General features: G+C 44.1%; 7 protein-coding genes and 1 non-coding gene across 17 annotated transcripts in view; 4 read left to right on the forward strand and 4 right to left on the reverse strand.

Moving 5' to 3' along the window:
• Positions 1-1,423: 1,423 nt before the first annotated feature.
• LOC119450136 (nicotinate phosphoribosyltransferase) lies at positions 1,424-45,063 on the forward strand. Of its 5 annotated transcripts, none has more exons than XM_049665652.1 (15): positions 1,424-1,720; positions 2,147-2,317; positions 2,670-2,880; positions 4,343-4,473; positions 12,747-12,862; positions 14,154-14,344; positions 20,226-20,451; positions 24,654-24,686; positions 25,099-25,179; positions 26,600-26,702; positions 28,269-28,354; positions 33,520-33,573; positions 36,431-36,502; positions 40,553-40,660; positions 41,310-45,063. In XM_049665652.1, the coding sequence occupies exons 1-15, from the start codon at positions 1,633-1,635 to the stop codon at positions 41,385-41,387; spliced, it is 1,749 nt and encodes a 582-aa protein (XP_049521609.1). In that variant the 5' UTR covers positions 1,424-1,632; the 3' UTR covers positions 41,388-45,063. The 5 variants fall into 5 exon arrangements, with proteins under 5 accessions (XP_049521609.1, XP_049521610.1, XP_037569429.1 ...); XM_049665654.1 differs by lacking the exon at positions 1,424-1,720 and adding an exon at positions 1,775-2,047; XM_049665653.1 differs by lacking the exon at positions 24,654-24,686 and having other exon boundaries at positions 1,425-1,720.
• Positions 27,685-27,757, reverse strand: Trnat-agu (transfer RNA threonine (anticodon AGU)). Its single transcript has one exon. It is a non-coding gene; the product is annotated as a tRNA-Thr (tRNA).
• Positions 45,064-45,634: 571 nt separating the features above from the next.
• LOC119450137 (dnaJ homolog subfamily C member 27) lies at positions 45,635-55,068 on the reverse strand. The gene is made up of 7 exons (XM_037713504.2): positions 54,767-55,068; positions 54,381-54,463; positions 54,217-54,286; positions 53,977-54,138; positions 53,752-53,868; positions 50,971-51,131; positions 45,635-47,750 (listed from the first exon to the last, which is right to left on the reverse strand). The coding sequence occupies exons 1-7, from the start codon at positions 54,839-54,841 to the stop codon at positions 47,615-47,617; spliced, it is 804 nt and encodes a 267-aa protein (XP_037569432.1). The 5' UTR covers positions 54,842-55,068; the 3' UTR covers positions 45,635-47,614.
• Positions 55,069-55,297: 229 nt separating this feature from the next.
• Positions 55,298-56,309, forward strand: LOC119450139 (growth arrest and DNA damage-inducible proteins-interacting protein 1). Its single transcript, XM_037713506.2, has one exon. The coding sequence runs from the start codon at positions 55,462-55,464 to the stop codon at positions 56,257-56,259; it is 798 nt and encodes a 265-aa protein (XP_037569434.1). The 5' UTR covers positions 55,298-55,461; the 3' UTR covers positions 56,260-56,309.
• A 3,531-nt stretch (positions 56,310-59,840) lies between these two features.
• On the reverse strand, positions 59,841-68,816 carry LOC119450140 (splicing factor 3B subunit 6). Its single transcript, XM_037713507.2, has 4 exons — positions 68,721-68,816; positions 68,383-68,501; positions 65,586-65,724; positions 59,841-59,996 (listed from the first exon to the last, which is right to left on the reverse strand). Exons 1-4 carry the CDS (start codon positions 68,742-68,744, stop codon positions 59,916-59,918), a joined length of 363 nt encoding a protein of 120 aa, XP_037569435.1. The 5' UTR covers positions 68,745-68,816; the 3' UTR covers positions 59,841-59,915.
• A 178-nt stretch (positions 68,817-68,994) lies between these two features.
• LOC119450141 (tumor protein D52) lies at positions 68,995-107,245 on the forward strand. Of its 5 annotated transcripts, none has more exons than XM_037713513.2 (7): positions 68,995-69,175; positions 86,959-87,092; positions 89,933-90,081; positions 93,696-93,755; positions 96,655-96,756; positions 100,934-100,994; positions 104,438-107,245. In XM_037713513.2, the coding sequence occupies exons 1-7, from the start codon at positions 69,124-69,126 to the stop codon at positions 104,567-104,569; spliced, it is 690 nt and encodes a 229-aa protein (XP_037569441.1). In that variant the 5' UTR covers positions 68,995-69,123; the 3' UTR covers positions 104,570-107,245. The 5 variants fall into 5 exon arrangements, with proteins under 5 accessions (XP_037569441.1, XP_037569437.1, XP_037569436.1 ...); XM_037713509.2 differs by lacking the exons at positions 68,995-69,175; positions 93,696-93,755 and adding exons at positions 83,713-84,227; positions 94,596-94,628; XM_037713508.2 differs by lacking the exon at positions 68,995-69,175 and adding an exon at positions 83,714-84,227.
• A 4,415-nt stretch (positions 107,246-111,660) lies between these two features.
• On the reverse strand, positions 111,661-113,633 carry LOC119450143 (methyltransferase N6AMT1-like). 2 transcript variants are annotated; one of them, XM_037713515.2, is made up of 6 exons: positions 113,429-113,627; positions 113,286-113,372; positions 113,117-113,207; positions 112,932-113,015; positions 111,894-112,038; positions 111,661-111,795 (listed from the first exon to the last, which is right to left on the reverse strand). In XM_037713515.2, exons 1-6 carry the CDS (start codon positions 113,551-113,553, stop codon positions 111,677-111,679), a joined length of 651 nt encoding a protein of 216 aa, XP_037569443.1. In that variant the 5' UTR covers positions 113,554-113,627; the 3' UTR covers positions 111,661-111,676. The 2 variants fall into 2 exon arrangements, with proteins under 2 accessions (XP_037569443.1, XP_049521612.1); XM_049665655.1 differs by lacking the exon at positions 113,286-113,372 and having other exon boundaries at positions 113,429-113,633.
• Positions 113,634-129,782: 16,149 nt separating this feature from the next.
• LOC119450144 (pancreatic lipase-related protein 2-like) overlaps positions 129,783-142,878 on the forward strand; it is an 18,355-nt gene continuing 5,259 nt past the window's right edge. The window contains 6 exon segments of the mRNA XM_049665656.1: positions 129,783-129,912; positions 136,386-136,444; positions 139,564-139,817; positions 140,454-140,681; positions 141,679-141,762; positions 141,764-141,926. Of these exon segments, the coding sequence (XP_049521613.1) occupies positions 136,411-136,444; positions 139,564-139,817; positions 140,454-140,681; positions 141,679-141,762; positions 141,764-141,926 (763 nt within the window). The 5' untranslated portion in view covers positions 129,783-129,912; positions 136,386-136,410.

Here is a 142,878-nt window from a genome sequence, read left to right on the forward strand (position 1 = left end):
GCACAAAGAATCATTGTTTAAATGCAAAGAAAATCCCTCAAATATTTGCTCCAGTAAACGACCTATTTCATGTCTTCTTTTTTTTTTTTTTTTTTCAGGTGTCACCATACACGCCTCTAACACAAAGGCGCATGTCATGTTGACAACGTTGTTTTCGTATCGTCTCCTATATAGCACTAAGTCCCGAATATGATAGTGTCAGATAACGCACTTGCGTGCTTGGCACGCTTGGCGTTCTCTCTCTTGCCAGTCACACTGCCCTCCCGGAAACACCAGGCAATCGACCTTGGTCTTATGAAAGGAATAACACAAAGAAGCAGCGACCTAGCTGACATTATCCTAGCATCAGCAAGGAACTCCGAATACGGCAATTGACTAGGTGATCGTTGAACTAGTCACTGGGAAAACCACGTCATTTGAGACGTTGCTAATGGCCCTATCTTTGAAATTGGAGTGTACTCTGTAAGAGCGACACGGCCACATTTTGTTTTCGGTTACATAGTGAATTGATCCGAGATGGTTGAGCACTTGAAACCAATTAATACCACCACCGAAACGAATGTGGCAGTCTTTAAATTAATATGCGGGAGACAGAGCATAATAATGTGTAACATTTTCTTTTTGATGCCGTATGGCAAACTAACGGGGGAAAAAAATTAACCAACCTCTTAAACCAACTTTAATGCTTTTTAATGCACTAGGTTCCGCTCGATAGGATCTAGCGATTTCAGGGGTTTAATTGGATCTGGGTTAAAACTGCTCCGGCATCCAAGATACTCAAAAAGCACAAAACAAGGAAATCGACAAGGGGGCGGTGCTTTGTTATTTTTTGTTTCATTTTACATTTACGGCTGCCAACGAAGTTTGTGGCTACAGTCCACAATTTGCAGGCGAATCAGCTGGGGTGACGTTTATTGAAGCGGTACTGCTTGTTTCCAAAGGAATTACATTAGCAAAGAGTTCAGAAAGCTATCGCATACGTCCTTTGAATATGTCTGCTGCGTCGACAAACTTCGTCGCGGCATGCGTCATTTGCAAGAAAGTGTGCACTGCAGATTTACTGACTGCACCACATCGCTGGCAGCTGTATGCAGAACCCTTTGGCAGTGAGAAGCTGTAACTCTGGTCGAACAAAAGCATGCATGTAGTGTTACAAAGGGGCTTTGCAAGTATCAGCAGGCACGATTTTTGTTGTGAGTGCGCGCCAGCAGGCTCGATCGTTCGTTCTAGCAACATGTAAATATGTGAGCGGCCTGTCTGCAATTCCTCGAAGAAATATTTGTGAATCAACCGATATCGAACTGAACAAACGTCGATACTGTCGATACTTCCGGACCAGCGAATTGCGCGCCACACGGAAACTCTTTCACTTGGTTCAGCCCCATCGCAATGGCAATCTCACTTGCACATTGCATATGAAAGCCTACGCACGCTACAACTAGCGCAGCTGTGCGTTGGTTGCGTGCGCCTTGTCCGAAGTCTATGTAACCTTGGCAAGGACCTGTTTGCTCGCAGTATTCTCCGTTTGCGACAGCAACACCGGCATGTGCATGTATCTCGACTCGTGATAAGACGAGAACAATTCGCAGCGACAAAATTGCGGGACACTTTCGGAGAGACGGCAAACTTGGCATGGCACTTGTGGGAGGATCCCATCATGGGCCCGAAGCCCGGACTTCAACTTCGTTGCGGGTTGGCGTCGTCCAGCCCTTGCTCACAGGTGGGCAGGGGGCTGCTGAAGTGTCAGTTAATAGAGTAGCGTTAGTTCTGCTTGCGTTGTATGCGGCGGTGTCAGCGTGAGGCCAAACCGCTGGTTGGCTTGGCGTGCACTGCGTGCCGCGAAGCTAGTACTTTCTTTTTTCGCGCTGGAGCGGAGCGCGTAAGACGAGCGCGACACTTATTCATTCACGCCCGCTGCATTGTGTTTTGGCTGGAAGGGGGAGCAGCGGCTCCTGTGCGAGCTGCCAGGAAGCGAGCGTTGCATACCCTGTGCTTCAGTGGCGAGCGGGCTTTGGTTTCTGATCGCTGAGTATGGCGCTTCGTACAGGTATACAGCTATAGCGACTCGCTTGTGTATCATATTTGAAGTGGACGTCAACGTCGACGCCTCGGTGACGTTGCCTTACACAGCTTAACTTTATTTCAGACCTGTACCAGATCACGATGGCCTACGCTTACTGGAAAAGCGGCAAGCACGACGACGGCGCCGTGTTCGACCTTTTTTTCAGGAAGAATCCGTTTCAAGGAGAGTTCACCGTGTTCGCTGGTTTGGAGGATTGCATTCGCTTTCTGCAAGCTTTCCGTTACTCCAAAAGCGGTGAGTTAATCTCTCCTACCTCACTCGCACGAAATATTATTTTCTAGCGGATTAACTACTGCGCAATCAGCGGCACTACCTATATTCGATAAACGAGGCACTTTCTACATCAGCTCTGCTGAACTACACCGTTCTTGCCTAATACAGGGAAACGTTAAGGTTTCTAACTTCCTTGCTTGATTTCGGCCTATGTTGGACAATACTGCCTGCTTTGACTGCATGTTCTTTAGGCATTTTCCTGACAGCAGCATGTTCTAAAGTGTTATTAGTATTTATTTTGTCTTCTTACTAAAAATGCAACTAAAAAACTTATTTCAGATATGAAAAATACAACTGAAAAACATATTTTCAGATATTGAATACTTGAAGACTATTCTCCCAGCCAGTGTTGATCCTGCTTACTACGACTACCTCTCGTCTTTAACTGCTGAAAAAGTGAAGCTTTATGCAGTACCAGAAGGAACTGTTGTGTTCCCAAGGGTGCCACTAATACGAGTGGAAGGGCCACTCGCTGTGTTGCAGCTCCTCGAAACCACACTGTTAAACCTCGTAAATTACGCCAGGTAAGTTGTTTATAACTGCACTTTGCATATATGTATTGACTTGCTATTCAAGACTCTCTGCTACTGACGCTCTGAGAGCTCATGGAGAACTTTTTGTCAATGCAGGAATGTTTTAGGTGTTGCATTAACATTTAGATGTAAAAATTAACGCAGAGCTGGCCCTCAAATGAACAGTATACGTGCTGCAGTGATGTGACTAGGTGAGCTACTTAGCTAGTTAGTGCATAATTTTAGAGCAAACAGCGCTAACATGGGACACAGAACAAAGAAACACAGGATGCACCTGGGCTGCGATTTTCTAGCGATGCCTTTTCTCGATGCTAATGCTTTTCAGTGCTTTTTTGAGTTCATGAATGGTCAAAATGTGGAGCGTCATTTTCTGGTTCATCAGATTGTGACCTTGTCTAAAAAGCTAAACTTTATGCTCCATACTACGATGTGTCATGATTGTAGGCTAGTTAAAGGGGTACTGAATCGAAATGTTCAGTTAAACAAACTGACAGATTATGGTTCTGCAGTTGCAGGTATGTCAGTCTTATGGTGAGTGAAGACTTGTTTAGGAAAAATCGTGGAAAAAGAAAAAATTACAGGAAACACTGCCCTGAAATTTTCACACCACCACCCTATAACTTAGTTGACCCCGGCAGCTTCTTGGTGCTGGTTAACTTTTTACCTATAAAAAGAAATTGCTCTGCAATCAACAGTAAGCACAAGCCCGACTTTGCAAGATATGTATGCTTTTCCTGCCCAGAAAGGGCCAACATACACAAAAATACCGTAAAATCTCTGATGCTGAACTGATGTCATTGGTGCATGACTTAAGCACAGAATTCAAAAAGGGAAGTGTATCGCAGTCACCTTTTCTGCTTCGACGTCTTTTCACCAATAGAGTGCAAAGAAATTTGAATGAATGCTCTACCTGTGTGACCAGGTTTATGTTTCAGTTTTGTGTTTTCGAAGTTGGAGGGAGCAATACCCTTATGAAATATTCTAAAATTAGTGTTATGCCATGGGGGGTTTACTTGGCAATCTGTTAATTATTGCTTGCATGTGGCAAGCCATCAGCTTTGTTTGTTTTGTTTTTTTTCCTTTTTTTTTCTGTGGAAGTCGTTTAGACATTGGGGCATTTGTTGTCTACAGGGCTGTGAACATGTAGCAATGCCTTTTTTGATGCAATTCTTTTTCATGCTTCATCAGTGGTGAAAGCGACACTTCGGCTGCGTTATTAATAGGATCAGCCGGCCATGAATGGTGGATAAGACTGGCATAGAATCAAGTGGAAGGCTTCACTACAAATTTATCGCACCGCTTATACGAATGTACATATATCCTGCTGTTAGGTCATAAATGACGCGTGTGTGTCTTTTGAGTTTTAGGATAGGTACAGGTAATGATTGTTAACCTCCCGTAGCTTTATCATTCAGTTTTTAATGAAGTTCAATGTTGCATTTCTTTAACGTAGTTTAGTGACCACAAATGCTGCAAGGTTCCGGTTAGCGGCTGGGTCAAGCATAAGCCTTCTTGAGTTTGGTCTGAGGCGAGCTCAAGGTCCTGATGGAGGCCTCTCAGCATCCAAGTACACCTACCTTGGTGGTGAGTTTATGCTTTTCTATAATTAAATTGGCAATCACTTTTAAAAGCACATTGAAACAAGCAAAGCACAAACAGCAGTAATAGTAAAAGCATTACTATTTTATTAATTCATATATTTCAACTTAAGGGCCCGTAGGCATTAGATAAGGGGGGGGGGGGGGGGGAGTACATTTGTAGTTTACATTTGTAAAGCCCTGTTTCTGAATTGGCCTTAGCAGGCATTTGTTCCAATTCACATATGGGAAAGAAAGTGTAAGTTGCTGAGTAAGAGCAAGGTTGCTGGTGAGCCTTGCCAACATTGTAGAGTCTCACTATTGAGACTCCATGACACTAGCGAAGTTCTTGACACTGGATAGGTTTTATAACAATAGCTGGGCCCCACAACACCTCCCTGGCTCTGACACCAATAAGGCACAAAGAAGCTGTCAATGCCCTACCAGCAAGGCTCAGTGATACCAATTAGGCTCCATGACACCAAAGTGCTACAGCACTGTGGAGGCACTACCAGCCAGCTCTGTGACACCAGCAAAGCTCCAAGACACCACTTTGGTGTCTTGGAGCTGAGCTGGTACTGCATTTTAACCTTATATCAGCACAGAAAACTGTGTAGGGCAGGCTTGTCTTTGTCCCTTCCTATTTGCTGCACTGATATCCAACTATGGCATTGATGCTGAATGACACGCCTACCAGCAGGGCTCGACACCAACAAAGATTTTCAGCACCAATGAAACTCAACATCACCACCAAGGCTCAACAACACCACTGAAGCTTCGCAGACCACTTGGGCTCTACAATGTCAATGAGACTCAACAACACTGTCAAGGACTCGTGAACATGGCTCATTGACACCAGTGAGTCTTTATGACAAGGATGAGGCTCTGCAACACCAACGAAGCTCCACAACACCGAGGCTCGACAACACTTTCAAGGCCTTTTGAGCATGGCTCAACAACACTGCGACTCAGTGATGTTGTCGAGGCCTTATGGTCATGGCTCAACACCAGTGAGGCTTTGATACGGTGAAGCTCCATGTCAGTGAAGCTGTACAATACTACATCATGAAAAATGCTGGTTCGGTTCAGGTTCGAGTTCAATGCGCTCCGGTGCGATCTTGTTCTGGTTCAGATCCAGTTTAGAGGAATCAAAATTTACAATGGTTCGATGTAGTTCATTATAGTACCTTGCCCCATGTGACATGCTGCAAAGTTCTATCTACTTCTCCGCATGGCGCATGTGCTAGTTTTGTCCGGAGGAAGCACAGAAATTGTTTTTTCATAAATATCTATTAATGAAGCAAATTTCACTCGATGACTACGGAAACTGGCTGTCTAAACGCTGGAGTGAGGAAGCGCGGCCTCAGCAGCGAGCAAATCGACCTTTGTGCTGCCTCTCGCTTCAACTCAAGCTAAGCGGTGAAAACACAGCGTGCACAAAGCTAGGAGCCCTCCCACTCTGTCCCCATCGCAATCGCTTCCAAGATAGGGCCCGCGCTGCCACGCCATACTCAGCAGCCGCCGGAGAACGCTCCCCCCATGGTGCCTTGCATGCGACCGAAGACGACGCGCTCCCTCCCTCGCACGCGCGAGACTGAGCCGCCATCGTCGGCTCACCCTCGTACGCTTTCACTTGCACATACAGCATACGACGCACGGCGACAATGTTATCATCCCTGGTCTTTATCGAAAAATCACGGTAACGACGGCAGAAATGCGCCTGGAGTGTCCATATAATTGATATCGCAATAAAGACAGATTGGAATAGTTTTACATTATACCAACCAAGGGTTGACTGTGGCTCTCTGGGTCTGTGCTGACATATGGTGACCAGAAAATTATGTTAGTGCGTTGATTGCACCGCATAATTTGAGAACATTTTTCGCTATCAACATGAACGTTGGCGCAGGAATATATAGTTCGATTGTAGTTCTACCGATGTTTTCGGCTTTACAGGAAAACAAACGCTGTGCTGTCGCTCGACCCACTCTTCCATATTCTAGTATGCTATAGCTACAAAGCGTGCTTCTACTACGCGCTTTGTGATGGTTTATTCTCTGTTTCATCGTGGTTTCGAAGTGTGCTGCCATATTCCATTATTCTACCAAAATTAAAATTGGCCTGCTCCAAAATGAAATTTACTCTGCTCCAAGTTGTTCCAAAATGCAATTTTGTCTGCTCCAAACTGTTCCAAAACGCAATTTTACTTGCTCCAAAAATTGCTCCGAAATGACTGGGCAGTCCCACCCCTGGAGAAGCCTTCTTAGAGTGTAGTGCGGAAGCCTTGTCAAAACTGGATGTCGAAGACTCAACTTTGTGCAAGGCACGGCCCGAACTGGCTTCTGACACTGAAAGAGCAATGGAGTCGTGGGATGCAGGCCAAAAAAAAAAAAGCATTTCACCTTGAAGCTTGGGCATTTTACCTTGCATACTCCAGGTCTCTGCTTATGAAGCTATCATTGACCAACAAGGTCATTATGCATGCAATACTTCTATCATTGAAATGTCAAGACACAGAAGATGAAGTGAAATCACTGCGCTACCTTGCAGGGCAGCTGCTGCAAGTCCTGGGTGACAACCAAGTTTCATCACTTGTTGATGAGTGGCTTATGCTGAAGTGCGATGACATCGGAGCCGCACCGTCATTAGAGAAGAGAATCGATGACTACTGGGCCAAGATATTTTGTCTGAAGTCATCAATGGGAGAACCTAAATATCCTTTACCAGCCATGCTCTTCAAGGCTCTTCTTTCCCTTCTTCATGGGAATGCGGATTGTGAAAAAGGATTTAGCGATAACAAGCACCTCTTGGAAGGGCGCAGTTCATTGAGCCTTGCAAGCATCAAAGGAATGCGCCACATCAAGTCGTACCTTCAGCGCTATGGAGTTCATGTTACTAAAGTGCCTCTAAGCCTGGAACTTGTTAGAAGTCTTAAGCAGGCAAGGAACAAGTACATACTCAAGATGGATGCAGAAGAAAGTTCCTCTAAGCGGAAGCAGCCAACAAATGAAGGTGAAGCCAGTTGTCAAGACAAGCGTGCAGAAGAAAAGAAAATGTTAAAAAAACAAGTGGTTGCAAGCAGGGAATTCCTCACAAGTGCAGAAGAGTTGATTAGCACAGGAATGAAACATAAAGATATGGCAAAAGTTCAAAGTGGCCATGTTCTTTTAACAAAAGGCAACTCGAGCCTGGAGCTTGCACTTGCGAAGCTTCTAGAGGTGGAAAAACAGATAATGTGCAAGAAAGTCAAGCATTAGGTGCTTTGGAATCGCCCTGGCCTATTATGTTGAAATGGCTTTCAACGAACCACAGTTCATAACTCTGGCTTTTCCGTACTCTCAGTGAACCGCATTTCCAGGCACTTCACCCACACTGTCGAGACGTTGAAGAATTAATGTACTTATAAGAAAATGTCTTGGGAGATTTCTGAAATTTCGGACTCGCTATTACAGAATGCATGTATTTGTGATTGCTACCACTGATTGAAAATCTACAGGCACTACTACCAAAATTTGCATAGACTAGGCGGTTTCAGTATTGGGGTAATCTGCTTCAAAATTCAGTTAGGACGTTGCTTAAGACAGCTGCAGTACAGCGCTTGTGCTGATTTACTGTGTTTCGTCTTTATGTCGAAGTGAGCTGCCATATTCCATTATTCCACCAAATTTCAGGTTGGCCTGCTGCAAACTATTTCTAAATGAAATTTTATCCGCTCCAAATTGCTCCAAAACGAAATTTATTCTGCTGCTCCAAACTGCTCCAAAACGCAATTTTACTTGCTCCGAAAATTGCTCCAAAATGACTTTGGGCAGTCCCACCCCTATACGATGGATCATATCCATGTCGTCAATCAGGTAATTGAGAAATCTGCAGAGTACAATCAACCTCTCTATATGGCTTTCATAGATTATGAAAAGGCATTTGATTCAGTAGAGATACCAGTGGTGATAGAGGCATTGCATAATCAAGGAGTACAGGAGGAATACGTGAATATCTTGGCAAATATATACAAGGATTCCACAGCTACCTTGGTCCTCCACAAAAAAAGTAGGAAGTTACCTATCAAGGGGTCAGGCAAGAAGACACAATCTCTCCAATGCTATTCACTGCATGCTTAGAAGTATTCAAGCTCTTAGACAGGGAAGGCTTAGGAGTGAGGATCAATGGCGAATATTTCGGCAACCTTCGGTTTGCAGATGACATTGTCCTGTTCAGCAACAATGGGGACGAATTGCAACAAATGATTGAGGATCTTAACTGAGAAAGTGTAAGAGTGGGGTTGAAGATTAATCTGCAGAAGACAAAGATAATGTTCAATAGTGTGGCAAGACAACAAGAATTTAGGATCGCCAGTCAGCCTGTATAATCTTTGAAGGAGTATGTTTCTCTAGATCAATTACTCACAGGGGACGCTGATCATGAGCAGGAAACTTACAGAAGAATAAAATTGGGTTAGAGTGCATATGGCAGGCATTACCAAATCCTGACTGGGAGCTTACCACTGTTGTTGAAAAGGAAAGTGTACAATCATTGCATTCTACTGGCGCGAACAAGTTGAGGACTGTTCAAAGAGCAATGGAACGAAAAATGTTAGGCCTAATGTTAAGAGACAGGAAGATAGCAGTGTGGATCAGAGAGCAAACGGGGATAGCCGATATTCTAGTTGACATTAAGAGGAAAAAATGGAGCTGGACAGGCCATGTAATGTGTAGGACAGATAACCGGTGGACCATTAGAGTTACAGAATGGATACCAAGAGAAGGGAAGCGCAGTCGAGGACGGCAGAAAAGATACCCGGTGGACCATTAGAGTTACAGAATGGATACCAAGAGAAGGGAAGCGCAGTCGAGGACGGCAGAAAACTAGGTGGGTTGATAAAGTTAGGAAATTTGCAGGCGCAAGTTGGAATCGGCTAGCGCAAGACAGGGGTAATTGGAGATCATAGTGAGAGGCCTTCGTGTTGCAACGGACATAAATATAGGTTGATGATGATTGTGAGCGAACTGTGGCATATGGTCTGCGGTGTCGAAGACGGTGCGAATTCACCTTGTACTACATAGATTACAACTCTAAACTTCCAGACTTTAGCTAGGAAAGAAGCCAGAAATTCACAATTCACTTAGTATTTACTGCTTTTTTATAAGTATGTGAGGATATTGATCTTTATGAACAAGGATGGTTTGTTCTGAATCTCGCATGAATCTTTCTTGTGCTTCCACACGTGTTGTGGAGTCTTGCCCTGGATTATAAGGGCGGAAAGAAGAATCTAAACCACGCACATTGTGCTCCAAGAAAGATTTTGCAACTCGACGAGGTTTGTGCTCTGCTTAGAGGCACCTAACTTGATTGAATTATTGCATGTAATAAAAGCAAATTTCGTGTGTTGTTTACAGCCGCGGTTACCGCTCACTGAGAAAGTGACGGTAACCATTAGCGACAGCCAGTGTTATAGATACAATAATTAAGCCATGCAGTTGAAGTCGCTGACATTCTTATTTTCTCTCCTCAAAGACCTAGTCTTTTCTGATCTCCGTGTATCCTAATGTGGTTGCTTCACAGTTTATCTAGTTATAGTAACGAGCTGACCAGCAGCATCATTGGAAGCTCCAACAGAAATGCTGATTCCGCAGAGCCCCTCAGGCAACATTTTGGCCACGGTACACAACTGGTATAGATGGGTTCAGAAGTGCAAGCGTCTCTGCTGAGGTGGCCATAGTAACCAGCACGTGCCCCCAGTCTATTGCCATACCCGCACATAATGCAACTCGTGAATTGAAACAATCTGCTAGTGAGTTGCACAGAGTGCAGAAGTAGTTATTCCAAAGAATCTTGAGTCTAGTGAGCACTTGTTCTCACCCTATATGCATGAACCATTTCGTGCCATACCGGTAACCGCTAATTAACTTTTTTTTTTTCGGTTCAGGTTAGGCGCTGGTTCAGGCACATTCCAAGAATATCAGTTCGGGTAAGACTTTGGGTTCGAGTTCAGTTCGACACCTTGGTTTGTGCGCTGGTTTTCATGATGCAGTCATACCAACTCTCCCAGGTTACTGTACTTCTACAACACTGAGACTCAATGACACTGTTGATTCCTTGTGAACATGGTCCAATGACATTGAGGCTTTGCAATACGGGGGAGGCTCCACTACACCAATGAGCGTTTACAACACCGAGGCTCTTCAACACTGACAAGACTCGGACACTGTTGAGGCCTTATGAACATGACCCAATGACGCCCCCAAGGCTTTGCGACACGAGACTCGACACTGTCGAGACCTTATGAGCATGGCTCAATGACACTGGCAAAGCTCCGCAATACCATTGACACACTATGCACAGAGAGAGTCGAGCAAAAACTGGCTTTAAGATGCCGATAAGCATTTTATGCTTAATATGCTTGCATCTGCTATGACTCGCAAAGCACTGTCTTACAAGGGCTCAATCCCGCTAAGCACCCCATCACACAAACGGGCTTAGGATGAAGCATTAAATATAGTCATTCGCTGAAATGTTTTCATACTATTAAGAGGTGCTTCATGAATGTTACATGGGACTGTAATTCAAGTGCATTCTATTAAATCTCGTTCAGTATTACTATATAGAAAAACTCCCATCTGATGTTCCTGTTTGTTAAGTTCTGACAGTCAAGACATTGTCTGGAACTGGGACTTGTGAACGTTTGTATTAGAGTGATGTGTCAATGAAACATATATTAACTTTAGTATTGCCATTGCAGTGCTCAGTCTAGTAATTTGGTAGCTGCTAGGAAGGAATTCTTGGGTATATTGTGTGGACAGGATCAAGCTTCTTTATATTTACAGTGTAGACTGCTTATAACGTAAGTAGCCAGAGTCGCGAATATCTGCACTATAAGGGTTACTGCACTATAACCAAAACAACGATTTTCAAGCCCTGCACGTATGCAAAACATCTAGACCAAGCACGCTTTGGACTATCGCGCGCACATCACATTTACGTTTTCGCCAGTGAGATGTAGCCGGTGCTCTTCAAGCTCGACAGCTTTGCACCGAGTCAAAACGAAACAACTGTTTGCCGCAACCGCTGCGGAAAAAACCGTGACCGCTATCGACGCGATTATGAACGGCAACTTTGCGGTGCTGAAGGCACGCGCCCGACACATGCACAGAGTCTGGACGAATTAACTACCATTCGCTGCAACAACTGACAGTTGAAACCGCGGTCGCTATCTATGTACTCATCGATAGCGACTACGCAGTTTTTTAGGCACGCAGCCAACGTGCGTACCGAGTAAAAACGAAACTACTGTTCGCCGCAACCGCTGCGGAGCAAACCATGGCCGCTATCGACGCGATCGTGGATTACGACTATGCAGTTACGAAAGCCCGCGGCCGACGCGGTGTTATGCGCGGCTGTAAACGTAAGAATACAGGCTTTAAAGACAAAAATAGGCTCGGAGCGTTCCGGTGTTGCTGTCATTCACGTACGATTTCAACTGATGGTTGTGGCGATGCGGACTCCGCCACTTCGTTTCGGTTGGACGCTAGCGCTGTTCTTGCTCTTTTGCGTCGCATATTTGCAGCGCTCCTCGCTCACCCAGCTCTGAAAGTAGTCCGAACTAACCGATGTGCGGCCAAATAAGTCCGAATTAACGAGAGTTTGATTGCACTGAATAATGCATATGCCGGCCGGGACTAGAGGACGAGTCCGAATTACCCTATTTTCTGAATTAACGAGGGTCGAATTAAAGAGGTTTTACTGTAGCTCCAAACTAAATTTGTGGAACACTGCTTAAATTAACAGCGTCGCTGGCGCGATATCTGCACTTCACGACACACATCGCGACTTGTGCACCGAAGCCGCGTTCAGTGCAAAACGCACCGCTGATATGCAGCCGAGCAAAAGGTTTCTCCGTCGTCCTAGACGACTTGAGCGCATTTATTTTTTCCGTTCGTTTGCTCCACGTCTCATGATCCTCCTCCGCATCGCCCTCGTTGATCTCCCCTCCCAACAGTGGGCGCACCTTGTTGAGAAGCGTGTTCGCTGCTGCCCATGTCGGCGAGATTTTCCCGCAGAAGCCGCATTATAACCGGTATTTCGTCTCACGCGGCTGCACTATAAGCGTTATGCGTGTACATGGAGTTCTATGGGAGGGTAAACGGGAGTCGGAAAAGGCCGCGTTGTAGCCAGTTCTGCACTATAAACGGTTACGTTATAAGTCGTCTATACTGTACATGTCTGTTCAAGATGCAAGAGATCTATTATACTGTGCTTTCTACACATGACAGTTCTGTTTTTCAGGGTTTGATGGGACAAGCAACGTGCTAGCAGGGAAGCTGTTCAATATTCCGTTGAAAGGAACCCATGCCCATGCTTTTATCATGAGTTTTTCTTGCTTGGAAGATTGCAAACTCCGAGTAAGTATCATGCCAAAACTGGCGCTAAGCCTCAGTGATTTTACTGCTTCACCCTTCTTGCCTTCTGCATGAGAAGGGGCTCCTTGCCATTCTGTTGTGGCTTTTTTCTCACGGATGTTTTTAAAATGGGCAAACTGGGAAATTCAGTGCTTTGCTGCCTAGACATGCAGTATACGAGTGTGTACTGCATTAGAGTACAGGACCTGCGGTGTATGCTTCTTTATTTACAGCAGGACACTGCTTCTTTGCCTGACTTTGAGCTAGGGTAATGCTACCATAACAAGAGGGTTAATGAAGCAACAAGTGGCAGGAAGGAGTCATAAAAAAAAAAAAACTTCAGCGATTCCTCCTGCTTTGAGTGCGTCATATTTACTGTAACAGCAGCAGGCTCTCACAGCAAATACTGCCACCTTCTTAAGAACATCTTTTCAAAGTATGCTATGTTGCCTTGACCACTACAGTGTTGCTTGCTGTGGCCTCTGAATGACACACACAGATGCTCACTTGGATGCACAAACGCTTGGAGTACACGCTCTCAGAGTCTGCATCTTGTGCAAGCCTCAGCACAAATTGCCAAGTGGCAAAGCTGTTGCACATGTCAGTGGTTATCACATCCGCCTCCCAATTTTGCATTGCCAAAGAGGCAGAAGTTCGATCCCTTGGGGTGGTGAAGCTTTTTTTTTACCTATGGTGATGGTGATGCTAAGAATGACATGATAGTGAAGACGACTTGACAGTGAAGATGATGGTCATCATTGTTAGCAGAACTGAAGGGACGTCCAGACACAGCAAAACCAGTTTCCAGGTCTTTACTGCTGTTGCAGTAAAACAATTGCTAAAACCAAGCTGGTCACTTAAACGCCTAATCACTTCAAAAAATAATACAAGTTAATCACGACAGCTACAAACAATATGCTGCTGGTCTCATTCACCAAAGATGCACTACTTTTAAAGGCTTGATTCATGTTACATGAAACACTTTGTGCAGTATCAGTGTATATTCAACATAATTGCTTGTATTTGTGCACAAGATGCTGTAAACTGTCAAAAAGTGGACAAATGTCTTAAGTGCAACCTTATGGTCTAAATGGGTTACGTTGCATGGTTCATTATTGACAAGCAAAACAATAGGTCCTGTGACATAGTTGTGTAGGGATTACACTTGGTGGTATTTGTGAAAAATGCTACATTGAGTGCACTTTGGGATTGGGAGTAAGTTGCAGCGTTCTTTTTTCTTAAGTTAGTGTTTTGTTGTCTTTCTCCTTTTTTTTTTTTCTTCTTTCCATGGTAGACACTGAAGGCAGCTGGAGGGGATGAAGTAGACTTCATGGTGTTGTGTTGCAAATGGCGAAAAGAACTGACTGGCCTGTTCAAGACCATAGAAGATGAGGCAAGCAGTGGGGAATTTGCTGCGTTCATCTCATATGCAGTTTCCTTTCCCCAAAATTTCCTTGCACTGGTTGACACCTATGATGTCCTTCGGTGAGTCCTGTGCTTAAAGGTCAACCTTATTGGAAAGTGCGCATTCTTTAAAGCTTTGTTTCTCACACTGTGGGTTATGACTCCCAAATGGCTCATAGGCCTTTTTCTGGAGGTCATGGAAGGGCCAACTCTATGTATATTCTGCTTGCCAAGAAAAAAAGAAAAAAAAATTTTTTTCGGTCTTGTATATTTCAGTTTTCATATGCTTCAATTCCCCCAGGGCCGCCAGTCCCCACATTTTTTCGGAACCATGTGCAAGGGTGCTCACCAGCTGCTTGATGACGGGTGCTCAGTTCCAACCTCAACCATGTTCTCGAACTCCTGATGTGTAATGCGAAGCTTTTCAGGAGTGAGACACCGTGGCGTGGCAAGGGTCAGCTGGCGATTGGCAATGATACGATGGATGACGTCATGCTTTACAGGTTTAGTCCAGTATGGTGTACCTGTGATAGAGGGGAACTCCTAGAGCAAATCCCTGTATGGTGCTGGAACTGGCATTTGAAGAGTAAATGCGAATGGGAAGAGGCGAAAAGTACCAATGACTACTGAGAGACCTGTGCTGGAGTCGGGGATTTTCTTTCGGGCCATGGGGTCAACCAGAAGAGAGAAGTGGGAAAGGGAATCTGCTCCGAGTATAACGTGGCTGACGTTTGCGACGAGGAAAATCCAATGGAACGATCGGCGCAGGCCAAAGCTTACAAGCTGCGATCTGCATTGGTACACAGGAATGCTCGTAACATTCACTGCTTCAAGATGACAGATGGGGGAAAGCGTGCAATCGATTGAATTTGCGAGCAGCACACTGACCTCGGTGCTAGTACTGACAAGAAACTTGACTCTGCTGGTGGTGTCAGTGATGTAAAAGGGGTGACTTGGAGTGTTGAGAGAACCACTCGTCGCCATTAGTGGTCCCAGTCGTCGTTTTCCTACCAGGCACATGGACGTCCGCAACGCTCTGCGGCAGCTCCAAAACGCTGATGGTACCAGCAAAAGCGAGTGCCATGTTTCGGGCTGAGTGAAATGTTTCGGGAATGGGGATCGATTGCGGCAGCTGGTGTGACAGGTGTAGGACCAGAGCATGAACTGTGGTCAAAATTTGGATGTGTTTGCGGAAGCATGGAAACAACAAGTTCCCGGAGCCTGTTGATGTCTTGGCGCGGTGCTATGATCTCGTTAGGGGAGTTGGCAGACTGAGATGGGCTGTTGCGACGAAAACGCAGGAACGTCAGGAATGCACGCCGATACAACAGCTGGTGTGGTGGGAGATTGGCCCGTAACCAGAACAATCCTTCAGCTTCTGCAAACCAGACTTCAGGATATTGTGCCCAGAAAGGGGGAAGACGAACAATGGTCGCTGAAACAGCCGGTGGAGATGATGTGGCGGACGCAGTTTCTTCGTTGGAAGCGTTGTGCTCGGCCATTCCATAATGAGGCTCGTAGAACACGAACCCTTGCTAGGGTAAAAAAGGCCAGTCTGCTTTATTGCTGCTGCTGCTCAAGAGACATTGTCTTCCTTTGTCCAAGGGTGCCACCACACGTCTAAATTTTAGTTGCAAGTATAAGCTGTGGAATACAATAAGAGCACTGAATATTATCAACACCATGAACCAAGGTTTAAGAATGCAAACAAGCAGTTAAAGGAAAGGTCAGCTTGAGATTTCGGTGTGGTGGAGGGATACCAGAGACCAGCTTTCATATGTGTCACTGCTTCTGGAAATGAGAGCATGCCTGTGTGGGTTTTCCTCGTGTCATCGTCATGGTGTCAGTTCTCTCATGATAGCGTCAGTCATTGTACAATTCCATACATTTGCTGGTGCAAAAATGTATTGCCTCTTTGTCTTTACAGTGCTATTCTTAAGCCATAACTTTAATGTCTTTGCTGTGGCACCCAGTATGTGAGCATAGTGAATATCTATGGCCAAACCACGTTGCACTATAATGCCATGCATCATTGTTTTACTGTATGCTGGTCTCCGTTTTCGTATTATTATCACTGTTATAAAGTTATTGCTCAGCGTAGGACATGCCTACTGTTTAGAAACTTTATTAACACTGTCAACAGTTCTGCAGCAAAAGATACACGGCTAATCAGATTGAGTGCATGTCGTGAACAAAGTTGTGCATTCTCGAATGTATGCAAGCACTAGTGATTACTCTGTAATGTGCTGTGAGGCTTGTATAACTAGCAGGTGGGTTCGAATAGTGAAATTCTTAATCAGAGGCAAATATTAGAGAAAAACGACCTGTGAATATTGAATTTAATTTGGAATAATTTTCTCATTTCTGAATAAACATGATTTTTAACGTTCGCTCAGGGTCCATTTTGTAAGAAATTAAATCTGGCTTTTATAAGACTGAAAAAACCATGTAATACTGTTCACAATTAGACATCCGGACAACTGAGGAGCTCGTAAATAATAAACAACTGTTTTCAATTATCAGGGGCACCACGGCAATGACAGTAATGAAACGAGAGTACAGAATGTTACCAGATGCATGCATAGTGTCGTGTTCACTGAAGAAGAGAAGTGTGGTACCACAGCACTACACACACCATGTACAGGGGAATCTTGTTTATGCGATCTTCACGGGAACCGGAAAATAAAGCGTATCTGAAAATCGTCTCATCCAATGTATTATCCAACCAAATCGTACTATCGGGGGAAAAAAAAGAAATGTGTTATCCTGAAAAACGTATCGTGCAGATTCGTATCAACAAGGTTCCACTGTACCAACCCATGTGCTGCACCACACATGGGTTGGGCCTCTTTTGAAGTCAAGAGAAGCACAGAGCAAAATTAGTTCTGAAGAAAAACCCGGGAACATGGATGAAAATAAATGGGCGGCTAAAGTGCACAACTATCTGTACCTGAAAAGGAAGAGGTCAAGAAAGTTGGCAACCGAGTACAGAATGATTGAAAGTGTAAATAGGCAATCAGGGGTCATCAGAAAGTGAGAGAAACAGAGACAGTGAATTAGATGCAAAGAATGGAAACAAAGAGGACCATGGAGATTTACAAGAATGAGAAGAAATTATCATTGAATATGTGTATGATAACACTAAGGGCAGTGCCTTGCTATTTGAGGCTCGAGCTGGTTGCATAAGGACCAAAACATACCGGAGCAAATACTCGGAACTAGATGGAGGCATGTGTATGCTGCAGCAAAAATCCGGGGACCACTCAGCACATCCTAATGGAAGTTAAGGGATTCATTCAGTGAGAACTGTAGGTAACATACACCTTCCAGGGGTGCTTGGGTTTAAAGTGGACGGAAACATCAACCGGTCAACAGTTTAGATAAGCAAGAGACTTTAGAGTATTGGTGGTAAGAAAAGCTGGCAGATCCCACAGCCTGTGGGAGTCGATGTTATGCGAAGCAGTGTGCGGGGAGCCTACCAAGTTAACGAAGCGACCATGAGAGCACCAAGGCGTAGGTGGCTCTTTCATAACCTACATGACAAGCATTTCGTGACATTCATGTCATGAGTCCTCAGGAGTCCCTTTAGCTACACCTGAGACACCTTAAGGCAAAAGCCTTAGCATGCTCATCACTATGACTTCGACCATCAACCTTTAGCCGTTTCTTTCACTTAGTACCACATCCAAACCCATTACATTGGTTTTTGAGTGTTAATCTTTTTTCGCTGAGTCATTCTCATTTTTTCTGAGTCATGGTCATGACTATGACTTCTACCACAATCCTTTAGTGTTTCCTTCACTTAGTGCGCACATCTGAACCCATTTCAGTGGTTTTTGAGTATTATTTTTTCACTGAGTCATTGTCATTTTTTATGAGTCATGCCCATGATTATGGCTTCTGTCATCATCCTTTAGTGTTTCCTTCACTTAGTGCCGAAATCCAATGTAGTCTGACTGTCCGACAGACAGACAGTTAGATAGATAGGTAGTACTGTCAAAGTAGCAAGATACTGCCAAAGTAGCAAATGCTTGCCAAGAAATGCTTCGCATTTAAAAGCAGGAAAGAGATTGATACGACCGGATCTCTTACAGTTGTAGGTAGTAGTACAAGGTAGATTTTGAAGGAAAAAAAAAAGATTAAGGATATGTATACAAAAATGCTAGATAAAAAACATGTAGCATACATGATTAAATCAAGCAGGCTAGGTGACTATTTGTCACCGCCCTGTTTCAAAGGGGATGTCATTAAATCATCATTATTACTTTAAAGAGATGCTAACATAGTGAAATGTTATAAAATTATAAATTGGAACAAAGTCATATATTGGCTGTCTAAGAGCGAGCCATTCATATTGAATTAGCAGAAAATATTGAGCAGAAGTTATATGCCCCATGCATTCGCTCAGGAAGTGGTGCCCCTGTGCAACAACCGCAGCTATCCTGCTGCAGAATCATTCGAAACAGTCCTCACATTTATCGTTCTGCCTCCCTCAAGACTCCGATAACTGATAAGTGCATGTATCCCTTATATGTTCGAAAGAAACAAATTTTCTACTACTTCAAATAGGGAATTCTCAAATCGGATATGAATTGAATAGCAGGAACTACAGTATAGACCACTTATAACGTATCCGCTTATAGTGCAGTTGCGGGAAACGAAATACCGCTTACAGTGCGGCTGCCTGGGAGTACGAAAGTCAGCGGAGACGGCGAACGCTCCCCTCAAACGGGCGCCCCAAGGAGTGCTCGAGGAAGAAAGAGAGACGAAGTGGTGGAGAAGGGCACGTACAAGAATCTTGAGTGTGAGTCGTGAAATATCACGGCACGCATAGCGAGCGAGGGCCGTGAAACTGCCGACGCCATCCAACGCTCACTTCACGATAACGGCAGTAAACAAAACTTCAGGTAGTGGGCGGCGCCGGCACATCACGGCGAAGGGCGCACGCGGAGACCGTGGAATGTGAGGGAGGAGGGCGGCAGGGAAGCGGATTTCGCCTCGGCAACTCCGCCGCTTCGGTGGCTCCCCTCGCCCTCCCTCGTAGCTCGCTCACTTTCGACTGTTCACTTTCGTGCGCGCTCGCCGCCCTGCAGGCGCCGCCACTCCAGCAGGCCCGGCGCCAGCTCCCCGAAGTTTCGTTTTCTGCCGTTATTGGGAAGCGGTCGTTTGCCGGCGTGGGCAGTTTCGTTAGCCGGCCTGGGACAGTGCCACTGCTTCCCTCTACGCCGTAGCCGCAGCGTGCAAGGTCAACGTGTCACTAGAAAGTAGAGGAAGCATAAAGGAGAAAGAAGGGTTCACTGCAATTTTCTACGCGTGGCTACGGTAGCATGGCTGAGACGTCGGCACCTACACGCATGTTCCGGCGCAACGCAGAATCGGCGACCTTGCCATTTGAGAGAGGGTGAAATTTCTGCCGCATTTTTTTCCCTTTTTATTTGTTTTGTTCGCGCGCGACATTGAGGGGTCTCTCCTAAGCCGTTTACTCTATGGTGGTGCCGGAGCAATGCCGGTCGGAGGTGCCGCCGCATGATTTGGTTCGAATTAACGAGATTCGACTGTAAATTGAATGCAAACGTTCTAGCCGCACTCCTCGACTGTCGCATACGCATGGTGGCTCGTTGCACATGTTTTGCATATGTGCGGGCCTTGAAAATTGTTGCTTTGATTATAGTGCGGTACCGCTTATAGTGCGGATGTTTGCGACTCCGGCGACTTACGTTATAAGCGGTCTACACTGTATTTGATTCGTATTTGACATTTCAAATATTCACACACCCCTAATAAATAGTGATGGGCTGGATCCACCAAGCCAGATTCAATGATAGATGACTGCCAGCTGCTGTAATTGTGAGATGAGGGTTGCTTGTCTTTCTGAACACAACTCGCACTTTTGGAAGTGATTGGTTTTCTGCTGTCTCTACTATGTGACAATACGAATGTTTCTCTGACAACCGTGGTGCAGGAGTGGACTGCTGAATTTCTCTGCTGTAGCCATGGCACTGAATGACCTTGGCTACCGTGCAGTGGGCATTCGCATAGACAGCGGTGACCTGGCCTATCTCTCCTCGTGCGCTTACAACTTCTTTAGTGAGCTCGCCGACAAGTACAGCCAGGAGTGGTTCAGGAGCCTCACCATTGTGGCCAGCAATGACATCAATGAGGAGACCATCATCTCACTCAATGAGCAGGTCAGGGCCAGAAATTTCAAGAGTGCCCTTTTTGTGATTTATTGCTGTATGTTACTGGGGCTGTATAATAATAATAATAATAATAATAATAATAATAATAATAATAATACTTTATTGATGACTTGAGTATAGTACAATGCAAGAATCAGTCATGACATGAGAGTCATGATACTTTGACTAAGGCATAGATTATATATATATATATATATATATATATTTTTTTTTTTTTTCTTTGCGGTTCTGCGTTTCTGCAAAAGCTGTGGCCGCCACGTGCGAGTGCAGCCAGAAGAAACATGAGCAGCACTCTTGCTTGCTTTCTAAGCAACGTTGTCATATGCAGCCTTATTGCTACATGACGTCAGCAAAGTTTACACTGTGTCACGTGACAGGAATGTTGGTGACACCAGGTCTGGCATTTTAAAGCCAATGTTAGTATCAAATTAAAACATATTTGCCAACTTTCATACTCACTAACTGTAATCCTTTTGTGTGCAAAAAGCATGTGGCATAGTTTCTGTAACTTCAAAAATATGTGTCAATACTCCATGAAGAAATAGGTGTGTGCAAGAAGTTTTCTGCATTGTATGTCATTGCTACATAGAGAAAAACAAATAACCAAGTGAAGAAATAAATGGCTGTCCATTGCGATTCTAAAACTTTAATAAAAACAGGACCTTGATACAGACTAGAGCCTTCACGGCCATTGTTTAGTCTGTTTCATATGCTCCATGTCAACTAAACAACTGAGCATAGATTGCTTAGTCTCATGTACTAGATGCAAATTCATGACTAGTTTTGCTTGTAGTTTAGAGCTCTTTACATTCTGGTTTTTGCCTGTATGTAGAGCTGCATTTTATACAATGAAAGCGTGAAATACTTGTTCTAGGTGTGCTTCTCTTTGGTCTTTGTGACCATGCCATCATAAAACCTCTACTTCATCATCATCATCAACTACAAAACCAAAATGTTATCACAAGAATCTCGCTTGCACCTTGCAGTGCTTACACAGCATTTATACCACTTGCATTCTAATTTATGCTGCATCAATACTAGCACTCAGTCACATGCCCTATAACTTATCTTGCCTATCGCACAGCCACATCATAGAAAGAAGCTTTCTGCAACCTGTTGTATACACTGAAAGTGATGTGACATCCACGTTGCCGCTAGTTATACTCCATCTCAGCAACTCTGCACAGTGCAGCGAAGGCTATGGCTTGTGTTCACCAATCAGTGACGAGAGCTGGCTGTGTGTTCTTAAGCAGGAAGGAGGGCTCACCATTGTACACCATTAATATGTATGAGGGGAAGTCAAAAAGTAAGGGGACTTTTGAGAAAAGGTACGTTTATTCTAATGATAAAAAACTGAAACATACATTATTTTTTTACATAACCTCCCTGCACTTCAATGCACTTTGCCCAACGTTTCACAAGTTTTTTGATTCCGTTGGAGAAAAAGGTTTTTGGTTGCACCTGTAACCAATTTTGCACCGCATCAATGACTTCTGCATCGGTTGCAAGTCTTTCCCCTGAGTGCTTCCTTCAATGGTCCAAACATATGAAAATCGCTTGGAGCAAGGTCTGGGACTGTATGGCGGGTGTTCCAGCAATTTGAAACCCAACTCCTGTATTGTTTCAGCCGTCCATTTGGCGGAATGTGGCCGAGCGTTATCTTGCTGCAGGATGACACCTTTTCGCAGTTTTCCACAATGTTTGGATCTGATTGCAGGTTTGTTTAGTTCACAGCACATCACAATAGTTCTCGCTATTCACAGGTTTGCCTCTTGGAGTGAAATCAACGGCTACCACACCTTCGTCCCAGAATAGTCTTAGTATAATCTTACCAGCTGATGGTTGACATTTAAATTTCTTAACTTCTGGTGATGATTAGTGTTTCCAAACCATGCTCACAGCTTTATTTTCCGGTTCGTGATGATGTACCCAAGTTTCATCGACACTAACAAATTACTGTAAAAATCCGTCTCCCTCATAACGATAATGGGCCAAATGTTTAGGAGAGATGTCCAACCTCATGCTGCGCTGACAATTTTTTCGGAACCCACCTTGCGCACACGCTCTAAAAATTTAGCCTGTCGTGTAAGATGGAATACGCTGAACCATGACTGATATGTAATGTATTGGCGATTTCGTCCACTGTGATTCGTGTGTTTTCCATCACCATACCCTCAACAACTTTCAAATTGTACTCGGTTGTTGACGTCAATGGCCTGCCCGGTCTTTCCTCATCACATAAAGAAGTTCTTCCCTGTTTGAAACGCTCTATCCATTCGTAGATCTTGCTTCGCGATAAACAACTGTCACCGTACTGCACTTGCATTCAACGAATAATCTCCGCAGGTTTAGCACCTTCCACAAACAAAAAGTGAATCACTGCCCTTATTTCCTCCTTGGTGCAGATCGACAATGGAGCTGCCTTGTTTAACGGTCTGCTACACTCTAACGACTATCGCAGGAATAAGATTGACACATTCTATTGAAGTGTCGCAGACGACACTAATTCAGCACTGGATACTAGCAGTGTTACCAAATCCTAGTGCGAGAAATTGCAAAAGTTCCTTTACTTTTTTGACTTCCCCTCGTACTTCCGTGAAGCTTTCATTTATTCCATTTAGTTGGCATTGTGTGGAGGGCGGAGCTCTTCTGATTCTGTTTTGGTTGGCTGACACGACCCAAAGCTTTCGCTGCAGCCTGGAATTGGTTACAAAGTACACCTAATGAAAAATAGTGCGCCTGCTTCTAGGTAGCTGCGATTGCTTAAGTGATCACTTAGTGGAATGCATCTATCATGTACTTTTGCCATTATCTTGCTGACTGTTGGTGTGTCTATATTGTGCTGCGTGAAGAGCACACTTTTATTACTTTGAGTGAAATACGTACCATGGTGTATGCCCATTACACAGGAGCCACACGAAACACTTCTTGGCAGAGGTAAAGGGTAGTGGGAGCATGTTGAATTAGGCTGGTTGGTATGCAGTAAAGCTTGAACTGCGCCGACAAAACTGGTGGCTGCCAGCATTGTGTTTGTCTGCTCTGGTCTCGATCCTGTTTGTAGTGCTGTTACCTTTAAGTTCCGTAAAGTGTGGTGTCAATGATCTACTTGAAGTAGGGCCACCTTAAGTAACTATACTAATGATGCCTTGGAGTATGCATCATACAAGATTTCCTTTACTGCTTGTGCACAAGGAGGTAGACATAGCATTGTGTTCATCAAAAGTTATGGACACCAATTTGTTTCGCTTATCATTCCTTGTGATACTGTGAAACATGGCAGTGGCTGCAAATGCAACTAATAGTTCGGCACAATCCACGTGGCCATACCTCTCTATTTTCACTGAGTGACTGTGCTAGTCCTTTCAGTTTTTTTCTCCCTTATACCTCCAAGCAGTGGGATTCCCTGAACTTGCAAACAGAGAACTATATCATTTGTGCTATGGAGCATGCATCATGCACGATTTGCTCTCCAACATCTCACTTGTCACATTCCCATCTATGTGTCTGCAGCAAGTGTGTCACGCACAGCTTTGTTGGATGTCACTTACAAATGTTGGTTTGGAAGAGAGAATTCCTATTTCAGGGAGGATTTCTTGCCCCCTTGCAAATGTCTGTCATCATCTGATTTCCCTGCATCTCCATTGTCACTCAACCCTTTTTCGAAAATGTTATTGCCGGAAAACGTTTTCTGAGTGACTCTACAATTTTCAGTGTGTAATTCTACTTTCTATGAAGCCGACGAAGCTGACCTTTAAGGCAAGCATTATGGCATCTTGAAAATCTGCTCTTCTTACAAAGTCATCTTAAAATAAGTCTATACCTTTTAAAAAATAGGCAAAGGGCTTCCAAATGTTAAGCTTATCAGGGAATACAGATTGTGACATATTCCAGGAAATAGTTCATGCACTATATTTTTAGGTTTGGTCTTGCACTGCTCGATAGTGTAATGCTGCATGCTACGGTGGGCATCTACACTCTGTAATGAAAAGCTCTTTGCATGTTGCTTAATATTAGATATCGGCAAGCCACTCACCCCTCACTAGACTGTCCTTTGTCGTTGCATCCGTTGGTTTGGAAATGTTCACTGTTGAAGTTAAGCTGCAATGAGCCGTTCTTGTGCAAATTAGCAGTGGGCAAGCCAGCTATGCTGAGTTTTGTTGCCACTATTTCTCTCCTTTTCTTTCTTCCAGGCATGGAAGAGTATAAAACATGGCTTGACATGTGTAAGGACCCTTGCTTGGATATTATCAGTGGCTGCAACATCTTTTCTCCATGCAGGGTTTTTTTTTTTTCTTCCTGCTCTTGTTGGTAGTTTAGTCCTGCACATTTAGAGGAAGCAGGCAGTGCGCCAGCTTGCGTGTACACTACATTCCACTCTTATGGGAACATTAATTTAGTGTTCGGTCTTGCGTAACTGAAGAAGTCTTCGCCTTTTTAAAGAAAACCGTTGCCTAATGTGATGCATGAGTTATAAACATGAAGATCATTGCAGACACCTTGCCTAATCGGAGTAGTAATCTGTGCTAGTTAGCTAACCAAGTGTTCCCTTTAACAGTGGACAATACTGCGCATTTTGTGTCCGAACTTTGTTGCTGTCTGTTTGGACACAATTTCATCTTTCCAATCTCCTCGTAGGGGCACAAGATAAATAGTTTTGGCATTGGAACTCACTTAGTAACGTGCCAAAAGCAACCTGCCCTTGGCTGTGTCTACAAGGTAAGCATTAAGACGGACTGCAAATAACCCCATTGCTCTGAGTGGCTTATTGCTAATTAAGATGATGAGCAAAGATGATGAGACAAGTCCACTTGTCGAAACGTTGGCTCCTGCTCTCGCCTTGTTCCTTGAAGAAGACAAGTCCACTTGTCGAAACGTTTGCTCCTGCTCTCACCTTGTTCTTGTTTTGCTCATCATCTTGAATTTCCATCTCCCGCATTACCCGTGTTTTCCCTTATTGCTAATTAGTGTAGTTACAAATATTAGAGATATGGTTTCAGCTTGTAAGTGTTAGTCAGAATATGTGAATTGAGCATTGCAAATTAGTTAACTGTTGCAAAAAGGACAGTCTTATAACAGGATGCAATGAGAGCTTTTTCTGTCTCTTTTTCTGTTGCTGCTGCTTTAGTTGGTTTCTATCTGTAAGTGAGATGGAAGTCAATATTATGTCATGTGTGTTTACTGCTATTGAAACTCAGATCTTTCCTTGAGTCCCATGATAAGTGGCCTCATATATTGTGGATGCTTCTTAGCAGTCCACTCAAAACATTAATTTTGTGCTAGCTTTCCTTAACCATATGGAGAAGCATTCACTCTGAAATTGCGGAGGGACATAAAAACAGGACACTGTCTAAGAAAATGTTTGTAGTTGTTCGTAAGGCCATGGAGGCCAAGAGCCTTTGCTTGCGCTGTGCGGATATTGTGTTCATTCAGTCAGGTGTTCCTAAATGTGAAAAACATAGCAAAAATGTGTAGTTCACTGTAAGGTATCGGTATGCCTAATGTTTTCCACTGGCTTTACTCACTCAAATGATAGAGTTGTGGGTGAATTCCAACAAGAGTGCATGCTACCATCTGGTTATGTCAATGCTGTTGTTGTGATCTCGCCTCGGACGCAGTTGCACAGCCGTGGCTTGGAGTAGCCATTTTTGGGAGAGGGGGGTGTTGTCAGCATTCTGGGGTTAATTTCCCTCCTGTTCGTAAGCTGTTTCTCATTGTTCTCACAAGAACTAATCATATTTTCAAACCTGTATTCATGTTAATCATATTAGTCGAACCCGCATTCCTATGGGGGCATAATACGAACACGGTCATGTACGTAGATTTAGATGCACATTAAAGAAACACTAAAGAGAAACACTACATCAGTTTAGACTAACTATTTTCCTTAATTTTGCGGTAATTGGTTGCATATTAGAAAAGTAAAGCTTCTTTACTTCTTTCTCGAGAGGTCGCTGCAGCCATGGCTCATGTGTTGCAGCTCATATTGAGCACGATAGTACTATGCTTGTGGTGCAAGCTTGAACACCTTGAAATAGCTTACACTTGGGTTGTATACTGTACTCTTGTTGCTGTGACCACTGTTCATGTTCAACTAAAAAAGTTTTCATTATCATTATCATTATTATTTTTCATAAAGCTAGTGGAGGTGAAGGATCTCTCTTGCATCAAGCTCAGCCTCGACATCCAGAAGGTGACAATACCTGGGAAGAAGGCCTGCTACCGCTTGTATGGACAGCAAGGTCAGAGCCAGACAGTAAATAGTTCATTTTTGGGGGGCATTGGAAGTTGTTGGGTAAGACGGTACTTGTTTAGTTCTGCTTTACAGATTGAAGAGCTGGCCATTCTGGGATGACACTTTGTAAAGGGACACTAAAGAGAGGCACTACATCAGTTTATCCTGGTGAATGGGAAACTTTCTGTTCTTGTTTCACGACCAATGACCAGACTGCACTCTTTGGGTATTATATTTGTGTGAAGTCTTGAATTTCATTTTATGTATTTTTACTTATTTAGGCTGTTTTTATCTAGCAAAAGTTGCCGGGTGTTATAGTCTTTGCTAATGCAAGGTTTCCTAATTGATTAGCAATTAACTTGCCTCGAGCAGGCATGTGTCAAAATCTATGACGTCACAACAAGGAGCTTGTGTGAGAACCTTGAAAGACCGTTGCCACTAATTTTCCATGTTTACATTTTTTCAGGCTTGACGAGCCTCAGGTTAACACTGTTTTCTATTCCAACAAGTGCAGTTTACCCATGTAATTGACTTTGCATTTCTTTCAAGTGTCCTTTTAAGTTGTGCACTCAGATGTGGCATCCTTAAATATCTGAAAACAGGCATTCCTCTACAGCAATGGAAGTTGGTTTTGTTCATTGTACGTATTCTGATTTGAACAGTGCCAAAACAGCATGACAAGACGAAGAGCAAAGTGTGCATCTTTTTTGTTATGTGCTCGATTTGTTTGGTGCCACTCAAATTGGAATAGGCCATTCGAATTCGGAAAAATAAAAACTACAAAAAGCATTAAGTTGTGGTAAACAAGAAAGCAACTAACATATGAACGAGAAGAAAGGAAACCAAGGGACCAATTTTTTATTAGTCATATCATAAGAAGCCAGCATACAAAGACTCCAAGCACAGCATAGGGGAAATTACTTTTACTTATTAAATGAATTAAAGAAATGATAAATTTATGGAAAATGAATGTGGATGAAAAAACAACTGGCCGCAGGTGGGGCACGAACCCACGTCTTCGCTTTACTGGTGCGATGCTCTTACCAATTGAGCTACCGCGGCGCCGTTGTTTTTTCATCCACTTTAATTTTCCAATAATTTACTATTTCTTTAATTCAATTAATAAGTACAATTAATTTCCCCTATGCTGTCCTTTGTGTTTGTTTGTTGGCTTCTTATGAGCAACAAACATATAGGAATATGAAAGTGAAATGCTAGTTTAAATAGCCTAATGAACAGTAAAATCAAAGACAAGTGATATGCATTTCTCCTCATTCCGGGTAATTAATATTAGCAATAAAATTTTCAAATAATGCATTATTTCCTATTTTGTTTCTGTGTTCTTATTTTCCTCACTTTTCTGAGTTTTTTTTTTTTTTTTTCAACTGCAAACAATGTTCTACATGTGCCCTTCTTTCATTTATGGTGAATAAATATGTGTCAAAAGCAAGTGCAGGGTCTGTTTCTCGGTCATTATTCATGTTGTTTCCACTACATTATGCCAGTGCCACATAAGCAACGAGCACAAATCCACACATGGTGTCAATCCCACACATGAATGGCTTTTGCGCAGGCTATGCACTGCTGGATCTAATGCAGAAAATGGACGAGCCACCGCCCGAGAAAGGAAAGAGGGTTCTCTGTCGGCATCCTTTCCAGGTCAGTTCCCCTGTACCCTGTATGGTGTGGTAGTGGTCATAGTTGCATACTAAAAGTACCAGAGAAAAGCCTGGCCTCAGTGTCTGCCGGTGCCACCAGTACAGCTTTTCATCTGGCTTGGGAATAATGGGTACTTGACATGGATTTGTCTAAACTTCATCCTTCTGGCTTTAAAAGATATTCTGTTTCTCATTTTAACCTTAAATTGTCCCATCATATTTTTTTTTTTATAGTCGAACCTCGATATAATGAAGAGGGATATAATGAATTATTGTATATAACAAAGTAAATATATAATATTTCCCACTGTTGTCAACATGTAATAAATACAGTTAAATCTCAATATAACAAAGTTGGTAAACTTGTCAATTCTCTTCAGTATATTGAAACTTCATTGTGTTGAAATTCAACCTTTTTATGCAAATAAGTATAGTCGCCGATTGATTTTTCTTACCGGTAGGGGCCGCAAAGTTTTCCAAAAGAAGCCAATTTGAATGAGAAAAAAAGATTTTGTTGTATATGAGAGTTGGCTACAAAAAATAGCTTCTTTCTGTGCCGACGATATCTTCACATCGGTGGTACCAATTAAGCGAAGCCAGCCACGTTTTTGCGTCCACTCCTCCCCCACGGCTAATAGTGGGACGACACTATCATGAAAAGCACCGGCAGTGGGGAGCGAATGCTTCGTCTACCTCTCGCTTCGATGCATCTCTGAAACTTGAGATTATGCAACCTCTGGTAATAAACATGTAGAGAGACAGTACACATGATGCCATGCCCTCTCGGCACGGCAACTTTTTGCACATGTGGCAGATTACTTCTAACACGGCATATGTGTTCAGCCGCGCTGACAGCCGTGAGCAGCAGTGGCCACACTAGAAAAGGAGACGTGCGCCAACTCTCCCCCCCCCCCCCCCCCCCCCCCCTGCTCTCATGTGCACTTGATTGCATCCTCACTCCCTCTGCTCTTACTCGCGCGGGATGACTGCACTCATCAAGCCATCATCCTTCCTGGCTCAACCTCATGTGATCACTCGCACCCAAAGCATACGCGCAGGGCGCGATAGGACCTTATCACACTTGGGCTTTATAAGGAACATGGCGCTGCTCCACTTCTGCGGTCGCTCTTGGTCGTGCAGCGCATAATTTGAGGTGCTTTCGCAAGCACCTTGTAATTGTGCTTCTGAAGTGCTTGTAATTCAACCACTTCATCATCTGCGGCAGTAGAAGTTTCAATTTATTGTCTCAGTATTTCTTTGCGGAGGCACTGGAATTTCTTTATATTGAAATCGTGTATAGGCACCGGGCGGCCGTCGTAAGGCGCCAGTGGCGCGCCGGCGATATGCTGGCGAACAGCGCCGCGAACGGCAGCTGTCGCAGCGCTGGCATGTGAAGCAGACGACGGGACGACGGCGCTCGGTGCTTCCAGTGATTTGGCACTGCGGGTTTTAGGGCTGACGCACCAGAAAACGCATTTTCGTGTGTCTGCTTTTGAGAAAGGTAGTCACTTGTACGAGGCAGATCACATTCGTGGCATCAGGTAGTATATAAAGCAGAAAACGAGCGCAAATTGCGATGCAAATGCACCACGCGAACGGAGCTCACCACGACAAGCTAAGACGTTGAACTCCAGCAGTTATATTCCACATGCTATTTTGCTTTGCGCTTTAACATTACCGCGTATTTAATCATGGAAATATGCGAATGACACAAAAATTATGGACAGAAAAAAAAAGGAGACATACGTCTTCCTTATTTTGCTTTTTGAGCTGCTTCGCCGATCGCACATGTGTCAGTGAGTTCCCGCTCTCTGCCCATTGTAGTTTTTATCTTTGCAATGCTTCCCCATTCTTAATTGCTTATAAACTAGCCCAATCTTCAGTCACGGCCCATTTTATATAGCTTAGCGCGACGGGAGCCGTCGGTGGCGGCGAGTGTGAACACGCCACTGCGTCGGTGTTCGCCGACGATGCACAGCACAGTCGTGTGCCGGACGCAACCAGAGTTGGGAATTGCTAGGAAGGAAAATGTACATTAAAAGGAAGACTGATACACTGATAAGATGGCAAAATGACGACAAATCTGAGTGTTCGCCTTCGGTTCCCAAGCTCCGGAGCCGTTACACTGTGGAGGCGAAGACAGGCAAGTGGGACACGAAGCTCTTGCGTATGAACGGCTCTTTTATTAACGTTAGAACAACTAGACTATACCAAATCAGCGTCGGAAATGTACAGTGCCCAGCGATTGAAGCACTGGCAGCGCGCGGCTGCCGCCGTTTTTTTTTTTTTTTTTTCGAGCCACAGGTGCGCGCCTTGGGACCAAATGCAGTCATAATGCGTTAGGAAGGTTCTCGCTTTCACTCTACATCACAATGCATCAGTTTGGGGTCCCCAGCGCTTACAGTCAGTGCAAAAAGCGCTGGCGACCATGCGATTCGAGTATCGCGTTTCAACTGCTGAGCCGCACATATACAGACTTTCCGCTTGAAAAACGCGATGCCGCGATGAACAACGATTGGATTGAATGGCCTAACCAGTTTCAGTCATGTTTCAGTAACTGTTGGTGCACCCGAAAACGCAACATGTTTGATCAGACGTGGTTTCACGGCAGCGCCAGCTGCGCGCGGCCCGGCCGCCACATGCCATTACTTTCGTGGCGCCGCCGCATGAAGGCGCCACCGGTCCAAATTCATCCGGCGCCCGGTGCCTATAAACACACTTCGTTATATTGAGGTTCTGAATACAAGTTGCTCTATGGACAAGAAGTCATGGAAAGTTAAATACTTCCTTATATCGAGAATTTAATTATATTGAAGTTCATTATATTGAGGTTTAACTGTATATCATTTTGACGAATATTGGATTTAATGGAGGTATTTTTGAAACGGATGCAACTTCATTATAATGAGGTTTGCTGGCACCTTAGTTTGCCGGCATTGGCAGACTGAGGAAGACTAAGTTGAGCCACCACATGGCGCCCCATGCACGATCCAGGTGGAACGTGATGAGAACATCTGGGCAACAGCGCGCCGGCTCCTGGTCACTTACATTCGAGCGACACTGCGACAAGTAAAATAAAGGTGTGGGAGAGAGATCACCTCATGCCTTCCCACAAACTATTGCAATGGTTAGCTTCGCCTACCATGAAATTTTTGCCATTATAATATTTTTTGAACATTACATTTAAAAACTCCTTAAAATATCTAAAACAGTTGCCCATAGTGAATGTCGCTGCCTAAACGCCATTCAGATATAGTGACCTGCTTACTCAGAAGTGTGGATACTACTTTTGCAGTTAAAATTGCGTAACAGAATGACATAGTTGTCAAAGTAGAACACTTTGCTGCTTTATAAAGAAATGTACGACTAGCACTCAATGAAGCTGAACCGCATAAAAAAATAAAAGGAACTAAAAAGAAAGGCTGCAGATTTGTTATGAAGCCATGCCAAATCTGAAAAATTCTTGTGCTGTCAAGCATTCATATAGCAAACACGGGTATAACGAATTATCAAATATAACAAAGTGTAAAATGTTTCTCGCCTACATCAGCATGTAACAAATTACTATAATAATGAAGGGAAAACACAGCGAATGCGGGAGATGTAAATTCAAGACTATGAGCAACACGGGAACGAGGTGAGAGCAGGAGCCAACGTTTCAACGAGCGGACTTGTCTTTTTCAAAGCGACATAATAATAATGAAGGTATTTTCATGTCGGGCACGACTTTGTTGAAAAGTTTTGACTACTACCCATCACACCCTACCGTGGTTAAGCAACTGCAGCACCAGATTTACCTCTTGTAATTTTAGTAGGAAACTCTACGGTAATATTAGCCTCAGATGACATAATGGTAAAACTGTCTAAGATGTGCTCCGTAACGACCATTTGCAACTACATTGCTTACCCGTCTCAAGCTCCCTGTCTAGTCTTTTTATATTTCTGTCATTGCTCCTCTGCTTGCCAGTTCAGTGGTGCCATCTTGTCATAGATGTATAAACTCATCTACTTGAAGAGTGAGGAAAATCTGGGGTCACATTCACGTTTTCCCACCCAGGCAAAGTCAGTATCCAAGCATCATGACATGATTGGCTGGTTCAGTGGATGTGGATGAGTTGGTTCAGTTGTGATGAGAAGCATCGATGCACTGGCTGTTGGTCGTAAATTGGAGTGATGTGGTCAATTGCCTCTCAGATCAATAGCCTCTTCTATTTAGAATATCACAGTTCTGCAGCTTCTACACAAATTTCCACTACTGAACATGACATTGAAAAGCTGGATCATGGCAGCTGTAGCTCTGCACAGCTTGCAATGCATGTTAATTGAAGTCACTTGCAATGAAATTTTAAGAACAATCTTGCATGTCCTGTCTGCTATGACAGTGTGTACCAATGCTCTGTGCATTGTTGCAGATCAGTTAAAGATGTTGTATGGATCAAGGACAGCACAGCATTGCAGTTACATGGATAGCCTTGCCAAATAATTTGCAAAATTTTCTCAGTGCACAATAGAATTCTGAGTGAATGGCGACAACGCTGGTGAGCACTGGTGCTGTCAGAATATTTATACATACACAAGAGTTTATGTGTTTCTTGGATATGCATTCATGGCTGTGGAGGCATCTCTGTTGACAGCCAAATCTTGTAGCACACATATGGATGCTGATGCAGACAGTCATTACTTTTGCTGCTGTCACATTGGCATAGTTTGCAACGTGGGATTGTGGTCATTGCGAAAGCGAGCACATTTCCATCTACCACTGATGCCCACAGTTTCATTGTCTTCCTCTGTTTTCTGGCACTGCATTTTTGTATCCTCCTTCATTGTTGGTTAGAATATACTTGGCTTGTGAGTTACGATAGTGCAGCCGATTGATTCTTTTGCATATAGGTCATTTGATAGTAACTGACGTTTGTGTCATATCGCACAGAAGGTCTTGCTACTTGTAATAGGAAGCATGTCAGCAGTGTGACCGAGTAGTCAAGATGCAGGTATTCTATGAGCAGCACATTTATTTATTTACATTTTTACACTTCTTTTTCTTTTAATCCCCTTTAGACCAATATTACAACCTTCCTCTGTCATAGTTGGGCCGGCCGATTTCTTTTCTTCTTCTTTTTTTTTTCCTTTTTTGTTCCATGTATGCTGAAATATTTGCATATACAGGACAAAACGGGGGACAGGACAGCGGCAAAGATGGACACTTACCTGAATTCATGGGTAGGCGTAGAATGCATTCTGCATTAAAACTTGTTGAGGTAACTTTCTGACTGGCACTCTGATTAAAGGGCCTCCGAAGCACTTTGTCACAGCTGTTCAACGCACTGACACCCTTCGGGACACTGTATCAATCAATATACTACCTACCTCAAAGATCGCATGCAAGTTCTTCTAAAGGGCACATATTCACACCTGGCAAAACATTACTATTCTTGCAACTGGGAACCGATTTTTCAAGTCAAAAGTACAGTTGACCACTAAAGTTTGTGACGGGGGACAGGGGTGTGGCAAAGATGGACACTTACCTGAATTCATGGGTAGGCGTAGAATTCATTCTGTATTAAAACTTGTTGAGGTAACTTTCTGACTCGCACTCTGATTAAAGGCCCTCCGAAGCACTTTGTCAAAGCTGTTCAACGCACTGACACCCTTCGGGACACTGTATCAATATACTACCTACCTCAAGGAGCACATGCAAGTTCTTCTAAAAGGCACATATTCACACCTGGCAAAACATTACTATTCTTGCAACTGGGAACCGATTTTTCAAGTCAGAAGTACAGTTGACCACTAAAGTTTGTGACAAAGGATTTACAAAAATCTAAATTCTCATGAAGCCTGGGCACATAGCCTCTAATTCAGTTTTAATCTGTAGTAGTTCTTGCAACCTACATAGTGATCCATTAAATTGGAATCTTCATGCTTTAACAGAGCATACATTCACATTTGTCATGGAACCCATGTCCTGTAAACTTTTGTGGCCAACTCTACATTTATTTTCTTTAAGGAAAGCTAAGCATGATTTTTGCTTAGTTTTTATACAAGGTGTACAAGATGACTGTATGAACAAGTCTTCTGTAAGCTTGCCAGGAAATTAATATTGTTTTCTAGATGTGATATGACATTGGTGTTTTGTCCTTCACATTTTCTCTTACCTTTGTCTTGTTTTCATATTTATTGCCCCCCCCCCCCCCCTTTTCTTTTTTCATTTGTGTCTGTTGTCTGCATGTGCATGGACTGATAACAGATGTGTATAGTGCTGTTGTTCTCACAACAAGGTGAGTTGCGAGTCAGTGCTGTGCATGTTTTTAATCCTGCCTGTCAACCTTTGCATTATGTCATAGTGAATCTATACTATCATGCTACACGATTCAAGTTTACTGCAGCTGAACAAGTCAGAATCATTTGGGATCGTGTTTCTGTCTTATGTGGTGTTACTACTCACTTTCATGTGCTGTCGAGCCTACATATAACAATACCGGTTTTAATATTATATCGTATGTAACAATGAGCAGCTGCTTCTGTGTGTGTGCTATAGTAAAATAAACCACTTACTACAATGCTCCCATGCCCTATTATCAGTTAAAACAATTGAATCTGGCTGCTGGGTCTGTGCACAGAAACCCAGTAGCTCGATTTAATTGTTATGGCCACTGATTCTGAAATGGGGATGTTGTAGTAAGCAGTTTATTTTGCCATAGAACACAGGAAAGTTCACCGTGCCATGGCTGCTCATTGTTACATCTGAGCATTATTAAAACTGGTAATTCTATAAGTAGGTTCAACTGTATTTCTTTCTAATTAAAATGTTTAGATGTTTGTCCCCTCTGCTTTTTTCGTGCAACCCAGGTATAGCAATTATTGGTTATAACAATGGAATTTTCTTGGCACTTGAATACTGTTATAAGTGGGTCGGGCTGCACATATACCATAATAGATACAAGTGAATGTCATTCTGGCAATAATCTGTGTAATGTATACATGTTCTCTGTGGAACAGTGAACTGATACTTTTCCCATATGCATATTCACTTTAGGGGGTGTCTATTTGCTAGTTTATATCGAGCTTATCTATCTAGTTTTGCCCCGTACGACAGCAAAACTTGGCTGAGATGTTCACAGCAGCGTATGCTACCCCAAGACTATGTTATTTCACCAAGCCTCAGGGGTGGTTCACTGTGCTCTCTTAAGACCGGAAATTGGCCCAAAAATCACATTATCAGCTTTGTCAGTTTTGCATCTCCAAAGCTCTTAATTTCCATAGGGTTCATTCCATAAGATTCCAAGGCCCTTCATTTCCATAAGAATTTATAAGTTATGCCACAGTAACTTGCGTTGAAATGTGTTTCCTTGAGCAACAATTTTGCCACAGTTGCAATATGGGAGAGAAAATAGCTTCTATCTAGCTTCAAATAGGCTATCAGGAAATTCTTTCTTTACCTAAACGATAAATACATGGAGTGTGCGCTAAGCCCAACTTTAGCATAATCTTTTTTTCTGAATTTTTTTTTTTTAATTAGTCATGTTTCACATGTCCAGATGGAAATTTTTTCAGGCAGCTTTGATGGGCTCTAACTCTACTTTAAATTGACCTAGGACATTGGTATATAATTTAATGCACACCTTAAGCATTCTAGATTATTTATATATCCTAACCAGTGTGTTCGGTTTCTTTGTCTAATGCTAATTTTTCTCCAAACAAAAGAACACACTTTCTATGATATATCAGGTACTGCTTGTCATGGGACAAAAATTCCATTTTTGGAATCAGCCCATCAAAATACACAAGGTGTGCAAATTTATCCATAAATAATCTTTGCTTTCGAGTGTAGCATCAAGCGATCTTGCTTAATGCGTTTAGGTATTACATAAACATGTAAATGTTAAGTTTAATTGTAATGCAATTGTGTTCGAGGAGAGTGGAACAAGGGTATTGGAGTTAGTGATTATGTAAATGTACATTGTTGCACTACATAACCATACTTGCAATTGCTGGTAGTGTAGATTGGCAGAAGTTTTAAAGCTGGTATATATGTTGTTCGTGATGTTGTTTTCATTGTCTTGTCATTGTAAAACAGGAGTCGAAGCGTGCGTATGTGATTCCTGACTATGTTGAAGACCTGTGCCTACTTTGGTGGGACCATGGCAAGGCAAGTGCTTCTCTTAGAATTGGTCATCATCAGACAATTTCATGTGCATTGTAGGACAAAGGCCTCTCTCATTGATCTCTAATTAATCCTGTCTTGTGTCAGCCAATGACCATTCCATTGTTACAAACAAAACTCAGCGCTAACACAAGGGATGAAGAAAAAAGTGCACGACACCAGTGCTTCTTTCTTCGTCCCTTAGTTCTTAGCTAGTACTGAGTATTGTTCGTAACAATTAAATAATTCCTACTAGCCCAATTGGCAGTCCTAGCTAACCTTTTTATGCTTGCAGATTTTCACATATGATTGCATTTAACTTGCCTTCAGGCCCATTTTATTACTGTGATAAACCACATGTTATCTTTCCTATGCATTACATCTGCACAACTCTACTTGCTCTTAATCTCAGCTAAAATATCAGTTATTTGTGCTAGCACCCTGTGATGAGCAGGTTCTTTCGTGTTATATTTTCTGGCGGTTCTCTGAGGCGGAGCCTCCCAGAACCTAATCGAGGACAAAGCCGTTTGTTGTGAAAAATACACACAAACTTTTAATGAAACTAGAAAAGAAAATTAACCCATAAAAACAAACATACAAAGATAACATGAAAACATGTAGCTAGAACGCTCATGATATGAGGCAAGTTCGGGCAGGCTGCGGGTGTGCGTATGCACTACAGTCTTGACGCGGCGAAGCGGAGACAAGACGACGAGATAAGCGTTGTTGATCTCACCAAAAGACGTTGTGTCGGAACGTCGTACAGGCTGCCAGAGCGTGGCAGCTCTGGCTCGGTGGAAGAGGACAGGCGGCTCGGTAGCACGGGTCGACGGTGGTGGCGTTCTGGTCGGGCAGCTGATCGTGGCACTCGGGCTCGTAGTCCGACAGCTCACGTTCTGCCCACGGACGCAGACGCTCACCGGCCTCGGGCAGCAGCAGTTGACTATCGGGCAGGGTGGCGATGCCCGGGAAGGCAGGCGGCTTGGCAGCAGGGGTTGACGGCGGCGGCGTTCTGGCCGGGCAGCTGGTCGTTGAGCTCGGGCCCGTAGCCCGACAACTCTCGTTCTGCCCACGGGCGCAGACGCTTGCCGGCCTCGGGCAGCAGTTCTCGAACGGATGGAGTGGCGGCGCCCAGGAATGGGTTGGCAGGAGGCCCCGGCCGGGTGAAGTCCTGGTGGCTCGGGTCCGGAACCCGACGGCCGTCTTCAGCTCCCGATCCGATGGCCGACCTTGTCCTGGTGTCGCTTCTGGAACTCCTCCCCCTACTGCCAGCGCGGCTCCTTTTTCTGCTGCTCTGGTCGATTCGTCTACTTCTCATTGGCTGCTCGAGGCTCCGTGTTCCTCTGTGATTGGATTGGCTTTTTTTCTTTTGATTTCTTTTCTTGCGCCGCGTGTTCACGCGCCGGACGGTCTTCGGCGTCGTCGTTTTCGGCGCGGCGCGGTAGAGCGGCGCGCGCTCTCCTTGTCGTCTGCTTCTTGTTTGAAATGCAACGCACCTTGTCGCACACCACAAATATCACCGTCGCGCATCACCGCACCGTGTCGCGCACCACAAAAGTCACCGCATTGTGTCGCGCACTACTCATCACACACCCTAATCTGTATTGCCCACTTGCTCTCTCTTGCCTATCAATATCTGTTTCATTACTTGTCATGCAATCCTTAGCTTCCTTTTAAGATCCTGCATTACCATGCCAAGATTTAACCTTGTAGGTTAACACTGGCAACAGTTGTATGCTTTTCTTTTCGAGGATATCGACAAGCTGCCATTTGGCAGTACCTAGCATAAGCACTATAATGCATTCTCCAAATTGCCCGATGCGAATTTTTTTTTTTTTTTTGTCATATCCATATTCATTGCTTGTTTCATATGCACATCATATAAGCACCTTAATTATGAATGTTCACTGCAGTGTTGCCGTAGTACATACTTCTTGTTTTAAATTGTAGTGACAGTTAAATTTCTTGATATGGCTGATTGCTAATGGCAGTGAAAGAGTTCAGTGATATGCTTCATGCATTGTGTTCTTTATTTGTTAAATACATTGTGCATTGCTGGTGTGTGTACTTCATGATGAACTCTTTAGGGTGGCAGCGCTTTCCATGCAAAGTGCATTAAATTTTTTAACATTTGCTGTTTGAGTGGCAATGGGTTTCTGATTATTAAAAATTGGAGGTTAGAAACAAAATACTAACACCTTTTTGGGTGGTCTGGCTTCATAGCAGTGGCACACTCTGCAAACTGGGTAATAATTGTCAGTGAGCTCATTATTAATCAGTTAAATTACTGAACATTTAATTATTTGCTTTAGTGCACACAACAGAATGGAGGAGTTGAGGGTGGTCAGGGCTCAAGAAATGTTCACTTAGTTGTAAACATAAAACTAGCAGCAGTTTCAAGATATATGTCTGCAAACTTGTAGCGAAGATTGATCTGGTGTTTTACTTATTTTTAACGCGACAGCATTAAGGGCCTCGAGTCCCAGAAAATCTGGTGTTGGCGTCGATGGCGTTGTCCATCATTGAAAATTATGTTTATGTACATGTATATGCCACGCCTTTCTATATGACATGCAGTATATGCGGGTTATATTGCCACACCGTTCCATCACTAAAGTTGCTCATACCTTGTCTTACGTTCTTGACAAAGTTATTCCTCGGAATTTTGAGAATGACAGTCCACAAACAAATTTCATGAAACCAAACACCGACAGTGCATGCCTTTTATGTTAAATCTTCTTGGACTGAAGTACTAAAAGTGCAAAATAATAACAGAAACCTGAAAATCATGCAATTTTTTTGTCGTGGCTGTGCACTACCTCCGGGATCAGCCCATGCAAGAGGCCCCGTTTCTTACCAGAAAGCTTGCCTTTGTGCATAGCATTTGCTGGCTGCGTTTCTCAGTAAACATTACGGTTACATAAGCTTCAGTTTCCGGGAAGCGTGAGAAGCAGTCGGGGATATTTGAATGCTATCGCGTTCCACTCTTAAAGGCGATGCTTAAAGGGGCCCTGAACCACATTTTATCAAAGTGGAGAAAGGCATTTGAAGTGAAAATAGGCTATTTCAGAAATACATCGCTGGAAAAGGTTTTTCAATGCGTTCAGCAGAAGCGAAGTTATTGGCAATCAAACATGGCCTTCACTGTGCTCCCGTTCCTTCTTCAATGGCTTGCACTGCAATGGCTACGGTGGAGTGGGGGAGTGCCCACAACGCTCCGCATTATAAACGGCACCGTAGCGCGCAGTTCCAATTTCATTTTGGGTGTTAACGTAGATGCCACTACTTCTGATTTTGGTGCTTGCGATGCGTTAAATGAAACCAAACGCGGTTGTCCTCAGCGAGCCACGGTACGTTTAGCCAGTGGACTCATGGTGGCACCCTGCGGCGGCCGCAGTAGCTATGCTGCATAGCCGACTGCAGCTACCAATAGCAGCCGCATATGGGAATCCGTTTTATTACGAAAGAAAGCGTCCCGAAGAGAGTGAGGAGCAGGCTTCTATTTGAAAACAGAGTGTTAAAAAGAGAGAGAAAGGCGACTTCTCGCTCCACTTGCGAGCTCCAAGCGCAGCGTACGACAGCTAAACGTGGCTGAGATGTTCACAACAGTATATGCTACCCACAGACTATGTTATTTCACCAAGCCTGAGGGGTGGTTCAGGGTCCCTTTAAGGGTCCTCTAAGTTTTTTCACTTAGCCTTGCTTACAAACTAATAGACCTAAATATCCTGAACTCCAGTGTATGGCATGGTTGATAGTGTGAAATGAATATCTTAAAACTGGTGCTTGTTTCAGGATTCCTGCTAAGTGAGTTTGCTTTAACACTAACAAGCTTCAATTGCTACATGTGGGATTGTATGGCTTAGGAAAATTTACCTAAATAACTTATTGGCAATTATCGTACAGTTTATGATGTCCACCGCTGAAATAAATCTTGGCTAGCAAACATTGACAGTTGTTGCTGAATCGCCCTGTGCACTCATTTGCTTTGCAGTACATCCTATAACATTTACCGTCAAATTTATGCACTGCCCTCTGCTGTGTAAATTTACTCAGATTGCCAGAGATCTGCCACCACTCGATGCCATACGAAATCGAGTCAAGGAGTCGCTGAAAACGCTTCGGCCAGACATCAAGCGAACCTTGAACCCAACACCATACAAGGTATGTTTACAAGAGGGAGCTACTCACTTCGAGTTTGCACATGTGGGTGCAGCCTTGTAGCTGATGGCCAAAAAGGACGATAGGGTGGCACTGCAACTGCAGTTTTCTTTGAAGAAATCTCAGCAGCATGTTTGGTCGCTTCACTGCAAATGACCTTGAAATGTGTTGTAATAGTGCGTTCCAGCATCCAGTGAACTTTTGCAACACGGCGTTTGTACACAGACCGTCACATATCAAATCACTCACCAAGTGAGCATAAAGTAACTTTTCATCTAGCTACCTCACGTATGTTTTCTTCATCCAATGATAAAGGGGCCAGGCTTGCACCAAGGCACAAACATTGCTATGGAAGCATAGACAGACATCACACTGCTGTACACCGTACCTTCAGCTTACTCCTAAAGCAGAGCATTCCCTGTTGCTCTTTTTATAGTACATGCTGTATTTCATGCCTTGTTTATATAATTTAGAAATCTATTTGTGAGCTTCTCACAAATAGATATGCTGGAGATGTTAGCCTGGCCCTTTGCCAGGCTAACATCTCCAGCATATCATTAAAGCTTCTTTCTCTCTCTGTAGGCACCTCAACATTAAGATTGTTTTTGGTGGTGATTTGCCACGTTTTTTTGTCGCCATCTTTCTGAAACAGGTTTCTGTCTCGGACAACCTCTACATGTTCATGCACGAACTGTGGCTGCAAAATGCTCCCATCGGAGAGCTTTCCTAGCACGTCGAAAACGGTGCATTGTTTGGAGCATCTCAAGACATCTAGCTGCGCCCAACGACAAACGAAGAGTCGTCGTGCTGCTAATGTCATGGGCTGTGTTTACGCTTGTTGATTAACGAATTGTTAAAACGATCGCAAATCTATGCCACTTTGATGTTTGTTACCAGCTGCCCAGACGTGATAACTGACGAATCAAAATAATCCAGCCGTGAATTTGGTTTTGCACAGTTGCTGAGGCCGTTAAGTCGGTACATGAACACCCTTTCTTTTTTTTTGTGGCAATTTTCAAAATTTTTTATTTCATGTGGAATCGAAACTCATATTGCACTTACTACAGTTTCTATACAGAAATATTTTATCGTAAAACTCCTTTATTTACGCTTTCACTTCGGATGATTAATGTGGTGGAATGCAGATGTAATGTGAATTCCACTACACATTGCCTATGTTGTAGTTTATATATAGTAGTATTTTTATCTTTACGCATGTAGCTGGTTTTATGTTTCAGTGAGCTATATTTACATACTGTGGCGTTTAATTTTCTATCTATGCGAGATGCTTTAACGGACTTTTATTTGGTGCTAATGCACATTGTTTTGTCAGATGCAGAAAGTCGGATGTCTTTCTGCAAGGACTTTTGGTGCACTGCCATTTTGGACACTACAGACATTTTTGTTTTTGAAGAGGCTGCCCTGATAATAGTTTATTGCATTTTCCCCGACATTTACAGAAAGGGAAAAAAAGCTGCATAATTGTGGTTGTTCTTCAAAATAGGCAGACCATTATTTCCTTCTTGAGGAATAGCTTGCCTGCCATGGTGGCTTGTATGATTAAAGGAAGTAGCTACAAAGCAGCATTTTTTTTATTGTGGGTGTATCAGAAGCTTTTTATCAAGTGTTGTTCAACAAATGAAGAGAACTGAAACTTAAGGTGCTAGCATATGACTCGATGGGTTGCTGCAGGGTCTTTGTTTTGTTTTTCCATTCCTTTTCAGAACAGTGTGCATTGCTATCATGACCAAATTGTTGTTTTCAACATGCTTTAAGATATAGAGAAATGATTAGCAGACAGTGGCATTCTCTGGGCTTGCGATACCAAGCATCAAAAGCACTATGTTGGCACCTCAAGTTAATGTTTTTTTATAGTTTGTGTTGCTAGACAAGCTTTGTTAGTACACCTGTCCCAAGTGGTGTAATGACCTACGTCTAGAACTAGCAGAGGTCTTTGTTGGTAATGCATGTAGTATACTTCTTTTCGGGCAAGTCTGTCACAGAGTCGCACTCCTTCCCGGAACACGGGGGCAGGTATCAGCTGCTGGCTTGATTGAGGAATACTGACTGTGTGTTTCTGTGCTTGGATATATTCGTTCAGGGCCAGGAATGTGGATAATGCAGAGAGCCTTGTATGGGCACTCGTATAGGTGTTTTCGATTGGTGGAAGCCACGGAACAACTCAATTTCTTGCAGCCAAGGATTGAAAGGTGCACCATGTAAAGCAGCTACTATGGTGAATGTGTTTCTGGTATACATATTTTTTTAAGGTGTTGTTTTGCTTTGGCACTTCAATTTTATGCTGTGCTATAACTGTGCTTTTATTATGACCCATACGTGCTTAATGGGAGAGCCACTTAAATTGACAACTATGCTTGGCTATGATTGCAGTACTGCCACCATGCAGTCTAAAATGTATGTTGACACATTGACGCCTGGCAATACCTTGTTGAAAAATATGTCCCATGATATTTGCCACTTTAAGTCGCATTCACTGAACATGAGTGCAGTAAAGTCGGTGCCTTGTGGTTTCCACGTTTCGTAAACTGCTATAAGGCTGGTGTATCGAATAAGTATTAAGGTCCAGTACCTGGAAATGTTAGTGCTAATGCACCTAGTAGCCTTGGTATAAACCCTTGGATGAAAGACCCACATCATAGTGCAGTAAAATATTGGTTATGCTTAGATGGTTTTTAGACGTGTATTTTATGGTTGGTGACAATTACATAGGTGATCTCTAAAGCGATACTTGTTTTTAATGTTGACTTATGGTTTGAAAAGCCTTAATGTTTCTCTGTTGTCATTTCTGAAATTTTTTTTACTACACTCTCTGATGCTTCCACCTTGTAGCCCTTGGTGCTTTTCCACATTAGCCAATTTCAGCCCTAGTATTACGAAGTGCTTGTTATACACACCGTAGGTGATGCCAAGTCTTTCCCGCGTGTAACATGTTAAAGGGACATTAAAGATGAATATTATTTTAAGCTTTATTAGTAAATTACACTTTTCAAATAGCAAGAAGGTCAATCTTACCAAGAGCAGAGGCTTGGAAGCCAGAAATGCAAGAAAAGAAACAGGTGGCAAGGCCATCTTAAAAGTTTTCGCATCAGTTTCACTCATGTCATCATGGATTTTGACAGCTTCTGCCCGGGTGAGCTCAACTGTCTAACGAGAAAGATTTCATTGCGTTCTGAAGGAACCAAAGACACGACTCGGAAAGTTATCGAGAACTGTTTAACTGTGCAAAAGCAGCCCTAATACGAGTAAATACATTGAAATTTGCGACGTCGCACTGATTTACTATACTCGAGGAATGAAATGCTAACAGAAAGGACCAATTGATGAGCGTAATACTTTTGTTTCCACCGTCTCCAGTTCATTTGACATAGGCACGATTTTGGCTTGTACACTAGGATCAGAGTTTACATCAGTTTTAGTGACCAGATTCATAGAGACATGACATGGCACTCTTGAGTAATAGCACGTATGAGACGTTCTACTTTAGAGTTTCCTACCATGTTTCATTCCAAGTATAGTGCCTGCACGGTGGTATGGCTGCAAAATTAAAGAAAGGGAAGTTGGGCGTCCATTTTCTCTACAAGTAATCAACCTTTTCCTGCCAGATAAATGGAAATATACATTTCAAAAAAATATATTTACCCGTCTAGACTTTCTTAACATTGCACTTTGGTGTCCCTTTAACTTGCCTTCGTAGCTTGTCATGTGCACTTGAATAGATCTGCTTGTTATGGAAAAGCTAAATGTACATTTCATACATGTTACTGGCGTTGTGTTCAGGCACTCGGAACAAAACTGGTTGTTTTGTGATCGGTCTGCAATTTGCTCATAGGTGAGAACAAAGTATGGTGAAAACAGATGATCAGAAGCACAGAGCTAGATTTTATTTTACTCCAAGAGCAATAGTATTTTTGTAACCAGATATGTTATTAATCTGCATAATTTTCTAGAAAGATGTTATGCACAGATCTGAATTAAGCTGTGAAAAAATTTTTTTTTAAGGTTTTGTTATCTATGCTGATTGACTGGTTCCTTTGCTATCTCAAAAGCTAATGTGCACTCTTTTCGAGATTAGCAAACATCCAGCGCACTCGTGGTGTGTGTGCAGACTTATTTGTGGAGTGAGAAATGTATCTATGCAGCAGCGTATATATACTTACTGTATATCACAGATGCATGACTTCTCTAGTCCTAGTCACTAGTACTGTGTAGATACAATGTTGTTCAGTGTTTTTATTTTTTCTTTTCTGTTACCTATTCACATATCTGCAGATTTGTTGGCTTTCTTTTTACACGATGGTTTCCACTTGTGGAAAGTAACATCTACTGTGTATAAATGGCCCCATTTTCGGTTGTAATCTGTTCATTAAATGCTAGTTTTTATTACAGATGGTTGTCATTCTTGAGGGTTAAGCGTTCAGAATTATAGTCGCAGTACTGCTGGCATTCTTTGTGGCAACACTCTGAATTGTTAATGGCACACCAGTCCCGTACTTTATTCATGATGATATGGTCACGGCTGGGAAAAATTTTTGGAGTGATTTCAACATTGAACAAGTCCCAGTTAGAATGCATTAAAGGATCCCTGAAACACTTTTAGAACATAGTAAGAAAATGGTGCCGGTGTGATAATGAGGCTCCTGTGAACATGTGAGCGAAATATTGCACTGTATGCAGCAGAGAATTAACAATCTCGTGTCAAAAGCAGTGAAAAATTGCTTGCTCTAGCTTTTGCAATGTCATCACGCAGCGTCATTGCAAGCAGCTGGATCCACAGCAGCTATTGGCTGCAGAATAGTAACTTCTTCTTGGGTGAGTTGGTGTTTACTGAATATGATACTTAGTGCAAAACTCGAAATAAAAGACAACAGTGAGAGGCGAGAGGAAAGGAAAGTGTAGCGCTCATCTTTCCTTTTTTTCTCGCCTCTCACTGTTGTCCTTTATTTAGAGTTTTGCGCTACCAAGTATGATGTTCAGCTATTGGTTGATTTCGTGATCGGGAAGACATTCTCAGTAATACAATTATTGCTCATTTGAGTTACATAAATGAAAAATGTATGCATCTGCAATCTCAAAAAGACAGAAAAGCCATTTCATCTTTGGACTGCCGGTCTAAACACGACAGTTGCACATTGCTGCGTCTGCTGCACGTGGCCTCCGAGAAAGGAAGCGTAGCCTAGATACCGCGGCTGGCACAGGGTACTGCCACGAGCCATCTTGCGTTTCACTTTTGGGCGGTGCCAGTGGGGCATTGCTTGTGCCCCCGTGCCGTCTCCCCTGCATAGCTTCCAGTGCGCTAGTAGAAATTAAAGGAGAGAGAAAGCCACTGGTCAATCCAGTAACTTCACTTGTGCTTGAAGAATTCGAAAAATAATTGCAGCCAGAAATTCATGAGGCGACCTGATTTAATAGCAATGTCATTCTATAATTAGTTAGAAAAGTGTTTCAGGGCCCCTTTAAGTACAATGCATTCTGTCTCGTGATGACTTTAAAACTCTCCCAGGCTGCGGTGAATGATACGAATTTCTGAGCCACCACAAGATCTGTCACAGTCCAGAAGAGCACGGGTGCTGTTGTGAATTCGGAGTTTGAAATCTTGGTCATTCATGATCCTGGCAGAGAGACCTGCACACTTAAGCGCTCACTGCAGCTTGTAGCAAGTGCTGGCAATGTAGGTGAAGAAACGAGCGCAAGATTTCACTCATTCCAGAAGAGTCACCTTGACGACATCAAAGTACTAACAGTTCAGGAAGTCATCAGGAGTCACGAAAAATTAACACAAATTTCTTGCCCTCAATATGGTGCTCTGGCGATGGTTGTGGGTCATTTGAATTTCATATGGCGTATTTTAAGAGGTCCTGAGAATTAAGTGTTATCAAGATTCTGCTGTAGTCGTGAACCACTCTCATGCACCAGGCCAGCTAGACTGGCAGTATTGCAGGAAATGGGCAGTGTTGTGTGAAGATGCCATTAATCTTGTACAGGCACTGAGCTAATAATACATTGTGGTGCTGGTAACTCAAGACGTGCTTTGAACTCTTTTTTCATGTGCCCACATATCTAACCTTCATAAAATGGCAGTGTATACAAAGTGGCAGATGTTTTTATTTGCAACCACTTTATTGGCATTTTGACACTGGTTGGTTTTAGTGCACCAAGTCCCATCAGAGCCCTTTGCAATTTGAACTGCAGTCAAGTTATTGAAACCATTTTTGTGGTTCAGCCTGTATTGCACACCTTGTTCAAATGCTTCCAGAAAGTCCTCGTAGGCTTGGTCTGCTGTGCTGTTAATGTGGATGGATATTACAGTAACACATTGGAATCCAAACAAGAGGGAAAGATTCACAGGCAGACAGAGACCTGAAATGATGAGCAGTGCTTTAACAAGAGATATCAGTGAAGCCATTGTTTCTACAAGGGACTTGTCTTCTCACTCAACCACTGCTAAATTACAAGATGGGAAACTCTTATGGAGTAAACATCCATTAATTCAACATTTTGCAAAATGCTTACTTGACCAGCTGACCAACTGACCAGTTTATTTTCACATCTGAGAACTGCACAGTGGGCTATGAGGAGTGCTGTAGCAGGGAGTTTCCAATCAAATTTGACCCCATGGAGTGAAGAATGTGCATCTGAATCAAAGTGCAAAAGTGCTTTGACATACTGCCCTCACTGGCATGCAGCCGCTGTGGCTGGGAATTGAACACGTGACCTTGTTCTCAGTTGCAGAATGCCATATCCACCACGGCAGAGGTAGGGCAGATGACAAAAGACACACAGTGCGATAAGCAGACACCCTTCAGCTCAACCTTGGATAAGCGGAACCAGTCTTGTTTCCTGCCAAGGATGAATAATGGAACTTCCTCGTAAAAGGATGGGCACTGGGTGAGGCATTCTTGCTAAGGTACCCATAAGTGCACTATATGGTTAGCCTTGTCAGTGCAGTAAACGCTTCAGCAGAGCAGTTCTCGCTGCCACTAGCATCTTGAAGGCTTCTTCGCAACCTGGTGCTGTGCTCTTGTCTGGGTGCAGTAGGACTGCTAGGCGCCGGTAAGACTTGTTGATGTCGTCCCTGCAAAGGCCAGTAATAACAGTAGTGCCTTCACCATCACACTGAATTGAAATCATACTCGTGAATTAGGTGAGCACGCGTCATCAGGTGCGCGCTCAAGTGGGGGGGGGGGGGGGGGTAGGCCGTCAAGCGCACGCTAAGGGGCTCTTTCACGCTCCTTTTAAGCTGGCTGGAAAAGGTGGGCATGCACCGCTTGGGCTTGCTCCAGTTCGATGTGGGCTCCCCGTGCGTTTTTTTCTCGTAATTTTTATGGCATGCGACATTACGATATCCAGCGACGCATCGAACCTTCGCCTTTGGCTCGGATTTGTCCGAAAAGCAGTTCATAGAAGCGAGATATATTGTTCGACATAACTGTTGCGCTGTCTTTGTAGTTTGAATTTGAGAGAGATTTACTCTATTCAAATACAGTATAGACGACTTATAACGTAACCGCTTTTAGTGCAGGACTGGATATAATACGGTCTTTTCAGACTCCCATTAATTTTCCCATAGCACTCTATGTATACGCGTATCGCTTATAGTGCAGTTGCAGGACTTGAAATACCGGTTACAGTGCGGCTGCCTGGAAGTTCGGCAGTCAACCTAGGCGGCAAACGCTCCCCTCAAACCACAAATACCCTATTTACTCGAACCTAACGTGCACTTTTTTTCCGATAAAACAGGTCCAAAAATTGCGTGCACGTTAGAATCGAGTACGTCCCTAAATCTGCGTTACCATATAGCCGTTGGCATTTCAAAATGCCCGCCTCGCACGTGCGTCGAGCCTAGCTACCGTAGCTTCCTCCATGTGCTGCAGTACGCGTGCTTAGGCAATAGTCTACGTCTGTCTTCACGTTCTCTGCATCTGCTCTATCAGCATTAAGTACCGAGTTCATCATATGATGCCGCATTTAAAAGGAAAGTGATCATGTGTGCGGAGACAGACGGAAATCGGGCCGCATCAGGGGCGTTTGGAGAATCCGAAACTTGCGTTCGGGATTGGCGCAAACAGGAGAGGATTTTCGCCAGCAAAGCATTGCGGAACGGTTTCAGTGGACCGAAGCAGGACGTAATCTGCGACGATCCACTTCGGCGATACGATCACCTTGGCCCTATCTTGAAAGCAATCTGCGACGGGGAAAGTCCGCCGCGCGCCGTGTTTTCCCCATTTATAGGTCGCGTTGAAGCAAGAGGCATGATAGCACGAAGGTCAATTCGCTAGCCGCACTTCGTCACTCAAGTGTTTTGACAGTTCGTTTCCGCGGTCAACGAGCGAGATGAGTTCATGTTTGCTTGTGCGCACGTGACACCGTGCTTGTTAATTTATTTAGTAAGCGAATACGGAACCTTGAGCACGGTGACAGCGACGGTAGAAATGCTGTCTGGAGTGTCCATTATCGCAATAAAATAGTTGTTTTGGTTATAGTGCGGTACCGCTTATAGTGCGGATATTCGCGACTCCGGCGACTTACGTTATAAGTGGTCTATGCTGTACATAGGATTTTGCTGGGGCCAATAGAGCAGTTCAAATTGTCAGGATTCCACTGTACTTATGGAGTAGGCATGCCTTGAGCACTGTCTTACATCGGTTGAGACATTTCAACATGCTCCCTAAAGTAATCAAAAGACTGATTGATTTAAATTTAAGATTATGATTTCACAATCTGACATTGTCAGCGCAAATTGTATATTCCCATAAAGCTGACCACCTCTACTGCACTTTTTTGCTGTCATTGCTGAAATGCATGGTATTAAATTGGGCACAGCTGGCAGAGGTGAGTAGGTGAACGCTTAATAAACATGTCACTTTTCAAGACCAATTAAAGCCCAAAATGATATCCTCAGAAGGCAAGCCTGTAATTTACACAGCAGTGGAGAAGGGTCAGTAAAAATGAAAAAAAAAAAAAAAAAAATAGTGCTTTCAGGTTTTCTTGTGAAATCAGGTTTCACTATGTGTATAGAAGCATGGGCAGAATCAACACATTCAGAAGGATACTTGGTGTTAGTTTCCTTCAATCTATTTATCCTCTTTAGTTTGCTTATTAATTTTTAATGATGCTACATGGCAGCTTAATGGGATACCGAAGAAGAATGTTAAAGGGACACTAAGGATCAAAACAATTAGAGCTGTATTTAGTAAGTTGTCCTTATACAATACCAACAAAGCCACTCCTACTGTGAGAAGAGGCGTGATAAGCCAGAAAGGGCGCAAGAACGAAAGACTGGTGATGACGCCTTGTTCCCACACCGGCCAGTCGTGACGTCGTGGATTTTGACTGCGCCTGATCGGGCCTAGTTAACTATTTGTCGGTTAAGATCTACTGCATTGTATTGTAAAAGAGCCAAACATTGAACTTGGCAAGTCTGGAGAACTGCACTACAATGGCCGAAATACGAGAAAGTGAGTTAAAATCTATAATGTGAGAGTGACGTGCTGACATGAAAATTTCAGCGTGAAATTCAAAAAGTAGAACTTTGGCCTTCATTGTCTCTTCTGATATTTAACCTGTTACTGCTAAGTTAAGTAGAATAGTGTTTTGAAAGAATGCTTTATCAGATTAAACTTTTTAATTCTTTCTATTAAGTGTCCCTTTAAGTTAAAATTGATTGGTAAATTATATTTCTGGGATACTTGAAAAGGCTTCAAGCTGCCACGGTAGCTCCTCGTGCCGTGATAATACTTGGACAGCATACGCTTGGGTTCAGTTAATTCTAAATAATAATTGCATTGCATTCTAAGGGCAACATAGATTCAATCTAGTGTGTTTATAATTTTATCATTTTTACTTGATTTTATCTTGAGCAGACCCCCCCCCCCCCCCCTAATAAAGGAAATACTTTGAAATCTGTGATGTCATACCGTACTGGCGTTGCAGCTCGGGCACAAAATTCAAGAATGGTAACTTTGCCCTTCATTTTGTCCTCGAATAACCAGCATTTTGCCAGTAATGAGCAGCGAGTTTTGCAAAATGAAATATACTTGACTAGGTAAGATAACTTCGTATTGCTCTGTAGTCCTATTTAAAGTCTAGTATATTCAGAGATTTTCCATTATAACTTGTAGATTTGCGTGCGCAGAACTCTTCTTCAGAATTTATCTTCAGAACTCTTCGCTGGCTCGCGATATGTATATAGTTGGTACATGCAGTTGCCTGACTGGACAGGAACTTCTCGCTAAATTTCACACTTGTCTCACAGTTTTGTCTTGGCTTGTGCTCCCATACGAAACATCACTTGCCTAGATGCCCTCGAGTCAACGCCAAGCTTCTCGTACTCTGATCGAGACCACCGCACTTGGTGGACTGCTTGAAGCTCCTCTTTGCTGTAATGGCAAGAAGACCACAGCGCTACAGGGTCCCTTCCCGTGTCTTGCACTCTGAGAACTTGCAACAGCAGGCTCTGTGGGAACAGCAAAAGAAAGCTACTGTCACTGCTGCATCCTGACATCTTTGGCCTTTTTGTTCACGTGCATTCGCATCTTGCAAACTCTGGATTTATACTATCGCTGTGCCTGACCTTTGCAGGCTTTGTACTTTCAGATATTTTCAAAATAAATTCTAGTACCTAAGTTATAAGGCATGGTCAATTTCAAAAAATCTGATTTAAAGCAATTTTTGCAAGAAAGCCCTAATAATGGAAATGAAGAAAACTTCCTGATAGAATAGTTCATTCTAAGAAATTGAGCCAGTATATTTATTTTTTTCCTTGCAGCTCAAGACAGCCATAACTCAAGTTCTTTTTTTCCCCCAGTTAAAAAATTTCTTAAAATTCTTTATCCTTTCAGAGTTTGTTGCATATATGTGATGCTTTAGTCATTTATGAATGCCAGAAGCTTTTTGATTCTCCTGTAGAGGCTTCCTGCATGCGCATTGCACCATTCAACATCAGACTCTGTATGACAAAAATTGCATCTCGAAAATAAAATGGATAACTGCCCGAACTTGTTTCGGTGGATGAAACACCTGTGTGTCATTGTAAAGCTGGACATTTATCTTTGTGTTGTACACTTGTATGGAATGGTTTGACTACAGCACTACTTGGCATTCAAAGATCCAGTTGTGCAAGGCTTTGCACAATTGGAGCATGTGTCTGTGCACTTTGTGTGAGTGTGCATCCATGTTTCCATCTGCTGTTCAGTTTTATGGGAGACTTGGGGACATGATGGCTCTAGAATCTCAAGATAGTGGCACGAATTATAGCAAGTACAATACCACCTTGAAGTGAATTCTCTAGTCTTGCGCAGTTGGTACGATTAGTCTTACACAGTTAGGAGCTGAAAGGTAAAAGACGATAGCATTGCAGTGTTCTTTGAATGCTGATGTCTTTTAACTTTCAGCTCCTTCGCACACATAGCACGCTGTTGTTACTGCTCGGTTCACTGAGTTATATTGCTTGAGAGTGACTCTGTGCAAGTTGTTTTACATCTGCACATGACCGCAACTATTATTCAAGCGAAGTTTCCAGAGTAAAGTACACAGTGACTATTGAGATTGCACTAGTAGTATTACAAGTAAGCGCACAATAACCAAATGGATATTTTCTCCACTCACAAGTGAAACAACAGTACAACATGAAATGTTCAAGCACTGTTCAGTTTTGCAATCGAAGCACAGAAGGCCATAGTGTGGGCAGGACCCACCCTCCAACCTCCTTGGTTTAGGAATATTGATAGAACTTCCAGGGCAGGTGTAAGAAGTGCTTGGGAGTTCTCTTTCATAGTTAAATTTTATACACAAATTTCTTTCACAAATCAAATAAATGTTATATGACCTAGTACTGAAAAAATAAGCCGAGAGAGACTAAGGAAATACAGTAGCCTTGGTTAAGTGAAATTGTATATAGTTTTTTTTTTTTTTAATATGGGTTTCTTATAGGCTCCATATAAAAAAAAACTGCAGATTTGGTAAAGTTGAACTTTGGCAGCTACCACTGATGCCTGCTACTCAGCTGTGGATTCGACTGTGGTAGCTGTGTGAAAAGCTACCGGCGTTTCTGTGGATATTAACAACTACGCCAGTCTAGACTATGACGCGGAAACTTGCAGGGCTGGCACCATAGAAGCAATAATTGAGCAGGTCATCAATGTGCCTCTAACATGCAAATAATTATGGTGAAGGCATTGCCCAGGAACCACATGATGCAACTGTTACAATACCCTGTATACTTTTTACCCTGAATACTTGAGCAGGCTATGTGATGGCGCACAAGTTTTCACAGTGCAACAATGAACAGGCCAGCAACACTTATTTAACGGGTTAAACAAGAGTGTATAAGTACTTTGCATCATTCAAATCCAATAAATGTCTCTTTTCACACCTGCTGTTTGCTTTTAATGCTGCTTCAAATGTTTTGCGTTGGGAATACCCTAGTGCACCTGGAATAGTAGGTCATCAGTTTTAAGCATCAATTCTATGATAAAACAGATTTTTATGGTTCCTTTGAATTGGTATTAACTTCTGATATGACTAACAAGATTTTTATGCTCCCTTCAACTCATTTTAACAGGAGTCTACTGTAAGATTATTTAAAAATAACTATCTTTTGACTTCGTTTTAGTTGGAGTCTACTGTAATATTATTTAAAGGTAACTAAGGAGATTCAAGGTGATCAACAGGTAAGCGCCATGCTGACATGGTTCCCACAAGTGGCAAAACTCCTCCTCATCAGAAGTTCATTGCAACTTGTACATATGCATGCTGCTGACTTTTTATTTCAGCATCTTGCACGCCACTTTTATCCATCATGTCTATGAGAGGTTCACATGGCTGTTATTGAGATCGGAAAAAGATGGGCTAGACCACAGGCTTAAGTGCAGGGTTACTGTTTGGAATAAGGTTCACTAAGGTTTATGAAACTTGCATGTGCAGAGATATGGCAAGGAAGGCAAACAAAGAAAATTGTGATATTGTGAAACTGTAGTAACTTAATTGTCCATGGTAACCACAATGTGCTTAAACAAAAAGGAGAGATATGGTGGACATAATGAAATGCCAGGGATGTGAGCAACATGCATGCATACCTGAAACATTTCATGGATGCCGGTGCCATTGCAGGCCGAAATGACAAAATGTGAGAATTTGTGCGTATCCACCCATCTTTCAACTTCCTTGTTTTGCAGACGTGTCCCTTTGTCACTCTGAATGTAAATATAAAAGAAGAAAATTATCTGTAAGCTTGCTTTTTGACTACGTAAGGTGCTGCATTGGGGCATGCAATTTTCTGCACTGTTCAGTTAATTGTATACCTTGTTTCCGCACACAACACAGACCACTGAGGTGTTGTCCATGCCTTTTGCCATCTCGTGGAGCCATCGCTCGAGTGTCTCTGAGTGCTCGGAGCTTGAACTTTTGCTGATGTCATACACAAGGAGAACAGCATCAATGTTTGAGTAGAATTCCATACGTACCTAAGACAAATTGAAATCGTAGAAATTGGTTGGGTATGTATATATTTCTAAATTTCATATATGCATACTAGTACTTACTATTTTGAATATAGGATGTCCAGAAAGGTCGAATATGTTGGCCATAACTTCGATGCTGTCAATAGAAACCCTGTGGCAATAAAGTATAAAGAGGTGAGAACATGCACGAGTTAATTATGCAGGAAGTATAACTTTTTTTTTCTACATTAATAGTAGCTGCATACCTAGTTGTTCCGTAGTCTACTCCTACTGTTGGTTGGTACTTCGATGAAAATCTTCCTTTGCAGTACCGCTTGATTATGCTGGTCTGTAAATGTTTCGTACAAAAATTCATCAGCAGGCGCGCGCTTTCACTGAGTTCCCTGGCTTACTTTCGAACACTTTGCTATGCCCCAATTTATCAGCATTCACACTACACATAAATCATGTCGCTCGGAAATGAACGATTATATACACGGGAACGATACAGAGCCTGCAGGGCAGGTGCGCTGTACTATCAGCACAGCCCCTCTGTATACTTCCTGCTGTGTATTTTAATCGGTGCGCTCGACTCTCTAACCTGAAAGCGATGAAGTACATTTCAAACCGTGCGTCTTGCATGCATTGGTACCTTTCCGGCTTCTACGTTTCCAACTGTAATGATTCTGACGTGCCGAGGCCGCCTTATCCTGCTGTGTATATCCATTGCTCGCTTCACCTGAAACACGCACGAGGCCCGCGCGAATACTTCGAATATCTACACCTCTGCACTTGGAATTGCGAGAGCATCGAAAACGGCTCCCAGGGTCAGCTTAAAATAGACCGCACAACCGCGCCCCGCACGCCGCCGCCGCTGCAGTTTGTTGTACTCGCTCTAGTTGTTTGAGCATGAAGTCATCAAGCACAATGGCTTCGTTTCGCTGACATTTCTCCTCATCTATCGATATCTCATCGACTACGCCGAAGCTTTTGCTCGAGGGCGTTTTAGCCGTTTTAGCGCTTCACGCAAAGAACGCTGCGCTGGCGCGCTCAGCTCGCGCGTGCAGTTTCGGTTTCGTGTTTTCTCCCCTTCTTTCTCTGTACTTTTCAACCAGCTAGAGAGGCGCTGTTGAACACACCGGCTCGAGGGGTGCTACTATTGCAGTCCTACTAGATTAATCCAAGCACAAAATGGCGACTTCCTTGCGTGCGTGCTCGCATGTGTTCAGCTGCTTGAACTGGTGCGTCTGCTAGCCGCTGGTATGAAATTTGCGTTCCGGTGAAAATACACATAGCGTCTCAAGTTCAAAACTTCGCTTTATTTCTGACTGTGCATTACCGCTGAACATGTTCGCTGCTTGCCGGAATTCAATTCTGTCCACGCCGAAGCTCTCGGCGAACTCCCTTCGTTACTGCACCGGCTCCGCGTCGGAAGCGTCACTCGGCTCTACGACGAGCGCCGGTGCAAGGACACTTTCTAAAGAAGAGATCGACAAAAAGCGCGACGTGTCCCGCATTGTTCCGCGAAAGTACTCCAGAGGCGTCAAGCTCGAGTACACTTTCCCGGAGTACGAGTATGAATATAGGATCAGCTACATGCGCAAGGACTACGCCAAGTTCGGTCGCGCTACGGGCATTAACCCGGGCTTATTGTGGCCTTCCAAGGAAGAAATACAGGACTTGGTGCATATCGAAAATAAGTTCTACCCAACGCTTCAAGATTTGTGGGACAAAGACCGGGCCAAGCAAAGGGCCGAGGCGGAGGCACGACGACAGAGGGAAGAGGAGGTTGAGAAAAACATGGCCAAGTTGGCTGACGCGAGGATCGCCATGCTCGAGCGAGACGCCAATAGGAAGGCCAAGGCCGAGGAAGACCGACAGCAACGCGAGCAGATGATACTGGAGGTCCGCGAGTACATCGGCTACAACGTGGAGCCTTCCGATCCCAAGTTCAAAGAGGTGATGGCGATGAAGGAAGAGGAGAGAAAGAAAGCACAAAAGGAGGCGCGCAAGAAAGCCAAGCAGGAAAGGATGCTCGCCAAACTCATGGCCATAGGAGCTACGGGCAGCGATGAGAGTAATGCTGCCTCAGATAAAGACGACACGACGCAGGAAAGCAAACTCGCGGAAAAAGAAGACTCATAGGAATGTCACGCTGTGCTCATAGAATATTAATAAAGTGGAATTAGCAAGTATCTTATTTGTGCCTTTAATGTGTTGCACTTGCGATTGTGCTGTAGACAGAGAAAAACTTTTACCAAAGAATCACTAGTGTAAAATCAATGCCAAGTTGAAGATAAGCAGGTAGATTATGCTTCTGAGCAGTGCATAACTACCACTGCCTGATGCATGCCTTTTAGTATCATTCAAAGTTGATGTCCCCACAATCCACCAGCCCTTCGCCTTCAGCTCCTGCACAAAATTCACAAATCACCATTGTCACACACTATTACAGCTGCAATATGGCACTTCCATGCCTTAAACACCATAAAAATGATCAAAACTATATTTTTAGCATAAAAATGTGACAGAAAATGAAGTCCACAGCGGAGCAGCTCCTTGTATAGTCACGAACTGTGGCAACAACTGAAAATGACATTACACTCGAGAATAAAAGAAAGTTAATGGCGACTTTTGCAGACTGAGGATCCAAATACAAAAGGAGATTGCAGACTTTGAGATGTCGTAAATCAGTGTCGATGCCAAATTATGGCACAAAAAAAAATGGAACTTCCCATTTCTGATTTGCTCTGCTAATGACCATTGCATGGGTGCAGAGAGTTACAGTAATGTTTCAGAAATAGATGTAATGACGAAGCTAGCACTGAGTGAAAACACGAAGGATGAAACTAGCCCTACTGTGCATGTTGTATAATGTACTTGTCTGGCTACAGTCAGTACAGTCGAACACGTTTATAATGAAGTACTTGGGACCTTCGAAATTTTTCATTATGCAGGTCACTTGTTTTAATGATCACGCACTGTACCGCTCACTATAGAGCTGGCTAAGCATGTTCAGCAAAAGGAAATCTTTATTTAACATGAATTCAAGAGATACTTCGTGAACTAGTCGCCAATTTTCTTCTGCCAACTTAGCTTGACAGAAGATATGACTGCAGCCGACACTATGGCAATGAGATTCGCAACGTCCTCAGTGGCGAAATCTGGAAGTAAGGTACAGCTGCAGAGCGTAGAATGCTGCTGATATTGCCTGCCTTGTCAAAAATATGGGTTAATCGGCAGGCTCATTACCACTGCTGCCTTTGCGACCTTCGCCTCCATTTCGTCCTTTATGGCCTAAACGGTACCAGCAAGTTGTCAGTTCTGAGCAGGTCATCACACTGTTTGAAAGAAGGAGAGGGGGGGGTGACTATGATAGTAACTGTGCTGTCGGACCCTCTTGCACAGCAGCGCTTCCTATGCGCACCGCCACTCTGTGGCGGCTTCGGAAGGAAATGGTGGCGCTGCCACATGGCTTTGCTGTAAAGCAACAAATCAGCCCTCGAGGTCGTCTATATTCCTTCGTTGCACAAGCAAATTTGTTGTAGAGTTGTAGGTTGTAAGAATTCAGCTGGTCATATGAAATCCTTCATTATACAGGTCATTTCTTTCTAGAGGTGTTTGACTGCATACCTTTGTTGTCACCCGCCGTGGTTGCTCAGTGGCTATGGTGTTGGGCTGCTGAGCACGAGGTCGCGGGATCGAATCGCGGCCACGGCCGCCGCATTTCGATGGGGGCGAAATGCGAAAACACTCGTGTGCTTAGATTTAGGTGCACGTTAAAGAACCCCAGGCGGTCCAAATTTCCCGAGTCCCCCACACGACGTGCCTCATAATCAGATCGTGGTTTTGGCATGTAAAACCCCATAATCTAATTTTTTTTAACTTTTGTTGTCTGGCTAAGAGAAAAGCCAGCATGTTACTTTCTCACTACCTGCACATTTCCAACAACATATTGCGTTATAAACGCCACAAATAGCAATGATTACGCATGTGTGCAGACTAATTGCCTTGCTGTGTTTAGAAAACTATTAGTGCTTAAAAATGTAAAAGATAAAGTGTAACAATTAATGTCACAAGAACTTTAAAAGCCACAAGAAAGATAAGACAAATCCATCATTCCCTTGGTAGTGCCAGATTTCCCTTTAGCAATTTTTGCAGGAAATTATGAGGTAAACTACACTATCCCTCCTTTCCTTCACTGTCACTAAAGGGCAGTGTGTGAGCAATATTAAAGCTATTTATATGTAGATACAAAGCCTAGCCAGCATTATTTGTTTGTACTTTTTAAAACCTACATTCATTTTTAGCAGAAGTTAACGTGTGGCATGGAAGTTACTTTCTTAATATTACAGTAGCTGGCGCATTTTATCAGTATGCCTTCTTATGCCAGTCCTGCCTAGATTAGGCTCGATTTCAGTGGAAAATACCACAATGGGACATTATACCGGTTGTGCGAGGAACTTTGACATAACGACTTCAGGAATAGCAATGGTATTTCAGACAAGATTCAATATATTCGTTTTAACTCTTTGACATTGCTCCTTTTACCACTATTCTTAAAAGATTTCAAGAAAACGATATTGAGCCTCAATTACTGACTGAATTCGGCTTTGAAAGTGGCTGTATACTTGGATCAGATGGTGCGTGTTGATGTTCGCCAGCACTTCCACAATAGCAGCCTTTACCGAGTTTTTTGCACTGCGTGGCTGTTTGTTAGTCTCCCTCTCTGTGATACCAGTCATACTGAGCAGCATAGCAGGTTTAAATATTGGACTAAGATGCCACATAAAGGGTGATGTAGTCGAAAAATTTCACAGCCACTCACTCTGAAGTCGTGTGGGCTCTGTAACAAGCAGCAGATCTATTTCTTAGAGGTAGCGCTTAATGACCTTATGTACAGAAAGTCCAACTGTTGACTCTGCCACCTAAAGCTGCTCAGCAAAGGTTATCACTGGCTTTTCAAGGTTCATACCCCTAATGGCCTCCACGTGCTGAAGAAAATCAACCGTCTGAATGACATCTGACAACTTGCAGTGTTTATTTCTCATTTGCCACAGATGACAATTGGCCATGAGCTCTTGTCTCATCTGGAAAAGACAGGATTTTGCCACATTCAAGAAGGTGCTGGTCTTCCAAGTTGCTGTGATCAGCCTGTAAGGCAACTAGGATTGCATGTGGCTCATCTCCTGTATCACAATGGAAGCAGCTACCTTGATACAGACAATATACATAGGCAGGCGGAATGAGGCTGTTAATGCCCATGGTGATTTGAAGCCATTTCCTCAAATATACCTCGCATACCCTGTTTAGAAACCTAGCGAGTTCTGCTGAATTGAACTTTATGATTATAGCTGGCTTCACTGCATTTCTCATGATTTTCTAAGCATAGCCAATAGTTTCAACACTGTTGCTTTAATTTAACCGCAGGTGAGACCCAGAGTTCTAATTGTCCTACATTCGACCCTTTCAAATTGAACATTATAATAAGCTCTTTATATAAAGCTACAAGCACTTCTTTTGGTACCTTGGAACAGTGTTGTATTAAAATAGAAATCAAATTAACGAAACTACTGTATTGAACTCTCTGCATGTCTTAGTTTACAATACCAATGTTTGTGTTCAATCTACAGTTTTATTATCCCTTCTCTCATTGAGAGAATAAGTTGAACAGCAAGTAATTTCTGTTTTCTTCCGACATCGGAACAAGCAAGCAAAACAATCAGTGAAGACATGAACATATGGTTTTGTTTATTGAATACAGATGATCAGTGATTAGCAGGACTCTGAGCTTGTAGATTTCAGTCATCAGACACACCGTACTTTTTCTTGACTCTGTCAATTTCTTCTTTCTTCTTTTCTTGGTCCACTCGTTTGAAGGCCTGCAATAGAGGCAAAAAAAAGAGAATGGGAGGGAGGAAGGGAGAGCAGCCTACTTTTAGAACTTGTCTTCCTGCACACAAACACAAATTAAGCAAGAGCCAAAGCCATTCTAAGATGATTACTACAAATGGTTTCAGTGAATGAGCTGTCACAGTGATCGGTGCAGTAATTGTGAGAGAAGAGCTACTATATTGCCAGTTATGTAAACCCGAGGAAAGAGAAATAGCAAAAAATTACCTGCTCTGGGCAAAAAAAAAAAAAAATGTGCTCAGAAAACGTCAAGCCTATCTCTCGTAAGACTGTGTAAAGTTTTAGCCTCTTCATGTACAGTGCTCACAGAATGAAATATTACAGGGAAACTTTAAGTACAGTGTAGACCGCTTATAACGTAAGTCGCTGGAGTCGCGAATATCTGCACTATAAGCGGTACCGCACTATAACCAAAACAACGATTTTCAAGCCCTGCACGTATGCAAAACATGTAAACCAAGCATGTAGACACGCTTTGTACTATCGCGTGCACATCGCGATTACGTTTTCGGCAGTGAGCTGCCGAAAACAATCGCGATGTAGCCGGTGCTCTTCAAGCTCGACAGCTTTGCACCAAGTCAAAACGAAACAACTGTTTGCCGCAACCGCTGTGGAAAAAACTGTGACCGCTATCGACGCGATTATGAACGGCGACTTTGCAGTGCTGAAGGCACGCGCCCGACGCACGCACCGAGTCTGGATGAATTAACTACCATTCGCTGCAACAACTGCCGTCGAAACCGTGGTCGCTATCTTTGCGATCATCGATGGCGACTACGCAGTTTTTTATGCATGCGGCCAACGTGCGTACTGAGTAAAAACGAAACTACTGTTCGCCGCAACCGCTGCGGAGAAAACCGCGGCCGCTATCGACGCGATCGTGGATGACGACTACGCAGTTACGAAAGCCCGCGCCCAATGTGGTGTTATGCATGGCAGTAAACGCAATACAGCCTTTAAAGACACAAATAGGCTCAAGGCGTTCCGGCGTTGCTGTCATTCACGTATGATTTCAACTGATGGCTGTGGCGATGCGGACTCCGTCGCTTCGTTTCGGTTGGACGCTAGCACCGTTCTTGCTCTTTTGCGTCGCAAATTTGCGGCGCTCCTCACTCACCGAGCTCAGAAAGTAGTCCGAATTAACGAGAGTTTGATTGCATTAAATAATGTATACGCTGGCCGGGAGCACGCACCTTGTTGAGAAGCGTGCTCGCTGTCGCCATTGTCGGCGAGATTTTCCCGCGGAAGCCGCATTATAACAGGTATTTCGTCTCGCGCAACTGCACCGTAAGCGATATGCGCATATACGTACATGGAGTTCTATGGGAGGGTAAACGGGAGTCGGAAACGGCCACGTTGTAGCCAGTTCTGCACTATAAACGGTTACGTTATAAGTGGTCTAGACTGTAGAACACTCCATATGTACAATTACTCGAGAGTACCATATCGTGTCACTATGAATCTGGTCATTAAAGTTGATTTGGACTCTGATATAAGCATTACGTTGAAGTCACACGAACTTTAGATGGTAGGAATGAAGGTATTCACATTAGTAGGTGTGTGCGAACAGTGATTTTTGAGACCGAATCGAATATTGAATACTTTTTGAATAATGAATAGACTTTATCACAATGAATATATAAAACAATGTTCAAACAACGATGGTGGCCAGGAAAGAATCAAACCTGCGATCTTGTGTTAAGCAACAGAATATCACAGCCACTGAGCCATTGTGGCAGGTGGAAAAATAAGAGCTTGAGCAAATATAGATTCATGGAAGATTATTTTACTACTGAGCACTAAGTAGCATCTACTTAGCAGCAGCTAAGTAGACGAGGTAGTCACTGCTGTAACAGATTTATGTACTCTAGTCCATCTCAATGTCATGAGATCTTGCCACAAGATCTACTGTTCACATTCAAGCTACTTCATTAACAGTGATGTGTACAGACAGGTTAACTATTATACTATTGTCAGCACATGCGTCTAAAGCACTAGAACGACGTGCTTTGGGCTGTACTGACACTGTCTACCGATAACACTTTGTTCTAGATAGCTGGCATCTGAGCATGCGCTGCCACTCTGATAGAACTGCCCTGATTTTTTTCATCTCGCCAGTTACTGAAGTTTCAACAGCTGTGATCACCTGCAAAGGCAAAATTACAGATAACACATTTAGGAGTGCATTCCACTGAACATTTTGTAACATGTTAGCTTAAATTTTGCTCCGCAGCCCTGCGACACTGTCAACGGTGATCGCTGGTTATTGCATCTGTTGAAGCCTTGGTACACGGTAAGGCGAGAAAGATGAATGAAATGCCCTCAGTGTGGCTGTGCATGCTCACATGCAAGCTATCTTGAACCAGGAATTATCAATAGACTGCGCCCGTGCTGCCTAAAACACGACTGTTTTTTTAATTACTTGAACCCCTCTAAACTTTGACAAGAAGTCCTCTACAGTTCCCTGCAATGCTTTTTGGGAGTGAAAAAAAGTGTTGTGGAACAGCATGATATCAGTGATATAAATGCACCTGATGTGAACCAATTTACCAGCTTTTACAAAGTAGCAGAGAAGTGGGCGGTTGCACATCTATTGCATGCAAAAGAGACAGTGCATTCATGGTACAAAAAGGAAGGTGTATGATACACTGACACAAAAGGAACAAAAAGGACAACACAAATGCTGTGTTCCTTGCGTGCACGTTTTGCACACCTGCCTTTAAAAGCCATAAATTCCTACCAACTTTCTCAGCTATCTGTCGTTTTAAAACATAGTCTAGTGGGTGTACACAAAAGTAAGTAGTAAGTACGTGTCAAGGTTTAGAATTTCAGGCAGGCTATTAATTGTGTAAAGAAACAGCAGCAAGTGGTGTCAAAGGTTCAATGCTCGCAGTGGGTTTCCTCAACCTAGTGCAATGCTGGGCGCAACAGGAATGCGATGTGGAGGCAAAATGTCCACTACAATGGGTGAGAGTGAAACATTGAGGTGTGGACGCACATAGCGTTTCCTAAAAAAAATCACCAGAGAAAACTCGGGTGCTAGTGTCTACAGGAACTGCAGGCATGGCGGTTCACCCAGCTTGAGAACGATGGGCAGTACATGGATTTGCCTTAACTTTATCCTTCTGGCTTCAAACGGCTTTGTGCCTTTGCAAACTGATCATTTCCAACAATATACTGAGCTATAAAGGGCACAATTTGCAGTGATTAACATAAGAGCCTGCGTATAATATGATAATGTTTTTCAAGTTATTAGCGTCCGAAGTTTCCGCCTTGTACTACTACAGTGTAGACCGCTTATAACGTAAGTCGCCGGAGTCGCGAATATCTGCACTTTAAGCGGTACCGCACTATAACCAAAACAACGATTTTCAAGCACTGCACGTATGCAAAACATGTAGACCAAGCATGTAGACACGCTTTGTACTATCGCGTGCACATCGCGATTACATTTTCGCCAGTGAGCTGGCGAAAACAATTGCGATGTAGCCGGTGCTCTTCAAGCTCGATAGCTTTGCACCGAGTCAAAACGAAACAACTGTTTGCCGCAACCGCTGCGGAAAAAACCGTGACCGCTATCGACACGATTATGAACGGCGACTTTGCGGTGCTGAAGGCACGCGCCTGACGCACGCACAGAGTCAGGACGAAGTAACTACCATTCGCTGCAACAACTGCAGTCGAAACCGTGGTCGCTATTTATGCGATCATCGATGGCGACTACGCAGTTCTTTAGGCATGCGGCCGACGTGCATACCGAGTAAAAACGAAACTACTGTTCGCTGCAACCACTGCGGGGAAAACCGCGGCCGCTATCGACGCGATCGTGGATGACGACTACGCAGTTACGAAAGCCCGCGGCCAACGCGGTGTTATGCGCGGCGGTAAACGCAAGAATACAGGCTTTAAAGACACAAATAGGCTCGAAGTGTTCCGCGGTTGCTGTCATTCACATACGATTTCAGCTGATGGCTGTGGCGATGCGGACTCCGCCGCTTCGTTTCGGTTGGACGCTTGCGCCGTTCCTGCTCTTTTGCGTCGCACATTTGCGGCGCTCCGCGCTCACCGAGCTCCGAAAGTAGTCCGAATTAACCGATGTGCGGCCAAATTAGTCCGAATTAACGAGAGTTTGATTGCATTGAATAATGCAAACGCTGGCCGGCAGCAGGCATCTTGTTGAGAAGCGTGCTCGCTGCCGCCCTTGTCGGCGAGATTTTCCCGTGGAAGCCGCATTATAACCGGTATTTCGTCTCACGTGGCTGCACTGTAAGCGGTATGCGTATACATGGAGTGCTATGAGAAAATTAACGGGAGTCTGAAAAGACAGTACTATATCCGGTCCTGCACTATAAGCGGTTACGTTATAAGTGGTCTATACTGTATATGCTGATACAAACCAAAATTTTTGCTGAACAGGCTGAAAATTTAGTTCCGTTATAGCTGCAAGGCTACCGCCATCATGATCGCCCTCCAGCGTACGGGAGGCGCTATCTAGAGGTGATGTGGGCTCAGCCATCATAACGTGCTCACATAGCAAGCGAATGTGCACTTCGGCAGCACATGAGCTAACATGTTAACCACGTGAAGTGCACACTAATGGGAAAATGCATTTTTTCTCTGCAGTGAAGCTGCAAAATGTCAGGACCACGAAAGCAGTACCCTGTTGCCTTCTAGAGGAATGAATATGATTTTAGCTGCAGAGAACCGGTGGTGATGAAGATTGAAGTGCTGCAGTCTAATGTAAATAAATGTTCTTGCTGAGTTTGCCTCACTAGTATAATACGCAAATGAAACACAAGCAGCAGCGAATGTAAAGTGTAAAAGAATGATTAAATATGTGGCATCGCACAGAAAAAGATAACTACTGATTCCTTTGGTAGAATGCTTTGTGTCAGCGAATCCGGAGAGATAGCAGTGCATATATTCAGCACACACCCAAAGAGCTATGTGATGTCCTAAAAGCAGCACTGATAACAAAGTTTGGAGACCATTACACTAGTAAAAAATTCTAACAGTCTTGAAGCAGAGACTGCAGTAGGAACATACTTCATTAGTTGAACACATATATGTGCTACTGTGCTACAATACAATGTACTAAAACATGTGCCAGCACAAGGGACATCAGTGTACCGGAACAAACAAATACGTAAAAATGGAAGAAAAATACACTACTGCACATGCTTGCTGGTCAGTTACTGGCAGCCTATGTACACAGAGAATGAGTAAAGAGAAATCGAAAGTGTTTGCAAATAGAACGGAAAGAAATCTATAGACAGCACACTCCTTTTAATACAGATGCACGAAATAATAATCATGTCCGGAGGTGGTATGCAAAAATCGCTCGATACCCCCCCCCCCCCCGCCCCCCCATGCCACGACTGTACAGGCACTCTCAGGTTGCAATCATTTGGGACACATTTTGTGGGTGCTTTTCAAAGCTGCCTTCTAAGAAATGATTTCCTTAAATTATGCTGTAGCCGCATTTCGTGCTGAAACACATTGCCATGTTGCCCAAGAACAATGCGCTGTGAAATTGGAGCAGTGAACAATGCCCTTACCTTAGTAGGCTGGTAGTACAAGACGACAAGGTAGCGATTGCAGACGTTGAAACCAGACAGGTGATCACAGGCATTCTTGGCATCAAAGATGTCTTCATAGACAACAAAGGCCGTGCCACGAGTCTCTGGTGTATTTCCACTGCACGTGAAAAAGGAACAATAGTAAAACCTTGCAGAACTCGAACACAAAATAGTTGTGTCCTGCTGTGATCATGCAGAATTCACACCAGACCAATAGCGCACCATTCTGGAACAGCATATATCCTTGTACAACAGAGGGTACACTAGCTAATTAACCAGATTTATAAAATTGTCAGCACACTTATAGGAGTGTAATATTAAAAGCATGTTATTCATCACTCTGTGAAGAAAGTAACAATAGTTTTTATATTGTCTAATTACCATGTTTAGTTTAGGTTATATTAACCAACTTAACAACTATCAAATTTACAGTAAAGTGTCAAACGAAAATATTGTAGACTTATAAGCTTGATGGAATTATCCAAAAATTCTAAACTTTAAAAAGATTGACACTATGTAGAAACCTTGAATGACCAATGCATCTGTACATGAGAGCAATTATTTTTAACATAATTAGCCCCTCAAGTGCCAAAAACGAGCCTTACCAAGAGCCTGACTTGTCCACACATTCCACTGCCCATTTTAAGTACCAGCAAACAATGTGCAGTTGTACAATGTTTGCCTCGACTATCTCGACCTAAATCTCTGAGGAAGACTTCATGCTAAGTGAGAACATCAAAAGCAAGTTTTTGGTACGTGGTTGTTGAAGAGCAAGGAACACAATCTTTAGTTTTTAAAATTTCGTATAAATGTTGTTAATTAATACACACATCATATATGTTTGGCTTCTGTGGTAATTCTCTTATTCAAGTGGAAAATAAAATGAATGGAAATGTTCTGATCATTTCTTTCAGATTTCTAACCAGAGATTAAAAGCGTTAACAAAGACACTTTAGTTTCTGAAAAAGGCTGGACAGTGTGATGTGGCTGGTGACTTTCAACGGTAAACTTCATATGGTGCATTGAAATCTTGTCTCATAGTTTCATGTTCGTTGGGTGCATTATGGTATCTAGATGTGATGTGTAATTGTAGCTTTCACCAGAGTTCATCTGGAGCACACACGGTGCAACAAGTCCCCTGGAGCCATAACGTGCTAGTCGAACTGGTGTCAGTTGTTTTAGGGCAGAAGCGCACTATACTCAGTTTCATACAGCAAGCAGCTTTATGGAGGCAAGAGAGACTTTTCACACTGCTCGCACTTGCAACCAAACATTGCGCATGAAAGAAAGATATTGTTATGGTGTCATGTAATTAAATGTAAAATTCAATCTTGTACTTCTACATTAAAAGATATGATGCAACTACTATATGAAAGGCATTCAAAATCTGAAACTATCATAAAACAAGCGAAGTGACACGTTTCTGCGATGAGCAGCCACAGCACACCGTTTGCGCTCACAACTTTAACATAGTTGCATACTAGAAGCACGAAGGTGCACAAATAATATGTGACTCCATATAACCTTACGTCTGCAAGTTGCAGTTGCAATACATGAAGCATTCATTTTTTTTGCACTATGTACTGGAAGACACCAACCGGGACGCAATGAACATTGGTTGTAAAGAGAACACGAAGTGACATGGGGGAACGCAAACTACCAAATGGTTTATTGTCAGATAAAAGCACATTTTTAAAAGAACACGACGACACATTGTGACAGCATGAACTATGGTTATAACAGATCCTCTCAGATCGTGTTCTCACGTTTCTGCTCGCTATATTCTATTAGTGTGTTCTGCATGTGCATGCGTCCCTTGTGTAAGCAAGTTCAGCATTAGTAAGCATGACTGAAGGCATGCCCACACAGTTGCCTTTTTCTTCTTCTATTTTTAAAGCTTCTTGGATATCCCTGGTCACCTTTTTTCTCTTTAGCGATGACTGTCGTCTTGTAAACATTAGGTGTGGATTTGCACATTCTACAATGCATGGCCAGATTGCTGGATACGGCTATCTGTTGGCATGTGTATCTATGTTCTCCAAGCCTGTCATTAAGACAGCGTCCCGTTTGACCCACGTATACCTTGCCCAATGTAAGCGGAATCTTGTACACTCCATTACATTCACAGGCCACATACTTATGCACATGTTTTATGCGACACGTTCGCTGCAGGCGCTTCTAATCTGAATTCACTTCCTTGCATAGGCCTCTTAGCTTTATCGGCACAGACAACAGCACTGCTACGTCGTGTCTTTCTGCCACCTTTGTTTAAAAGGTGTGATAGGTTGTGAAGGTCAGGCACAACAGCAGCTCACTCATGTCTATCCTTATTCTTTTTGTCAAATTTTCTCAGCTCTGTGATTTGCGGAATCACTTGCTAGCCAATTTGGATAATTATGGCTCTGAGTGGCGCGGTTAACACTCCCAGGGCGAGATCTAGTAAACATAAATACCCAAGTTAGTGGACGGATTGATAGCAGTCGCCGTAGCACAATTGGCAGTTCAACGCACGTAATGCAGTGGTTGTGGGTTCGTTTCCCATCGGCGACGCGTTATCTTTTCGTCCACTTTGATTTCCCTTTATTATTTTCTACATTTCAATTTCAACCACATCTAATTTCCCCGATGATTCCCTTGGCATCGTTGTCTGTTGGCTTATATATATGGACAATTGTGTTAAGGAGACCAACTTTCTCAGAACAATAGCGTTTTAGTGTGTCGATCAAACGGCATGAGCTAGTTTGTTCGTAATTAACAAGGTGAAAGTGTCACTTACACTCTAATCTGCCTGATGGCTCCGTACTTGCCGAAGATATCGTACATTTCCTCCCCAGAAATTTTGTACGGGAGATTCCGGACGTACAATATTCGGTTCACTTCTGGCGGCAGCCGCACCTGCACATGAGAAAGGAAAGAATTAGCTGAAATCTTACACAAATGTGAAGTCGCCACAAGCACGTAGATTGGTGATAACACACCCTGCGAACAAACGAGGAAAGAACAATGGCATACAACCGACGTGTTTCTAAAGGCCTTTATATTTGAAAAAAGCACTCTTAAGAGGTAATAAATGTGCAGAGCATATTATACAAATGTAAAACTAGTAAAACTTACGCTAGTTTTCCTTTGCATCGCCATGATTGCGTTTTGTTTTGACTGCTCTGCACTACGGATTAGTTTGGCTCGGCTTGGCTATTAGTGCAAACCTTGATTGCAACCGATTGCAACTATAAATTATGTTAAACAAAAATAGTTTATTGTATAAATATATAATTACGCAAAAATAACAAATGCGTATAAATTTAAAATGTTTCACCACTGAGGCATGTTTTTGGAAACAAAAATGTTCTTGGTAGCAGTGGTTGGTATGAAGTCAGCGTAAGCCGTCCTTGTAGCCGTCGCGAGTACGCTTTGCTTGGCTTTGCGAGGGTGTAGAAAACGGCAGCAGCTTTGCGTCGGCGTAAACAAATCCGCAGAAGAATCGTGTCCCCGGCGCTTGACAACCGCGCCTGCGTCTATGTCTACTGCCCCAAGAGAAGAACGGAAGGCGTTCACGATGTCGGGGAGCGGTAAGAGCAACTGCTGAGCTTTGCTTCAAACAACGTTGTCGTGTAGGCTTAGGTATCAGCTGCTCCGCCGGTCGAGTTGGCATTCCCCACGCCGAGAAAGCTTAGCAGCTGTTGTGTTTTAGGTGGTCCTTCACAAAATTACACGACGCTGTGAGTCGCCGTTTCGTTGAGAACCAAATTAAAAAGCGTCTTGTCACTACATGCGCTGCAAAAGGCGTCCGACGAAAGGGGAAATTCATGTCACTCCGAGGGAGGCGTACTAAAATCGATAAATTCCGCAGTAGCGAAGCTGTGTCGTGCTGCACTGTTTAAACGCTTGACTGCTCTTGCGCATGAGGCTAATTGTGCCTTTGCACTTTTCACGGGGTTCAGGTTGCCACATACTGGAGCACCTGTTCGCACGTCCGCTTATTACTGCACGGGCTTCTCGGGGTTTTATTCCGTGGCGCGTATTAGCGCTCAGCGAGAGCCAAGATAGCCTTCATTCACCATGGCTATCCGATCGTGCGAATTTCGGACGACGTACGCCAAGCTGGTTGCAATATTCGTCCCTACGCGAAAATTCATTACGGGAACCCGACGCCACTGTGCAGGCAGATTCTGACGGCATTGTTGTGCAATGACTCGCGGCCGGCGACTCGGTCGTTCGCTCCCAGACCCGCGCACAAAAGGAACCTGTTTGCATGAGGTAGTTCCGTTGCAGCCTAGATGTGTGATCGGTTTTCAGCATATCCGGCGTGCTCTTTTTCTTTATGGACCTGGTTTAGTTTTTGGCTGTTTCGGCGATGCTAGCGCAACGTGTGGGCGGGTGCAGTCTGTGCAAAATGGGAGCGGCCAGCCAGCGAGCTTCAGATGTGAATTTAATTCACCTACTGCAGCTGTCGCAAAACGCTCTGGGGAATGTCTTATCTGGGGTCGTTATTGCTGGCGAACAAAGCTGTAATGAAGCGAAAGATAATGTGAAAGCTTCCATTATCTGTAAAAGCAACATAATGTTGCGCGTCCGGCAGTATATTTTTGTGCTTGCATTGCGGAAATCGAAAACTCTTAAAACACTACAGACATGCTACCGTTGCAGTGTCTTTCTGATTGTAAGCCTCGACTTTTTCGTGCATTTTTGCTGCGTTGCCTGTGATTGCAATCACTGTGTCCCTCCTTAGCTCATTGACTGATACTGCAGATAGCTGTTATTCTTGAGTTGCGTTAAGCTACCCATTATCACTTAGTCTCCACAGGCCGTCATTGTCAGTGCGAAGAACTATATCTGTGATGTGTGGAAGAGTGATACTTTTATGTGACATGCACTAGAGAACCACGCAGCAATAATGAAATTCCAGATGCATCAAGCCACATAGACACCAAATAGAAATATTGCAACATGGAATGAGCACGCGACTGGAGTGGGGATCCACAACATTCTTGTGGTCATGTGAATAGCAAGTCGCCGCCAAAGTGAATGAAAATAGCAAAATTACTTTACGAATGCAATTATTATACTAATTAAACCTTAATGAATTGTGCAAGTATAATTGCTACAAAATGCATGTCTTTTTTTTTTTTTTTTTTCAGACAGCAATTGTGCAGTGTGCATTATCTGTTGAAGTACTGAGGTGTGAACTTGCTTCATTGAAGCAATGTTTCGGTTCATTTGATAACACACACCGATGACTTCTTTCATGAAATGCGTGCATAAAAATATTTTGACAAATAACCATCTCTTGCACTTAGGACTGACTAATGTTGTGAATCCTCTTGTCTAATTATCATGGCAATAAATATTAGCTCAGGGAAGCAGTTTATTTACTAGAATCTTGCTTCAGTAATATGATTGTTTTCAAGGGAACAAAAAAAAGTTACGCTGAATAATTTTACTCAACTGTCAGAAATATCGTGTGTTCTCATGATGTCTTCTGGGGAGCTTCATGCCAGCAAGTGTTTCGCACGCAGAATCTCTTATTACTTAAAAGGAAGCCAAGATGTCTGGCTGATGATAAACCACGTCTCTGGCCTGCGCCTTACATTTTCTCATAAGCTGTAAATATAGGTTAGCTTTGTTTGGTCTTTTGTTGTTTGCATTATGTTTGCATTTGTCGTTTGCATTACTGTGGTCTAGACTACATGGTTTTCATATGCATTCTAAATGTGGAACGAGAGCACAGGCTGGGAAGAATTAATACATTCATGCGATAAACTTGTAGAAAAATAAATGTTTAACCAGTTGTCAAAGGCTCTAAACATATAATAGCTGCTCCAACAACCGAATGCAAAAGTAGTGTATCGCGAAGTAAATGGTAAAACATACCATCACATAAAGTGTACATGTTTCGTACACAGTACGCACAAAAACACATACACGTAAGCATGTATACATGCATAAGAAAAACGAAAAGCTCGGCAGACGAAAACAGAAGCCGCTAGGTCTAAAAAGATCCCACGGAAGATGTTACAGGTGAACACGCCCACGCTTGTTGATATGCATGTTATGTGTGCCAACTGCGCTCTGCCGCGCAGCATTTTAAGCGCAGTTGTTTCTTGCACGTTGGAGGCTAGCGAGTCAGCGACCCGAACGCACGAGGACATTCGGTCAGATAAGCGCAACTTAAGAGAAAGCGAGTGGTCAAAATGTGTCGCGTTAAGTGACAGCGCGCGTACCGCAGCGCGGTCTGTAGGACTGGCAGCTGCCAGAGACGTCCACGGGCGTGGAAGGCCAGGCATCGGCACCCACCCACGACGGAGGGGCCAGTGAATACAGTGACTGGGCAGACTGGCGTTCGTTCGTATACAATCGAGCCGTCTGCACGACTCCGCGAGGGCAACTGACAGGCGTCTATTTTCGCCTTGGGGCTGTTGGCGTTTCGAAGAACTTTTTGTCAGCCCGACGCTGCTTCTGGTAAGCGAAGCGTCTATTGGATAGCGGCCAGCGGAAGCGGAGTGCTGTCTCGGTGGTTGGATTGTTGTTGCCGAGAGCAAGAGCGAGCCGCGCGATTTGCGCGTGCCTTGTAATGTAGCTGGTCGGCCGTTGATTCTTCGCTTTATGCCTGAACAATCATTACGTCACTAACCATCCGTCAAGCCGCTCAAGTGGAGTCAATGGGCAGCGGACTCTCGGGGGAGGAGCAACGGGAACTGCGCGGGTTCAAGCCCTGGCGCTGACGCCATACGCGTGTTCCTTGCGTGGTGCTTTATTTTTTTTATTTTTTGCCCGCCGTATGTACGAATAATTATACACGGGATAATATTGCTCTGGTTGTGTAGTGTAATCGGAAATTCGTATGATCGATAACGGACTGATTCGGTAAACTCAAGCCCAGAATTGGGAAGACCTAGAGCCTGTACGAAAGCGCTCATATAATCGAGAAATTCGTATGATCAACAACGACACGGATTACTGAACCCAAGCCTACAAAGAAGAAAATCGTGTGGTTTCGAAAACAGCATCTGATCGCGCTCGTGAGATTATCGTGCAGATGCTATTCACGAACGGTACCGCGAGTGAAACTCATTGTCGTTACACAAATCTATAACGCTTGCCGACAGCCGTATTATGAAGATTTGCGCAGTTTCGAAACTCTGTCCATTATATCTTTCGATCCGGACCTTTTGCTTGCATTACATGAACGCGATTGCACGTCGGTGGTGTCACCTGGACGCAGTAGTTGCCTTTCATACTTTTTTTTTTTTTTTTGCACGCATTTCTGCCTCGCGCTCGCCACGGCATTACTCCATTGTTCAGCTGGCTTCTGTCGGCCCTCGTGTTGCTTATTTTTCGCACTTACAAGCCTTTTCTGTGTGACGCACTCGATTGGAACGTCGCCTCAGTAGCTAATTTCTATTGCCTGGCTCGCGCTCGCACACAGCTAAATAAACGTTCTGTCGTGCAGCTGCGCGCACATATTGGCGGTGCTTATTCCGCTTGCGAAAGCAAAGCTCTCCGACAACTTATCCACAGGCCTAACGGTTCGCGTAGCCCGAAATTAGCAAAGAGCAAACTGGGCGAGTTTATATTGGACGTGTTGTGGGTCTTAGTCCGTTTCGCTCTGTTCGATTTCGAAATAGAAAGAAAAATCCAGCTTTTATGCGTGAGTTTCGGTTCAAGTGCTGGATTAAAGTGGATTGCGCTTTCTCATTCACTTCGAACCGTCTCGCAAAGGCTCGTGATGGAAGCGCAATTAGATTTGTAGCGGAAACTGCGGATAGAAAAGCAACTTTACCGAACCAGTCCTTATTATCGTAAACTCTAAAGAAGACTAACAGTTACTAAGAAACACCTATTCATATCGCGATGTTCATTAAATTCGTGTAAATGTACGGTTCGTGACGAATAGCTCGAAAATTAAATAAAATATATGGACGCGCCGTAGTATCAGCGCGACGTGCATCAATGCATCAAACATTGCAGCATATCTTAAGAGAACAGTATATCATTGGAGAAGATTTGCAAACAATCCCTTGCGCACCCTAAAGCTTTGCTGTCGCACGAGTGGTTTGCGTATACGCAATCCTCTTGCATCTCCTAAGGCTCGTATAGCACACTAAAAATTGGGCGTACTACAAACACCAACAAGGCAACAAGCGATACCACAGGAGCGCTTATACATCTATGGCAGCAACCGTGTATGTAGTATTTAGTGTACACGTTGGGATGGTGAGCAGCTGCCGTTCGCTCGTAGCCACAATGTTATCGGCTGACTTTTGTCAAACATGTTATCCGCTCGCATACACGTTCCTAAGCAAAACACTGCTGTTGCTCCAACACACGCACGCACATGCGCAAAAAAAAAAAAAAAAAAAAAAAAACGCAAGAGGGATTTTTAATGCAGTATAAAAACGTGATGACACGGCACTGCCGCTCGGCAGACCGTGTACAATACCGCAGGCAAAGCTGTCTTTACCAACTAAACGCTTAGCACATTCCACCTGTAGGTTTTTGTGATTGTACGAAGTCGGTAACGGGCACAAACGGAAATTAGTTAATTAATTGGCTCTTCTTTTTAAAAGGTGCATTTATTTTATGCTGCGTAGTTTCTGGCGATTCGCCTTACTCTGCGTTGAAGACAAGCGGTGTCAAAACACCGGCGGGCGAAGCTTCCTTGCACAATGGGAGGTGATCGAAGTTTGCCCCGAACTGCGTCGGGCCGCGCGCGTCGTCCATTTCCGTTGCATTGTTTCGGCGCTTCCTGGGCGAGATAGCTGGCGATCCGAGTGCAAGATAAATGCGGATTCGCGGGCTTGTTGCTACGAGTGTCAGTGTCGAGCCCTTCTTGCAAACCTCTGACCGTCGGACAGACGAATCCTTACATCGCACTCTCAATGTCGACGAAAAAGTTGCTTCGCTTGTTTGCTTCTTTTTAAAGACTTTAACCGTGGCCGCCGCTGTGTTGCCGAATAACTCGCACATAAAAAGACAAGTAGTGATGGAAGTGCTGCTCCCATTGCTCCAAATTGCGCCAAAAGAGAAATGCTGCTACATGCTGCTCCAAACTGTAATTCTTGTGAATAACTGCTCCGAAACGGGGCGCTGGGAAACAAAAACTGTAACAGTGTGACCAACCTAAGGAAACCGAAAACAAGCTGTATACTATAATTTTCTAAAATGCAGTGAAGCCAGTCGTAGCATCGGCTGTAGCCGAGCCCATTGAGGCATTTTTCACGGCGCACGTGGGTGCACGGTCTCCACGGTGCCTATGGAGTTCGATAGCTCATCCAGCGTCTTAATTGTTTATTACAATTTCCATTGATTATTGTATGTGCAATATGTTTCATAGTAAATAGTAATGTTTATAAGATGTTTGGGTGATGCTTTTAACTCGCGGAGTCCTATGGCATATTTTTCCATCTGCTACGAAAACACCAATAGCTGTTCCAAGCTGGCATTTTTTTCTGCTCCGAAAACACTTATGGCTGCTCCAAAGTGGCATTTCTTGTGCTCCGAAATCTGCTCCACAAAGTAAAATGTCGCTTCCATCACTGGACAAGAAAAAAAAAAAAAAATTGGAGGACGCTTACGCTTCACCTTCAAGAGTAGAACGCGATAGCATTCAAATATCCTTGACTGTTTCTCACACTTCCCTGCAACTGCAGCTTATGTAACCGTAATGTTTACCGGGAAACGCCGGCGGTGAACGCTATGCACGAAGGCGCGCTTTCTGGTAGAAACGCGGCCTCTTTCGTGGGCCGGCCTTTTTATTGTTTGCACCTTTAATATTTCAGCCTGAAAAGATTTAGCATAAAAGGCAAGCGCTGTCGGTGTTTTGTTTCATGACAATTGTTTGTGGGCTGTCACTCTCATAATTCCGAGGAATAACTTTGTAAAGAATGCAAGACAAAGTGTGAGCAACTTTAGTGGTAAAGTATATTTGGAGGGCCTGCGTGGTTTGGGATGATTTTCTCGACCGCCGGCGGCAATGCCGACGCCGGATTGTCTGCGACACGGGGCCCTAAACGCTATCGCGTTAAAAGAAATGCGTACCCGATGTGGGACCGAACCTCGGTCTCCCAGCGCGAGCGCCAGACGATCTAATCAGTCGCACGCGTATACTTGTGCCAAACTTCAGACGACTGGCGCGTGCGTTGCATCGCGGATATACCATAGCCAAATCCATAGCACACGTTCTGCGCGAGAGCACATGCACGCGCGTCAGTTTCCATTTGGCCACAGACGCTGGAATGAAACCTTGCTTTCGCCGTCGTGCTTCTCTCTGCGTACCACACCCCCACCTAACCATTCCTCCCTCGCCACGACTCCGTCGGCGTTTTGCAATGCGCATTCGCTTGAACTGCAGTCGGCATTTCGGCATAGCGTGCGAACGATGCAGCCCCAACCTATGACCTTTGGGGTTAATTAGGGCGAGGATAATTAAGGCACAGTTAAGTATGGTAGCGTCATTAAAGCGCTCGAACCCGCGACCTTTGGTCGGGAAAAAACAAGTAACAACGCATTCGAATGAAAATGTCAAGTAATTTAATGAATGTCTTTTGAGTAATAGTGTAATAGTTCAATGAATGTCTCTCGACTTCAATGCCATGCAGTGTTTACACTGCATGACATTGAGGTGGAACAAATAGCAGTGTTCAACAAAGTGAACAAAAAATTGCGTTACGTAACACGTTGCCAAGATGACAATACAGTTGTACACATCGCGTATAGTGTTAGCGCACTTAACCTCATCACGAAACCTTCGCTTTACAGATATTCCAATATGTGGGGTGGATCTGCATTTTTTTTCCCTTGCGTTTGAAGGTTAAGATATAATATGCGGGAACATTAGGACAAAAATGGCGCAGACAGGACGAAGTGCAGACTTCAACCTTTATTGATCGAGACATCGCGAAATATCGCGTGCACAGTATAATAAAGTTGTTTCCATCCATCCACATCGAATTATAGCTTGGCTTGCGTCATGTATATCTCCATCTTCAGTTCTTCACGACTTTAGAAATAGCTTTCGTGTTCGGGGAAGTGCATTCGAGTCCAATGGGACTTGAGTGTAATCCGTTCGCTAGGTATTCTCCACCGTGATGAACGAGGAAGAGACGCCGCCGACTGTAAAAGAGAATTTGCATGGTGTGGGCTCCAAACAGTGCTGGACCAAGTATAGCCCGTTTTTACCGCAGAAAACGCACCTTTGCTAACGGCCGTGTCCCCTTGGATGCGTGCGATGAAGGTTTGCTTTATTTATTGTTTATTGCTGGCGCCAGCGTGGTGTAGAGTGCGACCTCGTTCACATACGAGCGCTTTTTTACACCATACAGAATAAAGAAATATGGCCTGTGGCAGATGGCATAATTATAGTCATTGAGTTGGATTAGTCAGAGGCGGACGTTCCTTGTGCGAACGAAATGCATAATGGACCAATTAAAAGATCACTAATCGACTTCTTAATTGATAACTTTACGGCACATATATTGCAATTTATTGTGGCCGGTGAGTTCGCATGGCGTATCTACTGGGAACGATTTTTCGGGATCACACCAGTTTCGAGATATTCATTCTCAAAGTGTGCGAGGAAACACATGGTCGTTCCAGTTACTTTTGTGCTTCACGGTATAAAACTGCGCTTTGTTGAAAAGTAAATTGAACAGCAGTACATTTTTACCCCAAGTTTCACGGCACATGTCTCGAAACCCGTGCGATCCTTGAAGTCGTTCCAAGTGGATATGCCTTGCGAAGTCACCGACGAGAATTCGTAAATTACAATACGTGCAGTAAGTTAATTAATCACGAAGTAAAGGAGTGAAATTTTCAACCTCCGCACTGTACGCGTGCGTTTCCCGGGTTCCCACGTCCACATCCTTGGGTATTTATGTATGTTTAGAAGTGTCAGCCAGCGCCATTCATGGGAGCATCCTTTATGACCGATGGCGTCATGTAGTGCGTGAACTTAAGCAGGAAGCTAACCGATAAACGCTCTTGTATATACCACCAGAATGCATCAAACCTGCCGTAGTCTAAACCCTCACTATGCATTGAACGACGTGTCGTACACATACATAAATTGCCGAAAAATGTGGACAGCCCCCACCGGCGTAGCTCACGTGGTATATAGAGCTACGCACGCGTAGTGCGAAAGGTATGGGTTCGACTCCCACTGGCGGCAAGTTTTTTCCGTCCACTTTCATTTCCGTTTATACCTTATCACTTCTACACTTCAATTAAAAAAAAAAAATTCCCCACGTAGTGTTGAATGCGCAAACGGTCGCGTATCGTCGAAGCTCGACGCGGTATGGACACAGCATCCGCCTAGCACGTTTTCCGTTCCCGCCAGGCAGCTATTTTCGAGGTCGACTTGTTCCAGTTGACGCACGCGCGCACTCTGGTTTATAGTTCGATTTTATTATTCGGCATACGGGAACCTGCGAAACCTTTTTCGCAGATCTTAACAGCGCGAAATTTGGGATCCAAACTCGAGGTTTGAAACTATTTAGAAGGACCCACATTTGCTTTGCCGGAGTAGTAGCCGTAGTAGTTGCGAATTATCGACTGTCGATAAACGTGTCAGTCACGTAAAAATTTTATTCCATGGCACTGCAGACTCCTTTGAAAGCGTTGTGATGATGCATTGTACACTATCTAGTGTATAATGAAACGCAGCTCGTCGAATGTGGTAGTGCCTTCAGGGATGTGGTTGTGTTTAGCAGTACTCGGTACCCAAATTTACGTTATACCGTGGTTTAAGGGGCTAACCTATAAAGGAAACAGGGAGAGAGGAAGTTGGCTGCTGGCCACAGTGTAGCCGTCTAACTTTGGCTGCTGACTTATAGTAAACTGGAATTAGTTTGCTATACTGCTAACAGCTGAGCGGCGGCCAGCAGAGGCGGACTGGCGGAAGAGGGGGAGGGTGTTGGAGTATATGACAGAGATATGTAATTAAGATAGAATACAGTGGTAGGAGTAAACTATATACCTTTATTTACAAGTAGAAAATATGTCAGCATTTCACCCATACTTTGCCCGCAGGGTCACTTCACTTCGTGTTAGTTGCTCTGCGCCGCGCACTATAACTGATTTTTGCTTTGTAGATAAGCCGCGTTGCGAGAGGCCCGGATTCGGTAGGAAATAATCTTCCATTTCTGAACACGTGGTGCGCTTCTTGTTACGACAGCGAAGCTACCGGAAACGCGATAAGGGTGCGCGTGAGCAAGCATACGCGGGCTCATTTCCGGTCCCGGAAGCGGCATTTAAATGTCCTGGTTGCTATTTATTTGTTGCTTGTCTTTCTTCTTTTTTTTTTTCCTTAGGCTTAATATTCTTTAATAAATTTTACCGCTACATTCGCACGGAAGAGGGTGTGTTCTTTCTTCCTGTAAGTAAATATTGCAGTTTGATTCGAAAACCTTACTTTCGAATACACACCGCTGTAGTATGGCAAAAAACAACAGACACCCATCAAGGCGAAAAAAAAATTATTAAAAAAAAAAAACTCGACGTTTCGGCTACCACACGGGACAGCATGGTTCACAATTTGTTTCCAGTGTGAGGAGTCGAAACGTCCTTTCACATTGGTCGGCGTCTGTTTCGTTTTGCCATGATTCTTCTCGACCAGACGAGACTCCCGACTTCACCTTTAAATGATAACAAACTGACCGTCGAATTTTAAAGGAAACCATTTATTATGGGACCTCCGACTTATCTTGCACGGAGATTCAAACACGGAGATTCAAACAAAAGCGCGCGCTAGACAGCACGCGTAAAATTGTACCGGCGCACACTGAGGAAGTTGACGACTCGAGCGTGCAAACGCGTGCGTCGGCCTAGTTTACCGTAGACCGTCTCGTGCCATGCGGAGAAGCGACAGTATACGGGGCAGCGCTGAGCGTTATTCCAAGGGCTGTAACACTGTAACAGTGTTTTCCGGGATTATTATTTTTTTTTAAGAAATCGCGTTCTTGGTGTGATGCGTACAATAAGTGAGAGACTATAGTTTTGGTGCGCCTCCTCCGCATTGTTTATTTTTGAAGGACTATCTTATTGTTATTCATTATTGGACAGTAGCTTCCTTTGGCCCTTACTATACAGTGCAGCTAGAGCTGGCGTTCGGTTAAATCATTTGTGAATAGGACTACGTGGAACTTACGTGGACAAAGTAACGATTTTGCATAAATACGCAGACTATTGTGAGATTTGTCCACGTTGAACGCTGAAATGTGGCTTACAAGTAGGCGAGTAAGTACAAGTAAATAAAAAAAATTATGGTGCGCGGTTGGAGTGCAGCGTTGGTGCGTTTTGTTCTGAAGCTTACAAACCAATCGGTCGTATTTGTGGGCTAGTTTTGGACTTTCGGCGCGAAATTAAAAATAAATTTACGTTTGACCTTGATTTCCTGTTTTAGTAATCAACCCCTTACTGCGAAGTTAACCAAAATGGATCTTGAAGAAACATATCAGCCTAAACTGACGTACTGTTCCTCTTCAGTGTCGATCCCTTTAAGCTTCTCACGATGTAGGCCTATTTTCCAATTGCTGTTGAAACAGCTGGTTTAATGCCCTCACCTCTCCTCATTGCGTACTCGAAACCACTTCTGTCTTCCGTCCCTCATGAACTCGGGTTGCGACGTTCACGGCGTTGACCTAGCTTTTCTCGGATGCAGTTCCGTATGCCGGTTGTTCGAACGAACATTTTAAGCGCGTAATTGTACCCGCCGCGGTTTAGTATCTATGGCGTTGCGCTGCAAAGCACGAGGTCACTTCTCGTTCACGGCGACTACATTTCGATGAGGGCGAAATGGAAAAGCGCTTTTGTACTTGGCTTTAGGTGCACGTTAAAGAACCCCAGATGGTCAAAATTAATCCGGAACCCTCCACTACGGCGTACCTCAATATCGGATTGTAGTTTTGGCACGTAAAAAACTCCAGCATCTAAATTTTTTAAAGCATATTGGAAGCAGTTTTTTTTTGCTTCAGATTCTTTATTCTTTATTATTATATCATTGCAAGTAAACATTATTGCAAGTAAACTTATTATTAGAAGTTGCAAGTAAACATTCAAGAAAGTGCTGTAAATATTTATTTTCTTGCGACACATTATTTGTGCTGACGGACGTTATAAATTCAGTAATCGGTGGTCAATCATTCAAAAGTTCACTAATATATTTATAATTGCAAGATCGTACATGAACTGTGAAATAGAATAAGTCCGCCAATGTTCGAAGTGTATACATGTTTAATTGGCATCCAGGACTAGCTCTAGTTCCGAGCTAGTGGCTAAATTTGTGACCGTTCACAATTGAATTAGTCAACCAACGCTACTAGAAAAAGATAAGGGCGTTGCGTTTTCAGCGTGGAACATTGGAGTTTAGCCAATTTAGATCTTCCCACAGATCACCACACCGAAGCTGCCCTTTCACACCGGTTTGTCGGACGATATTTTCAGGATTGTACCTTCTCAATGCGGATGACCTCTGAGATCAGCGTAGTGCTCATATAAATTAACACGTTTGTCCCTGGCAATTTGAATTGCCGAAGGGTTTGGAAGCTCCGTCAATCGTGATGCGTTATAATCTGGACAGTCTAGATTCACTTCATATTTGCTTCATTGTTAGTCGTGCATATCTGTGGTGGGCGCATGACCTTTCTGGACATCGACGACCGCCGTATACATTTAGGTGCCTTAGGCTAGCGTCATTATTTGCGATGATTCCGTTTGTTGTGATACATTGGGCTGTGTCATAGGAAGTCCTCTGGGTTCGTCTTCAAGGTGATTAGGTCAAAATCATGTCTTGCCTACAGTGTGCAATTTTTTTTATATGGCCACTCCAGGCGCATTGCTGCCGTCGCCGTGAGGTTCTGTATAAAGTCCAAGTACGATAATATCGTCGCCGCCCGCCGTATGCTGTATGTGCGACGGTGAGCCGGCGATCGCGGCTCGAACTCGCGCACGCAGGGGAGGAAAGCGGGGAGGAAGCGCGCCGTCTTCCGTCGCGCGCAAGGCTCCGGTGGGAGGGGAGGGAGCAGGGGCGGGGGGCGCTTTCTACTCCGGGCTGCCGGGGTTTTACAAAATAGGTTTTACTGGGTGGGGCGGCCGCACGCGCCCGCCCGGGCCGCTGTATCTTGAAAGCCATCTGCGACGGGGCCAGAGTCCGCCGTGCGCTGTGTTTTGACGGCTTAGTTCGCGTTGATGCGAGACGCAGCACGAAGGTCAATTCGCCCGCTTGCCTACCGCGCTTCCTCACTCCAGCGTTGTGACAGCGTGTTTACGCGCTCATCGAGTGAGATGTGTCATGTTTGCTTGTGCGCGCGTTACAGCTTGCTTGTTAATTTAGTTAGTATGCCTATGATTACAAATTTATAAGGATGATAAAACTACTGTCCTTACTATAGCTGTCCACTAGTTTGCTATCGCAATCGATGTTTCGCCTTTCCGGCGAAACTGCGACTTCTTTAATACCCCTGTATGGTTGTGACAGAACTGCCGTCATTGTTGCTCTTTGCTCCACTATGGGCTGGCAGAAGGCATTTCATGAAACTAGGAAGCCTACATGCACTGACTCGCATTTTCGCAATTTTTGCTGAAACTTAGAGCCGATTTCCAGGCTTCGCGGGAACAACACGAGCTTTGCTCCTGGGGCAAGCAATTCACTTCTTTATATTCTAGTTAATCTGCTTAACTTTTGCGAAAGTTAAGCTGCTTAGCTCCCTTAGACGAAACAATTTCGTTAAACGACGGCGTTGACACCTGCAGCGCAAATGCATCTAAGCTCAACTGCTACAATAACTATAGTAGTGAGCGGTAGCAAAGCTCTGCGCTTGTGTTTAGCTGATTTGCAGTTCGTGTCACGGAGGTGCAATGATGTGCCTGGAATAGTCGTAAAAATGTCATGTCTGTAATAAATCGATACATTCCATCGTTGCCGTGCAGAAACGTTTCAGTTACATACGTATATTATAGGAAATAAACCTTTTCAAGCGATGTATGCAATTTACTACAGTCGTCCGTTTTTCAAGCGATGTATGCAATTTACTACAGTCGTCCGTTCAGATTCACTGCGACATTGAAGCTTTGCTGTTCCGTTGGCTTTATTGTACATAATCTGATTTTTCGCCGTAGCTTTGACGTTTTTCTACCACATCTGTTAGCATTCATGACATCTGGTCACCGGCCGAATCTAAGCGTCGATGATTTTCTCGACGCGGAAGACTGAGCAGGGAATGAGCAAATGCGAGGACGAAATACAAAAAGGACGCCGTATTAAAAACGGCAATTCGTGGTAGCAAAGACACTGATAACGTTCGCTAGTGCGAAGCGCACTGACACTTACGCACTTCCATAAAACACTTTTGCGTAACTTTATCATTTCTTCGGTAGCAGCTGAGCACTCGGTACTTTTGTAACCTAACATTATCTAACCAGTGTCCAAGATATAGCTAACCGCTGTTACATCCCATCCGGTTTTCTTCAGGCGCCGATCGATTGCGGCTCGCTCGGCCAGGCGCATAATGTATGCTCGGCCACGTTGCCCGTCTGCGCGCACACCCCCAAGAAAAAGGGGAGTTGGCTTGGCGGCTCGCCGCGTTGTCAGAAAGAGGAAGAAGAGTTGACGCGACCGAGCCGAGCGCGGTTCAAAGGCCCGCGCTGACCCGGCCCTCCATGACGGCCTTTGCGCTCGGATGGACGGATGGACGAAGACGTGAGGGAAGGAGGGGGGGACGCACACCCGCCGCCAGTACTGGCGTCAGCGTCTACTATGCATTGGGCGCCGTGGCCAGGCAGTCAGCGCGTCCTCCTCGGGACAGCAAAATGCGAGCTGCAAACACGAACGGCCGAGAAATGAACAGAAAAGGGGAGCAGGCGGCCGCGGCGGCAGCGCTTTCGAAAAGGAGCTGCCTGCCAGGTCGAAGACGACGAGAAGCCGCCCGTCGAAGAAAGAAAAGAGTGGGAAATGCCTGAAAAAAGCAAGGGCGCGCGCGCGCATGAGTCACACTCAGCGTACTCGACGGTGCGGCCGGTGGCGAGGGTGGCGTACGCCGCGCCGAACGGAGCAGCCAGGTAGCGTAACAATGGGGAAAGAAGAAAAGAGAGCCCGTGAGAAAGGGTGACGACCGGACCGGTGGTGGTGGTGCTCGGGCCGGCCGCGGTGAGGGACGGACGTACTACGTCGTGTGGGGCTGGGTACAACGATGCCGTCGGCGTGCCTTTCCTCCTCGTCGCGGTGACCGCGTTCCGTGTACGGCGCTGCCTGCCTGCCTGCCTTCGAGCCGGTCGCTCGCTCGCCACGTCGAGTGCTGGTGGACCGTCGTGCGCGACGGAGTAGCAGCAGGCAGCAACGAAGTCTGATCTTCGAGTGGCCGCCGTCATCTGGCTGGCCCGGGAAGAGCGCGCGCGCGTCTGCCAGCGAGCGAGCGGCGCGGCGCTCCGCATGCATGGACCGTGCCGGGGCCGTGACGTACGAGGAGGACCCGTACCTGCCCGACTGCAAGGGCGGCGAGGAAGAGTCACCCGCGTACGACTCGGGTCAGGACCTCGGCCAGGTGGGCGCGACCGACCCGACGCTCGACGACGAAGGGCGCAGTCTCCTCAGGCTGGCAGCCGGCGAGGAGCTTGAGGAGTTGCACCACGGTGAGAAGCTTACTACGTCGCGAGGACACGACGGTCCTGTTTATCGCTTCCAGCTGCTTGCATCGTTGAAACACGCCGAAGCGGCGACGACGGAGACTGCAGCTAGATGTGCGCCACGCGATCCGCTCCGTCGGCGACGCGCGCGTTGTCAGGCGCTGTGTTTGTTGCCACGTTCTGGTAGCTTTTCTTTATCGCAGTGCCATGTTTTCGCACCGCACTACCAGATGTGAGACGCTTCAACTTTATCTGCTTTTATGAGCACACTCTTTCTCAGTGGCGCTTGGTGCTGCACCGGGTTGCACTTCATGAATGAATGAATGATTGAGTGGGTATGGCATACAACCTTTCATTTCATGGCCTTCTGGTGCACATATGGTATGTCTAGTGTCCTGGAAATAGTTTTGTGCCTTATTTGACCAGAGTCTATGGAAATGTGTGCACTGCTGTGAGAGCCGCTTCGCTACTGGGCAGCTGTGAACTTGACTGTTTAACATGCTTCATCATGCATGGACACCACTGTACTCAATGGATGCGTTCAGAAAATACACAGTACAATATGAGATGTTTCTACATATTGTAAGGGAAGTTTATTAAAAGTATTGCACTTAGTTCTTATACAATTGTACATTAATAGCTTTTGTTATGTATAAGAAACATGTATGAACACAAATTTTATGTGCCTTCCCTGCTGTAATCTGAGATTGGCAGTATTCTTCAAAACAATGCAGTACCAATAATGGCTAGAGCAATTCACCCACAGGCTATCTCCAAGCTCAAGTGCTTGATGCTCTAGTGCATTGGCAATGCTGCTGGCTATCTTAGTGTGCTCGTTGACTTACATTACGATATTTAACATAAAGCAGCTCATGCTCATAATTTATTCATAATTTAATTCAGCATCCACCCTTGCAGTATGGAGCAGTTGTTGCTCGTTACCCTTTTCCAGACGTGCTGTGGAACAGGCTAGCATTGTCTACAGACACTTTCATTGCAGTGTGACAGACCTGACATATGTACTTGACACCCTGTCATCTGACTGTGGCTTTTCTGCATGTGCATTGGATGATCGCCCAGTTTGCTCAAGCACTGCGGCATAGGAACTTAACTTTATACACCTCATCTGCCTAGAGCTGGTTGTGCCGAGTTGGTTTTTAACGTTCCTTGGGGCAATCATTAATTCTGTCTTCAACAACATTAACAGTATTGAAAAGTTTCCTTTTGCTTGCAACCCTCGTTTCCAGCTGCCATGGCTGCACTACTATATGGGTGCAACATAAAAATGCTCTTGTACAGAGCATCAGCGGGACGGTAAAGGAGTACTAATACATATTTTCAATGCTGTAGGATCTATACTGCACACTTATAGCACATAAAAGGATGAGAATTCTATGAATGTCTGAAAATACGTGTAATAATAATTTTTTTATTTGATAATAAAGTGGGTGTCAGAGCTAGTGCTGTCAACATTATTGGGATAACATGAGAGAACAAAATTTTCTCACGTCGTCGAGCAATAAGGCTAGGTATGATGGTGTTGCTTATCAGAAAAGATGATAAACAAGAGTGCAGCAAACGTTTTTTCTGACCTCACCGTGCTTGCATGCAGATGTGGCGGTGATCGTAGGAACAGAGCGGATCATCATGATGCATCTACCTCCCGAGTACCTAAACTGTTTCACAGAAACAAGTATTATAGTAGGTTATTACTTAGGCTGTTCTGGTGCTTTCCAGTATTTTCCCTAGCGCTTAGAGAACTTGGACATCCACCTAATGCGAAAAAAATGACATCTTACATCAGGTGGTTAAAATTATATTTGGCGCTCTCCACTACAGCATCTCGCACAACAGCTATGTTTTATAAATCTACCAATCATCTGCGACCCTGTAGGGTGCCCTTCCCGCTCTTTCTTCAGAATGCTAGCTCTATTAATTCTTGCAGAGTGGATGCACAAATGATAGTGAAGCGTTGCACGCTAACAAAAGTACATGCAGTTTATATTTACTATAGTATTAGCAAGTCAGTGGTAATACAATCTGGATTTACAATTATAGAAGCAAGGCTCTTTATTGGAATCCAAATCGCAGAATTTTAAATTTACTTACTAGCCTTCTGTTATATAGACAAAAAGTCTTGTCACTCTTTTTTAATAGATCATTTATCATATACTAGACATTAATACAATTACAAAGTAGATGTATTACATAAGGAGCTCCCACTGTAAAAACTGCCTGGCTCTTGCCACTGGAATGGCCCGACTTCATAGCTGATGTTTCTGCACACTTACCTGGCGCCAGAGTTTGCAATTACGAACTTGCTTAAAGCTTCTCGTAGCCCTGTGCCAGGCATCGTCAGCACTTTCATAATTCTGCTGTGCAACATGCATTATTTCTGGAGCTCCACCAAATAATGCTGAGCATAAAGCAGTAGTAGTTAAGCATGTTTGAAAGCAGTTCACGAGAAAGACTTCCTTTGCTGTCACTGTCTGTAGCAGGAGGAAAAGGAAGAAAAGGCAGGAAGGTCAACCAGATGCTCATCCGGTTTGTTACCCTACGCCGAGTTGTCTGAAGTGTGTGTATTACACTAAGACTTCACAAAAGTTTTTTAAAGGTGTGTTTTGTTTCCCACGCACTGCAATTTAAGAGGCAAAGGTAGCCTGTGCAAAGCATTCATTTGATTTGTGAGTCTCGAAGTAAAATGCTGATGGCTTTCCTTCGGGGCTGCTCTTTGCAGAGAGCTTCTTTGATGCAAGTGCCGACGTGAAAACAACCGACGCGACTCCAGACAGTGGAGTGCATGACCTGTCGGGAATGGACCCTGAAGAAAAGGCTCGCCAAGAGGCTATGCTGAGGGATGAGCTGGCACAGGTAAAGTGTTGTGGCTGCACTAAAGTTTTGTGTTAGTTGTAGGGTACAAGTGAGGCAGCGTACTGGACACATTCAACCACTGTGCTTGCAGTTATGAAAGATTATGTAAAGTACATGTCCAGAGTATCGGAGATACAAATGCATAACAACCAAGTTGCTGGCATTTGCTCAGCAGCACCTGCCAACATGTACTATCGTGAGCAATATAAGCGGGAACACAAGAGCGCATGTCAGATAGCCTCAAACCCTGCTATGGGCGATATGCGGCAGCCGCCGTCGGAAACAAAGTGGGAAAGGGAACACTGTTCTAATAACTGTTGGTACTCCCACCATGGGTCTGTTTACACAAAGTGCAGAACGTCACATCGCCAGCGCACAGTGATAACTGTTTGGTATTGCGGTTACTGGTAACCGCAATATTGGTGCGCCAAAGTGTGGCCAAAAGTAGCACTGTTTTAAAGTGTAAGCCACTCGTCGCGTTGATTGATATATAAAAAAAGATTGCTTTAAAATACGAGCCAAGATCTAAAAGTTCCGTCATGCAGTTACACCAAGAACAAAAAAGAAATAAAAGGATTCGCTGTAAGTCACTGCGACACATAACCGTCTTATTGGCTGTTGGTGGCCAGCGAAACGCCGTAAGCTGCCGTTTTCGACAAACGCAGGCACAGTGGGAGTGCCAACAGTTAGCAGAAGAGTGCTCTTCCCCTCTGTTTTCGACAGCGCCATCCGCGCATCGCTCTAACTCGGTTTCGAGGCTATTTGCCACGTGTTCGTGTGTTCCCGCTCATATTGCTCATGATAGTACAGCAGCTTGAATATTGGGTGTGAGCACATTGGGCATTCGTTTCTTATAAACATCCTCTAATTAACACACTCTGGCCACATTGCTCTTCCCTGGGAATCCTAGAAGTTCGAATTAATTGAAGGTTTCATTCTAATTAAGCAAGTTCAAAGTGCATTTAAAATGTAATGAGCCAGCCTTAGATTATTGTGATCTTTTTTGACCTTGATTTTTCAAGGTTTATTAAATTTATACAATTGATACACTGCAATAAGGTGCAGTGTAAAAAAAAAAATTATCCAATGGTTCTAAGTCTTGGGTACCACACCAGAACCCTTGTTTGAACGAATCAGCACCTCAAATGACCCAAGTTTGAATTATCGCAAGTCAACTGTAGTTTCTGTAGGAAAATTCTTACTGTTCCTGTCCAGTGTTCCTCCTGCATGGCACAGCGTCCATTTCAAAGTGATGATAATAAGCAGCACTAAATTGGGTTAGGCAAGTCGTGTATTCTTTCAGAACTGTAGTATCATTTATTTTTTGGTAAAAAGTTGATGCTACAGAAGAAACTGAAGGCCTGTGAGCCGCCTGTATGTCAGTGTGACATAGTGGATTTCAAATTTGTATTTTCATATATTTTGGCCGTTCTGGCACAGGGAAAAGCTCTCGGAACTTGCTAGGTTCATAATGTTGTTCACTTAGTGTAATGTGCTGTATAGGTCGAGTAATGTGCTGCATATAGGTCGACCCCTGGCTCTGAGATATATACAAATGAGAGACAAAAAATGGTGCGATGCGGTTAATTACAGAACATACTTTATTTGGTCAATTCGCTCATTTGTTGTCGGAGACGGCAACCACACATGAACTGTCGTGATTCTCGTCCGAGGACAGCTGCTAGTCACTTTTTGACATCCCAGAGCTCGTCATCGGTGATGCCCCAACATGTGTTATGCAAAACTAGGCATGCACAACCCTTGTCATTGGGCGTTGAGCAACATGCATTGGGCACCACTGCATGTTGGGCACCACTGCACCACCACCACGTTTGCACAGAGTTTTTAAAATTTGCTTGTTCACAGTGGCAATAACAAGAATGGTGACGCTTTCTCCTTTTTCTTGGGCCATAGTGACCACACAATTGCGATTGTCACAAAAACTGCTGTATAAGGAAAGGGTTACTCCAGTTTTTACAATAGTCCTCCATTACCAATAAACAATTAAGTAGATGCTGTCAAAATCCATGATGTCTCTGCGAGCTGGTGTGGGAACTTCATGAATGCGTCACACCTGTCTTTTATTTTTGTTATTAGCCTTCTCTCGTGGTAAGGCAACAGTTTCGCTGTTGCATAAGTATAGGTTACTAGTACAGCTTTAGCACGTCTTTAGTGTCCCATTAGCATACCTGCCAACTCTTCCGAATTTTCCATAAAATTTACGAATTTGGACCCGTGTTATGATTTTACAAATGTAGACTAAATTTTTACGGAAAATTGGTTTTATTGACGAAAAAATTTTGAAGTTCCTTAAAGCCACTCCGATGCTGGTGGGCGGGGGCGCCACTTACATAGGGTGTGCGCTTAGAGATAGGGGTGAAACATTCATTGTTAGCAGAGTAAGGACAGCAATTTTCACTCTGAGACGTTGCTCGGCATGGTGCACGTCCCGACGACCCAGCATCATTGGTTGTCATTACTCTCAACATAGTGTCCCACCCTACGTAAGTGGCACCCCCAAAGATGATGGCGATTTCGGGCTGATCACCTTCGCTAGGCCTTTTTTCGCGGGTGTGCCCTGTTGTGTTGGCTTCGCCTTCAGTTTGTGTTACCAGCTGTTGCATCCAGTGCAGTGCAACTGCGACACTCCGGTGTTTCGTAACCGTAGCGGCTGCGAAGTGTGATGGCATGCTCGAAGCCTCGTCAGTACTTCCAAGTGTGCTTGAAGGTGTGCTCCACGGCAGAATTCCCCCCACCCCGGTCGTACGTTTACGAATTTGAAAGTCGTTAGGTTGGCAGGTATGCATTAGCACACTACATCCTCATTGCATGCACTGCAGGTGGAGGAAGAGATCCAGTCCCTGAGGACTGTGCTGGCAACCAAGATGGCCAGGTCTCAGGAGCTGAAGCGCCAGCTGGGCATCAGTGTCTGGAAGGAGCTCAAGGACGATATGGAGCAAGGTATCAAGAATATCCAGGACACTGCGGCGTAAGGGGCACCTCCTTTCTTTCTCTTTCTCAAGGTGATGTGGTGAAAATTTATGAAGGGGCGGTGAAGCAGCTGGGCATCTCGTTAGTACAAATGAACTGAAGCACAATTGGCCTTGACCCGTTGAAGTGCTGGCTACGATCACCGATCTCAGAAACAGAAAAATCCCTATATTCCCTGAAGCACTTTTTATCGAAGTCGAGAAATGCATTTCAAGTTAAAATAAGCTATTTCAGAAATACTTTGCTGCAAAAAGTAATTCAATGCGTTCAGCAGAAGTACTTATTGGCAATCCAACATCCCCTGTGCAGTGCTTCTGCTGCTTCTTCGATGACTTGCGCTGCGAAGGCTACGGTGGAGCGGGGCGTGCCCACAGAACTCCGCCTACTAAACGTCACCGTTGCGTGCAGTTCAAATTTCATTTTGGATGTTCACGTAGATGTCACTACCAGTTTTGGCGCCCATGACGTGACAAACGCAGTTGCTCTCAGCGAGCCGCAGTGCTGTTAGCCAGTGGACTCGTCACGGCACGCTGAGGTGGCCATGGTATCTACGCTGTGTAGCAGACCACAGCTACATGTAACTGTAGTGCGTATGCACAGCATTTGCTTTGTGCTCGACAGGGTTTTAGCGCACACTCGTGCTCATATGCTCCACTCTGGCCATGTTACGTGGTGCAGACCATCTTTGTCCTGCGCCAGCTTGACTGACGAATAGTAGCCACATCCAACTTGCACATTTTGAAGCTCTATAAATAGCTCATTACGAAGCGAAGCCTGCTAAGGCGTCTAACCAGGAGCGGCAAGGAGTGAGCGCACACTGGCAAGCGTGCGTGTAGTTTGACCTTAAGTTTCGTGTGGTTCGAGGCTAGTTGAGTATTCAAAACTAGTCGAAATTAGCAAGACATGACGGTTACAAAATGGATAAGCAGGGTGGCCAAATTTTAATTCCTATGCGGGCGGCCGAGCGTGAGCAGATGATGGTCGGCTTTTTTCGTAACTACGTAATTGTCGAAATTCGAAAGCAGATTTTCGCTTACTTCAGCTTGTTTATTAAACTGTCAGTAAATATACACAGTAACAGTAGGAAAAAGTGCACTGATCCAAACACCCTTCTTGATTGATATCAACTATTGGCGAATAGCAGCTGCGTATGAGAATCTGCTATATTACGAAATAAAGCATCCAGAAAAGAGTGAAGAGCAAGCTTCTGTTGCAAATAGAGCATTTGAGAAAAAAGGTGACTTTGTGCTCCCCTTGCGAGCTCTATGCGCCACTCACAACTGAAAGATTTGGCTGAGATGTTCACAGCAGCGTATGCTATCTGCAGACTGTGTTTTTTCTCCAAGCTTGAGAGGTAGTTCAGGACCCCTTTAATGCGACCTGTGCTGCCAAATGGCCCTGTATTCACAGAGTGGTTTATACACTAGAGCAGTTCGTAAGGCCAGGCGCAGGCCAGTTCGCAGTGGTAAAAAAAAATGTTATTGAAGGCAGCTGGCCAGTAAAAAATGGTTTGTTTGGAATTTATTTCCAATACCCTCATGACCCTTGTCAGGGCATTAGAGAGGGGATTTCTTTTGAAGAAATAGCCTTCTGTAGCACATAGGCTCTGTTATTTTACAGGAAGCATTCAAGAGAAAGGCTTGAGAACATAAATCTCTGGGTGCTTTATGTATAACATCTGTGTATAAAATGTAGAACATATGCATAAGATATGGTGAATGGAAGTCAACAGCCTCTTGTTGATTTGATTAGGAAAGCTTTATTGTGGGACTCTAAAGTTATTTTTATGCAAAAAAGTCGTTGAATTCTGCATCAACAAGCTATGTTCTGTTTATATGTAACACCAACCGCTGGTGGCAGTGGAAGCATTTGTTAGAGTAATATTACGGAAGTAGTTTATGAACCTATGAGAGCATTGGAATCTAAGCATTGTGGCAGGCAGTGTTGTTGCTTCAAACTACTGATGTCGCTTTGCCTTCTCGTGTACGAAGCAAATTGCCGATTCTACCGACATTGTTATATTGAGGTTTAACTAATTGTTGCAGAGTCGTGTATTTGCAACTTGCATCAGGTTGCTGTTCCTAGCCTCTAAACGTACGTTGTATTTAAAAAAAGATCTGCATATTTTCAGCTCTTAGTTGTACACAGTGAATAAATGTTTTAACTCACCTCTCCTGCAATTTTTGTGCAGTCCTGTGCCATTTTATGTGGTCTTGCGCAAAACCTAGAGGTACAGGCAGTGTTGTTGCTTCAAACTACTGATGTTGCTTTGCCTTCTTGTGTGCTTGTTGTCACAATACTAGTTCAGTATTTATCAGCAATTTGAAGCATGATCAAATTGGCAATGAATTTTGCCTGTAATCTAATAGCTCCTTGTCAAATGCACTCCTGTCAGCAGTGCCCTGGGCCCGAAAACAGTGCAACGAACACTTTATGGGTATTGGTGTAAAATTCAGGAAAATTACTGGAAGTGTTTTCAGGTTATGATCTCAGTGAGGGCAATGTGTTGCAGCAGTAGAGTTAGACTCCTTGTGCGATGTGGGCTTTTCTCTGATCACCTTATTCAAAGTCTGCACTTTCCTGCGGTTGCAACAGCCATATACTTGGGGTTGAAAGCATATATCCTCTCACAAAACTTTTTCATGCTGTGACACTTGCACCTTAGGAGTTATACCTCTGGTATCTATACGTAGCTCATTATGAACTGCTTGAAATTATAGAAAACTAGAGAGGATAACTTTTATTTTAGCATCATTGAGATCAAAAGTGCTATAATGTGCTCATCTGTTGGTGCATTATGGCAAGTACATGTATGGATACCGGATCACAATCAGTGTCATGCATGTATAGCAGTTATCTGATAACTAAAGCACGTGCTGAGAGAAAGACACTGCTTAGATGTCTCTAGTTTTAAGTGGTTACCATATTTACATGATTCCAATGTGCACCCAATTTTTGTGGGTTTTAAGTAAGAAAATAAAAGTGGATCTGAATGGTAACACACCCCCAATTATAAAAGAAAAATATAGCTTCCCCCTCACATGCGTGATCAGAAGCACATTTGCTTCATTGGTCACAGATACCAAGCACAGTGGGGCAGTATTCTCGAGCGATCACTTTTAGAGATACTGTTATCGCTGTCGTAAGATTTTACATTACTCTGTATTGGACTTGTTGAAGTGTGTGGCCGACAGTTTTTTGGCACTGGGTGCAGATAGCGAGCTTGGCACAGTGTCAAAAATGCTGGCAACCATATACGGCAACGCATCTGGTGCCGAGTTGCACGAAATCTTGTGGAAGTGATAGTATCTCCTTATGTGATTGACCGATAAAACTGCTCCAGATCGTTGTCGAGCAGGAAAACGGGCTCTGTCGCCGTCTTGTTAAAGGTGATTGCACTGTGTTCGACAGCTCTGATGTCAGGCTCGCTGCAGACACAGTTTTGGTTTCATATCCCTTTGTAATGCACAGGCAATTCTCGTACCCATTTTCGTGGAAAAAAAGTGCACGTTAGACTCGTGTAAATAGGTAATTATCTTCAGCCAGCTGGTCATGTCTTATCATGTAGGCGCTCATCTGAGAGGAAGTGTTCTGGCTCTTTTGTTGACTCAGGTTTAAAGATGTCAGTGGGAAATTGGTCGAATGGAATGCTGCAATCGCAAGTGCTCCCATGTGAGTCCCTGCCCCCGTGCAATTAATTGGCGGCAAGACTGGCCATCATTCATTCCTGTACGCCATTGTGTCGTGGCCTGTGTCTACTGCATTCACTATCTTTTCCGCCTGGAAAATCCCTTGCACATGTATGTGCACGGAGACCTACATCATCAATGCAGCGACATACATGAGCATAAATTTTGCACTGTGCCTAGGATGAAACTGGTTCCAACCCTTGTCGCTGTCCTTTTGTAGCAGTTCCAAGTGATCCACCAGAGAGTGTGTCCACTGGAAGTGTGAATTATCCAGATTAAGAAAATGTCGTGTTAAGTGGCTGCAAGCTGATGTGAGGACCCGTGCACATGAACTGCGAGAATAAGGTTGCTTTCACCATGGTGCACAAGTAATGCTGGTTGCAGCAATTTGTTCAGCATTTATGAAGGTCATCTCTGCATTAGAAATGACCAAACCAAATGGTAACTCAATTTCATTGCATAAAACTGTTACCTTGCTCCATCCACGTTGCGCATCATGCATCGTGAAAGCATTGCCTTGTTTGAGGAGTTTCTTCACATCACCACGCCTGACGTCAGGGTCCTTGTCCACATGCTTTTGATGATTGTTGCTATGTACTGATGTGTGCAATTGAAGTCCCATGTTTTGGCCACTTGATTATGTGCCTTTCATATTGGCTCTTTTCTCATGTGCCTTGCCTTTCTGTTCTGTCCTAGGGAGTGGAATTGAGCTCGCAAAAGGTTCTCGACACTTCTAACACACTGACTGGCTTCTGGGCTGTTGCTTCTGAATGTGCCTGCTTAATGTGTTCATTCTGTTTCCTTTGCATGTCTGTGCTCTCAGTCAAAATTTCCCGGGCCTCTTTAACTCTACCACGTACGTGGACTGCTGCTGCACCTTTCTCTGCCTGCATTTACTTGGACTTGCTTTGAATACTGTATTTTTAGATGTATAGTTTGGTTTATCGGAAAATGATAACTCATTTCATGCCTATTTGTATAGATGAATTTATTACTAGTGTGTCTTTATTTTGTGTAAAAATTAGTTCCAGTATGCTGCTGCTGTCATAAATCTAGTTATGTTAAAATAGCTTTCACTGCAGCGTTCAGTTAATGTCTTAAATCAGTGTTTGCTTCAGAGAAAGCTTTGTAGACAATATGTACAGCTGGAAATCCATAATAAATGTGCTAACGAAATTGACACTAAATTGCCAAGAATCGGAACATTTTTCAGAACAGTGTGCATCTCTAGATACACTAGAAGTGCTGTTTAGCATTTGCTTTTTTTTTTTTTTTCTGGTTTATCACCAACGCCCATATTCTGTGATTCTCTAGCACTGACGCAAGTGGTCACAATTATCTGTAGTTTGCTTGCGGTTTGCATAAGCCAACTTTTTCCTAAGCTAGAGACAAATTGATGCACTTCTATGGAGAAAAGAGTTACAAATCTGAGTTCTAAGGACCATGCTGGGCTTGTGCAAATATTGAAGTTTCAAGTTTTGATGCATATTATTCTATTCAGTGCTTGCTTTAATTGAAATGTCAGTATTTCGAATTTTCGAAGTACATATTCGGAATATAAATATAAAATGGAAAGCTTATACGACCAATGGTTTCTGTATCGGTGAGCAAGTCATATCGCCATTAACACAGCTCATAGAATTCACTTGCAGGCAGCCAGCTGACAGCTACAGTTAGCCTGCCTACCAATTTCGTTCTTGCCCTTGCTAGACGGAACGGGCTAAGCTTGCATGTAAACAAAGCACAGAGCTGAATTTGTGCGGCACAGCCTAAACTGCAGGCATCGTATAGTCAAGGTTGCACTTCGCAGCATCGTGACGATGTTTGACGACTGAACGAGCAAATGCGAAACACTCTCATGGCCTCAATGATCACAAAATTTGAAGTAGACTGAACAATGGTACTGAGCGAAACAGTTTCTGTACTGCTGGCGTTGTAGAATATATTGAACAACTTTCATTTTTGTATGGAAATACGTATGAATAACAGTGCATTGAAAATAACTGTTTTCTAAGATGAAAACCCTTTCTATTTATATTTGTCAACTTCTGGCCGTTGTGTCAGTGTTTTATACAAACCCCATAGCTATTCAAATTAGTATTTGCTTTGAATTTATTCAGCATTATTACTAGTATTCACTTTGAACAAAAACAAAATTATATTTGCGCAAGCCTAGGCTACGCCCTTCCTGAAAAGGTGCTGTTGCTCCGTCAGAACTAGCTAATTACACCACAACATAAATGAAAGAAGAAAAAAAAAGGTTTGCACTAGAAAGCCACCAAAATTAGTTTGCTTCTTTCAAGTTTAATCAATCACTTCGTAAGTAAATCTTTCTGTGAAATGCACCATAGCTCACTTTTGACAGTGAAGCAGTTGCCCAACAGGCATTTATTGTGTTCGCACGTGCATATTGTAAGGAAAATTGTACTTTGGCCCAGCGTATAGGTTGCTGTTAGGACACCGGAATGTCAGACACTAAGCGGTATAAGGACAAGGCCATAGTTTTAAACCACGTTTGCAGTTCGTTTATGTCCACGTGCTTGCATTACATAAATTTTACTAAACGTAGAGAACTCTCGAAGGTAGTTGTTATTTTGTGATCATAATGCATGTACTTAGGCACATGAGGTCAGTTTTAATGCTGACACGTTTTACTGGTATAACTCATCTTTGACCTTTGTTTTCTTAAAAGGCATGCTATGAAGGTTTTTTTTTTTTTTTAACATCCTGCATGTAGCAAGGGATAATTTCGAATCGAAACCCTGCTAATAATGCAACATGCGTTCAGCGTACCTAATTTGTAGCCAATTTCAGCACCTCGCAAATGTCTGATCGGCACCCTTTTCTTTCTCCCTCCCCCGGAACCCCACCATCACACTCAGATACCAGAAGACTAGCGCTACTATCAAGACAGCTGGGGAGAAGACTACCACAGCTCTTGGAAGCCTCGGTGCCAGTGTCTCCAAGAAGCTGGGGGAGATGAAGTAATTCACTATATCCTATTTAAAAAAACTAATTTTTTTTTTTTGTCTGTTCATATACATCTACTGCCGAAACTGACTGATACAATTACAGTATAATCTCGGTAAATGGGACTCTCAAACTGAACGACCACTGCTATGTTGTTTGGTTTTGTATTTGGGTACAACGCAAAGACTTTCCATAATCGGAACCAAAATTTTCGTATCACTATGTGAGCAGAACTACAGAAGGTGTTCTGGCATGGACAGAATTGGCATTGTAAAGGATTTGTTTTTCAGAAGAGACCAGGACATGAATTTTGCAGAACCTGTCTTTTATAGAGAAAGCCATCCTTAAAAAGCAGTGGCAGGAACTCGAGCAAGCAAGAATTGACAGTCTTTAATGGGTAACATGTAGTGGTTTGAGAATAAATTTTGTGAATTCTGTGCTAGAGCACCTTGTCATTTTCTCTCCTTTGATAAAAAGTAGCTGCTACATTCACTTGATTGCTTGTTTCTGACAACCATGTTAAAGGGTTGTGTAACATAGTGCACAAGCACATCTTTCTGAGTTAATGAAACACCAGTTAATTGGAATGTAATATTCGGTCTCTTGAGGTTTCATTTGACGTAGCACTGTAATCGCTGAATGAAACGGCTACTCTAATAATTTCTGCTATAGCTTAGACCACTTGTAACGTAACCGTTTATAATGCAGAACTAGCTACAGTGCGGCCTTTTCCTGACTCCCGTTCAACCCTCCCATAGAACTCCATGTATACGCATACCGCTTACAGTGTAGCCGTACAAGACGAAATACCGGTTATAATGCAGCTTCCGCGGAAAAATCCCGCCGACAAGCGTGGTAGTGAGTGAGCATGTGTCTCAACGAGCTGCGCCCGCCGATGGGAGAGAAGAGCAACGAGGGCGATGTGTAGGAGGGGCATAAGATGAGCGAACGAATGAGAAAAAAGAAGCGGTGACAGTGCGATGCAGGCATGCAGCGGTTGCCTAGCCGACAGAGAGGCCGTTTGCTCGGCTGCTTATAAGCAGTGCGCTTCGCACTGAACGGGCTTTAGTTTCTGTGCACTCGTCGCAATGTGCATCATGGAGTGCAGATATCGCGCGTGCAACGCTTTCAGTTTAAGCAGTGCTCCGCAAATTTAGTTTAGAGCTATTAGGCTTTATGTGCACTTGTGAGCTTCCGCTGTTCGTACCAGTTTGCGCACATACAAACTTGGTAGGGATTCGTAGTAATTGCGATGGATGATTGCTCGAGGAACCAAACTCCGCTTCGTACGCATTGCTGTCAGTTCAGCCCGTGTTTGTGATCGCATGCAAATTATACCGGAGTGCCCCACTATGGCGTGCCTCATAATCAGATCATGCTTTTGGCATTTAAAACAGCATAATTAATTTTTTAGCTTCCCGCAACGACATGCCGCCTGACACCCCCGCCAGCTAGGCTTAACCAGCGGGCCTCGTCAGCGACCAAAGTTGTGGTTTGGTGCCGAGTTAACGAAAATGCATTGCAATGGCTGTACGGCACATGCAAAGTGGAGAAACCTACTTGATAACGAAAGTGAGGCCACAGGTCCACGGTCGCCATGTTTTCGACACGGTGCATACGCCCATTAGTCTGAGAAATCAGATGACACACTGTACTGCTCCAGAAATTTAAGTCGCCGTGGTTTTAAAAAATATATAACTTTGTCTGCTTCATGCGAAGACCACGGGCACTTGGACATTAACCTTTCAACGCTCGTAAATCTAAACGGATGCAAAACTCCTGGTCGCATGCTTCAATTCTCGGATATGTGCGGCTGCTAGGTCTACATGTTTTGCATATGTGCAGGCCTTGAAAATCGTTGTTTTGGTTATAGTGTGGATATTCGAGACTCCCGTGACTTACGTTATAAGTGGTCTACACTGTATCTATGAATACACTGGGGCAGTGTTAGGCAGGCTAAACGGGATATGTAAAATTCTATAAGCAGGTTTTTTTGCATCTAGTTCTTACACATATACACTAATTGCCCTGCACAAAGTCCATGCAAGCTTGCCAGTGCATGCCGGCTCGCTTCTGTGCGCTTGTGCATGTCCGTGAGACAAGCTCAGGTGCATAAGAGCGCGTGCGGGTTCAGACATTGCATCAGTCAGATTTGGGTGCTCGCACTTACGCCACCACTCCTGAAGCCGCATTGCTAAGCGACTTCTCAGGGGATGCAACTGCCTGAGTACGACAGCAGCTATGCAGCTGTGGTTTTGTGGAGACTGGCTTTCATCTTCACTGGCTCAAATTTATGTCGTGTGAGGGAGCGCTTTCGTTCTTTTTTATTTCAGTCTAATTTTACAACTACAAAAAAGAAAATGAATGTGTTTAACGGCTTTAATGAGCATTTCGAAGCACTGTCAACAAGCTCAGTATGAGGCAACATCTGCTTACGTGCCTAGCAAGAAGTGAGCATGCACTGGTGCAAATTTTGTAGAAGCTAATCCCCATTCATGGCAAGGCACGGCTAGTACATAGGTGCGAAAAGACAAGCGGGCTTGCGCTGGGTGAGCAAATGTGGAGTCCAGGATTTATGTTTGCGCCACGGCTGAAGCTGATGGTGTTGTGCAAAAAGTGAGGGAGGTAGTGTGGCAGGGATGCTAGCACCAACTGGCGCACTCGCTCTTTGTTTCCCCTGGCAGCACAAGGTCCACCATCTTGTGTGGGTCAGACATGTTGTGCAGGGAAATTTGCTCATGAAATTTTATGTACATCTTTGGAAAGAACTTGTTTTGTTGCTGACATATAATCAGCACTTAATATTGGCAGGCCAAGCTTAAAATTGTACATTTTTTTTCTACATTAGATCATATGTTCTAGCAAGAGTAAACTCTGCATGCATGATGTCAAACAGTAGTAATTAAAATGGCTGCTGTAGAGGCAACTGCTTTCCGCAGGCCTCTTTAGTGAAAACACATTGATTTACATTCAGTAGAGTTAAAAGCTACTTATAGTTATTTTAAGCGCAACACTGCAAGTTCATAAAATTTCTTAAGTAAAAGTGGATCACAGCAGGGCTGTGATTTTGTAGCGATGCCTTTTCCTGATGCTAATGCCTTTCGGCGCTCTTCACGTTCATGAGTGGTCAAAGCGACGCTCCATCCGAGGTGGAGCGTCACTTTGACCACTCACAAACGTGAAAAACGCAGGAAGTCATTAGCATTGAGAAAAGGCATCGCTACAAAATCGCTGTTCAGAATTTGAGTCATTCCATACCAGAAATGACATTCTGTGCAGTATTGAACACAAGCGTTGAATGTGACTAGCATGAATGCTTTTTGTTGCATAAACTTTGGAATTTTAGCTCACTACGTTTTGTAGGACTGCTCTCTCTATTTGTCTACTCTATGGCACATTTAACTGATTGTTTTGGAGCACCCTGGCAGTGCTACAAAGTCGTGAAAGAACAGCATTCAAGGTGTACATAGAGGATATATGGGCTAAAGCAGTGATAAGGCCAGCCTCATCAGACTGCTCAGAGTTGGCTTAGTATCCTAATGAAGCATATGGTACGTTTAGATTGGTTCCTACCACTCTACGGATTGATTTGCTGCAATGTGGAACCCTCTCAAGATTGGAGAAAAAAAAACAACCCTGCCCAAGCCAAATGTTCAGCTGCTTCTAGAGCGATTGGAGTAATTGCATAACCGGGACCCTGTTAAAACAATCTCTGTTGCACTCCCAGCTCAAAGGTGAGAACAGCCTCCAAGCGCTCAGAGTAAGGAGTAAGGAGTTGGAGTAAGGTGCTTTGAACGAACTAGGCAAATGTGTTCCGGAGTGCGCGATTTTGAGCAGGCGAATGTAAAGTGCATGGCCAGGGCGCTCAAAGTGACTAGTCAAATGTACCACTAGTTGCTACCTCAGGGGATCAATGTAATGCTGCCAGTGTGCTCTGCAACAAATTGTCAGTGAAAGCATAAGAGTGCTTAGATTAGGAATTTTAGAGGCATAAGATGGATTGAGTTTATGTGAGAACTGATGGGTGTGAGTGACAATCCCTGGGAGGCTTTAGTCCTGCAGCAGACCTAAAATAGTCTGATGATGGAGAAGTGCAGTTCAGCATTAAAGGAAAAGGGTGCTTAGATTATGGCAGGTGTTTAGTGGCACAGGCCGTGATCTTAGTGTTACTCCATCCTATTTATGTTGCAGGAACTCCACCGCTTTCAAGTCAGTTGAGGAGAAAGTTGGTTCGGTCTACACCAATGTGAAGGTACGTAGTAAGAGAGAGTTACTGAATGGTTGCATCTGCACTGCAACTGCGCTGACAGATTCCGCATTGTGTTGATTTTCTTTTTAAGAAAAATTTGCTGGCCCTGTTATTTTTGCCTTGCCCATTTCGTTACGCTAGGTGTAATGCCACAATGTCACTTGTATGCTTTCTTTTGTTGCAGGAGTCGATCTCTTGAGCCAAAGCGTAGCTTTTTTCATAGGAACCTTGGGCACCAGCAACCCCTTCTTGAAGTCTAGATGCCCGGCCATTCGATAGCTTATATATAGAAGCCTCCTTTGCCTTGCTGGCTGTCTCGTTCCTTAATTTTTTTTCTTGTCTCCCTTTTTTCTCTGCTTGAAGCAGCTTGTAAATTTGTGTGGCTGCATTTAGTCCTCCCGAGTTCCTACAAATGTGCAGGCAGTGAGAGGGATGTGGTTGTTGCAACTTTTCCGCATGGCAGTGCTGTGAAGGCCTGTGCATTTACCGAGCCACTTCGATGATGATTATTTTTTTTTTCTCTTGTGCTTGGTGCTGCTTGTCTTCTTGTCTTTTTTTTCTAACCTTGTTTTTTAATAAAGCCATGACCTGTCTTTGCTTCTTGTTGTGTGTTTGGGTGTCCATCCCATCTGTGCATGTCATCCAGTTTTAGTTGTAGTGTTTGACACAATGATTGCTAGAGGGCATTCTGGTGCTGGCCCATTAAATGCTAACATTGAGGTACTAATGAACACTTCATGGGCTCCTCTTGCCTCATATAGGAATATAATTAGTACATGGATCTTTCTTCAGTCGTTCATATTCTTTGGACACCACATACTTCACAGCCGCTTTTATCAGTCCTTGAGGTTTTGTTTTGTTGCTTGTTTGCATTGCAACATTTCTCGCAGGTAGTCTATTATGTATAGTCTCGAGATTTTCAATGAAATGGACAGACTTCTTAGTGATTGTCTTTTGCTAAATTTGGATAACTGGAACAGCAATGTTCACTTATATATGCAGGAAGCTGTGCAAGCAAATCACTGGCTGCGTTAAGTGGACTCCTTTTAAGGTGCAGGTCCTCAAAGCTGAATAGTTCGGTGACCTGCATTTAGTATCACATATATTTCATGAAGTTCAGTTTGCCATATCTGAGTGAACAGAATTCTGGCATCCTTTTAGTTTGTCCTAAATGGAACTGAATGCACCTTGATATAGCAAATCGCTTCCAAGCCAAAAAGATGTTCAAAGGGGGCTCATTACTTCACAAAAAAATATTCCTTAGTTCCATTGCCAGTTTGATGGCTGACACAGGCATAAATGCTTTTTTCTCTAGCAATATTTGTAAGCAATTCTACACCTCTACCTGCATCTCTCTGGATGAGTGCTTTTGCTAAAGGGCTTTGCATAACCTTTCATTTGCAACATCATTTAGTTAACTAGTCTTTGTAGCTTCCTTAGGGCATGCATTTGTTACATTTAGTTCTCTCTCATCTAAGCTTAAAGAGAGTGCCCAACCGATAATTGCCACTCTGACCCACCACTATGCTGTTGGCTGTGGTTATGCGCTTTGAAATACTGCTTTTGAAGGTGCTACTAACAAGGCCTAAAAACTAGCAGATGTTTAAGTTAAAACTAGCAGAGTTAACTAGAATTAAAAGCTAGCAGAGAGAGACAAGGACCATAATGTAGGATAGGATATTGATACTAAGTCTTTTTATTCACATATGAGCTTTAGTGAAAGCTGCTAAATGCCAGTAAGGTGCAACTATCCTGGTCTTCATCAAGGTAGCACAGTAATATGCCGTGGTTCCTACACTTTTTTTTTATGCGCCATATAAAATGGATACAGCTTATTTGTCAGTTATTCTTGTCTTTCCCCTTGAACAGCCTGAAACAATTTATAATTTATGCCTAGTCATCTTTACAAACTATGGTATTGTAAACTCGTTTCTCGTGCCTTAGCATGCTGCCTGAAATTAATATGTGGACTTGAATGCACAAATGGCATGTCCTCAAAACCTAAACCTCTTGTACGCGATGAAACTTTTTTTTTTTCTTTTTTAATATCTGGAACACATGTAGGAACACCTTGTTTTTTGCATATGCTGCCCTTAGATTTAGAAATTAGCTGTTGGGCATGATGAACATTGTTTAAACACATAATATAAAGTGGGTGTAACTTTATTTGCTTCCTTTCCACATGTAAGACCGTTTCATTAATTAACCTAGCTGCTCAACGAAGGCAGTGTGGCCAGATATTAAGCATATGTGTACAGGTCATGTGTTTTATGAATTGGAAGACTTGGATGTATGCCCCGTGATCTGCAGCAGCCAAGTGCTAGTGTGCATGGTTTGCCTGCTGCTTGCACCTTAAATTCTGAATCAATCTAGTTGTTAAATTAACCATCTAGACACATTGCAATGTTCTGCGTCATGCCAAGATATCCCTTGAAGAGAGAATTGTCACTGGAGGTGCCACCCAGTCCTTCTGCAATTAAGATTGCCTGTGATGAACAAGTGTTGTTGTGTAGTTGCGCTAGCAATCTTGGAGGTCATCTCTACTGGGTTGAGTGGAAAGAGTGATGCACTCCCCCAAAAGGCGTGAACATATAGTTAGTTGCTTCTGGAAAAACACTCGGTGAAGTTGTCATACCTTGCACAGCATTTTCTTGCTTATGAAGGCAATGTTCTCTAACCAAGTGACACTGAGGGCAGTTTTCTACAAACATTATTAGACGAACTCGGGTGCTAGCATCTACAAGACTGCTAAGTATGGTGGTTTGGCCAGTATGGGGATGATGGGTAGTGCATTGATCCATCTCAATTCCGTCCTTTTGGCAAAATCGCCTTGCGACATTGCAAATTGACCTTTTGCATTGCAAGTGCTACATTTAGGAATGATTAGGCATGTGTTCATAAACTGATGGCCTTCGTGCATTTAGAAACATTAATATCTTGAAAATTTGGAACAATCAAGCGTAATAATGCCACGAGAATGTCTAAAGCCACAAGTCAAAAGATTAGACAAATCTATGCACTGCTTATCGTTCCCATGGTAGCGGAACAATCGTAGCGCAGGACTTCTGTCTAGTAATTCTTGTAGGAAACTCTGACTTTGGGCACTGTGGAACACTTGTCACTTTCACCAACAGTTGCCTTTTGTATGTCTTGGAGCAGCACCAGAGCCACCATTAGTTGTGGAAGAGTGTAAAATGTGGAGAAATTGGGAAAACAGTCAGTAAATGACTTGGAACATTCAGCCACTTGAACACCAGTGGTCCAGATTTTTCTAACCGGAGCAGGCCATGAAATTTATCTTTGCGAATGATGCAATAAAAATGCCCAAGAGGACTGGTCTTTTCCTAAACTTGCTTTGCACCTTCCCTTGCTCTCCCCTCTTCACTATTCTCTCTCTCCCCCCCATTTTTCCCCCCTGCCTCGAACAACCTGCTGTCCATTTCCAGTCGAAGGTGTCGTCACGAAGCAGCAGTGTCAACAGCTTTGAAGACGCGCTCAACAGCCATCCAAGCAATACTTCTGTGTCGGCGACACCTGCGACGAGCCCCATTTCCGAGGAAAAGAAGCCGCTCTCCTAAGAGCGGTTGGGTAATAATCATTCGGGGTGGACTTGGGCTTTCCCCAATTTCCCCCCCCCCCCCCTTAAAATCTCTCTTCCCAATGTGGACCGCTCTGCTTGCAGTCCCTATCCTTGGTCTACAAAGTTAAAAATGTATTAAAACAAAAATGACTTAGAGAAAGCATCCAGACCCTATTGAACGTTTACGGCAGCAGTTGCAAGTGGCAGAGGTGCAGTTCTTGGTGCACAAGTGGCCGTTGTTGTTGCATGTCCTTAACAGCAATGGCGAATAGCAGCTATGCATTCGGAGAACAACACATCTGCCTGTCTGCTTCTGGAGTGAAGTGTCTAAAGCAGTAAAACAGTGAGTTTGAAATATTCCCTGGCATTCATTTAGGCATTGTCACCTCGTGAAAAAGAAATGGCTGCAATGTAATAAACTCGCAACTTTGGCCCCACATGCCTCAGAGTTTGGGGCCCAATGTCCTTGCCTGTCCTGAAATCTATATATATATATATTTTTATGTGCACAGAGTGATTGGAGAGAGAATGGATGGCAGATGAAAGATTTGGAAAAAAAGATCAGACATTCAGACTGTGAACGTTTTCTGTCTCCTTGTTGCATGTATACGTTTTCTTTTTCCTTGTTGCGTATAGCAAACCCTTGATTGATAACTTGCACACTTGCCGTGTTTGCAGTATTTGCCATGTGCGTAATGCACCAGTCTCGGTGCCACGTGAACTGGTGCATGACCATTCCCGGTTATACGATAGCTACACGTATCTGCAGTGAGCCGATACAGAGGTGCTAACAAGAAGTTCCTGGAATTGTAGCTTAATACGTTACAGGCCAACTTGCAATGGAATTTTGAACTGCATAAAAAGCCTAGTTTCAGATAGTGTACCAATAGAGCAGCCTCAATGCAAAATCTATTAGAAATATGAAAGGATGTATTGTAAAGGAATTTGCAAGAATTCGCAATGTTTTTGAAAGGGAGACAAAAAAAAAGCATCATTACTTCTCGGCAGAAGTGATGCATGATGAGCACTGAGAACCAGAGCAGCTCCCTGCAGTGCGCTGAAAAATTTTGGACTTGATGTGCTGGGATTTGCTTATCTAGTAACCACCAGATGCACATGTCTGCTTAGGTGCTTTTTAAAGGCTGCTGATACGAAAATTGGACTTTTACCAGCCCTGCAGCTTTGCCAAGATTGCTTCAATAGTATATGCTGCTAATTTCGAACAAATTTAGTCAATGTGAAATTTCGTTTCCATTGGCTTTATTGGAACCTACACAATGGCTGGGCAATGAGGTTGCCACTTGTCATTACGTTGGACAGTTTCGTAGAAATTGAGTCTGTTTGGCACTGCAATCCTTAGACTATGATGGAATTTCAAGCAGATGTTTTCTTTTTCCCCCCTTCACCTAAATTGGTTGAAGGCCTGCTTGCAAACATACTTGTGGCTGCTTTTATGATCGTGATTATTTTCGTACCTATTTGCGTTTTGATATTTCATGCAGCAAGCATATTTTTAATGCTTCACAATACAACTTCCTGCAGAATTTTTAGAGCAATGAGTAAATGACTGCTTTGCATAGAAATTATGCTAAATTTAAGTAATGTTTGAATGTAGCACTGACGATTAGTAAAATGCCTATGCTAAATTTGTTCTGCGAGAAGCTTTGAAAATATGAGAATAGTTAAGTTGTACTCGCCGTTGTGCAACAAAATTGTGATGACCAGTTAACTCCAGAAATTTAACAATGCAATTCGGAGGTGGTGTGAGATAAACAGGTGGAAGAGGTTGACAAAAAAATATGAGCTGTTAAGCTGTACTTGCTGTTTTCAGATTTTCACAGCAGGCTTTCATTTTCAAAGATGACATTCATTACTATTAATTTACAGTGCAGGACATTTAATTACAAAAGATTGCCAGGAACTTCTGGGTAGCAGCTCTCAAGATAGCAGTGGTCTTGATTATCGACAGCTTTATGTTGCATTCTGGAGCATATTTCACTATCGGAGTAAATCTCCTTTCAAACACACAGGCAAGAATGTGTGCACAATAGGTGGAGGACTTTATATATTAAACACCTCCTGCATGGCAATCATTGTGACTGTGAAACTTAAGTTCAAATCACATGCCGCTCCTGAATACTTTATTGAAAAGTTTTCACCTTTTGTCCAACAGTTGACGTGCTTAAAAACAGTACACATTACCTTTGCTGGTTCCTCTATTTTTCTTTTTTGTTATGGAAAGTTCAGGATGCGTACTCCAGTGACTTCTTATTAGTCATATTTTGGGAACTCTTCGCAGGTTCTGTGCTTTTATTTGAGTTATTTTCCTCCCTGTGGCTGACTTTTGAAATATTGTGTATGTTAAGACCTAAGTGTTCTGTACTTATAATTTTGTAAATCCGTCCTGTTATATATACAAGCTGTAAATGAAGCTATGTTACCGTAAAAGGTTTCTTTGTCACTGCTTACTTTATAAAATAGGATGGGAAATAGGGGGGAGAGTAGGGGTGGGTGGAGTGCACTTATGGACCATGGAACAACTTGTTTTAGGCACGCTGTTCCAGTGTATTATAAAAACAAAAGTTAAGTGACAGCATTAGTGACTTACTGGATTTTTGTTTGGAATGCTTCTGAAAAAAAAAAATGACAATAAAGCTTCTTTGGTGTATCCCTATTTATGTGGCTGCTTGCAGTTTTTGAGAGTAATGGCATTTTCATTTCACTGTTTAAATTCATGCTCTCCATGTAAATGGAGCATTATTGCAAGCTCTGAGGTTTTCCTTTGAGCCAGATCTCGCCACTTGAAGCTGCCATCAAACATGCAGCATGTTGCTGTCTGCCAAGCTGCCTTGAACACTTTTTACCAACTTTGCTAGGTAATGGCTGTAATAGTTTGAATTACAGTGAATCTTCCCACTTTCTTGTCCCCTCAGTTTCGTTTCATGCCTCAACAGCATTTGAAACGGTTTGATCCAGTGTTGTACACGTTCCTCTAAAACGGGAACGAAAGCTCGTTCCTTCCCAATCTTGGAACGAGTTCCCATTACAAGTTCCTTTAATGTGAAAGGAACGCGTTCCAGTTACACTTCGAACATTGGAACGTGTCGTTACAGTCGCCGAAATCTGATCTTCGGGTGAAGCACGTCGGCTTTTTTACACACGACTATTAACGTTACATTTGATTTAAAAAAAATTAAAATAGTGCCGCATAATCCTGAGGCGAAATAAAGTGAGCAGTTTAGAACTCACATCGAACTACATATGTTATACAAATTTGAACATTGCCAGCAGCAGATTATCTGGAGATAAAAAGAATCCAAAGAAACGCTCCTAGACGAATTTTTTCAGTGAGCACCGGACATACTCCAGACATGTCTAACTGCAACTTTGGTGCTCATCTATTACAAGTGCAACACATATGGCACTTTCCACTTTGGTCTTCAAATGCACAGTCAGGATACGGCAGATGTGCGAATAGAAAGTTACTCCCACGCATTAATATAATTAAATTTCTTGCACAAGAAACCGCATCGAAAGGAACAATACATATGTGTTTAATGAATGCAGATTCAATATTGCTGTACGAGTGGGGAAAAAAATGTCCAGAATACATATTCGCAACTTAGTAAAGCCCCATGTTAGAACTTTGCAAGAGTTGCATCTCGATGTTGGTGTCTCACAGACGAACCCATTTTTTTTGTCCGCACTTCGTTGGCAATGTTGAAGAGCTGTTCCACCGAAGAGCTTCAGGGTACTGCCGTGTTGTACTTGAAATGTTGGTTCAGTCCCTCGAAGTTGTTAATCTGCGACAGCGGGTAGTCAACTGGCACCAGCAGGTACCGCGACAGCTTGTCTTGTGCCTTGGCTGGAAGGGTTTGGTTCTCGAACGAGAATTCTTTGGTCGTGGACAAAGTGGCAACATCTTCGCTGGCTGGTTTGGTCACCGCAGCCAGCTCTGTCTTTATGTTGATGGTCGCCTGGTCTAGCATAGAACTGTCTGGGATCCATGATAGCTTAAATCTTGGGATTAAGCAAGTGGCGACAAAGAGCTCGCGCTTTCTTTTGAGAAAAAAAAACTCACGGAAAAAGAATGCGCCATAATCATGTGACAGGCAAGTGGTAGTTCTTTGTGCCTCACGCGGTCGTCCGTCTACCCTGCATGATGTGCTGTGTACGTGCATGCGTCTGTTTAGTGCCATGGAACATGTACAGAAGAAACGTCATTCCTCCTGCCGTTCCTTCGTAAACATAACGAGTTACCGTTACAGTACCACCGACCCTTAACGGAACGGTGACATTCCTCCATTCCTCCCAAAAGGAACTAGTTCCAGGAACGCCGTTCCGTAAAACACTGGTTTGATCATACGGAGTAGCGCATAGCACATAACTTGTAAGCACATGAAATCTAATGATCCAGGGGCAGAGTGCTCGAGTTTTGAAATTATGACTGACAGTTAACTCATGCAGGTCTCCAGCATTCATCGATGCTGAGTGGTTACCTTGCACGTCTATCGTAAATCATGTTCGCCGACTAAAACACTTGTGGCTCATAACGCTCAAGGTTGGATAGACTCCACTGACTCTTTGAAGATACACAGCAGAAACCTATACCTGTTGAACATGTGACAGATGCCACTACCACCGATAGCAGAAACATCCAAGCAAGTCAAGAGCCCATAACTGCTATTGCCACAAAAGCTCTTTACTGTTTACCTGCACTTGACCTCCAGAATTGTACATCTCATTCCACTTGTAAGGGGAACAGATGAGCCTAGAGCATGTGAGTGTTTTTCACCTCAGGCATGTGTACAATCACCTGGCTTTGCGGCAGATGACATGTTTAGCAGTGCTGGCATTCATCTACACTCCCGAGGCTGCAGTTCCAGCAAAGTAATAGCTGCACATTAAAGTGTTACCTTTAAGTGGACTGACCTGTACATGTTTCTTGAGCTACCAGCGCCAGTACCCGGCTTGGCAGTACCTGGCTGCTTGCATCAAATCAGTAATGATGCAAGCTACCAGCGATCCTATGGACTGAGGTGGCTGGCAATAGACTACCAAGTTGTTATTTATTCAAAAGAATCTTCCATTTTTTTCTGCAAACTGACTTAAAGGATAGCATGTTCTGCTGGGTTGGGGTGACAAAAATTCTGTTCCAGTTGTTTTTCTTGTTCATGTTTTGTCAGAAACGGATCAGCGCTCCACCCACTTGATCACCAGGATCAGCTGGTCATGAGTGGTGGGTGATAAGCAGTTGCTACGTTATACTGGCCCTGATCTCTATTCTAGTGTCAGCATGTGTAGGCAATGCTAGAACTGTGGGCTTGCACATAAACTCTCAAAGGTGCAAAGAAAACAACGAAGGTTAGTGCTGAGCTCGCATGCGCCAAGGGCTGTCACAAGAAATAAAGGGGCAGTTCCTTTCTGGTCTCCACAATGTTTACATGTGTCTGATGCCGATGACAGAACATACCGACAGCCACAACAACACGTCGCACAATCACTTATCGATTATTCATGGTTTCTCACATTTAGTGACACTTCCATTACTTGTCGACTTATTAAATCAGAAGATGTGACAAAGGAAATTTGTTGACGAGTGTAGTTTGCACCAATAATTTTTTTCCTGTCGGAAAAGTTGCGTCCATCGACAGGATTTGCAGCAGATGCAGTGAAATGCTGTGTGCCTCTATGTGCTGCCAAATTCTTGCTGTTATGGTGAAGAATTATGCTAGGAATTTTTAACCCTTCTAAGGACAATGGAAAAAAAAAAACACTTGCAATAAAGACAAAATTTATTGTGTGCCAACAATTCTGTTAATAATATAAATCTAGACCAAACGAAAAGCTTGCGTCAGAAAAGCAAAGATTATTAAACTTTTTTTTTATTGCTGTAATGAACGTAGGCTTCACTGCACATAAGTTGATTTCGTTGCATGGATTGGTATTTCCTATTTATGTCTTTCAAGACGACACACTGTATTGCAAAATCCTTAAATTTGACGAAGCTGAGCTCTTTGAGTCGCCATATCTTTTCAATGTGACTTGGGCCGGTATTTTGCAGCGATGCCTTTCCGGTAATAATGCCTTTTCGGCTTATTGCGCTTTGTCAGTGGTCAGAGTGACGGTCTGCTCGCGTTATCAACGGGATCAGCCGGCCGTGAGCGGTGGATGATAAGACTAGTATAGAATACGTCATAAGGCATCGCTACAATATCGCGGCCCTGGAGTGTTCACTCACAGTGTTGCCCCATGGAGGATACTACATTAAAATAGGCTGCTGGTGATACAACAAACACAAAAAAAAATGTAGGTTTACCACCATACATTGTTCAACAGTCTTCTTGTGCCCTCTGGCATTGTTTACAAGCAAAGAGCAACGGAGGTGCTAAAATCATCTGGAGGGCTCATCATCGAAGTTTTTTGCAAGTATGCCATGAGCTCAGCTTGTCTTTCATATTGAAAGTGTTGAACACATAAACGTGACCAAGACGATGGCATAGCCATGCTAATGAGAATGTAGCATTTTCGGCTGCAATTTAGACATGTCAGAAGTGTAGAAAATCACTTTCGTAAATTTGCTTCACGTTGTGAAAGGTCAGTATGGTACAGAAGTGAAATACACACGTGATCAGGAATTGTGTAGCAGCTTTAACTTTTCAATATTTTCTACAGAAAAGAGAAAAGAAAGCGTTTTTTTCCCCCTGCTGATCTCTAAAACCAGTGTTTAGTACATTTTTTTTGCCTATTACTAGTAAGGCACAGCAACATTCAGGTCAGACTCCTGCACCTGCTATGAGTTGACTCGAATCACTCTGAAGGGGCTTTTGTATTAAATAATCAGCCAAGCATTTGCAGTAATGTGAAACAGAGGCTGAGCAGACAATAGGAACGACGCTCTTCACGAGATAGTCCTTCCCAGCCAGCAGACACGAATGTGGATCTCTGTAATGCTATCTACGGTACAAGTAGTCCCGGTCTGCCGATGCAAAAGCTGTTTCGCACAGTAGAGCTTAACATGGTTGTGTGTTGCCTACATGGAATGTTAGGCAGCTAGTCATACTAACTCTGAGCATCTACGCAGCTAAGTTAACAATGTGGACTGTCAAGATTTATTCATGCACTTTTCAAATTGCCACACACTAAGGTGTTCTGCTCCACATCGCCTAGCAATAACACATTTTCCCTGTAGGCCATGTGTGGACATCAACTTGCAGACATCATCTGAAAAACAAAAACAATAAGGAAAGCTCCACTATAGCAGTGTTCATTCAAGGCACCTATAAGCGCTGAAAGCATCGCAGCACACACGGAAGACGTACCAGGGTCGTTCTCCTTGATGAGAAGTAGAAAATACAAGCCACGATCGCTCAGTATTTGAGACACGTATGGAGCCAGCCTGTCCATGACCTCACGGCCTTTTATGCCACCTGCCCAGGATCGAGTCAGCAGCTGATTACCTTGGACCTAGAGGACACACGGTATTAAATGTGATCCTTGCTGCACCTGCTACTGCTACTTGTTTTTGGCTGTACTGCCTTACCGTCTTGCTTGTCACCATTATTCCAATAACCAATAATCTTCCTACTAATCATGACAACACCCGCGAAATGTGATGCTGCAAGTACAGCAAACTTTTAAAGCATTTATTAACAAAAGCATACTAAAAAAGGCCTCTATTTAATGTATCAAGCCTTGAGGAGAGAGCAAGGTAGAGAACGTTGGTGTGGTTTGGGGACAAAAAAAAAAAAAAAAAGTCATAAATGTAGTGCAATAGTATGTACCAGAACTGGCTGTAATTTGTGGGAGTGTATAAGGTAAAATGTTATATACAGTGAACGAGGATGTGAATTTATAGAGAAGGCGTCAATGAGAATTAGCTTCACCTTGAAAGCAAGGGCAAACACAATGTGCTGTATTGGGTCTTTGGCAGACAAAGCTTCCTGATCAGGTATGTAGTGAAAGAAGGGCTGCCATTTAGCAGGGGAAAGAGGTATCCTTAATGAACAAGTATCTTGAGTGAGGTCCTCCTAGTGTATGAACACTAGGCGACACATACCGCTTAGATGGCTTTCCTGATCTTTGCAAATACATATCCTCGAGATGCTATTGGACGAAAAAAACCACGGCCATGAATGTGTATACTTTCGTACAGCAGTGGTGTGGAAAAATTCGTTTTAGCTTGTTTAATAACTGCAGACAAAAAGGGGAAAAAAAGGCCGCTACACAGGACAAAAGTCGCGCGTTTATGCTTTGCTTGCGTCGCATTCTAGGAGTGCTGGTAACAAAAGGAAAATTCACATATGCGCGACCAATAATTATTGCATTAATTTTTTGTACGACGGTAATGAAATGATTACCTCTTTGGTTGGCGTTACAACGTACGGCGGATTAAAAACCAGAAGGTCCACTTTCTTTTGAAGGCGGTCGGCAAGGCATCCTACCTGGAAGAACCGGCATCATCACAGGCGCGGTCACAGTTAATGTGTTAAAAAAATAATACGAAATAAGGTGAATAAGCTGCCAAGACGCAGTCACTGCTTACGAGATCGCTAACAACAACATCAACATCAGCTTCATTTCTTATACAAGTTCTTTTTGTCATTGCCGCAGCCTTTTCATTTATGTCAGTAGCTCTGTAAAAAAGAAAAAAAAAAAGTTCAGTAGTTTCAGTGAAAGGAATAGGCAGTCACTGATCAAATATTTGTACTTACATGAAGCAACAACTGCGGCCTAACGCTTTTGCTAAGGCTGCAATAACAATCCCTGAACCGGAGCCAACCTCGACGCATAGTGATGGCCTGAAACATAAACAACCAACGTTTCGAACCATGCGATGTGTGAGAGTCATCGTTACCTCCTCCTCGTGATTTCTGGGAGCTCCTTTTCCAGGGCATCAATTAAAAGAAAACTATCCTCGGCAGGCTCGTACACACTGGCTGCTTCGCTTTCGCTGAAACAACTGACAATCGGCGTTTCCATTTGTCGACTCCACGTGAAACGCGCTTATTCCACGCCCCGATTTGTTTACATCAGAGTACGTAGCACTTTTCGATATGTGGCTGGATTTGGCGGCTTGCTTGTTTATAGCCTCAGACAACTGACGGATGGTGGTGCTGCGAGCGTCGCCTGTTGTCTGCTCACTGAAGGCAGGGACCGTAGTTTGCAGTAGAGTGTACTAGAATATGGTCGAGTGGGACGAGCGGCTGGGGCGGCGCATGCTTTGCAGTGAGGCGCCCGACGTGGAAAAATACTGGGGCGGCGCTGCGGTCTAACTGGATTGGGCTGCATCAAGGTCGCGCCGTTGGAAACTGCTGGCGATACAGCTCGGCAGGGTCATTCGTAGTACTTCGCGCGCTGGTATTTGCGTTCAGACCGATAAAATGGGGTTCATAATTGCATATGGCATGTATTTATGCCTTAAGAATAAATTCCTTTCCTTTCTCTTCTTTATTTATTTTTTATTATTTTTTAATGCCGCTTGGTGATTGCGCGTGCATTGCGGCCGCAGTGTCGGCTTTCATTTTACTATGTTATTGTACGGTTCCCTTTGGAGAAAAAATGTTTTTGTCGTTCTTCAAGCAACATGTATGTCTCGTGTGTATTGTTGCGCATATAGTTTTCCATCAGTAGGTCTTGCGAAACGCACACGAAGCAACATATGTAACGTTCCTGCTTGCCGCTTCAAACAAGTAAAGCATATCTGCCCCATCCGGCGCCTTGAACTCAGATTTACTGGAAGCATTGGTATAGATAAAAAAAAAAAATAGGAGTAAACTGCAGTGCAACATTCCATTCAAGTGTCCGCATTTCTCGCGTAACAGAATGTGGAGTAATTGGTACGGGGTCATTTACTGCAGTCGGACCTTGAGCGCCGAAAACGGTTTTAGTTAGCCATTCTATATGCTAATCTTTGGCCGTAAGCCGTACGTGGATTTTTTTTTCAGTCGATTCTTCAAAAAATAAAATAAAGCCTGCGCGGTAGCCTAATTAGTGCCTATATCGTGGATACGGCGTTGCGCTGCTAATTCTGGAGCTCGCGGGTTCAATCCAGGTCGCGGAATTCCATGGGAACGAATTGGAATAGACTCGTGGTACTTCTATTTAGGTGCGCGTTAAAGAACCCCAGGTGGCAAAAACTATAGCGGTTGCCTCATAATCATATCGTGGTTTTGCCACGTAAAACCCAAGAATTTGCTTATATTAAAAAAAAAGAAAAAAGCAGGTGGCTGCGTTCTTCGGCCTATTTCTGGGGGTGTAAACAACATAAATTATTCTAGAGTCTGATTTCCGAGAAAAACATGTTACGCTTATCCTATATTTCATGCGTAATTGTAATGCCGTTCCCAAATGTATGACCGCTCAACTCTGTAGCGTTCAGTTATCTGATGCACTATCATAACGACTATAATAAACAATTAAAGGAACGGCATACCTCACACGGAGGTAGAGATATGTGCAGATCTGTTGCGTTCGTTGAAGAAGATAAGTGTGGTACCACATGGGGCACTCAGTTTTAATGGGTTGCAAACATGATGAGACTGTCAGCAATTCTTGTCTGACTCAAGTTAGCAGATTTACAGGCTGCCCCAAAACGGGGCGTTTATATAGAGCTAGGAACTTGTTAAGCAGGACTTATTAACACCCGTCCGTTAATTCTCTCAGGAACTGCGCCTCTGCGCAACAGCCACGACTATCCGACAGCAAAATTATTCGGAATAACAGTCCTCACTTGCATGCAGTCACTCACCTTTGAGACTTCAATAGTGCTGTTATGCATTATATTAGAACGGAAATGACTATTCCGCGTCGTACATCATAATAATAACACTTGCACACACACAAACACACACACACACACACACACACACACACACACACACACACACACACACACGCACGCACGCACGCACGCACGCACGCACGCACGCACGCACGCACGCACGCACGCACGCATATATATACAGGGTGTTTCAGCGAACACTTTCAAAATTTATTTAAGGTTACCTGTGGCAGATAGCCCGATTCTAGTTAAAGAGCTGGTCTACTGGAAGAGGCGGGCATTACTTGCAAAAAACATTGAAATGCATAATCGACTAATTACCAAAAATTGACTAGTTTTTAACTAATTACCTGATGGCCCATATTGCAATTTACAAATTGTAGTCGTGGAGTTCGCAAAGCGGATCCATTTGGAATTAATTATCAGGATAACACCAGTTTCGAGATATTAATTCCCAAACTTTGCGCAGAAATGCATTGGCGTTCCAGCTAGTTTTGTGCATCAATGCGTAAATCGACGTTTTGTTAAAAACTTAACTGGAACACCAATGCATTTCTCCGCAAAGTTCGGGAATGAATATCTCGAAACTGGTGTCATTCTGAGAATTCGTTCTAAGTGGATCCTCCTTGCGAACTCCACGGCTACAATTTGTAAATTGCAATGTGGGCCATCAGGTAATTAGTCGATGATGCATTGCAATTTTTTGTGCAAGTAATGTCCGCCTCTTCAAGTAGACCAGCTCATGAACTAGAATTGTGCTCTCTGCCACAGGCAACCTTTCAGAATTTTCGAAAGTGTTCGCTGAAACACCCTGTATATATATATATATATATATATATATATATATATATATATATATATATATATATATATATATATATATATATATGGTTTTGCCTGCCATGAATATTATTTCTGCGAATGAGTTTTATTTCCAGTATTTACTAATAAGTGTGTTTGTTTCTGCAAACACGTGCGCTTATTCCGGTCGGGAGTTCTCACTTTCTCAATTACTGCATTTAGAATGTTTGTTATTTTCCCCTTATATATATATATATATATATATATATATATATATATATATACCCTTTGAGTTCATTACCTAGAAATACATTGGTCATTCTTCGCGCCACGCAGTAATAAACCTGGTTTATTTCACTGTAATATTGTTTTCTTCGATCCTTGTCCCTGATCAATATCCACCAACAAGAAGCGCGTGTAAAATGACACGATATCAATAATAAAAGTTTCTTACGTAGCCTTCATGGTGCGGAGATACCAGTTACTTTTAGAGGACAGTGGTAAAAACAGCAGTTCACCTGGCTAAAACTACATTTGGCACCGGCCGTCAAGAGTCATGGGCGCACCGAAGCAACTAAACATTAAAAAAATGTACTGTACAGAGGTTCTGCGAGAAAAACTGGGCGTCCGTCAGCGTCCGCGTAGCGAACGCGCGCTCGCTAGCAGACGACGCGCTTGACAACGACAGCAAAATTGAAGACGTCGCGTTGTATAATCCCTGCCTCAAATATATATGTTTGACAAAATGGTGTAAACATAAAGTTGCAGTTGAAATAAAGCACTATTTTAAGAGCGTACTATGCGCAAACGGCCTCGGCGCCCGCAGCGAAATTACGTTGAATATGCCGCGGAGCGCGTCTCCGCCCCAATCCAGTTCGCTCGCAGCGCCCTCGCACTATTTTTCCACACGCGGCGCCTCAGCGGCAGAGCGCCGTTCGGCCCACTCGACCATTGTCTAGTACACTCTAGTTTGCAGTAGCGCACCCAGGATCTCTGCCAGGGGGAGTTGACAGTTTGCCAATACCACCTAAACAGCACTAATTTCGATTTCTTCACGGGAAATTGTCAAAAAAATGCGCTTTTTGCGAGTGTGCAGACGATTGCGCGTCTTACATCTTAGTTGCAGTACTCAAATGCGTAAGGAAAGAAAAGGGGTTAAACAAAAGGTGGGATTAAGTCGGCCTCAGGGGGGGGGTTACAACCCCCAAATCCCCCCCCCCCCCCCCCGTCGGTGCGCCACTGGTAGTTTGTAACGATTATTTTCATTTTTGAGCACGCCAAATTGTTTGCCATATGTTTTAAATCCTCCTTCTCTCGTTGTCGTCACGCATCATGCGCCTCTTTATTCCCTCTTTCTTTCCCTCTTACCCTTCCCCCAACGCCGAGTAGCTGGCTAGAGGAATTTAGCTAAGGCCGACCTCTTTGCATTTCGCATCATTAAACTTCTCTCTCTCTCTCTCTTCATTTGCCATACTTTATGCTATTCTAAATTGGCTGGCATGAAGCCAAGCCTTCGTTATTGCCAGTATCGCCCACTCGCTGCGATGCGTGGTATCAAATGAATAAATTATCGAGGCAGCGTTCTATCTAGTGCAAATATATGCGGCTTTCACATTTCGACCTTGTGCTAAACTCTATCCTGGTGTTATTCTTTTTTTCTTTCAGTGCGTGCGAGTGCTTGTGTGTGAGTGTTACGCGACAAAGACGCACTGTTCGTGGTTCTCTCTTTGCAAGGAGACAATGTCTAACTTTGTCCCATTGGATAGAATTGCCAGCGCAGGGATTTCTGAAAACAAAAACCGATATTGAGCGTGAAAGTAGGTGTGGATTCGGTAAATTGCTTATCGTAGCGCGTGGTCATCGTCATGCGTGATAACGCATAGTATTCTATCAAGATTTTTTTTTCTGGAGATTTGCCGGATGGCACATGTAGGGCCGGGGGGGGGGGGGGGGGGGAGAAAAAACAGAAAAATCATCGCACGCACTTTTGTGTGATGCACACACTGTAACAATGACTTTGCGAATTTGTTGTCCGCTAACCAAGGCGGTGTATACCGGGTGTTTCTACGAAGACCTTTAAGTATAACATTTAAAGATAGCCCTCTTGAAATTTTGAAATAAAAGGACAGTTCCTTCGTAGACATGCCGTCAGTGGTGCTGACTACGGGGCGACGGGTGATACGGGTAAATAGTCGCTAATTAACAAAAATAACTTAATTAACTTTTCAACTTTTAGTTTCAGCGGGCTCATCGTAATCGGGAAGATTGAAAAAAACTCTTTGTACAGGCCATATCAACTTCTGGATGTGGAAAAAGCGATTACCTGCGGAACTCTGGCACGATGAAATTCGGCTATCAGAGGCTCAGAGCGCGCGAAACCGAAACTGGGAGGCTGCAGCGAGCGCAAAGCCGCGCTCCTCGAGACGACGTTTTGGTTACGTCACCCAGCAGCGGGCAGCCAGCGGGCTGCGGCTTCGTGCTTCCTCGCTGTCGCAGTGTGGTGGCTGTCGGCTGCTGGTCATCTTCAGCGTGTTTCACTGCAATGTCCGATCAGCTTAATTTTATTTTGCTTCACGTCATAAAACTGAAGTGGTGCGGAATTCTCTCGACAGCGCTACTGGTATGATGCTGACAATTCCTGTGTGCAGGAGTTCTTGAGCGTCTACTCGATCGTTCTCGGCTCCCCGATGTCCTTACTTTACTTTTGGCTCAACAATAGCGAACGTAAACAGTGTGGCAGGACGAGAACTGGCGAATATTAACGCGAAAGCGTTTAGGGCCCCGTGTCGCAGAAAATCCGGTGTCGGTGTCGGCGTCAGCGGAGTTGTCCGTGAGCGAAACTTTCCGTATATATTTAAGTGTATCTATACGCCACGCCTTGCTATATGACATGCGGTATATGCGGTTTGTATTGGCACACCATTCTATCACTAAAGTTGTTCATACCTTGCCTTACATTTTCGACAAAGTTATTCCTCTGAATTTTGAGAATGATAACCCACAAACAAACGTCATGAAACGAAAAACCCACAGCGCATGCTTCTTATGTTAAATCTTTTCAGACTTAAATATTAAGAGTGTGACACAATAACAGAAACCTGAAAATGATGTAGTTCTTTTTTTTTTTTTGCGCGGCTGTGCACACCTCCGGGATCGGCCCACGCAAGAGGCCGCGTTTCTACCAATCACAGAGCGGCACTCACCGCTCGGTTCCTTGCAACACCATCCAGATGGCGCTCGCCTCCACGCATCCGCGGTAGCGGCGGCACCCGCCGCCGCTACCGCGGGGGAGAGAAAACAAAAAAGAACCAGAAAGCTCGCTATCGTGCATAGCGTTCGCCGCCAGAGTTTCTCGGTAAACATTACGGTTACATAAGCTGCAGTTGCCGGGAAACGTGAGAAGCAGTCAGGGATCTTTGTATGCTATCGCGTTCCACAAGGTGAAGCTTCAGCGTCCTCCAATTTTTTGATCGAGTCAACTAACAGGCAAATAGTTACTTCCACAAAAGGAGTTCCTATAGCACTCCTTTTGTCTTAGAGTGTGTAAACCGAACCAGTCGATGAACTTGAAAGGGGGTCCCTTGATTCCAGTGCGCCTCTTGCCGTATATCAGCCTTATTGTCGAGGCTCGGCCCATACGTGAACCTTACATTTATAGGCCGCAACCCGACATTCGTCTCTCTGCGGACTAGCCGCCAATATTATATTAGTGCGGGAACACGACCTATCTATAACACGCCGGTTACATTATTTTATTCTACGGCGAAAGCACCGGGGGCAAGTGACCAGCTTCGAGGAGTGGATCCGTCCCTCGGCGGAGGCCGACAGTGTCCTGCGAGCGCTGTTCGCCTTTGCTGAGGAATCGGGAATTCTCCGTATGGTGTAACCATGCGGGGAGGCATTCCTCGGTGGCTGGCCCTGTCCTCATCTCCCAATTCCCCAACTCCATTACCCCTAATAAGCCGATGAGCCATCCCTCTCTAAATAAAGCTTTACCATACCATTCTACTACTTTTTAGAGCGCCGCTCCCCGTTCCTGCGTTGAGCGTTCGCGTCCCTCGGCGTAACAGAGCGAACGAGCGCAGCGAAGGATGAAAGAGCGAACGCGCAGTGGGGGATGAAAGACGGTGATAGCAAAGAGTGCGAAGAGGAAATCGGAGGAGGAGGCTGCAGTGGAAGCATGAGAAAAGCGGAGAAGGAGAGTATGGCGATATGGTGAGGAGGAAAGCGGAGTGCCGCACGAGACGTCCTCCACGGCAGTGACCAGGGGCGGCAGTCTGTAAGAGTCCAATTAGTGGACTGTCCATTTCGGCTGTCGCTGATTATTGGCTGCTGCTTCACGTGCAGGAAGGACACTGGCTGGCACCTTCCTGCACGTGAAGCAGCAGCCAATGGTGACAGCCGAAGTGGACTGTCCACTAAATGGATTCTTACAGAATACCGCCCCAGGCATGCGGTGAGCGCGTCCACCGATACCGATGGAAACAGCGCTGGCGTGGGCTACGGTCCCACTGCGCATGCGCTACTTCGCCTGCGCCGTCACCGCTACAGAATACGCTCCGCACGAGCCACGCGTTCCCGTTGTTGTGCCACACCATCTGCCTATCATCGAGGCGACGGGAGCTCCCACTTCTCCTGCGACGAATCAGGAATGCGACGCGGGTGATTTCAAGCGGCACCAGGCCTTCGCCGCGATGAAACAGGAATGCAACGCGGGGACGTCATGCAGCACAAAGCCACTCCGCAACGAAAGAAGAATGCGATGCGGGTGACGTCAGCACCCGCCCCGTCTGGTTCCTGCCGACGAGAGTGCTCCAACAGTCCGTCTCTCGTCCCCAACCCCGAAGTCACAATACCGTGTTCACGCACTTAATTTACGAGTTCTTTCTGAACAATGAGCGACGCAATTCCAGTGGAAATCCTAGCTTCGTCTGCCGCTGCTGCTAAACAAGCAGCCCGAGCAGAGGCTCAGCGCCACTGCCGAGAGGACCCTGTCGTTCAGAATCAAATTCTTTGCCTCAATATATCGCGAATTCAAAATACCGAAGCAGCCGCGCTCAAAATTCGCATTAGGGAGTATTGTAATCGTCGGTGAAATTTTACAGCAAAACTGTTTATGGCTAGGGTTCCATCAATTTTTCATGTGCGTAAGGAAAAACTCGTGTCCCGTGCGAACGCGCTCGTGCCACTGCTCGCGCGTTCTTCGTTGTCTTCTTCCACAGCTGGCTCGTTGGCGTTCCTCGGAATGCATTTTGAGTAGATTATAGTTATCAATATGCACCATTTTCAAGATCAGTGGACTCCCAAGTAGATAATAAAGGTTTCTCAAAGATTTGCCGCTCTGAGACTCGTGTCGGCCATGTCTACGTTCTCACCGCCCTCTCTTTGTCGGCGTTCGAAGCGCTTGCGTATCTAGTTTCCTTTCCTTCCACTCTCCCGTGGTGGCGGTATATAAACAAACCAGAAAGACAAGTTGCCGTTCTCCATTTTGAATTTCACTTATCTTCCGTCGTAGTAATGGGGAGGCCGCGTATAGTCCGGACTTCCGAGGAGCAACGCGCATATGAAGAGTGACGGTGAGAACAGATGCGAGAGTGCAATTGGCGCCGGCGGGCCGCAAACACCAATTGTCCACCGGTCAACACAAAAAAATCGCTTAACCTTGCACTCGGCCGCGCAATGCTTGAAACAAAACAGCGAAGCTGGGCGATCGTAGCCCAGCATTTTCCGGAAGTGCGCGCGAACTTTTCATCTTATTACTCATTATGATGATAATTTCTTTTCGCACATCTCGGACTTATGGCCGCCACTGCGCGTGGCAGAGCGCAGCTTGCAACACCGACACTGCGTGGAATGCCGACAACGCGTTCCCGCAGACCCGCTCCGTGAATGCGTTTCTCTCTCTCACTCTCATAGCGCGCAAAACCTCTTCTTCGCCTCTTTCTCTTCACAACCACAATCTCTGTCTCTCTCGCAGAGCACGAGCGTGCGAACGCACCAGTTGTGGACGAAGATGACGACGCTCGAACGCAATCATTGGTTCGCATAAATGCATGTCCTGCAGGCGAAGCTGTATAACCTAGTTGCAATAAATAATAATAAAAAAAAGCTGTATAGCCTAGTGGTCACGACGCTCGCCTTGGGACCTTGGGTACGCGAGTTCGAATCCCGCCTCGGCAAGATATTTTCCTTTATTTGTTGATATATATAGTTTCTTGATACGAACCACAAACTACGGCTTCGCTGTTAAAATAAATAAATTATGCGGTTCTATGCGCCAAAACCACGATCTGATTATGAGGAACGTCGTAGCGGGGGACTCCGGAAAATTTGCACCACATGGGGTTCTTTAACATGCACCTAAAAATCTAAGCACACGGGTGTTTTCGCATTTCTCCCCCATCGAAATGCGGCCGCCTTGGCCGGGATTCGATCCTGCGACCTCGTGCTCAGCAGCCCAACACCATAGCCACTGAGCAACCACGGCGGGTTGTTTTCACATTTCGCGCCCATCGAAATTTTGATGGGAGTTGCTCCCTCGACCTTTGGTGGGAGTTAAACCCAGGAACTTTGGTGTTAATTAGGGCGCGGTTATTTAAGGAACAGTTAATTAAGGTAGCGTCAATTAAGGCACTCGAACCCGGGACCTTTGGTCAGAAAAAACTAGTACCAAGTGACAATGCATTCGAATGAGAATATCAAGTAATTTAATGAATGTCTCGAGCGCGCAGGCTTTCGCCGTCACCCTCTTTGGCGTATGTTAAAGTGACTGTCAATTTTTTTACTTGGAGCTGCAGAGGAGGAATTAACTTTAATAAAGAAATGAGCAGGTGACAATCTTGCTGAATTGCAGTTTTTCTTTTTCTTTTCTTTTCTTTACGCTGCAGTGAAAAAAAAATAATTCAAGAAGTTCCCGACAGGGGACTGCAGCGTCGTCAAAATTGGTATGAACACTTTTCAAAAAAGATAATTTATAATCAATAAGTTAACAGGAAGCAAGAACTTCATATCATGTTTCCATTGTGAACCATGGCCAATCCCCGCCTCGTGGGTACGGGCCATAACTTGAAGGAAGAAGAAGAAGAAGAAGAAGAAGAAGAAGAAGAAGAAGAAGAAGAAGAAGAAGAAGAAGAAGAAGAAGAAGAAGAAGAAGAAGAAGAAGAAGAAGAAGAAGAAGAAGCAGGAGAACACCATCAAAAAAGCAGTGTGAAGAAATAGTCAAATTACTGCGTGAATTGTTGCAAACCGATTGCACACTCGGTGGCTCGCGGGCCGCCGGTCTTCGTCGTTCTCTGCTCTTTGGTAAAATGCACCAGTGGCAAAAAGACCACTGGTGCAACGCCGCGTCAAGGGTGCCCTAGTGGTCACCTTGACGCTGCCTGTGAGACAATCAAAAGGAAGAAGGGGAGCGTTGCTCACCAATATCGAACTTATTGCCTCATTTGACGATATTTTCTCCTCAAATGCTAAACTGATGCCGTTCCAATATTTAAATGACCAATTACACGATTACCCCTCTCACCGGGAAACATTATAATACCTACCGACGTTTCACTTTCAGGCGAGAAGGCTGGCGTAGGCATTTCCTCTAGCTCCTTCTCTTAGTTGGTCCTTTTCTATTCGCCTTACGGATTACACGCCTATTTTCATAGCAGAAGTATTGGCGATTGTTTTAGCGCTGCGCAAACTTCCCGCGAATCAATTGTCAACTGTCATAGCTACAGATTCTTGGTCGGTATGTGAGTCGCTTTCCACGGCAACGAATACGACTATCTTAAATGTGTTCCAAAATTTAGTCCCGACAACGTTACAAAAAATTAATTTGCTGTTCCTCGACACCGCGGTTACACTTTAACAAAATTACACATTTATTTGCCAGAACCTCTTTAAGTGGACCTTTGATTCCTATTTTACCGGATACATCTTACGTCACTGCATCGAGATAAAGAACATTTTGCCTAGAAAATGATTTAAGGAAATTATCGCTGATACTAAATTAAATTATGGGGTTTTACGTGCCGAAACTACGATCTGATTATGAGGCACGCCGTAGTGGGGGACTCCGGAAATTCGGACCACCTTGGGTTCTTTAACGTGCACCTAAATCTAAGTACGCGGGTGTTTTCGCATTTCGCCCCCATCGAAATGCGGCCGCCGTGGCCGGGATTTGATCCCGCGGCATCTGATACCATCTGTATACTTTTAGCATCTCGGTTTTTGCTGGAATAAACAGTGGTGTCCTTCTCGGCAGTTGGAAGTTACATACACCAGATTACGCTGTCGCATCCCGGAACTGAATTTCTATTTTTATAGAGCTAGTCTGACGATGTCCCCTCTGTGCTACAAATGTAAGGAAATGGAATCAATATACCACTACTTTTTATCATGCCGACGTTATTGAAACCAGAGAAAGATATTGCTCGAAGCTCCACTTTGCAAAATTTTATTAGGATTAAGTATACCGGTAATATTATGATTTGGGGCCTCGGCCCTAGGCTACATGCAGTCACACAGACGTTTGTTGCGCAGTGTTTGATTTTTTTTTCGCTGAAACAAGATGATTACCCTGCTAATTAGTGTAGCTTTATTCTACCTATCATACCAATGTTCATTTCACTGAAATTGATTTCTACAAATTCTTTAGTAACATTGTATTTATTATCACCTTGATTGTAAGCCCATTTTAAATGAACCCTTCAGTTAGTCTCACTTCTCGCTGGCATGCTAGTCCAGTTACTTCAAAATCTTCTTTGTGTGTGTGTGTGTGTGTGTGTGTGTGTGTGTGTGTGTGTGTGTGTGTGTGTGTGTGTGTGTGTGTGTGTGTGTGTGTGTGTGTGTGTGTGTGTGTGTGTGTGTGTGTGTGTGTGTGTGTGTGTGTGTGTGTGTGTGTGTGTTTTCCTTTACTTTGCGTTTCTCATTTTCGAATAAGAATTTTCTTTAGCTACCCACTGCCATGAGCCATGATAGAGGTTCATCATCATCATCGACATCATCATCAGACGGTGGCCTTGAAAACGCGGCGCGCCGTACAGGAAGTCATGTGATCTCGCCTCGCGCGCTCATGACGCTGGATCGCGCTTGCTGGTTCAGGCCACGACCGAGCAGAGCTGGTGAAAGGGAACGCCGCATCTGCTGACGCCGACGCGACAGCGGCACATGCTCGCTTGCGTTTGTTGCGACATGGACGACGCTCAGCCAGGTCCTAGCGGAGACGGCGGTAGATCTCTGAGAAAGATTTTGGTTGTGCATCCACGAAGGAATGAAAGAAGAAAGAAAGGAAGGATTCTCTCTGGAAGTGCGCGACTGAAGAGTTGGATCTGATGTGTACATAAAGAAAGAAATGAGAAATTAACAAAACAGTTTCTGTGTGTGCGCGCCTGGGGTATATGAAACAAATATATAGGGCAAGACCAAAATATACATGGAAGGGTTCAATGCAGGGCAAAGAAAGATTCAAGGGAGGATTTAATGAAGGTGCAAGGAAACATTCAAAGAAGGGTTCAATGAAGTGGCAAGAAAGGTGAAAAGGCTTTCGCCTTCATGTCTCTTAGGAAGGACCTTAGGACCCCTGCAATTTCTTTCTTTAGCGAGCAGGCTTATACGACGTCAGAAAGCGGCTTAGAACATCGCGATTTCGTTGACATCGTTCCTCAGCTTAGGACTCTCGTCGAGCAAGGCCCTCATTTAGAAGAAAAGCAACTGACTAATTTCTTTTTGAAACTGTTCTACGACAAAATACCGCTCACATGACCCTCAGATTTTTCCTGTTGGCCGAAATCTTGCATCGTGTTCTTTCAAGCACGGAATCCACTTGATATAAATGACGTGTTCTAATGCACCGTCGAAATACCACCTCCCGGCGAGAACGACCGGCAACAAAAGCAAAACGCGCCGTCTTTTTTCTGGACTGTACTCAAGCCAACTAAGCTTCGCAAGCCACTGTGTCCAAAAGCTGCCTTCGTGATTATTTCTTTCTGTTTGGGGATAGCTGCTTCGGCTCGTTTGGAAGGCACCACCTGCTTGCCGGACTTGCTTCTCTATGTCGTTAGTGGCAATTGGCAAGGATGGGTTTTCACCAGACACGTGGCTCTGCTCGCCAAAGGACGTCGAAACAGCCCCAGTTTGTTCGTCTTGTTCGTTGCCGGCATCGCAGACATCCGTCTCGTATTCATCAGATCCTTGCTCGGACATCGCTCTCGCAACAGGACGTCCAGGCAGCGCAATTCATTTTCCAGGGCAGCTGGGCCCTCGGACTGTGGCGCCGCCGCACGGGAGAACGTGAACCACGGCGGCGCCTCGGATATGTTTGTGCCCCGGTGCCCCGGTGCGCGGTGCCAGGCGCCGACGCGAAGCGGTGGTCGTTGGGGTGTTGCGGAGCGCAGCGTAGCAACACCCCAAATAAAAAAATACAGCTCCAGTCAGGTAGACTGATCATGGTCGATTCCGAACGCCATTTTCTTGTCCGCTGCTTTCTGTTGTGCTGCTCCGATGTGATTGCTCTGGAGACCGGGATTTTGGCGAGGTAAAACAGAAGGCGCGAATCGTAACACTATACCTATGCGTTAAGGTTGTTCGTGCTGCACGCAGATAGATCAAAACAGATGTGGGCAAATTGAGGAAATGTTTGGGGTCCACAGCTTTGCTGGAATAGCGTTTGCCATGTCACATGCAGGCGTCCCGTGTCCACCAGCAGTGGCCTATACTAATTCGTCTCTGTTCGCGTGGCGTATGCCGCCTCAATCGCGCCTTTGTCGTACCCCTTGAGACGCGTGTCATATTTCCTGCCTCCACAGAATTTGCGCCCCTGTTCAGCAAACAAGAAGGGGCCCGGGCCCCCTTGGCCCCCTTCGTGTGCACTCTTATGCTGCCAATGTTTTCTTGCAGTATGCAAATATGGTAGCTGGTCGAGCGGATGAGAGCAGAAAGAGCCGTTAGAGCCACATCCCGCACTTGAGCAATATCCGGGCACACCCACACACGTGTCGCGAAGACGTCGGTTTACTGCACGTGTTGCAGAGTCCTTCCCTTCGGGCCAACTCCAGAAAACGAGCCCCGTAGTTAGGTGTGGTCGCATTGCCCGATGGCAGCAGGGGAATGGTGGTCCACTGTTTTCGGACGTATAGTGGTCCCTGCGTGGAGTGTGTGGAAGCACATAGTGGAGAACACTGTCTTTCTTCATTCCACGGATGCATGGTGAACCGTGTCACGGAGTAAACTGGCGAGCGAGGGGAGGAGGCTTCGAGGCAACGGTGAGTGAGGGACCTCCATGCATGGGTGCATGCAGCTCTCTGCGCTGTCATTCTATTTGTCATGAAGTTCTATCCCAGAAGAGTAGAATGAGAAGAGTCGCTTACGGCGCCTGTCATTATCGTGGGGTTGATGTTTGATCCGGCATCGTCATTCCTAGTACATTTGGCGAGGGAGGCAATTGAATTCCGTGTCGTTGTGGTCGGCGTATCGCTAAGCCTATGCTGGTTGCGTCCTGGCGGCAGAAGACGATATTCTATGTAGAAGAATAAAATGGCGTTTACCGTTAGAAACCAGCCCACAGCGCTTGTGGCACTCAGAAATTGGTAGCTCTTTGTGTGGGAGACGAGCCGATGTCGCAGTAATTGTTTTATACTTCATCACCTCTGAGCACGGCTTCGTTGCGTAGACATAAGAGGTGGCAGCTTTTATTCCTCGTCTCTCAGCTGCGTTTTGACGGTAGCGATGCGCGAAGGCTTTCGCACGCCACGTATTCTGTGGGAGAACCCACAGAGACATCACTTTGGATGTTGCTGCAAACTGCAACTTCGTCGGTGTCTCTTCTGTGTTCGAGGCACCGTGCCCTGTCATAGATTTCACGCTGATCGCTGAAGCCATCACCAGCCAAGTTTGATTTGACGGGCCCAATCCTACTTTTGCTTTTAGGCGAGTGAATCATCACGGTAACGACGAGGAATCTACTGCTGCGTTTCTGACTAATGACTGACCAACATAATTTTGCCCACCCACGCCCACAGCGGTGACCGGCCAAACCGCAGTCTGAACACTGTGGCATACACACCTATAAGACACACACTATAATGGTCCTGCGGGGACGTACAAGAACTCTAGATGACAAACCACGGGACAACCCAAGCGGTATAAGGTCCATCTGTTGGGAAGAATGAGTCGGCAGAAGCTACTCCAAGGAGCACTGACGAACTATAAGCAGCTTTTAAATTAAAGCAGGCGTTTAGTGGCTATGACGTTGCGATGCTAAGCACGAAATCTCGGGTTCGGTTTCCCAAACGTGGCGGCTGCATTCGGATGGGGGCGGAAAAATTGATGCGGTCCGCGACTTAGTTGTTGCAGAGTAGTTCGTGAATAACTGCCATGCCCGATTAGCGCTGTTCCTGCAAGAAAGAAATTGTAGAACAGTGGAGACGATCGGGCAGAAACCACGGACCATTTCTTGAAAGCACAGTGGCAAATCAATTTGCTCATATTCAAGAAGAAGACAGAAGACCTCGACACGAGGGAGGACGAAGCAAGCACAGAAATAAACCAAATCAAGTGCTTCCTCTGCAAAAAGAATGGACAGAAGCCTCCTGACTGTCAGGTCATCAGGTCAATTCGAACAAGTCAACGGCCGGGACATTACACGAGGGACTACCGGAAGAGAAACGCCGCAAGTTCTACTGCAGCCTGTTGTACGTCGCCAGAAAACAAAGCTGGAAAACAAGAATTCTCGTACGTTCTCCATTGTAACGAACAGAGGGATGCAACAGACTTGCCGTTATAAACCCACGACATACGACTGCAGAGTGGTGAACTTTACGGCCAAGTGGTTTTCGTATGCGGGACACTGGTAGTGCGCCGTGCGCTCATTCCCGATGCTGCTTTAACGGGCTCAACGGCAATAATGCTACTGTCGGATGGGCGGGACTATCGAGGTCCCAGAAGCTCAAGTGGATTTCAATATTTTTCCAATTCGATTTTAAACTCAAAAAGGTTAATTTTTTATACCTTTCATTTTCTTTCTTTTTCATTGGCTTTAAACCCGTTATTGCATACCAGTAGGAACGGGTTTCCCAATTTTCTTTAATTTGATTTCATAACATCAGGGGACCAGACATTATCAGGGGGCGGAATGCATAAACGCCTGTCTACTCGGCTTTGAGAGCACGTTAAGAAACACCAGGTGGTCAAAATTACACGGGAGCCTTCCACTATACGGCGTACTTCATAACTTACTGGGCTTCTTGAAGTTCAATAATACGCTCCTATTTTATATATGCCCTTCTAGCTCATTCAGGAACTATAGTCGGGCAGCTGTTCCCAGAATGCCAGACAGGATTGCGTACCGAGCTTTCCTCGCACAGTGAGTACACATACGTGCCAAAAGTGGTGAGATAAGCGCCGATAAGAACGCCAGGTGAGCCGCTTGTTTTGCCTTGTCGCAAGAAAGGCAGCCATGAACCTATTATCAGCGCCGTTGCCGATGCCGCTTATCGAGGAGAGTCAGTTTGCAGATAGACGCCGGCCTCGGCGAGTCGCCGTGTTCCGCGGTCGCGATGTGCGAAAGGAGCGAGTAGCCTCTCCGACGGATCCTCCTTTCTCTTCGCACGTAAGTTCTACGCTTGCTGCTGCTGCAAAACCACACGGCTAAACCGTGCTAACGTGGCTGTCCTCTAGGCTTGTCTCACAACACAAGATACTTGTCGAGGGCGCAGAGATAAGGAGATACAACTAGAGAGTTGAACCACTGCTTTCAGTAAGAAGAAAGCAAGGTGATGTTTCTTTCTTTCTTCCTTTCTTTCTTAATGAGATGCTGCAGAAGATACTTGAGAAATAGGTACAATTATTTCTTGATGCAAATGCATTGTTACTGCGTGAAGTTATATAGCCTGAGATATATCGGAGTTATGTGTACGTCCGCCCAATGAGAACTTGGTAGGTCTTCAACCCACGATAGTGAAAGTGGACTGATTCGCAGGTATTTTTGAAATAAATTCTTCCTACCTTCCTTCCTTCCTTCCTTCCTTCCTTCCTTCCTTTCTTTCTTTCTTTCTTTCTTTCTTTCTTTCTTTCTTTCTTTCTTTCTTTCTTTCTTTCTTTCTTTCTTTCTTCCTTCCTTCCTTCCTTCCTTCCTTCCTTCCTTCCTTCCTTCCTTCCTACTTTCTTTCTTTCTTTCTTTCTTTCTTCGATAGGACATGCTTGCAAAAATTGTGCGTATTTGCTGGTTTCCTCATTGCGGACGAGTGGCGCTGAAATTCATGACAGGTGACATATTGCAACCACAGAGTGCTTTTCCAAAGAGAAATCAGGGCCGGCATTTCCAATTGAGTCAGGTGGAAAACCTGTGCGTTTTCAGGATATCCTACTGAAGTTGCCATATTTGTAGCATGCAGTCTTTTAAATAACTCCGCATCCCTTTAAAACACTTACGTGAAGCTGGCTACCACCTTAATTTTATTATTTGTGTTTTTCAAGAAATAACATGACATGCTATAAACCTTCAAATCCCATAAGATGCAATTGATGAAATGAAACGAAATTTTCATACAGTGGATACTCGAGTATGGCGTATACCTACCGGAAACGATACTTCGTGAAATTATACGGCCTCAGATATACCTGGTGCTTTTTTTGCCATACAGAATTAAAAAAAAAAAAAGCTGTGGCAGATAGCACAATTCTAGTCATTCAGCTGGATTACTCAAAGAGACGGACATTACTTGCAGGAGAAATTGAAATGCATAAGCAACTAATTAAGAAAAACACTTATAACTTTTGAATTACTTTACGGGACATATTACAATTTACGAATTGTAGCCGGTGAATTCTCAAGAATTATCCACTTATAACGAATGTTGTGGATCACACCAATTTAGAGATATTCATTCACAAAGTGCGCGAAAAAATAGAAAGCCGTTACAGTTACTCCCGCATGAGCTTCAATGCATAAAACGGCGGTTTGTTGAAAAAGTAAGTGGAACAATAGAGCATTTTTGCCGCAAGTTTCACGGCGCTTGTCTCGAAATCTGTGCTATCCTTAGAAGTCGTTTCAAGTGGATATGCCTTGCAAGCTCACCGGCTACAATTCGTATTGCAATGTGCGCCGTAAAATAGTGAAATGGCAAATTAATTAGTGAAATTTTCTTAATAAGTCAGTTAGGCATTTTGATTTCTCGTGCGAGTAATGTTCGCCGCTTCAAGTAATGTAGTTCCAGGACTACTGGTACGATATCTATAACAAGCCATCTTTAAAAATTTCGTATATTCTAAAAAGAAAGAATAAATAAAAGGAAAATGAAAAAAAAAAACTGGATATTGATGCATTCTTCCATACAAAGGTGCTTGAGCGTGACTTCAACTCAAAGATGGTGCTTTGCAACTATGAACCACTGATTCGCAGGAATGTTTAAATGAACAATAATTTCCTCGCGCGCTTACGAGAGTACTGAAATTTAATCGTTGAACACTTAACCTGCTGCTAGATCACTCCGTATAGCGCTAATTGATCTCGTATATATAAACTGTTAGAAATTTTATTCATCTGTTAGTCGATTTTCTGTTAGAATTTGATTAAAAAGATCCTTCTTTCCTGCTCCTCAGAACAACCCACCATTTCGTTTATTAACTAAAAAAACGATAGTAGCAACTTTGCAAGCATTATTTGGCTGTCTAATGCACTCTGAGAACAGTTAATTGAAGTCAGCGTTAAGTTCATTAGCTCACGCTAGAGATCGTTTACTTTGTTGGTAGAGCTGGTTTGCCTAGCGGTCTGAAAATTCGGCAGAGACACTTTGGACTGCCTACGTGTGGGAATGCGATAGTATTTTACCGTTTGTAGACCTCGGAACGTCATGAAGGCGCTCATTTTATATACTCATGGCGTGGCTCCACTTCCTCAAATTGTCTGCACCGTCACGTGTCCAATGACCCATGCACTAGGCCACACCTTTAGTCAGCCTCATGGCTGCCACGTGACGTGTGTAATCAGGCACGCACTAGGCACACCTTTAGTAAGCCTGAACCGTAGTGGACTCGCCGCGGCGTCCGGGAAGCGTGACGTCTCGCACCGCGAAGGCCTGGGTTCGATTCCCACCCACACGGAAACATACCAAACTTTCTTTTCAAAGCCATTATTTAATTTTTTTACAGGAACCTCCCTGAGAAATGTGACGTCAATCCGAGCATTTTTTGACGTGTTTGTGCTCTTTGCGGCGTCGGCCAATTTCGGCACTGTCTTTCGGTCACGACGACGGATTTTCGCGTAATGGGGCATATAATGCTTTCGCATAAATAACGAATTTCGGTATCGGTAACTACTAAGTATGTGACTCGAACCACTTGCCAACCTCCATTGTGTCTATTACTGATCCGAGTGACTTTTAAAACGCGCTTGAAGTGCTTGTCGTGACCCGATATTTGCATTTGTGTTTGTAGTATTTTATGTCCCCATTCCCTTCTGTAACGCCCTACGGGCCCTGAAAGCATTCAAATAAATAAATCACGGATTCATCTGACCATAGTAAGGAGGTGACTCTGATCACAACGTTCAATTTAGGTCCAATGTACTGCACTAATAAGTTAATCACCGTTTTAATTGCCACAGAAGTCCCGAGGTTGACGAAAACACTACGGAAACAGGAATAAGAGCAACAACCAGACAAAGACGAAAAGGAGGAGATCGCAGGCACTGATCGTCTCCGTGATCGTCTCTTGTTTTTCTTTTTTTTTTGTCTTTACATAGTTGGTGCGCTGACAGATCATGAACATGTTCCAACTCGCCCATTTCTCGCTACTTGAGGAATAAGTGTCTCGATTTGTTTGATTGGGTGCGCTGTTGAAGTTCACATTGGATTATGGCAATGGCATTAGCTCTCGAAGAGAACACGTAAGCTCACACTGGATACTGTTATTCGCCATATTTTCAATAAACATTTTGTTGTAATTGATACGCGGTGATTGCAACTAATTCTTGTGTTGTGTTTTTTTTTGAATTCCGGTGTGGAAAAAAAATATTTCGCCAGAAGCCATCTCACAATGAATGTCGAGATTAATGCGATCGGCATTGAAGCAATGGACCGACGCACCGTACTGCCGCCTCCGAAACGCGTCGTGTACGAGGCGTCTACTGCAGTCGGGCTTCCCCCCTGGACACACTTCGCCATCAAGCGGAGCCGCTGCGAAGTCTGCGCGTGGCCTTCGAAATGCGAGGCGCGCCGATGCGTGCGAACGCTTATAATTTTTCCCTCCTTGCGCGCGCGCGCAAAGCACCGGGCTGCTGTGCTTGAGGAACGCGTGTGACGCAGTTTCGATTCGGTGCAGCCGCTGAAAAGCTTTACAGCTTTCTTTTTTATTGCGATAGCAATTATATGGACACTCCAAGCGGATTTCTGCCGTCGCCGTGAGGTTCCGTATAAAGTCCAAGGGCGATGAAATCGTCGCCGCGCGCCGTATGCTGTATGTGCGAGTGAAAGTGCACGAGGGACGCGCGCTTTCACTCGCACATACATACATACATACATACATACATACATACATACATACATACATACATACATACATACATACATACATACATACATACATACATACATACGAACCGGTCTGCGCTGGATGCATGAAAGAAGACTGAAGAGGTGGGCAGGGGGAGGCGGGAGGGGGAATAAGTGAGATAAAATGGCGGACGACACCCGTCTCACTGAGATTATGTCTTTTATATAGCCGTTCTAGTATAGGAACGCTACAATATATAGATACATAATACCGTGAAGTGGGTGAAGTTTCCAAAGAAAGCTAGTGGCGAAAAAAAAATGATAGCACTATTCCCACCGACAACATTCTGAGTGAACAATGAGCGATAAGCGGTATTCCTCGTGGTGGGGCTTCTGATGAAATGTGCTGTAGATAATTGCATTTTACATCAAGCTTTACGGGCATTCTAACGTTATCGGAACACGCAGATCAGCTTTCTTATTTAGCTCGCATGACGTACAACCTGCTGAGGGGCTTTTCAATACTACATTTGTACTGTGGTGGAATGCATGCCTGTATATATATATATATATATATATATATATATATATATGTGTGTATGTATAGGGTGTCCCAGCTATCACGCAGCACGACTAAAAAAAAAAAGAGGAACGGCGTTACGCGAAGCCAACCTAGTGCGTATTGTTTCCAGTACAGTGGAGTAGCCGCCAGTAATTTTTTCGTTACTGAGATTTAGTTAATTAACTGTAATTAATTATCTAACTCGAGAAGTACTGTCCTAATTATAAAGTGCCAATGAGAAAGTTGTAGAGAAACATGAAAAACTCCCGATACAGCTATCTGTTGCTCAATACGTGCTACATAAAAGTGTTTTTCCGAGCGTGAAAGAAGCCCGCGAATACACGCAAAATTGCCGCGCGACTGGCCGCTCGAGGTACTTTGCGTGTAGTAGTTGCAAGTCACCTATACGCACCGAGTTAAGTTGAGCGATACCGGCAGCTCTTATTTGTTTTCTAAGTGTAGCTTCTGAAAATTGTACAGCTCCCCCTTATTTATTTTCCGCTGTATTACCTAATGATGCAACAAAAGTTTCAATTCATATCCATGGCGTGGTGGAATGGGATTCAATAATGCCAGCTAGTAGCAGTATTCGTGTTGGCAGCGGTAAGCATTCTCTGTTTCAAAGCAAGAAAATTACGGTAGATAATTTATAGGTCTCCTTGTCACACCTTTGGTTTACTATTATACGTGTATGGGGGGGGGGGGGGGTTGGAAAGGTTAAGTTATGAAGCTACAGTGTTTCCGTTTAGCGTACCGAAGCGATGCAAACTTGAAAAAAGTTCGCATACTTCGGGAATTCTACGAGCATATATATGATGCAGTTCAAGTAGCTTTAGACACCGTTTCTTACCGAGAATCTCACGCTATAAGATCACAACTTGGCACTGAGATGTGTCGAATGTGCGGAGGACGAGTGCCATCATGTTAACAAAAAAAAAAAAATTGCGTAGGATCTCCTCAGGGAGTTATCTGAATGATGCGTAAGCATTTCGAAGCAACGACATGGTACACTGCTGGTAATCCTAGCACTGCTCAGCTGCTGCGGTCGTCTTGGTGCCACTATGGTAAGTCGAAACCCGAAACCCGAACTGCTGCGGAAGGAACGCCACCTAGGTGGTGGCGTTGGTAGTGCTTCTTGATGCCAGCGTCCCTTCGAATGCTGGCATCGAGGCGTCGTAGTGCTGAGACCACCGAAGCGTTCACTGTCGGTGCGCGTTAGTGTCATAATGCAGTACTTCTCTTTTCTGCTCGTAGGCGGCGGCACCACCCCGAGCAAGAGCGCGGGTACACGGAGGAGTGTTAGATATATAAGGCACGTCTGTGTAGCTCTCTGCAAATGCGTTTGTGGCGCAATGGGTTAAACGCTCGGCGATCTATCGTCGCGGACCGAGAGGTCGTGGGTTCGATTTCCAAATTTTGCATGTTTGTGGAGCTTTTTCTTCTGGTTTCTTTCTTTGTATTATGTTCTATGACGTATTTCCGTGACGGAAATACGTCAGTGAAGTCTTGGTGGACCCCGGCATAAAACACTTTCGTGTTAAAAAAAATACGTAGAATCTCCTCAGGGAGTTATCTGAATGATGCGTAAGCATTTCGAAGCAACGACATGGTACACTGCTGGTAATCCTAGCACTGCTCAGCTGCTGCGGTTGTCTTGGCGCCACTATGGTAAGTCGAAACCCGAAACCCGGACTGCTGCGGAAGGCGGCGCAACCTGAACTGATGAGGCAAGCACACTACTGCAGGTGACGGCGCCAGGTGCGCCGATGACGTTCCGAACCGAAGATACGGCTGCTCCTCAGTTCTGGCTTACTAAAGGTGTGCATAGTGCGTGCCTGACTGCACAAGTCACGTGGTCACAGAGACGCGCTCGTGCCACTGCTCGCGCTTTCGTCGTCGTCTTCTTCCACAGCTATCTTGAAAGCCATCGTCTTACGCGAAGGACGGACAGACTCTTGGACAGTTTTCTCGTTGGGTAACCATAGAAATGCTTACGCATAAAAAAAAGAAAAAAAATACTGCAGTAATTTTATGTTCAAGCTTTAATTAACGTACTTGTACACTGCCTGCTTTTTCAGACCGCAGAAACAGATGCACTAGAGGTTACAAGACGTGCAATGTCCAATGCATGAAGAGCTGGTTCCCCACAGTGCACGTTTCATATGGTTACTTCCACCTATTTGTTCTGTTTCAGGCACCGTGCACTACCGAGCGACGTCATGAGGGTGCTTGCAGTCCTTTGCACACTGTTAGGTACGTTGCATGCTCATTTGTCGCGCGAGTTTATCAAATACGATATAAACGTTAGATAATCAGCGCAAGAAAGAGAGGAAAAAAGATGGCTACTTCAGGAAGGAAGAGGACCATAATGCGGACGTCGCAAAAAGGCAGAAAAAAGTTTTATGTTATCTTTTTATTCCCAAGCCTGATTGGTACAAGGTTGGCAACAATGTCAGTGATATAGCTTTGCCGTGGTGTAATCGGATAAGCATCTGACGCTTTTTATACAGTAACTTCAACTCAATTATTTTATGACACTGAAATAGGCAGGAGACGATAGAGTATTCAATAATTACTGTGCAATGATTGTAACTAGGCCAGAAACGTTAATTTTTTTTCACAAATCACGCCTAATATTGCCCCATTTACAGTGAATGTGAATTTGGTGTGATGTAGAATCGCCCTAAGACACTAGGAAACAGCGAATAATGGCCTCCTCAAGCTTTCAAGCACATGCTGAAGCAATTTTTACAATGACTATAATTTAACCATACACATTTAACTTCGCATGCTCATTGGCCATAACGTAGGTTCGCCCGACTTTCACCAAATTCGACCTTGATGGCAGTTACAATTCTCTCGGTACAGTGGGAAAAATTCTGCGGCATTCGTAAAACACACCTATAACGCTCCGGAGTGCTTGGATACGTATATATAGTTTACTGCACTTGATGTAAATAACGTACATGCTTTGCACTTCGCCTGCACATTACCCAGAGCATTCCCCTTATTTTCACAAAATATAAGCAACGTATACCTCGTTTAATTACCGAAGACATCGGGGAAACCGACTATGCGAACATCGTATAACACTTGAAAATATAGAGAAAATGAGGATTAAGTATTTTTTTCCAGAGCTCACAATTATGCCAGAAACGTAATGTTTCGCCACACGTTACAGTTAACATGCCTCCTGTTTTCACCAAATATAAACTCTGGAACGTAGGGTTCTCCGGGACACTGGGAAATAGAGCTGATAACGGACATATATCGCCTTCGAGCACTCGCTTAATAAGTTTTTTTCGCAAAGCCCATAGTAAACTGATGCTCTCAAAACTTTACCCACGCATCACGCATAATACGCCCCCTGTTTGCTCAGAATGTCAACCATGCGACACGTTGAGTTCTTTCAGGGCATTAGGCAAATTTCCTGCGCGGCTTGTTAAAATACGCTTATGAATGTTTCGATACACGTCACCATTCTCTGCCCATTCTCTGCAAATATAGAATTCCTACCACCTTTGGTTCTTTCGGGGCAACGGAAAAACATTGTTAGAATTTTAATAGCGCCTCTACACAGGCATAACCGGAAGATTTAGTACTTGTTATTTAGACCTTAATTACCCAACATACTTTAAATCTTTCATGTGCATAGCTGCTAACCTCTAAATATAGATTGGTCATAAGCATCTCACTTTAAAAAAATAACATGGACAGAAAAAAAAGGAGCACTGAAAAAAATTCAGCTCTTCGCGTGTGCTCTGATTGTATTTTTGTCCATGTTTTTTTCAAGTGCGCTGGTAAAAAGAAACTAAGTCATCCATTATCAGTAGCCCATCAATGCGTCTTAAACGGACGCAAACGAGAAACCCCAAAGTAGAATAAATTCATCAAGTATTCTTGAATAACTCCAGTTTCGTTTATTTCGCAGTAACAGGTTGAATATTAGAGGAGAACATGGAGGGCAAAGATAATTTTAAAAATTCACGCTCGAAAGTACGTCAGTGTAGCGTCATGGATGTCGAAGTGTTTCCTTTCATTTGAGGCGTTTTGGCGAAGTGAAAAAATTGTCTAAACTTACTAAGTTCTGTTTTTTTTTTGCTCATTTAGCATACAACATGTGTATAGTCCGTGCTTACCAATAAAAATTTAACTAGGCCGGGGCGTATGCTGTCAAAATCTATGACGTCACGGGCCAGTTAGTGTGGGAACTTCAAGGCAGCGTCACCACCTGCGTTTCGTTTTCACGTCTTTTCTGGCTTACCAAGCGTCGTCTCGCGGTAAGAGTAGGTCTTTTGTCTTGTACAAAGGCAATTTAAAAACGCAGCTTCAATAGCTTTTCTCTTTAGTGCCTCTTTAAGCTCTAAGTATGAACGAGAAGAAAGAAGCCGAGTGGGCATGGCGACTTGATTTCATAATAAAATTACTGCCAAAGCACTCCGAGATTTCGGAGCACTCCGGTGCCAAAGCATTCCGGCACCATAGCGTATAACATAATTCTGCCGAAGCACTCTGGCGCCAGCGTATAACACGTATTACCCAGGTAATACGCGCATATAACGTTTTCAAGTGCGTCTAGTCAAACTAGCAGCTTCGCTGTAAGAGTTTCCAGAGCAATAGTGGAAGCCAATCTGAACAGTTACCAACATAGTTGTTCGCTATAGGTACCATACCATTAGATATGAAGGTTAGTTTGCTGAATTGCTCTTTATTGAGCATTTCCCTCTATTATCATGATGCGTCCGGAGAAATGAAGCGAAAATGTGAATTAATAAAAATCTAAACGCGCCCGCACTAACACAATTTTAGTAAGTTGAAAGATTTACCAAGTAATGAGTTAGGGACAATTTAAAAGAAAGCTCAGGTGTGGGCGATAGAAGCCTGGCGATGATAAATTAGGGTGCAGAGGGGGGGGGGGCGCAACTTTAAGACCTACCGTGTTCGGTCGTCAGGCCTCTGACAACCAAATACCGCATGCTTTATAATTGTATCCACCTTGTTGTTTTAATTTCTTTTTTCGTTGAACGGCTTGGCTAAAGTTAGTTGGGACACATGGTATACGTGTATGCTCAAAAACTGTAGGAAATATTTTTTGTAGTAACTCGCCTTCGTTGTTGTTCTTTCAGTTTCGCTCTTGTATGTATTATGTTTGTGCGCTGTAGTCTATTTTTTATTGTCATTATTTACTTATTTATCTTTTAAAAAATGAAGTTATTTTTTTCCCCCGTAGAAGTGAGCTAGCTGGAGACGTACTGCTTCCAACCTCTCCAATCAGACCCCATATAACGCTGTAGGTAGGGTGGCTAAAACTATTGTAGGCTCACGTATACCTGTAACGTTTCCGGGCGTCTTTCGTTGATTGTTGGAAGCAGGCAGCGGCGTACTGGGGTGCTGCTGCGAGCCTTCGTCAACTTTGCTCTCCACTGTCGATGACGAGGAAGAGTACGCGGAACTGAGTCCCGCTGACGTCGAAGACGTGGAGGGAGCCTTCAGGCGCTTCCTCGACGGAGCGGCGGCATACTCCAGCGACGACGGCAAAGCGCCAGCTACCATTTCGATTGCCGGTCTTGTGGGCGTCTTCGAAGTTGCCCGGAACCTGGCGCACCTGCGGCCGCGGTCACCCCAGGTACACTCGTGTGCTTGTGGAAGAAACTCTCTGCTCCTATATCAAATTGTATTACAAAGAAAACAACGTACTCCTTGCTTAGATTCTTCTTTAGCCTCATAAATCTGCAATAAATTAAAACGAAATATGTTTTAGTCGTATAGTGAGGGGCTGGATCAAAAAGAAAAAAAAAAGTAGGCTCTTATCTCCGCTTCACTGGGATTAATACTCGGCTTTTATCATCAGGAGCGAGTCGCATAAAAAACTATGTTTTGCAACGTAAAAAAAAAAAAAAAATTGAAGCACTACTGTAAAACACTGCTGACGGTCGACTGCAACGTAAATTAATGCTCGCTGAGGTTGGAGGTGAGAGACAGGGAGTCACCAGTACAGAAGAGGGTGAGATGGCGTTCTTCAAGCCACAGCGAAGCGTCTCAGGGAGGTTAAAAAACTCGTCTTAAGCAGATGTCATTGGCTTACCTAAGATTTGAAAGCGACTCGGTGGTACGGAACGTTACGTAACGCAACGTAACGTAAACTGAAAATCGCAATACATAGGACGTATTTCGATGAGGCGAATCAATAAAACAGTGATTGAATAAAAAGGAATCACCCGCACTACGTGCAAACTATTTCGCATGATTCCGCCACGTTGAGACCGTCGACCCAAGCTTCCTGATCTACACGAACGCCAAAGATGGAAGCGGCACACCTCCGGACGAGCCTGTGCGAGAGCCCGTGGTGACTTTGCGCCACGACGGGGACTTCGGCGCTGTGGCCAAACACCTGGATCGTGACCAGACCCTCTATTTCGTTGTCCATGGCTACCGCAGCAAGGGCTCCGCGCATTGGGTGCAGCGAATCAAGGACGAAATACTCGCGGTGGTACGTAAAGCATTACCGTTCGGGCTTGACAGGTGGTTCTTGGTGAACTTCAAGGGCAATGCATAAGCAAAAGCCTGTTTCGGTATATCAACGACTTTTTTGTCCCCCTTAGTTTTTTTTATTTTTCAAAAAGCTGCGAAAGCAGGTCCAATAGCCACCGTAAGTGGCTGTCATCAAACGACATTCCAAGCCTGTAGCTAAACCTATACTGCCAGTTATCATTGAGCGCCGTCTTTATCAATATAGTATACGATTAGTGTTTTCGTTTTCTCACTTCCTTGGGTTGTTGACAGCGGAAGACATTCGGAGCTCTGCGCAGCGCCTCCCGTGTCTTAACCGCAAAACCCACCACTTTCCAAAATCCATCGACGTGTACTCTCTGTCTAAAGGTGCGTCGATCGTACGCGCGAGAATATAATAGGTTGATTCATCATTTGAGAACTGCTCCAGGTGACATTCATTGCTGTTCTGATCCTATATTGGCCCTATTCCACGTAGAGGCTCACTACAACGTTCAGTTCCGCCACAACTAACGTATATTTTTTCAGCTGAGCATGAGATCGCGGGTTTAACTCCCGGCCGCGGCGGCAGCATTCCTATTGAGGCGAAATGAAAAGACACGCTCCTGTGCTTAGATTTAGGTGCGCGTAAAAAAAAAAAAAGCACAGGGGATCAAAATTGATCATAAGTCATAGCCAAAAGATCATAGCCCAAAGACCAATCAATCAATCAATCAATCAATCAATCAATCAATCAATCAATCAATCAATCAATCAATCAATCAATCAATAATTGGGTAAGATGAATAATCAAAATTGTTTTATTGACATATAATTAATTTATTATCAAATTAATTATTCTACAAATTTATATGTAAAAATAGATTAGCTAATTAAATAATTAATGATATATTGATTTATAAACGTATACTTTACCAGATTAAAGTACTGCCTTGCAACTCAAGAAATTCTTATCGATCGCTCGACTCCGATCGCAGGAGAATGCCACCGTGATCGTAGTGGACTGGTCGAGGGCCTCTCGGGTCGCCAACTACAGCTTGGCCGCGGGCAGCACTCGCACAGGTGGCCCGACTGGCAGCCACCATGGTCAAGACGCTGGTGGATGCCGGCGTACTGGTCCCCTCGCGCATCCACTACATCGGCCACAGCTTGGGTGCTCAAGCGGGGGGATTCTTCGGACAGGACGTGCTCGCCATGACAGGATCCAAAGTGGGCAGGATAACGGGTGCGTGGGCGTCACGCTGTTCCCGATATGCAGCTGTGCGCGTCCTGCTATAGGGAATTTACCTCTTGGTGTGCGAATAAAGAAAGAAAGAAAAGAAAGGTTGCGGGCCATCTTGCGGCAGCTGCAATATAAGGAAATGTGATAACCGACTTGCAATTTATCTGTTGGTTACGAATAGTTAGGAATTTTCTGGCCTAAAGCAAAATGAAATAAATTTTAAATAACAATTTTTTATCGTGAAGTTCTGGAAACGGTACTAAACGTGTCGCCACGTTTAGTACCGTTGCCAGAACTTCATTTGTAGGGCTGTTTTTAACTTGTTCATAATCAATTTATTTTCGAACCAGCTTGTTAATAATTCGTTCATAAACAAATTGCAACTCTATATAACGTCACTATATAGATATTTTTTTTATAATTATATATATTGTCACGAGCTCTTGCCATGAACCACGGCTGCCGCGCAGACAACCAGGTGGAAGAAATAGGAGAACGGCGTGAGCAACGCTGCCTCGGGACCGCGCTCGAAACGCTCTCATCAACCAGATTCATCTAGTTTGACATTAAACACCTCGTGTGTAACATTTGGTGGAGGTGCTGGTTAGGGACTGGGCCCGCCAAGGCACTGCTGGTGGGCAGGTTTTGCTCTGTGGGCATGATTGAGCGCGACGGTGAAAGTCCGGCGAGGCGACGGCTGCGGCGTAGCTCTTGTGCTGATGGCTCCGTTGTAGGTCGTGGGATTCTATAGTGTAAAACACAAACGTCAATTACTTGCCTTTGCTTTGGGTTGTTGATAAAGTCGACTTCGCCCTGCCATCTGCTGGCCACCTGGTTAGCTGGCAGAGCGGCTGCCCCGGAAAAGTGGTGGTCCCAAGTTCGAGTCCCGGACCAGGACGAATTTTTCTTCAATTGCGAGGCTTTTCTTCGAGGAACCCGTATGGGTTTACTTTCT

The sequence above is a fragment of the Dermacentor silvarum genome, chromosome 4 (assembly GCF_013339745.2).
Source record: "Dermacentor silvarum isolate Dsil-2018 chromosome 4, BIME_Dsil_1.4, whole genome shotgun sequence".
NCBI classification, from domain to species: domain Eukaryota; kingdom Metazoa; phylum Arthropoda; class Arachnida; order Ixodida; family Ixodidae; genus Dermacentor; species Dermacentor silvarum.

Bases quoted from the DNA above. Each gene is read 5' to 3' on its own strand.
- LOC119450136 (XM_049665652.1), top strand. From the start codon at position 1,633: ATGGCACTTGTGGGAGGATCCCATCATGGGCCCGAAGCCCGGACTTCA. The intron at 20,452-24,653 runs GTCAGGGCCAGA...TCTTTCTTCCAG, and splicing joins TCATCTCACTCAATGAGCAG to GCATGGAAGAGTATAAAACA. The intron at 36,503-40,552 runs GCAAGTGCTTCT...AAATTTACTCAG, and splicing joins TTTGGTGGGACCATGGCAAG to ATTGCCAGAGATCTGCCACC.
- LOC119450137 (XM_037713504.2), bottom strand. From the start codon at position 54,841: ATGGATATACACAGCAGGATAAGGCGGCCTCGGCACGTCAGAATCATT. The intron at 54,287-54,380 runs GTATGCAGCTAC...TTATTGCCACAG, and splicing joins GTAGACTACGGAACAACTAG to GGTTTCTATTGACAGCATCG. The intron at 47,751-50,970 runs GCAAGTGATGTT...TGGCCTTTGCAG, and splicing joins GTTGACTCGAGGGCATCTAG to GGACGACATCAACAAGTCTT.
- LOC119450139 (XM_037713506.2), top strand. From the start codon at position 55,462: ATGTTCGCTGCTTGCCGGAATTCAATTCTGTCCACGCCGAAGCTCTCG.
- LOC119450140 (XM_037713507.2), bottom strand. From the start codon at position 68,744: ATGGCGATGCAAAGGAAAACTAGC. The intron at 68,502-68,720 runs GTAAGTTTTACT...TCTCATGTGCAG, and splicing joins CGATGCAAAGGAAAACTAGC to GTGCGGCTGCCGCCAGAAGT. The intron at 65,725-68,382 runs GTAAGTGACACT...TTTCACGTGCAG, and splicing joins GCCATCAGGCAGATTAGAGT to TGGAAATACACCAGAGACTC.
- LOC119450141 (XM_037713508.2), top strand. From the start codon at position 84,032: ATGGACCGTGCCGGGGCCGTGACGTACGAGGAGGACCCGTACCTGCCC. The intron at 90,082-93,695 runs GTAAGGGGCACC...TTGTTGACTCAG, and splicing joins AATATCCAGGACACTGCGGC to GTTTAAAGATGTCAGTGGGA. The intron at 93,756-96,654 runs GTGAGTCCCTGC...CATCACACTCAG, and splicing joins GCAATCGCAAGTGCTCCCAT to ATACCAGAAGACTAGCGCTA.
- LOC119450143 (XM_037713515.2), bottom strand. From the start codon at position 113,553: ATGGAAACGCCGATTGTCAGTTGTTTCAGCGAAAGCGAAGCAGCCAGT. The intron at 113,016-113,116 runs GTAAGCAGTGAC...CGGTTCTTCCAG, and splicing joins ATGTTGTTGTTAGCGATCTC to GTAGGATGCCTTGCCGACCG. The intron at 112,039-112,931 runs GTAATCATTTCA...TGTGTCCTCTAG, and splicing joins TTGTAACGCCAACCAAAGAG to GTCCAAGGTAATCAGCTGCT.